We start from the raw sequence: 144,179 nt of genomic DNA on the forward strand, positions 1-144,179 counted from the left end.
AATGTGGCAGTGCAAGGCTTGGAATAGGCAGTGGTTAAAGTTATTAGCTGTCACATAACACATGTACACACAGCAATTCATCTGGATTTAACTATCCGGGTCATCTGACCTCAATGGGGTGTGAAGCGCCTTATTTATGCCTCAGTGATGACACTTGTAATAGTTTGCAACCTCATGGAAAATGATTGCTTATGATCCACATAAGTAAAGAAATACAGTATATTTAATATACAGGGCAGGGCAAAAAGTAGTTTTACAATGCGGTATAATATACACTATATAAAAAAATTAAAGGAGACCTAAAGGATCTGAGTACAGCACTGCAGAATACATTACTACTATATAAGCAATAGACAAGTACCGTATTTTTCGCACTATAAGACGCACCGGCCCATAAGACGCACCTAGGTTTTTGGGGAGGAAAATAATAAAAAACCTTTTTTTTTAACCAAAAGGTGTGCTTTAGGTGGGTTTGGAACTAATGGTGGTCTGTGGATGGCACTATTACTGGGGATCTGTGGATGGCACTGTTATGGGGGGGATCTGTGAAGGAAACTGTTATGGGGGATCTGGGGATGGCACTGTTATGGGGGGATCTGCGGATGACACACTGTTATGTGGGGATCTGTGGAGGACGCATTGTTATGGGAGGATCTGTGGCTGACACTGTTACAGAGGGGATCTGTGGCTGGCACTGTTACAGGGGGGATCTGTGGATGGCACTGTTACAGGGGGGATCTGTGGATGGCACTGTTACAGGGGGATCTGTGGGAGGCACTGTTACAGGGGGGATCTGTGGATGGCACTGTTACAGGGGGGATCTGTGGATGGCACTGTTACAGGGGGATCTGTGGGAGGCACTGTTACAGGGGGAATCTGTGGGTGGCACTGTTACAGGGGGGATCTGTGGATGGCACTGTTACAGGGGGATCTGTGGGTGGCACTGTTACAGGGGGGATCTGTGGGTGGCACTGTTACAGGGGGGATCTGTGGGTGGCACTGTTATGGGGGATCTGAGGGTGGCACTGTTATATATGTGCCATCCACAGACCCCGCACCCCATAACAATGCCATCCACAGACCCCCCAGCCCATAACAGTGCCATCCACAGACCCCCAACCCCTTAACAGTGCCATCCACAGATGTTCCCCATAAAACTGTCATCCACAGATCCCCCCGCCGCTCCAGTGCTGCAGTATACAAATATAAAATGTCTCATTCAACTAAAAGGACACTGTTATGGGGGGATCTGGGGATGGCACTGTTATGGGGGATATGTGGATGACGCACTGTTATGGGGGCATCTGTGGATGACGCACTGTTATGGGAGGATCTGCGGATGACGCACTGTTATGTGGGGATCTGCGGATGATGCCTTGTTATGGGGGGATCTGTGACTGACACTGTTATGGGGGGATCTGTGACTGACACTGTTATGGGGGGGATCTGTGACTGACACTGTTATGGGGGGGATCTGTGGCTGACACTGTTACAGGGGGTATCTGTGTCTGGCACTGTTACAGGGGGGATCTATGGATGGCACTGTTACAGGGGGATCTGTGGATGGCACTGTTACAGGGGGGATCTGTGGGTGGCACTGTTACAGGGGGATCTGTGGGTGGCACTGTTACAGGGGGGATCTATGGGTGGCACTGTTATGGGGGATCTGTGGGTGGCACTGTTATATATGTGCCATCCACAGACCCCCCCACCCCATAACAATGCCATCCACAGACCCCCCAGCCCATAACAGTGTCATCCACAGACCCTCCACCCCTTTACAGTGCCATCCACAGATGTTCCCCATAAAACTGTCATCCACAGATCCCCGCCCCCACCGCTCCAGTGCTGCAGTATACAAATATAAAATGTCTCATTCAATTAAAAGTGATTACACATGCCCCCTCACTCCTAATATTACCGTACATCCTAACAGCTTCTCTCTAACTGCTTCATTCATAAAGTAGTCGGCGCAGGCACGTAACATCAGGGAGTTACGCTGCCATCCGCCCGGCCTGCCTGCATTCTACAGAAGCGGTTAGGATGTACGGTAATATTAGGAGTGGGGGGGCATGTGTAATCACTTTTAATTAAATGAGACATTTTATATTTGTATACTGCAGCACTGGAGTGGTGGGAGTACAGTGACTGGACCGCCCCGCCGCAATTGCCGGCCCCCAGCTCCTCCTCCCAGTCCCTCCCCGCTCTCGCATACATCGCAGCCGATCGTCTTATGGGGCGAAAAATACGGTAGAAAGCTAAAAAAAAAGAGGGAGCTCACTGCATAGGAATTTTGTACAGTTACTGTAATCATCTGTTTGCACTGAGCTCTCCCTAGTGGTGGCTGCATAAAAATTCTGTGTTTTTTACATCAGGAAGAGTAAGAAAAGAGAAGTTTATCACCAGGCCCAGCTCCTCCCAGGCACCAGCAGTTGCATGGTCTGCTTTCACTGAAGATATGCCACAAGGCTGAGGTCGCTTCCAAATGTTCAGCTGTATTTACATCATGCATCTGTAATGACCCAGAGTGCCATTACCACTCTTTTGCACCTTGCTACTATCTCTAATATGCTAACTTTTGTCATCCAAATGTATTTTATGTCATCCCTGAATAATGTGCATATGTATTCTTGTGTAACTGTTCATGTTCATGCAATTGCCTGGTTCACCAGTAGGTGTCAGCAAATCTATGCAGAGATGTTTCCCTGGAGAGGAACCTTTCTGTTCCTTCCAGCCCTCTCTAGAGAGGGAGAAGTTTAGTGTTAGTGAGTCAGTGTCTAGCTTACCCTTCCAAAGGGAAGGTTGTGTACTGGCCAGCAGAGCACTGGCTGCTCTGCTGAGCCTGCAGGCCCTGCCTGCAAAAGTTCTCCATTGTTGCTTATCCCCTCCTGGGCTTGCATTGCCTTAAACTCCAAGCTAAGAGAGCTTGTTGGCAGGAAGAAGTTCCTAGGACCCAAGATACAGTTAGAGACAGACTACAGCTAAACTAAGTTCCAGCAGAAGAGGAAAAGCTCATATTTACTCCAGCCAACATAGCAGAGCTGAGAAAGCTACAGTATAGCAGAGCTGAGATTGTTGCAGAAGTGTTTGCCTGCCAGAGTAAAGCCAATACCTGCTAATGACCAAGATACCGTTTGGAAAATGTTTAATACAGTTTATGCCAAGTAAAGTTGTGTTCTATGTTAATACAAAGTCTGGACTCCATTTATTCTACTCCCTTCATCATCCAAGTTATTCATCCCTTTTTGCACTGCTTTGGACCACCACGTCTGGGATCCAAGGATATCCAGGTAGGAGCACCGTGACACATGCCTATAACACCTTCAGAGAGACTGTAGGCCACTCTACACCACTCTGGCAATCCTACACCTGGGTACCCACACTACCATCTACAAAGGGGACTCCATGTGCTCGTTGCTTAACTGCAACTGGCGTCACGATTACTTGCTCTTTAAGAGGGACATATTTCGTAGACACCTCCTAAGGGGCAAGGGATATCCCAGGTCTGTGGTAGGGATGCTGCACATCTGAACAGGAAGACTCACAAGCTCATCTGGAAGTGACCTCAGCGTAAGAGCCCACAAGTAGTCTAGACGCTCATGTGATTGTCCTGTACCACCTGATCGATGTGTCATGGGTCAAAGTTCTTCACAATGTAAAAGAATATGGCGGGCGCAAATATCTCCATATGTTCGGCGAATTGCGAACACGCAAAGTTCGCCGCAAAATGACCTCCGGGCGAACCGCAAGGCCATCTCTACCCCCCAGTCCCTAGTTTAAACGCTCCTCCAACCTTCTAGCCATCTTCTCCCCCAACACAGCTGCCCCTTCCCCATTGAGGTGTAGCCCATCCCTACGATAGAGCCTGTATCCAACAGAGAAGTCGGCCTAGTTCTCCAGGAACCCAATCCCCTCCTTCCTTCACCAGTTCTTGAGCCACTTGTTAACCTCCCTAATCTTCTGCGGCCTTTCTTGTGTGGCTCGTGGTACAGGCAGTATTTTGGAAAACACTACCTTTGAGGTCCTTGTACTCTAAATCCCTAAAATCGTTTTTAAGGACGCTCCACCTACCTATAACTTTGTCACCTACCTCTAAGTGACGTGGTTGCAGCGGAGCAGCAATTGCCTTTGATGTGAGAGATGAACGTTGGCTACAAAAGTGCACAAGGGGGACCGACACACTACAGTGGAGCAGCTCACCGCCAAAATGAATCAGGAGCTACCAGACGTGTGTCTAAAACAGTTCAGCGAACACTATGAGGCTCTGAAGCAGATGGTCACTGCACCTCTGCTAATGAAGTTGTATCAGCAGAAAAGGCTTCCATTTTCATGGCAGTATTGGAATTGGACCTCTGGTAATTGGCAGAAGGTTGCCTTCTCTGTTGAGTCATGTTTTCTGCTTCATCAAATGGTTGGATGTTGGTGTGTCAGGTGAGAAACCTCAGAGAACAAACACCCTGCAACCTTTGCTGAAAGAACAGAAGCTGGTGGTGGCAGCGTTATGGTCTGGGGAATGTTTTTGTGGCATTCTCTGGACCCACTCATCCATGTGGCAGGCACTCTCAACTGATTTGGGTATGAATCGATCCTTGCAGATCAGGTGGATGGGATCTTTTCTCAAGACAATGTGACTTGTCACAGGGCTAGAAATGACCAACATGGATTGGAAGATCCTGGCTTTCTAATTCCCCAGACATTAACCCAATTGATCATCTATGGGACCACTTTGATTGTTGTGCTCGCTCTATGGATCCTCCCCCACGCACTTTCCACAAGCTGCAGGATGAACTGCAGTCACCAGGGCTCCAGATACCTGTGACAACCTATGAGAACCTGATTGAGTTACGTCTGCTGCTGTCCGTGCTGCAGATGGCGGTTACTCTGGATATTAGCTGGTGGTCATAATAATGTGACTCAACTGCGCTTTGCGACTTTTTGGGATTCTTTGCGCAAAAAATATTATTTTTACATCCCTCGCTCCAGTTTTGGAAAGTGGGTGGGAAAACTGACATGGTTGATATGTTAATTAGTTTCACTCCAGATTTATCATGGTGACTTGTTTAAAAAGTTGCAAAAAAGAGTCACATAAGCACTCCAGTAAGGGGGTGGCAAAAAAAACCCACTGGAGTAGTGTTTCCAGACAAAAGCGTTGTTTAAAGATGCTCTAAATTTAACTATTGTGCACCATTTGATAAATTTGGGGCGAAGTATGCCAACGCAGACTTTAAATAATACCATTGTGATAAATTCCCCTTATGTATTATATGTTCTGTTGAAAATAAAACATAAAACGGTAATTGTAGTCACTCATTCATTAAATATGGAGTCTCGGTTTCTGAGATATGTCTTTTTTATTACAGCGTAAGTGAATACATCAAAACCATACCCACAATGTCTCAGTAAGTGACCTGCAATTATGTACATTATAGTACAGTACAATGCACACAGGTAGGATCTAAACGCAGTTCTCAAAAGCCCTTCTGTTTTTCAGCGAAATGTTACCCTTTACCGCCAGCCAGGCCAACAACAATGTCACTTAGTCTGGCATTCAAGGGTTTTAGATACAATATAAAAGACTAGGAAGTCTTTTCTCTACAAAGCACATAATGTCCTTGTGACATGGCAAGTACATGGCTTTTCAGCAAGGTCCTTTTAATTACAATTTTGAATTTACCAAGCCGGCGGACCAATCATATAAAACCACTGTGAAGGTGTCTTCCCAGCCAGCACATGTGGGTGCAAAAATTTCTGTGGCTGAAAGTCAGCTCCATTTATCTGAATGTGGTTGTTTTGTTTGAAAGAACTGGATTCAGATGATTGGAACTGATTTTAAGTAGTGAAAATGTCTGCAAAAAAACAAACAAAACATCTGTCGTGTGTGAAGGTAGCATAAAACAACCAGTTAGCGGGTAAAACAAACGTTTTTTGTGTTCCGTATACGGTCCGTATACAGAACCATTAATTTCAATGGTTCCGCCAAAAAATTGAATGTACTCCGTATGCACTGCGTTTTCGTATTTACGGTCAAAGATAGAATATGTCCTATTATTGCCCGCAAATCACGTTACATGGCTCCATTAAAGTCAATGGGTCCGCAAAAAAAAAAAGGAACACATACGGAATGTACTCCGTATGTCTTCCGTATCCGTTTTTGCAGAACCATCTATTGAAAAATGTATGCCCAGCCCAATTTTTTCTATGTAATTACTGTATATGCCATACGGAAAATCAGAATGGAACCAAAAACACTACTGAAACAAAAAACGGATCGGTTAAAAACGGCCCGCAAAACACAGAAAAAGCCATATGGTCGTGTGAACAAGCCCTAATACTAAGGCCTCATGCACACGACTGTACTTTTGGTCTGCATTTTTTGCGGATTGCACGTGGACCCTATGGGTCCGCAAAAAATGTGGCTGGAACACAGATACTATCCATGTGCAGTCCACATCTGTGTGGCCGTTCTGCAGATTATAGAACGTCCTATTCTTATACGTTTTGCAGCCAGGAATAGGCAGTTCTACTGATGAGAGTGAGAAAATTGCACAATGCACACGGTGTGCATGAGGCCTAATGTATATCTCCTGGCACAAAATGAGAATTCTGCCTTTAGGTTGGTAATGATTGATCTGTACCCCAAAATCCTCCCTGGAATCCTGCAGATCAGTTTTCTTCATTGATCGCTTTACATACCCAATGGGGGAGATTTATCAAACTGGTGTAAAGTAGAACTGGCTTAGTTGCCCATAGCAACCAATCAGATTCCTCCTTTAATTTTCCAAGGTAGCTCGGAAAAATGAAAGGTGGAATCTGATTGGTTGCTATGGGCAACTAAGCCAGTTCTACTTTACACCAGTTTTGATAAATCTCCCTCCATAGGACTGTGGGGACATCACAGAGGTATGCCCTATTTTGTCTGGGATTACGGATCCCTCACGCACATCTATGGGTCCATGAAAACCCTGGACACCACACGGATCCCATCCATGTTTGGTTTGTGGTTTTCACAGACTGTGCTAGAAGATTCTCTGCAAGCTACCTACCTAGCAGTGTTGATGAAACATGGATGACACACAGACTGCAAATCATGGAGACACAGATCATACATGGATGGATCACAGACAGTGTCACAGATGAAACACATACCATGCTGTAATCGACATACCACCAACGTGTGAATGAGGCCTAAGAGTAATGGTGCCAAATGTATGTGAGGCAGCTGCTTACATACTGTACTTAGGTGGATACCTGTATAAATAGGTCTATTCCCTATAATACAGTATATTCTTAAAACTCTATGTTGTTCTGTCCCTCTGTTATTCCTACTAAAAATGTATGAATTAACTTAAATTAATTCGGTGATATGCACTAGTGGAGAAAAATGTCAGTTAAAAGTCAATAAAATGGTGAATGTTTAAAAAGACCATTGAATCAAAATTACAAGTTCACCGTAGGGTTGGAAATAGAATATGGCCGTGCCTGCTAGGTATGTGCTCTGGAATTTCTCTCCGACGTTGGGCATTACATCTGTTGTAGATCACATAGGATTAAGGAGAGCAAAGCATACATTTCCCAGCATGCTCTGGTCCAGCACCCCTATTCAGAGAGATAATGATATTCCAGCTGTCTGAAAAGAGGTAAAATGGTAAATAAGGTACTCCTGGAGAAATGTACAAAATAGCACCAGAACCAAGAGAACAGATTTCTTATCAATATGAACGTTTTATTCTCCATATGTACCTAAAAGGGTTCTTCTGGACTCAAATGAACACTGTCGTTTCACACACCTTTCCAAAAATCTATAGTACAGGTGAATGTAAGAATGTTTGTAATATATCTTAGAAGCGACCAAGATCGACTGCCTGCTCACTAAAGGATCAGATTACATAAGCCCATAGAAGTCAATGGAGAGCTGAGGGGAGAAGAGGCGTGAGCTGCAGGGTAAGAAGCAGCTAACACTGACACAGAGGCTGGCGCAGCTAATTGTAAGTCTACTATCTCACGCCAAGTGCTTTTGGGGTACAGCTCAGTACTTCTGTATAATGTCCTATGTGGTGCTTCTTAGTGACAGGGAGAAGAATATCCTGTCTTTGAGTGTGGTCTATGGGGAGACATCATAGCAGCTAGTCCACAACTATCAGGAGCAGAATATCCTGTCTTTGAGTGTAGTCTATGGGGAGACATCATAGTGGCTATTGCCTAAGCACCAGGAGCAGAATATCCTGTCGTTGAGTGTAGTCTATGGGGAGATATGTTAGCAGCTAGTCCCTAACCACCGGGAGCAGAATATCCTGTCTTTGAGTGTAGTCTATGGGGAGATATGATAGCAGCTAGTCCCCACCCACCAACTCAGGGAGAATTGAAACTTAGAGATATAGTCTGCAGGGGGGAATAATGGTCAGTCTCTTGCTCGTATACACAGACAAGGAAGCTTTTACCAGAAACCCCCTGTAAAGAAAACTATTTTATATAAAAGAATACTTACCAAATGGTTTACATTGTAAACTGCTAGTGTGAATGTAGGAATATGATTACATTTCCATGTATGTAATAAGGCATTTTATTATTTACAATAATAACTTACTTGTTCACAGAAAACTGTCTATACAGTATACACTGTAGAAAATTCTCATATATGAGCAGTAAAAAAATGTATTTGCTAAAAATAAGGCTTCTTTCACGTTTGTGTTACAGGTTTCTGGCAGAGAACAGCCCGCTGGAGCTCTCTGGATCCGGCACAGCCGGATGTTACTGCAATGCCCGCTGGCTCCATTGGCTATAATGGGATCCGTTTGCTACCAGGCAAATATAACGGGATTCAGAAGGACAAAAACTGTTGTATGCAGTGGTTTTTGTCCACATGATTCCTGACTTATTTGCCAGGTAGCGGACGGATCTCCGCTGGATTCCATTTTAGTCAATGAGGGAGGGGGGGGGGGGGGGGATTGGCGGCCATTGCCATAACATTTGGCTATGCTGGACCTAGAGAGCTCCGGCAGGCTGTTCTCTGCCAGAACGGCCTGCCAGGGACCTGAAAAGCAAATGTGAAACTAGACTAAGCAAAAAATCTTGCGAAAAAGTAGAGTCTGAAACATAAAGCATAAGATCAAGTTGCATAACATTTAAAGGGATTTTACAGGATCAGAAAACCATGGCTGCTTTCTTTTTAAAACAGCTCCACCCCTATCCACAAGTTGCATATGATATTATAGCTCTGCCTCATTGACTTCAGTAGAGCTGAGCTGCAGTATCAGAAAGCACCCATGTTTTTCTAATCCTGGACAGCCCCTTTAATGCATTGATTAAAGGAGGATGTCTTATTAAGACAACCTCTTGTTTATATGCCCTATTAAGGCATATGGCCATCCCAGAGGTGGGTTCCCTGTTCTAGACCCCCTGAATGAGACAGAAGGGACAGATCACCTCTTAACCAGCGGCTACTACTAGCGGGGTTGTGTTACAATGATGGGCATTCATCTGGTGTACTTTTATTCCATTGCATTTGCTGCTAAGAGAAAATGCATATCTGGCCGACTCTTCCTCCAGCAAGATTAACTATTTTCCAGGGGAGCCGGGACTTGGGGTGATCAGCTCAGCGCCCCAGTGTCACGGTGGGGAGTGGGGGGAAACTTCACACCGTACAATGTAGGTTGGTGGGATATGCCACTAGGCCTGGAAACAGGAATAAAGGGAGCAGGTCACCTTCTAACGCATCCCTAAATCCTAGCCCTGACCTCCTAACTGTATGAGCGAACCCTAATGGTGAGAGGGCCCATACCCGGAACCTTGGGCCCTACTAACCCTAGAGATCCCTGTTAATAATGTCAGGGCTAGGAGGCGACCTGTTCATCCACGACACGGATAAACCGGAGTCTCCAGCAGGCCTAGCAACAAGAAAGGAGCAGACAGTAGCATACAGTAAACCAGAATGTTAGGTAAGCACCCAGCGCAAACAACACACACTGGAACAACAGCACTTACCTACCACAACAACTGGATGAAACAACAATTGCTACTGACTAGTGGTTTCCACTCCGGGAAACCCAGGAGCCCACTTCCGCAGGCAGGTGGTCAACGCAGTTCCCCCTCCGAGGAACTCAGGAGCCTCCTCACCGGAGGCACAACACACAAGGGAACGCCTAGCATACATGCTGGACGAACAACACCAAAAGACCAGACATGTAACTACAACAAGACGTACACCACACCCTGAACATAAACCCACACCAAATATCAACACAGGTAAGGTAGGGAACATGGAGGATACATAAGGGATTAAGGGATGACAATCTATGTCCAACAAGGTAGCCCTCAAACTGGACAGATGGTAAGGTCCAGGATGGCAGCATAACTTCAGCCCCACAAGAAGCTGAAGTCCCACCAACCTCAGGCTCCAAGCCCAAGTACTTTAAGAGCCCACACCCAGCTCCACCTTGCTCACACTTTAACCCCATACTCACCAGAATGGGAAGGGACAATAACCTTAAAAGGGAAGTGTGTAAACATGCTAAAAACTACACGTTGCCACCGGCAACAAGCATGCACAGCAAAAGTGTCACAGTCTACCACCAGACCATGACACAGCCATGACACCCAGGGGCTGTATTCTGAAATATATAAACTGGCCATGTTCATGAGATATCTGTTACTGCATCTCTCCCAATCCCCCCAAACACATGCCCGCTTGGCTTGGTCAAGCTTTCATTTGCTGTGAATTAGCAAAACAGAGAAAGCAGCAGTGAGACACGACAACTTTGACAGTAGGGTTTATCTTCCCATGAACAAAAGGATCAGGCAGTTGCTTAAAGTTGACTGCTTGGCCCCTCTCTCCCCCAACATCTTCTGTTGGGGAAGAGTCAGGAGACCCCCTATTCATATTAAATGGACATCCAGTCCTTCGGTAACTGGCCTCAGCCGCCTCGCTTTGATCCCACTCTGTCAACATCCACTGTGATGGCGCTGAAGTCAATTGCAGTTGATCTTCTCCTCTTATGTCATGAGACCAATTGAAATGATGCAAGGGGAGCAGGTCACCACTGCGGCCAGCGATTGGCTGCAGAGGCATCAAAGCCGTTTATTTCCGCGGACCTTACGCAGAACTATTAACTTTAATGGGTCCGCAAATACAACGGAAGGTACTTCCCTACTGGTTTTAGCTCACAATCACTGATGGAAATAACTGATCAAACAACTGATGTGTGAACTCTGCCTAAAATGTACTGAAGGAACTGCTATGCCTGAGAGAGTACCACATTGCTGCCTGGTTTTCACACTACTTTCCTAGAACATCAGGCACTTAAAAAACTATGATTTTATTTTCTGTTATCACCTTTACGGCTTGTAAATGTAAAATAATACAGTTCTGTAACACCTGTCACATTCCCAGCGGAGAGGAAATTCCCAATACTGGACAGCAAGCTCAAAAACAAGTAATCATCAGCTTCCATGTAGCTGCCATACCATTGCAATGCTGCCCAACGGATTGGAAGCCTACAGAAGCACTAAGAAGTGCTACCGTGGGCTTTTGGGTCTGTGCCTCCGCACTGCAAAAAAGATTTAAAAAAAATTCTATTTATGGCCGTATCTTGCGGATCGTGGACCTATGAAAGTCAAAGGGTCCGCACCGCAATACGAAGTGCACACGGAAAGTGCCCGTGCATTGCGGACTGCTATTTGTGGTCCACAGCATGGGCACTAAGCCAGTACGTTCGTGTGCATGAGCCCTAAATGTAATATATGTGACCTAAATCTGAAAAAAAGCAGAAGGTATAAACGGCGAATCAGCTTGTGATACTTCTTTTCTAATAGCTCATACGGTACGTACTACCCGGTGAGATTGGCAATCTGTCAGATGGGTCACAATAAAAATGCAAAGAGAATGGCATTTCCATTGTAAAAGCTACAAGTGTTTCGGTCAGTCTGGCCCATGGTTGACTATTTTGGGATGAAGCTTCAGAGAAGTCATAATAGCAGGTCCTCTTCTGGCTTGACTGACGTTCTTCAGGCCATCATTACAAGCCACTTCCTCACCATGCACAGTGACGTCAGGGGTACTGGCATCAGAGTTGGCTTGCAATAACATATCTGGCATGCGGGACGTCAATCAAGTCAGGAGAGGAACCAGCCATTTTGGTTTTTCTGAAGAGTACAGGCACGGGAATGCAGCATTCAAATAATTTTTCAGCATAATTCCGAGCTAGCAAGTACAGGAATATTATTGGCTAACTTCCTGCGTCCTGGATAATAGGTTAGTGGCTGTTTGAGGGCTTAAATCGTGCCGCCAAGTTCCCTTTAATTGCATTATTATATTTTAATATCACCTTTTCCACATTGCAAATATCAGTATTACAGCTCCGTTTTGTATAGAGCCATAACAGGACTGCCATAGTCGTCCATGAGAATGCCGTGTGATTCCATACTGGTCTACATAGGTAGGAAGGTACATTTCCAGAAGATATATCTTCTTGCATATGGACAAGTATGGCAATGTAAAGAACTCTGTGTACTTGAGCCCTTAGGCTTAATTCACACCTTTAGGCCGAATGCACACGGCCGTGAGCGGTCCGTGGAACCACAGACTGGATTCCTGCTGAGAGGAGGAGCGCACGGCGTCATTGGTTGCTATGACGCCGTGTGCTCCCTGCTGCCGCCGCAATACAGTAATACACTGGTATAGATCATACCAGTGTATTACTGTATTGTGGTGGCGGCAGGGAGCGCACGGCGTCATAGCAACCAATGACGCCGTGCGCTCCTGCTCTCAGCAGGAATCCAGCCCGTGGTTCCATGGACGGCTCACGGCTGTGACAAACGGCCGTGTGCATTCGGCCTTAGGCCCCTTTCACACGGGCGAGTTTTCCACGCGCGTGCAATGCGTGAGGTGAACGCATTGCACCCGCACTGAATCTGGACCAATTCATTTCTATGGGGCTGTGCACAAGAGCGGTGAGTTTCACGCATCACTTGTGCGTTGATTGAAAATCGCAGCATGCTCTATATTGTGAGTTTTTCATGCAATGCAGGCCCCATAAAAGTGAATGGGGCTGCATGAAAATCGCAAGCATCTGCAAGAAAGTGCGGATGCAGTGCGATTTTAACGCATGGTTGATAGGAGATGATCGGGATGGGGACCCGATCATTATTATTTTCCCTTATAACATGGTTATAAGGGAAAATAATAGCATTCTTAATACAGAATGCTAAGTAAATTAGGGATGGAGGGGTTAAAAAATAATAAAAAAATAATTAAACTCACCTTATCAACTTGTTCGCGCTGCCCGACTTCTCTTCTTTCTTCTTCTTTGATGACCTGGGAGGAAAAGGACCTTTGGTGACGTCACTGCGCTCATCACATGGTCCATCACCATAGGCATTTCTACACTGGGCCGCCCGTTCCATTTCGCAAATTGCGGAAGGCACGCGGGCGGCTTTAGTTTTTTTGCGAATCCGTGGTTTGCGGACTGCAAAAAAAGGAACGGTCGTGTGCATGAGGCCTAGGAAAGAATAAGAACATTCTTATATCCATTGATCTTAACAGAGGAATAGATGGGAACTATCTGATTCCACCAAGCTAGGCTTTGTTTGAAAGGCTGAAGGAACTAGTCCCACATTAGATAGGTGTGAATGAAGTCTTAGGGGAAATAGCATAGTTAAAAAGTGCATAGAGTCAATGGGAGAAACCTGCTAACAACCTCCTCATGACGATACCATCATGACCATAATGAACATTTGTCACTTTTTTTTCAGTGGACTGGCTCTAACAATGTTTAACGATCTTCCACCTTTGCCACCTACCAAATGCCTGTACATGCTTACTATCCAATTTATGCCACCCATCATTCTGTGACTAAGAAGGGGGTTTCATGGGTTTAAAGAGAACCTCCCATCACAAAATGCAGTGCAATCTGCAGGAGGAGCTGAGCAGATTTATATATAGTTTTGTGGGAAAAGTTAGTGTAACTTGTAATTTATACATTTACATCTCTGCTCTTTCTGAGTTCAGTTGTACACAGGGGAGGACTTATCAGGTGATTGACAGCTCACTGTATACACACACAGAGAATGCTATCAATCATGGATAAGACCTGCCTGTTTACAACCAAGTTCAGAAAGGGTAGAGACCTCAATGAATAAATGACAAGTTTTACTGAAGCTTTTCCCACAAAAGTATATATCACTCTGATCAGCTCCTGCAGACTGTAGGTGGTTTGTCTTTTCAAACAGCTTTACAAAGAGAATGTATAAAACAATAAATGCCCGTATACACTGCTGGCACATATACTCACCGGTGACAATAAATAGAAGCCCTTTAATGCAGCAAGGTGCATGTCAGGTACTTACAGTAACATGTCAGCTGCTGTGGAGAACCATCCTGCAGTGCTACAAAACCAAACCTATGCATCCATATACAATTTAGTTACAAACCTAAATGGGTCCCATACAGCGAACATTAGATATTGTAGTGGGGGGGAGACGAACTACGACTCTGATCAAACATGAAAACAGAACGGCCACTTCCTTCAGAAATGTGCTGTAAGTTGAATATGTCCAAAGATTTTAACCTGCACATTACAGGTCGGGTCTCTACCCGTTTTTTAAATGATGCAACTTTTTTATGAAACAAAAGAGGTTAATCTCCAAAGGAAGGTGACTGCTGTGTGTAGATGCTTCATTCATGTAATCAATACAATGTGCTAAAAACAGAAAACTGAAAAATCTAAAAAAAAATGTAATAAAAATGAAACGCATTGTAGCTTTGATGTTATACAGGGGAATGGAGCCTTCTGAATTTTCCCTTCTATGAAATAGTTCACCAACAGGGGTTAAGAGAAAAGCAGACTAATGCTCTGTTACATCCCTACAATTGAGGCCAATACTACACAATTTCTACAGTGATTTCTGGCCTAATGACCCAACCTGACACCATCACAGATTCCAATAACGATGTTCGGGTCTTTAGACCAACAGTTGGGTTGAGCTGGGACTTGCAGCCATAATATGAAGTTGTCAGCTTGGAACATCAGACCTGAGGTCCACCACAGCTTACAGAGATGTGCCCATACCCACCACAGTGGAATCCCAACCTGCATTAGAAATATTGCACTGAACACATCATCACAAACATCTTTAACTGTCCTTAAACACATGCATCAGCACAAATATATATTTTTTTATTTAAAAAAATAATTGGGGGGGGGGCAACTGTGGTTTTTGTGGCACTTTTTCGAGGTTTCTTTGCAAAACTGTTGCAAAGAAACGCTGACTTAGTTGCCCGTGGCAACCAGATTCCACCTTTCATTTTTCAGAGCTCCTTTGGAAAATACAAAGAATGAAGCTGATTGGTTGCTAATGAAGACTAAGTCATTTTTAATTTGTGCCAGTTTTGATAAAGTTCCCCCGAAGGTGTCTTACCAGAAGCACTTTCTTGCTGCTCTTTTCCCCTATAGAGGTGTTGACAAAATTCCTGAAAAAAGCTCCATCAAGTAACATCTGGAGCTGGTGTTTTCACTGCAAAAACTCCCCAAAAATGCAGATGCAAGTCCAGGAAAAGGTCACTAAAAGACTACATGTACAAGCGGTGGACAATTTTCCATAGGCTTTCAGAGCCAGTTACACAATTTGAGGATATAGCATAATTCTTATAATCTTTAATAGTGATTTCTACATATACGTATCAATAGAAAGCAATGGAAAATGTAAGCACCAGTAACAAATATGAGGGTGCACTGGCTACTTGTAAATATACAGTCAATGACAAAAAAATAACACACCAAGAAGGAGTTGTGGGAATTGAATTAAATGTTCTATGTGAATGTAATGATGATATATGTAAGTGATTACAATATTAGAGCGAAAGGATAAGTTTATTGGAGCGAAAGGGTACAATTGAAAGGAGGCTCTAGTACCCTATTAGGCCTGTCTCTAGACTGAATACAAGATGAGATATGGTTAGGGCATGGAGACATACAGGTTCAGCATGGTATCCCACAGATGGTGCAGTCTGGAGATCCTGCACACTCGTAGAATGCCAAAGCTGGAGTCCCAGCTGGATTGGTGATAAATCTGGTGACCAGGCAAGCCAAGGAAGTGTTGCAACCCTGCTATGTATGGGCTAGCATTATCCCTGCTGAAAAATGCCAGTTGGAAGGTAACACATGTGGCCACAGTATATCCTGCACATATCGCTGAGCTGATAGTGTCCCTTGTATCATTACTAGGGGTGACTGACTGTCATATGTGATGGCTTCGCAGATCAGTTGGGGCAGTGTATTGCTCTACAACAAAGGCAGGATTGAAGCGTTTCGCCACAATGCCGCCATACTTGAGCCCAACTGTAACTGGATCCCAAACAAAAACCTGGATTCGTCGCTAAAGTCAATACAGTTCTAGCCTAATAGCAGTCCAGGTTTCTTATTCACAACACCAGTTCAAATGAAGGCGACGGTGGCTGGCTGTCAATGTCAGGACACGTAATGGGCGCTGTGCACCAAATTTCATTCTACTAAGCACCTGAAAATAGTCCACATAGAAACAGGGGTGACTACTCAAGATGCCACCTGTGTCTGGATGGTGGACAACTAAACTGTGCTGAGCTGCTCATGCCTGTCATGGATCAAACTATCCGCTCTGCTGGTGATCTGTCTGGGCTGTTTCCCATGTGTGTGGACTCTCTTGTAACCACTGCTCCCAACACCACCTAATAGCTAGGTCAGAAAAACCTAGATGGAAGGAAATTAGTCAAATGTACCATCCTGATTCTCTTAGTCCAATGATGTGCCCTCTATCAGTGTCTGTCAACTGAGCAAAATGCCGTAGAGGCATGTCTAGTAGTCAACGATCTCTCACCAAGAGGTAAACTACCCAAAAGTAGCCCCTGACAGCCTTTTTATACAGAGGAAGCACTCCCTCTTTTACACCCTCTTATGGCAAAACCCAATGTCTAATCAGACCACACCTCTAGTCATGTAAATATCTGCCCGAGACATAACTGCATGCAGAATTTTGCAGCAATTCGACATTTCTATCTGGGTGCATTTATTTTTTTTGTAGACATGGAGAAACCTTTGTAAGATTACTTGAAGATTTACTGTTGTGTTCACACGATATTTGTGCCATATTTCTGGTTGCTAAAAGGAAACCCAATATCAGCAAGGAATAAAACGAAGTGTTAATGACACTGTATTACCAGACATAGCTGAGTCCCCAGGTTAGGTAACATTTCTTACATTCATGGGTCAAACATTACACAAACAGGCAAATAAAAAACGTTTACTTTTGTAAATGTGTTGTGCCTAATTGAGTGGCTAAATACGTATTCCCATCATGCATTTTGTAAATGGCAACTAGCAGCTAGAATGCTGTCAACTGTGTCTGACCATCCGTATTGTATAGAAAACAATATTAAGAAATCTCATTCATGTGGCCATCAGATATTTTTGTTTGGAATGAAAGTAGAGAGCAATAGAATAGAAAAAGATACGTTAAATCAAGAAGTAGCACTGCAGCATCTAATACAACGGGCAATCAGAGGCGTGAAAAATAACGAGACTCATAATGTACTGCAGCACTGTGAGTGAGATATCAGGACTATAGGATCCAGAATGTGCTGAAACTATTTCGCTGGTCTTTTCTAGTGGCCTTTTTTTTCACTACAAAGCTCACAATATGATACGATTCCACAGAAATGGATATCAGAACTGCAGGAACCAGAATGCACTGTACGATCACACACATTTGTCTTCTCTTTCTCTGAACTACAGCCAAACACTAAAGGATGACTAACTGGACATCCCGCTGAAGGACGTATCTCCGCAGGTTATTCATCAGTGCTTTAGCAAGCGTTCTGTCTGTATTATTTCATAGACACAGTCAATTCTCTGACGGGTTCACCGGCATGGTGAGTCCGTCGTGTCAATAACATTTAACATGGTAGATCTTTGCTCTGTGTCGAGTCTCCTTATATATTATCGTCTTGATTCTGATTCAATATCCAATCAGCGAAAAAGAGCTAAAGTGGAGGAGAGCAAAACAGAAATCAAAGCTTGAGGTGTCCTCCACTGAAGATGGGGGCTTGGTCGGTATAGTTATGAAATCCTCCTTCGCTTCTCGCGCCCATCTAGCACTCACAGATGGCCGGTTTTACCATTTCTCTAGTCAGCGGTGATGCCTTTGGCTCGCAATTCCTCTTGAACTCTTAGCAAGTAAGTGGGGTCTGGGTAACCGAATCTGGAGGCAATACAAAAGTTGTGTATGGTTAGAGCCAAGAGATTGAACACAAATATGAATATGTCACCCAATAGGAAAAATAAAATGGCCGCGGGTTGCTGGGCTGCACAGGAGAAGCTGCCAAAATGATGACTTCTACTCTCAAACTATGTTCTTGGAACTTTTCTGGGTGAAGGAGGAAGCAGATAAAATGGTGATCCAGATCAGCTCTGCGGTGAGGCTGAACAGCTTTGTACAACATCTCTGGGGGCATCTTTAACTGGGACAAATACAACAGCCCCAGTTACAGGAAAAATCACCTGGATTTTGGGTATAGAGCTGAGGACATGGGCTGCTAGATGGCCACTAGCACATCTGCAATACCCAGTCCCCCATAGCTCTGTGTGCTTCTATTGTGTAAAAAAAACAATTTGATACATATGCAAATAAACCTGAGATGAGTCCAGTACGTGAGAGGAGTCAGGGGCAGGACTCATCTCAGGTTAAGGGTACATTCACACGACCGTGTGTAATCCTTTCTGTTTTGCGGTCTGCAAATAACGGAACCGTGTGTCCGCATTTTGCGGACAAATGACTTCCGTTTGTGTTTTGTATGTCTTCCGTTTTTTAAGGTCCACAAAAAATGGAAGGAAAAAAATAATTTAGAGAAAAAAAAGGAATTATTTATGCCTTCAAAAATACGGAAACGGATCAGCAAAAAACGGATGACATACGGAAACTATTCCGTTTGTCATTCGCAATTTGCGGATCTATTGACTTGGATGGGGCTGCGGACCGACCTGTGCGGACAATAATAGGACATGCTTCATATTTTTGTGGACTAAAAATGCGGAAACACGGATGCGGTCAACTGAATGTTGTCCGCACATTTTATTCACCCATAGAAATGAATTGATCCACATCTATTCCGCAAAATGAAAGGTTCCCTTTAATATTAAATGCCCCCCCCCCAGGTCTTGTATGAGTGTTAAAGATAAAGAAACAAAAAAATAATAATATAGCAATTAAAATAAACGCCACATCACAGCTTCTAGCCCTGCAACGGCAACTACGTAAATATCCCCATATAACAAAACAGCCATAACAGAATGGGGACATCATTTAAAACAATATTTTGCTGCACTATTTAAAAAATTAAGAAAAAAGACACATTTTCTCTCTTTTTATCATTTTCCCAGACATAAATAAATCAAAATACTAAAATAAAAATGACATAAAAAGGATTCCCAAATTATTTACATAACCAAAAGGAGAAAGTTCTGGCTTTCAAAGATGCATGTACTAGAAAAACACAACATATGCCTGGTCTGGAAGGAAGGGGGGGATGGCCCAGTCTTGAACTGGTTACTAAAATAAATACGTACAGGTGAAACTAGAAAAATGAGAATATTGTGCAAAAGTCCATTTATTTCAGTAATGCAAATTAAAAGGAATTGCATGAATGCAGCTTAAAATTAGAATTTAGTGAAAAGGTTCCATATTCTAGGCTCAAAGTGTCACACTCTGGTCAGCTAATTAATCCATACCCCCTGAGCAAAGGGTACCTGAGATTGTGACTTTGGGGTTTCATAAGCTGTAAGCCATAATCATCCAAATTATAACAAATAAAGGCTTGGAATATCTCGCTTTGCATGTAATGAGTCTCTCTCATATGTTAGTTTCACCTTTTAAGTTGCATTACTGAAATAAATGAACGTTGCACAATATTCTAATTTTTCGTGTTTCACCTGTATATGTAAAACGATATCAAATATTTAATCTAAAACCTGTAGAATGGCTTGCAATGGGTTAACAAATACTAGGTGACTTGGATGCAATTCACACCCACGCAAACTGCATTTATATCATAAAGGCCGCCTTCACTATCTGTTCCTGCAGTGATGGCGTGTTTTTGGTGGCTAAGGGTACTTTAACACTTGCAGCAGAGGATTCCGGCAGGCAGTTTCGTCGCCGGAACTGCCTGCCGGATCCGGCAATCTGGACGCACACTGATGGCATTTGTTCAACGGATGCAGATCCGTCTGACAAATGCATTGAAATACCGGATCAGTCTCTCAGGTGTCATCCGGAAAAACGGATCCGGTATTAATTTTTTAAAGGTCTGCGCCTGCACAAACCGGAAAGTCGGTTCCGTTTTGCCGGAACACTTAATGCTGGATCCGGCATTAATACACTCCCGGCAAGTGTTCAGTATTTTTGGCCGGAGATAAAACTGCAGCATGCTGCGGTATTTTCTCTGTCCAAAAAAAGTAAGAGGGACTGAACTGATGCATCCTGAACGGAACGCTCTCCATTCAGAATGCATTAGGATAAAACTGATCAGCTCTTTTCCGGTATTGAGCTCCTGTAACGGAACTCAATACCGGAAAACAAAAACGCTAGTGTGAAAGTACCCTAAAAATTCAGTTCATCGGATTCAGAGATGGTCATGTGGCTCCCCTGGCGGCTTTGCTGACTCACTGGCAGCTGGACCTATCACATACATCTCATGTATACCTCAATCATGTGAAACATCTTGACCGCACACAAGTAATCCCTGAATATGATTTTGGCATCACATTAATCGGAACAATGTTATAAACAACATCACCAGCACACCAAAAATGAGGTGGCGCCAGGTGGAGGGCTTGTGAAGCCAGACAGTCCCAGCAATGACCATGGTACTCACTAAATCATGCATCAAAAAGTCTGCTTTTATCTTACAAAATCCAGCGTGGTCCGGCTTTCAGCCATAGTCTCATGCTGCTGAGGAAGGTCAATAAATGACCAAAACGGAGCTGCGTACTATAAAGATATAAAATGTTCTAGACCACATTGGATTTTGTAAAATAAAAGCAAACTTATTGACGCATGATTTACTGGGTGCCGTGGTCACTACTACATGGGACTAATAGGAATGAGTTATCTGGTGTTTAAAGGGCATCTGTCAGCAGATCTGGCTGACCTGTTGCATGTGCACTTAACAGCTGAAGACATCTGTGTGGATCCTATAGTCATCTGTGCCCGCATTGCTGAGAAAAATGATGTTTTAATGACGGCAAATGAGCCTCTAGGAGCAACGGGGGCGTTGATGTTACACCTAGAGGCTCAGTTCTCTCAATTGCCACATCCCCTGCACTTTAATTGACAGGGTCAGGCAGTGAAAACGTGCTCCTAGAGGCTCATTTCCATATATTAACACTTCATTTTTCTCAACATTGCGGGCACATATGACCATGGGACCAACACAGATGCCCTCAAGCTGCCAAGCGCACATGTAACAGGTCAGCCGGTGTCATAGGTACTGCTGACATTAATAACTGTACTGAACACAGATCACTTTGTAGAGACTTGTTTTCTCATAGCCATTATTAGCCTTTCTTGCTGATCAGTGTGAAAACACCTAACAATCGTCCTCACAGAAGATTTCAGACCGCCAATTATTAGGAACAAGTATTCATAGGAACGCTCATTCCTGATAACTGGCTGGTATCATTGAGCAACCGATGACCAAGCAAACATTCACTTGTTGGCACATGGGCATCTTTCATCAGGATAAAAGATGCCGATTAGCGGCAGCACATCTTCCTGTGTACTCAAGGATGTGCTGCCGATGATGAAGAGAACGGCATATGGGAGAAACTAACTGCACATCAATCGTTCCTCCCACATTCAGTGTGCAATCAGGCCGCTGTGTTATCATTGATTGGCGCTCACACTGCCGAATATCAGGCAGTGTGATTTACTGTGAGTCAGCTTAGGCCGGCTCAGACTGCATTTAGCCACCTGCTGAGCTTTCCGTCGGGGTGTTCGTTTGAATACCTGAAAACAATACGCACACGTATACTGCAACGGGTACATTCCCTTCAGTGAGTCCAAAGGACTAGGTTTTTATGTCCAGAAGAAAAGGTGAAAGTGAATAGATCTGCTGCAGTATACTTTTCACGTATTCGAATGTATTTCCATGAAAGAAAGCCTAGCGAAAACCTAAATGCAGACTGAACCTAATCAAATAGGGCAGGACCAAGGGGTGCACGTCCTGTATAGGACACATATAGCAACATGGGTTCCGTTTATGGGGAATATGGGGCTAACTTTCAAGCCAATGAACTGCCATCTACATCAACAAGATCTGCAGCAAGACTAGGTGTGTCCGGGAACAATAGGAAATCTCCCACAAAGACAATTTCATAAGATAAGGCTTTTTGGTATTACTATGGTAGTTGTTGATCTAAATGGTAATTTCTCTGTGTTAATACTCTGATACCTCTAGAATAAAGAGTGCCAATACACTAAAAGATGCGCTCAACCAGACACTGGTATTTCTTAGTAAGATATAGCGGACATCCAAAGTTCAAACATCTGCAAATAGGCTGCAGCATTACAGTAAGATCTACAAGGTTCCCCATGTAGATGAGTAAAGGCCAAGACTTACAACTGTGGTCCTCCTGTGCAATTAGTCTTGTGGTGAATATCGTTCCACGTAATGACGTTAGGTCTTCCTGTGGTCATTGATGTTCCAATGGTAAAGGTCAAACGTTGGTCAAAAGCTTTCTTAAAGAGCGTCAGGACTTTGTTCCCTTCTGGACAATCAGGTAAGTATGCCACACGAGTTGTTCCTGGATACCTCACTCCAGGATTTGGGTGCTCTGACTGCAGGGAGAAAGTATGAAATGAAGTCTAACGTACACTCAGCGGGAATAATACAGCATATATATTACTTGTATCGAGGATACGAAAAAGACATATTGTACCAGCAGTTTCAGTATATGCTGGTGGGAAATTACTACAGGGGTTTTGTAACTTTTTATTACTGATGATCTATCCTTTGGAAAGATCACGGCATCTAATCGGCAGGGGTCCGACACCTGGACCCCAGTCAATCAGCTGTTTGAGAAGGCAGCGGCGTTCCGCAGTAGCGCCGGAGCCTTCTCGCTGTTTCCTGTAGGCCAGTGACATCACAACCTTTAGCACTGGCCTGTGCGCGGCTCGGCCCTGTTCATTTCAATGGGGATTAGCTGCGCACAGACCAGTGATAATAGTCGTAACGTCACTGGCCTACAGGAAACAGCAAGAAGGCCACGGCGCTACTGGGAGTGCCCCTGCCTTCTCAAACAGCTGATCGCCGTGGTCCCGAGTATCGGACCCTCGCCGATCACATGCTGATAATCTATCCAAAGAATAGATCCTCAGTAATAAAAACTTACAGAACCCCTTAGAGCACGGATGGCCAACCTGAGGCTCTCCAGCTGTTGCAAAACTACAACTCCCATCATGCCCGGACAGTCTACAGCTATCAGCCTACAGCAGGTCATGGTGGGAGTTGTAGTTTTACAACAGCTGGGGAGCCGCAGGTTGGCCTGCCTGCCTTAGAGACAGGCCTATTTTCTTTTCTGAATTTTAGATTTTTCCTCCCCACATTCCAATAGCCATAACTTTTTTATTTTTCTATTCACATAGCTATATGAGAGGTTATTTTTTGCGGCACAAGATGCATTTTTAATGTCACCATTTAATTTACCATGTCTTGTATTGGAAAACGATAAAACAATTCTTTGTCGGGTAAAAATGAAAAAAATAAAATAAATGAATAAATAACAATTCCGCCAAGGTTTTTGGAGTTTTGACATCACAGCCCTCACTGTGCTGTAAAAATGACATGAAGTCCTTATTCTGCATCTCAAAGCGATTGCAGCGATACCAAATCTGTATAGTTTCTATCTTGTTTAATTACCTAAAAGGGTTATCAAACCCCTATAATGCCCCCCAAAATGCCTGGGCCCCTCATACTGGTCATACTTATCCCGCATTTGCATCGCTCCTGATACCCGCGGGCTGCATCTCCCCGTTGCGCCGATCAAAACATCCAGCGGCGGAGGGAAAGGAGGGGGGAATTAGGCTGTGACAGTCTCTGACCTGACTAATATTTAAAGGGGTTTCCCATGAATAATGTAAAGAATGAAAATCAGACATCATATAGTAGATGACAATCTCTCTCTAACAAAGCTAGAACCAACCCTGTACCTCACAGGGATCCAGAGATCTCCCCATTCACTGCTCCAATTGTTCTGCTAGATCGGTAGCCATACAACATTTTTAATTACATGCAATTACAAAAGTATTCAGATCCAGGTGCTGGTTTGAAAACTGTAGAATATTTTTTGTGGGACTACCCCTTTAAGTCAACAGGTGGTCACTGTTTTCGACATGGTCAACATCCTTATCTCTGCTGTGAACAGTCTACCGTTCACCTGACTACTGATTTTCTTCTCCATATACTTCAGGAGACTGTACATAGAAATGAGCAATAAATGAAGAATAAAAGTCCAAATATTCTCAAACCACGATGATTTGCACCCAATATCGATGTTATGAGACATCGATTTTCTCCCACTCTGAACACACAAACTAGCATTATTTCTCTGCCGGCAAATGTTCTACAACACGCCGAAATGCTTTTTGCTTTAATTGGACCAACTCTATAATGGTCGAAAAATAAAAGCAGCTTCCATTGCCTACAGAGGAATTTGTCGACATCTAATAATCCAGAAAGTGTACAATATGATATGTAATATGAGGCAAGAAACTATAGTTCATATTCCTGTCCCCTCTCCTGACATGTCTGTTTTAGTAATTACTTCCACCTCCTTGTAATAACAATTCTGCAGCATCTATTCTTATGACAACATGTTATACCATACTAGTTTATTATTCCTACTAAAAGTTTATGAATTAATTAAGAGCAATCTGCAATAAAGGTTCAACTGAGTGTAACCAATAAGGGGTGTGTCCCTGCACAGTCTGACTCTGCTGCCAACAGCAGACTGTGCAGGGACACATGCCCAACTGGTAACACCTATTTGGATCTTCATTGCAGACTGCTGGCAATAAACTTCAAATAAGGAATAATAAAGACACAGCAAACAGTTATGAGAGTAGATGCCCCAGAATTGTTATTACATAAGGATTGCAACAAGTGACTAAAACAGGCATTTAGATAGTTACTCTAAATTCTCACCATCCAGGGCAGACCTGCAAAATAACCTTCAAAGGGAACCTGTAGTGTCTCGCTGCTGCAGCGCTTCTCTTGTTTTGTTTTTATTCCCCCCACAAAAAAATGATTGCCCTAAAAAAATGGATATGATGAGTGATAGGTACCCATAATATCACTCATTCTTTAAAAAAAAAAAAAAAAAAAAAAAAAAAAAAAGCTGTCATATGGCATAACTGGTGTAAAAAAAAAGTAAAAAAATTTGTAGCCTGCACAAAATGTAATGACTTTTCAGAATTTTGCTCCCACCTCACCACTCTTCCAAACAGTGGGCGGAGGGAGGCACAGTGGGTAGGTAGCGCGCAACGTAGGGCGGCCATTGCAGGCCCAGCACATTTATTAGGATCTAAACTACCTTGCTGGTATGTATTTCATTTCTGGTGCAGGGATCGGCACAGATGCACCACAATTATTAAAAGATGTGCACCACTTAATAATTGTCCTACATCTGTGCAGGTCCCTGCACCAGAATTGAAGGAGACAGATCAAAGCTACTTTCACACTAGCGTTTCTATTTTGAGGTATTGAGATCTGTCATAGGGTCTCAATCCCGCAAAAAAAAAAAAAAAAACGCTTCTGTTTTGTCCCCATTCATTGTCAATGGGGACAAAATGTAACTGAACAGAACGGAATGCTCCAAAATGCATTCCGTCCGTTTGGTTGCGTTCCCATACCGGAAAGCAAACCAAACGTTTTTCTTTCCGTCATAGGATGCGGAGCAAGACGGATCCATCCCTACTGACTTGCAATCCTTATTTATTGTTGCTTCTCCCACAATGCTGTGCAGTTTATAGCTTCAGTTTCAGTTGTGGATAGCTGGTGTGTGGATCTCGGCGGAGTTCCTGGTGCTTCTATAGCCCCTTTGAAGTGAAGTCTTTCCTTCCCCTTTTTGTATTTTGTTTGGGTTCTGTGTTGCATTTCCCTATTGTTTGTATTAGGCCTGAAGTAGACTCCCGTTCGTCCTTCCTTTTGGAGGAACAGGTAGTCTCGTCCCTGCCATTAGTACCAGGGTCCTATAGGGCTAGATACGACTCTAGGTATTCCTGCGTATGAGCACACCTACCTCTGGGGTCTGTTCATACTGGTAGTCAGTCAGGATTTTGGTTAAGGTTGTTACTAGGAGGTGTCCATCTTCCTTCCCTAGTTCTCAGGCCTGATTCCCTGTTACCCCCTTCCCTCCTATACTCAGTGTGGTGTTTCCCTCCCACACCGAAGCGTGACATAGAGGCTCATTTGCATATATTAAATCTTTATTTTTATCAGCAATGCGGACACATGTGAACATGGGACCAACACAGATGCCTTCAGCTGCCAAGTGCACATGTAACAGGTCAGCCAGTGTCATAGGCACAAATCTGTTGACAGATGCCCTTTAATGGACACTACAGCCAACACTCAGCCCAGGGGGAGGGGCGGTGCAGCTCCTCAGTGCAGTGAAGACCACTTCAGATAAGAGACCACTCAGAGGGCACTTGCTGGAGTGGCGCCATGTCTTAAAACTTTGATTTCTGACCTATGGAGCGAGTATAAGCAGCACCTCAGGTGCGGTATGACTGCTTCCAGGCCATTCCTCTACTGCAGTCAGCTATTGATGAGTAAAAACCGCCGACTACCTTTAATGCAAAATCACATTGTAACGGTCAGACTACCATCAATCGGTGGCTTTTGCCTGGTATTATTACACCCTAATCTGTAATCTATCTAGAAGTGTAATTCTTCCCTCCACTGAATCTCACATTTGTGGCAGCGAGCCACGGACTGCATTATGGCGGGTCTCCCTGGATGAGTGACTGAATAAATCCACTGCGTGAACTCCGGTTCCGTTATAACCGCGGATTACACGTTATTAAAAGAAAATTGTTTATTAACTTGGCAAGAAGACGAGGGTGAAGTCATTTGTATTTAGGCGAGGTATGTGCATCTTCCTTTCTAAGTACATAGCTAATAAAGTTAACCATTTCATCACCCCGCTTTCTGTGTTTGCCTGCACGGTGGCATCTGTTAACTGCAAATATACATTTCAGGCAGTGGGATCTCGATATACTGAACAAATATGTGCCAAAGGGGCACCATCAACATATGACAGGGCACTAACGTCACTCTACTGGCATCTCAGCGTAGAACCCCGTGCAGAGTGAATAAAAAGAGATTCAGGTAGAGAACCATAAAACATGAAATGTTTATCCTCCAATCAGAGACGTATGAGGATAATCTGTAAAGCAAGTTATATAGTTGGGCAGCCAAAAAAGTCACCTTTAACCACTTCAGGGCCAGGTCAATTTTTGTGTTTGCATCTTTTTTGCATCATTTTTCCTCATCGCCTTCTAAGAGCCCTAACTTTTTACTTTTCCCTTCACATAGCTGTATGAGGACCATTTAGATTACCATTGATAATTGGGAAAACAAATTATTTGTGGGGTGAAAATGGGAACAAAAAAATGTCCACTATTGTTTTCTGGGTCTGGTTCTTATGCCTTCACTGTTCACATGAAATGACATGACAATCAATGCAGATCATATGTTTTTATTACGTTTTACTACTTTTAGAGAAAAAAAATGTTTTCTTTGTAACTCCATATTATGACACCCATAACCTTTTTATATTTCCATCTACAAAGCTGTTTGAGGGCTTGTTTTTGCAGGGCAAGGTGTAGTTTCTATTGGTACCATTATGGGGTACATACGACTTTTTCAATCACCTTATATCCAATTTTTGGTGGGGGCATGGTGGACAAAAAACTGCAGATCAGACAATTACATTTTTGTTTTCTCTCTGGCGTCCACCATGCATGATAAATAGTTTTAGAGTTTAATTCCCTCACGACATCCGTCGTACAAATATGGTGGATGTAGGGTCTTTAAAGATGGAGTCGGATCTGGAGCGGAGTGAGCACCATAGCTAGCAAATGCCTGCTGTTTCATACAGCAGACACCAGTGGCTAATGTGATGTCGAACGCAGACATTACCCCCTCACAGTAGTTATGCCCAGATATGTGCCCCCTCACAGTAGTTATGCCAGATATGTGCTCTCTTCACAGTAGTAATGCTCACTCGTGCCCCCTCACAGTAGTTATGCCCTGATATGTACCCTCCTCACAGCTCACAGTAGTTATACCCTGATATGTGCCCTCCTCACAGTAGTTATGCCCAGATATGTGCCCCCTTACAGTAGTTATGCCAGATATGTGGCCTCTTCACAGTAGTAATGCTCACATGTGCCCCCTCATAGCGTTTGCATTTCTTTCTGGCAAAGCTACCTGGTTCCGGACCGCAAAATTTATACCAAGTCTAGTGCGGCCCTCAGACGAAAAATGGTTGGGCACCACTGGTCTAGACCAGTCATCCACAGATCTCCTCCCCACCCAGAGCCGCTTCCTAGCTAATTTATTCACTGCACTTGCCTCTGTATAATTGAAGAGAAGCGCCGTAATCTCGCACAGTCGCACTAGCAGAGGCCAGGAAGACGGTGCATGCGCACTTTGATGCCTCTGCCAGTGTGCCTGTGCAAGATTACGGCGCTTCTCTTCAATTTCACAGAGGCAAGTGCAGTGAATAAATTAGCTAGGAGGCGGCGCTGGGTGGGGAGATTGCAGGCACAGGCAGCATCGCTTTGCTGCCTGTGCCGTTTGCAGCGCGCCCTGCGCTGATAAAGTCCTGTTACTGTGCAGGCCACATGACACGGCTTCGCGGGCCGTAGGTTGGGCATCCCTGGTCTAGACCATAGACCGCAACAGTATACTATAGCTGTCTATGGGATTTTTACTGATCGCCTATTTAGCCCAATACTCCAAATTTTATGCAGTTGACTATACTTCTTCAATTATGGACCCAGTGCTATGTGGCTTCATCACATCCACAATCAACACCCAGTATAATTTCACACCTTCAGGGCTATACAGCAATTACAACAGACTACTCACATTAAGTAGTCTAAATAGGAAAAGGCTTTATTTAAGCAAATCAAATAATCCATACATGACAGGAGAATGCAGTGTTTCTAGGGGTAATTGACTAAAGCAATAATGATCATTATGCAGGATCCTAAGTATACTTCGGCTATGAGCATTCTCCTGCCATGTATGGATTACGTGATTCGTTGGATACAGGATATTCCAATTTGGACTACTAAACATGAGCAGTCTGTTCTAATTACTATATAGCTCTGAAGATGTGAAATGAATGACACTGGCTGTCTATTAAGTCCTACTGCAGGCAAAGATTAACAAACAGCTATGGCAGGCCTGGGAGCCTTCACAAGGCCCCTGGCTGCCAAAGCAACTAAACGGACCCCACAATTTTGCTGCGAGGACTCCAATCGGAGGACAACCTGCAGTATGTTAGATCCTTATTTCAATGGCCAAGGGTCGGTCTAGTTATTGGGGATGAGCCTTTGTCTTGCCGACAAACAATGAATCTGTATGGGGAAGATGAATCGCAGTAGTCATCATTCATCCCCATGTAGAGGGGATGATTGCTACACTTAATGGCTCGGTGGTGACGTGCTGTTCACATCTCCTCTGAGGCCATGGATTAGCTGTGGTACCGTGTATACGACATGTCACTACTTCATCAGCACCAATTTGAAGTAGCTCCATTTAATACTCAGTGGATAAGAGCTAAACAAGGATTAATTGGTTGTCTCTGCTTTGCATTATATATCATATGGTTGTGAACCAGCTGATCACTTGAGATATAATTGACCACCCCTGAAAGCAAAGACCATATATAACCCATTATACACTCCGCCAAAAGTGGTATTCTACTTTAATCAATTTGATCTAGCTAATTAGTTTCCCTAAAAGATTACAGACTGCAATATTGGGCAAATACTCAGGTTACTATGATACTGGAGAACCCATGGTTATAAAATTCAGAATTACCCATCTCAATGAAAAAAAATATACAGTGAAATCTCAGAGACAGCCACTCAACCTTGCAATGAGAAACAGCTTTTACATGGCTGGTCCTTTCAAAGAAGCGGTCAATATACTTAAGTAATGATCATCTAGGCCAGAAAATCGGATCTAGGACAAAGGAGTGGTTTTCTCAAAGAGATACCACCACTGCTAAAGACACCGCATTGTGATAGACACCATAATTACTGAGTAAGGGTGCGTTCATACGACCGTATGTATTTTGCAGTCCACAAAAACGCAGATTTTTTGCAGACACATCGTAACAATGCCTATTCTTGTCTGCAAAACGACCAAAGAATAGGACATGTTCTATCTTTTTTGTGGGACTGCAGAACGGACATATGGATGCGGACAGCATGTGCTGTGGTGTCCGCAATTTTTGTGGCCCCATTGAAATGAAGGGTCCGCATTTGATCCGCAAAAAATGCGGATCGGATGCGGAGGAAAAATACGGACATGTGAATGGAGTCCAAAAGTGACCATATACATTAGATGAACATTTTACAATCTAGCTGATTTTGAGCAGATAAAAAAAAAAAAAGAAGGGTCAGGCATGTTGAATATTAAGAGGGTTGGCTCATCTCAAACATTGATGGCATATCGCTAGGAAACGCCATCAATATCAGATAGGTGCGGATCCCACATCTGGGGCCTGCTTCTATCTCCAGAAAAGGGCCCTTGAAGTTAAGAGCAACCCCACAGGTTCCTCTCTTCACAGCTATGGGAGTTCTGAAAGTAACTTGGCTATTTCTGGCAAGTGAATGGAATGGTGGTCGACTCGGAGTTGCGTGGGGCACTCCCAAAAATACCTGAGTACGCTCGGTCAGCTATTTTCAGAACTTCCACAGAGGTGGATGGAGAGCACGCCACACATGCGTGGTGTGCTCTCTTTCACTTTGCAGGACCTGTTCTGGATAGAGCGGGTCCTAGAGGTGGTTCCCATACCTATCTGACATTGATGAACCAACTCCTTTACCATGCCCAATTGTTATATTCTCAAGGGAGGGAAGCCACTGCCGGACATGTCTGACAGCAGCCTCAGCTGAACATGGGTTGGGAGGATTAGATACCAACTATAGAGTCTTCGGCCAATAGATATCTAAGGGCTGTATTTCACTGGCCGATACTAAAAAGCAGACAACCCCTTTAAAAAATCATCATTTGTGGACGGCAGATCATGCTCCCGGCAAACAACTAGTCAGTATGGTGACGAGCGATCGCTCCTCCCAATACCGTGGAGGAGATCGCTGCATGTAATAGCAGCAGTCTCATCCACTAACAAGCAGGTGATTGCCTGGAAGGAATGCTTTCTTCCCAACAATCGTCTGCTACATAGTTTAATGTAATACAGCCCTATGGTGTATGGCCAAGTGAATTCCCAGATTTTACCACCAGATTTCCTGTCCCATAACAGTGTAGCTACAAGATAATTTAAATATCTCTTACCCCTTGAATGCCTGGTGGGAAGACATACTGGATGATAATCGTCCCATATTTTTCATAACTAGGGAGCAAAAGGCTGGAGTCCTTGGATACTAACATTCTACCGTTCTCAGGTTGGTTGCCCACAAGTTGCCCATAGAAACGACCACACATAGGACATGCTTTCTTCACTTGCAGAGCCCTAGTGATGCAATCTTCACAGAATGAATGCTGGCATTTCTCCAGGGTTTTTATGTTTTGAATCTCGCCCAAGCAAATCGGACATTGGTTCTCTCGGTCATCTTCTACCTCTTCTCTTCGGTGGTCACGTGAGTTCCCATGACTGCCACTTGCCCCACTGGAGCTTCCAGGTAATCCCCGGCTGCTCGTACTTTGCTGACCTCGGCTATAGACATTACGGAGATGTAGCTCACCGGCGTGTTCACTGTTTTTATCTGTATAAGCCATGCAGCCTGAAATCTGGTGTTGTTTGCAGGACTTTTTTAATTCTTTCTCTGTATCTTTTAACAAAGATTTTAGAGCTTTTCTGACAAGTGAAATAGTATTCGCGGGCACGTGGCTGTCAAAAGATAACCTCAGTACATATATGTCAGAAGTTTCACCATCAATCAGGATGCGAACTCCACTGTCCTCTCTCAGTCGGTTAAGTTTGGATGGAGTCTCTTTGTTGAGGAAGTCCCAAACTGGCTTATGAACTGTGACTTTGTTCTTCGTGTTCACACCACAGGCAGCCATTCTGGACCAGACAAAGGAAACTTAAAGGAAGGAGAGAACAAGAAGTCAGTATAAAACGGAATGTAAATACCACAAAAGAAGACATGCTGCATACAGACAAGTACACACTAAGATCGGCCTTTTAGTAACACATTTCCCAGAAAAAGACAGGACTATAAAACACCTGAACAGAATTCCTGGAGGCATTGTCTTGTCTTAGGCTATGTTCATACGATGGATTTTGCACCAAAAACAGCACAACATCTGTTTCGAAACCCACTGTTTTCAATAGCGGTTTGCACCACTAGTCATGCGGCCGCAGGACACTTATGTGCGGTCTATTCTTAGTGCAGATTCCACGCAGACACTACTGGAAACTGTGGTGGGAGTCGTCTCGCAGATTAGCGCTAATAAATGGGGATAAAACCGCAGGATCCGCTGCATTCAAACTGAAATAATGCGAGAATCAGGGACAAAATCAGCCACATGAAGATCGACTTAGGGGAACATTTTTTAAGACCAGCGCCGGTCTTAATAAGACCCTGTGCTGGAGGTGGATCGCCAAAGTTATGTAGAGGTGCAAGCGGATCCACTGCCGCTTGTAAATGTAAAACAGTGCACGGACCGCACCGTATTTTACGGATTCAGGGTTCTGTGCTACACAAATCTGGCCATGTGGAGATAAATGAACAGTTGAGGGTGGACACATCTGTACGATAATTCCACCACATTCATCACTACATTATTAATATGATATTTCCTACTTGATTTATGAAGGCACCTTCATTGTGTAAATTAGCTCTGAGCACAAGTAAAACTCCACTGTATCTATCTTCACAGCTCCATTAGCAGCAGAATGGTGTGCATGAGGGATGAATAATAGGTGATTGCTGAAGGAGGCCCCCTGCTTCTTCTCCTGCTTCTTCTCTACAACCTCAGTGCTAGTTGTCACCAGCACCAGCTTTGTGGGGTGTTAGGGTCCATATATATATATATATATATATATATATATATATATATGTGTAATACTCTGCCCTGTTTGTTTAGTTTAAGGGTAAAGCCCAACAGTAGGGAGGGTATTAAAGCGTACCTGAGTCTTCAAAGAAAAGTGTCCATAATGGCTGTACTTCATTGTGCAATCTTAAGGCCCCTTTCACACGGGCGAGTTTTCCGTGCGGGTGCGATGCGTGCGGTGAACGTATTGCACCCGCACTGAATCCTGACCCATTCATTTCTATGGGGCTGTGCACATGAGCGGTGATTTTCACGCATCACTTGTGCGTTGAGTGAAAATCGCAGCATGCTCTATATTGTCCGATTTTCACGCGACGCAGGCCCCATAGAAGTGAATGGGAAGCGTGAAAATTGCATAGCATCCGCAAGCAAGTACGGATGCGGTGCGATTTTCACGCACGGTTGCTAGGAGACGATCGGGATGGAGACCCGATCATTATTATTTTCCCTTATAACATGGTTATAAGGGAAAATAATCGCATTCTGAATACAGAATGCATAGTAAAACAGCGCTAGAGGGGTTAAAAAAAAAATAATAATAATTTAACTCACCTTAGTCCACTTGATCGCAAAGCCCGGCATCTCCTTGTGTCTCCTCTGCTGAACAGGACCTGGGGTGAGCATTAAATAGAGGTTAAGGACCTTTGATGACGTCACTCCGGTCATCACATGGTCTTTTACCATGGTGAATCACAATGGTAAAAGATCATGTGACGTACCATGTGATGACCGGAGTGATGTCATCAAAGGTCCTTAACCTCTATTTAATGCTCACCCCAGGTCCTGTTCAGCAGAGGAGACACAAGGAGATGCCGGGCTTTGCGATCAAGTGGACTAAGGTGAGTTAAATTATTATTATTATTTTTTTTAACCCCTCTAGCGCTGTTTTACTATGCATTCTGTATTCAGAATGCTATTATTTTCCCTTATAACCATGTTATAAGGGAAAATAATACAATCTTCAGAACATCAATCCCACCCGCCTCTTATCCGGGCAAAAAAAACTGACGCCCGTGTGAAAGAGGCCTAACTGTAAAGGAACAGGTCCTTTGGGATTCCCTAATGTCTTTCTTAGCCAAGTTATTCCCTACTTCACCTGCACAGATAGATGCATTTCTCTCAGAAGTATCTCCCTTCTATGGAATCTGCCAGTACTGGCATGTAACTTCCCCTACTTTACTTCCCACTATGTTTGTCTTCATCTAGGGAGCCCACACAGCAGATAAGAGGGGGGGGGCACAAAGACAGACAGGATGCTCCTGTGCTCTTAAAGAGGACCTTTCATCTGTTTAGCCCTAGTCTAATTAGGGTCTTACCTTATAGGGCGGCCCCCACTGTTGTTGTCCGACCGCTTCATTCTCCGCCTAGTATAACCAAGTCGGCTAATTAGAATATACGGCGCTGAAATCAACGGTGGACAACAGTGCGATGATATCAGTGGGGGCCGCCCTATAAGGACATCCCTCCATTTTCACCCCGACAGCCCCCCTGTCATGAGCATTGGAGCAGTTCATGCTCCGATGCTCTCTTTTGCCCTGCGCTAAATTGCGCAGGGCAAAGGCATTTTTAGGAGTTCCGGTGACGTATCGGGGCGACGTCACCGCAACTGATGGGCGGGATTTAGCTATGCCCTAGCCAGTAAAACGGCTAGGGCAGAGCTAAAGCCCGCCCCTCAGAGCCGGTGACGTCACCGAACACACCCCCGGGCGGAAGTTACCGCCCAGCAGTGTGTTATTGAAAACAAAAAGGACCGTGCCCTGCGCGATTTAGCTTCAGGGGGGCTGTCTGGGTGAAAAAAAGGGTATGTCCGGGTTCATCTCTGAACCCGGACAACCCCTTTAAAAAAGCTGTGAAGAAGCAGTGCTTCTATCAGGCTTATGAGCTCAGCTAAGGCTACTTTCACCTATGCATTTTGGCATTCCAATTTTGAGATCCGGCAGCGGATTTAAAAACTGGGCCAAAACGGTTCCATTTTGTTCCCATACATTCTGAATGGAAACAGATCCATTCAGGAAGCCTTCCGTTCTGTCAGCATTCAGTTTTGTGACCGGACACAAAACCTCTTCAGGTTGTGGTTTTGTGTCCGGTCATCGAAACGGAACAAACAGGTTCTGTCACTAAAAACAATGGATCCTATAAAAAAAAAAAAAAAAGCTCCGTCACCCACTGACTTTCAATGTATTTAGTGATGGATCCGGTTTGTTCCGTTTCGATTTAACACAACAGCATCCTGACGGAACGGATGCATACTGATGCGTAATCAGAACGGAGCCATTTTGGTCAGGTTTTGAGATCCTCTGCCGGACCGCAAAACCTGAAACCAAAAATATATGTGAAAGTAGCCTAACTCTGACACTCTGTCCCCATTTCCCGTGTTACCATGGACGGATCTTGCCTAACAACAGGCAGTGGACTGCAAATTAGGGGAGACCCCCTAGTGGACAATGCTTTACAGCTTTTTTATCAGGTGGATGCAGGGAGATTTTTTAAATGAACTGATTAATAAATTTGCTAATTACCACATTCTCTGTTAAATTCAATTGTGTGAAAGGGCAATGACTTTTTAAACTGGTCAAACAGGGCAGGGCATTATTAACGGGTGGAGTTTAAAAGAGGCATTGTTAATGTTTGTGGGCAGTGCCCATTCGGTACCCATTACTGTGGGGTACAAAGGTGGCAGTATTCCTTTGTGGTGCACAAGAGACAGAACATTTGCTATCTGTGTGGCATTATGATTTTTGGGGCACTATGTGGCATTGTCATTTATCAGGCACTACTGTTTCAGGGGCACTGCCTGTGTGGTACCATTTTTGGGGAGTAACTTTAGCGATCACACAGTTATTTCTGAGGTACAGTATTTGGGGCCACTGTGCCACACAGCAGCTACAGTCAGACTGGCTGTAGGACTTTTTTATGGCAATTTGGGCTACAGTGAAACGGCAGGAAAAATGAACAACTACAATAAGAGAGGATATAACTGTACTGCAATCACTTACACAGTCTGCAGAGCGCCGGTGTTGAGCTACTATTTATCACAATACAAACTCTATATGGTGGTAATATTGGTCTTAGTATGGTCTGTATTTATCAGTAACAGTATGGTGGTAATATTATTGAGTCACTATTGAGGGGTAACGTTCATGGTTATGGTATGGCAGTATTATCCGGGCCTTTATATAGCGGTATCTTTGTACAGTGCATTTTGTATGCAAGTAATATTTGATCACTGTATGGTGGGAATATTTAGTCCTTGTATAGTGCTATTGTGTGTGTGGCGGGCGGACATATGCCTTGGGACTTGTGCCCCTGATCTTTCAGGACAATAGCAACACCTCCGGCAGGCAGTGAGGCAGCACTCTGACCATCACCTTCTGAACCGACTGCATGCTCCTATCATGACGGTATAATATTTCAGCATTTTTTATTTTTTGCCAGTGCCACACTTTGTCTAAAACTGTCCCTGGTTGTCACTCTGTAAACACCTCGGTGATACAATGAGAACTTGACTTGCTCATCAGGTTTTGAGGCTGAGAGGATTTGCAAATATAGGGGTCATTCTACCAAAATAAAATAAAAAAGTCCTGCTGTTCCAGTGCTGTGGCTATTGTCCACACTGCTTACTGTCCAGTCCAGACTGGAAGTGATGACATTTTTTCCCATTCATATGACCACTGCAGCCAATCATTCATCTTAGTGGTCGCGTGTGCAAGAATAGCATGTCGCTGCGGAGGCTGAGCAGTCACAAGCTGATCTGGAACATATGACCACTGAGGCCAGTTATTGGCTGCAGCATTAACGTGAATAGAAGCAGAGTGTCATCACTTCTAGTCCGCTGGGGACAGGTAGGACTTTCATACAGTGACTTACGGGTTTTTATCTTTTTAAACACCCTGTAATAAATTTTTATCCTTCTGGTCAAACAACCCCTTTGAGTGTTAGTTACGGTAGAGCAGCACTGTCCTTCCCTTGTACTCTTGTTTTACAACCAATGAACTGAACAGAAGGATAAGCGGACATCTCAGTAAGGAGGGCAAAAAGTGTGCTGTCTGCCTGCATCTGTAGTTCCGTTCTGCAACCCTGCAAAAAAAAAAAAAAAAAGAACATGTCCTATTCTTGTACGGATCCCCTTTTTACGGACTGCAAAATGGATACAGTTGTGCGACTGCCCCCTTAATCACAACTTCTGACATAAATCACAGCTCTGGTCTAACCAGTGCAGAAGCAGGTGGACTATACGGCTATACTGTACAATACTGTGTAATAGTACAGACACTGGGTTTTGGAAAGAATTGTCATGAAGTGAAGTCCTTTGCGGTACGAAGTGAACCATAACATATCTACCATCCCTCTGATCAGAGCTGTCATATTTTGTAAGACAAGGACAGACTAGCTAGCTTAATGTGAATAAATGACACTGCGTTCCTCCAGCCTAGAGCCCTGGCATCCAGCAGTTCACCATCCGCCTCATGTCTGACAGGAGAACAGCCTGCCTTTCAATCAATCACCACAAGTGGCCAGACCTGCCATTTCTCATGGGGCGCAGAGACGAGCTGAGAATTTCTACCCATGAATAAGCATTCGAGAATGAAGTAAGTGTCATCTAGTGTGCCGCTGCAGAGGTTGGTAACATCACCCACCTGCTCCATAGGAACCACTATTCTGATGTCTATGATTAGGCACCAGCACAGCCGAGGGACACGACTACCACTGTGTCTGAAGTGGTCACAAGAGCGACTTTTAGGTGATTATATCATCCTACTGAAAGAAGAACGGCACGCCCATGCAATTTATTACAGTGGCATCATATTTGTACGAGATGGATAAATCATAGTGCCACCTCAAACAGTAGTTTCCACCCTCTACGCCTCACGCACTTATGCCATGGAACATGTCACTGCACAGGAATAGGAAAGGTACGACATGTCTCGGAACGTGGATAATGCACGCAATGGTATCCCACCACACATGGGGGGTAATATACCAAAGACCGGCATGCCCACTGAAGTATGATTTCAGCAATTTATTAAGAAGCGCGTGCCTCTGATGACTGTGGCACACCCTGGACTTGTGTGTCCATTCAGCGTGGCCAACCCCTTTATTCCCACCAGAACCTGTTCCGCAAGAGTCCTGATAAATCTGCCTCAATATCTATTTCTTGCCTGTATGGGATACAGTGTATTCAAAGGTTATTAAATGGCTTCTGTCACCCCCTAAAGTCATTTTTCATTTTTGGGCGACCTAAAATCCTTATAATGCGATTTATCAATATATAGTGCTCATAGCCTTTTTCGTTCAGTAGTTTCTTAAAAAAACACACTTTTATAATATGCAAATTACCTCTCTACCAGCAAGTAGGGAGGTTACTTGCTGGTAGCCGCCGCATCCTCCTTTCAAATAAACGCCCCCTCCTCCTGTTGATTGACAGGGCCAGCGAGCGCTCTCGTTCTCTGGCTAGCCCTGTCTGCCTTCTAAATCTCGCGCCTGCGCCGCACCGGTCTTCAGTCGGCGCAGGCGCACTGAGCTCGGCCGCTCCTTCCTCAGTGTGCCTGCGCCGGGTGTAGATGTGACGTCATTGGCGCAGGCGCATTGAGGAAGATAGCGGCCGAGCGAGCGTCCTCCTCTCAGTGCGCCTCCACCGACTGAAGACCGGTGCGGCGCAGGCGCGAAATTTAGAAGGCAGACAGGGCTAGCGGACGAGAGCGCTCGCTGGCCCTGTCAATCAACAGGAGGAGGGGGCGTTTATTTGAAAGGAGGATGCGGCGGCTACCAGCAAGTAACCTCCCTACTTGCTGGTAGAGAGGTAATTTACATATTATAAAAGTGTGTTTATTTAAGAAACTACTGAACGAAAAAGGCTATGAGCACTATATATTGATAAATCGCAGAATAAGGATTTTAAGTCGCCCAAAAATGAAAAATGACTTTAGGGGGTGACAGAAGCCCTTTAAATGTGAGACATATAGTAGGCAAGTACATTTTTACTGGCAAGTCATCTAAAAGAAAATATCCATTGTCCCACCCCTCTACTAAAAACAGACACCTTAAAGGTGTTGTCCAAGTTTAATAAAAACATGGGCATCCCTTTAACCACTTCAGCCCCACTAGGTGAAACCCCCTTCATGACCAGAGCACTTTTTACACTTCGGCACTACACTACTTTCACAGTTTATCGCTCGGTCATGCAACTTACCACCCAAATGAATTTTACCTCCTTTTCTTCTCACTAATAGAGCTTTCATTTGGTGGTATTTCATTGCTGCTGGCATTTTTACTTTTTTTGTTATTAATCAAAATGTAACGTTTTTTTTGCAAAAAAATGACATTTTTCACTTTCAGCTGTAAAATTTTGCAAAAAAACGACATCCATATATAAATTTTTCGCCAAATTTATTGTTCTACATGTCTTTGATAAAAAAAAAATGTTTGGGCAAAAAAAAAATGGTTTGGGTAAAAGTTATAGCATTTACAAACTATGGTACAAAAATGTGAATTTCCGCTTTTTGAAACAGCTCTGACTTTCTGAGCACCTGTCATGTTTCCTGAGGTTCTACAATGCCCAAACAGTAGAAAAACCCCACAAATGACCCCATTTCGGAAAGTAGACACCCTAAGGTATTCGCTGATGGGCATAGTGAGTTCATAGAACTTTTTATTTTTTGTCACAAGTTAGCGGAAAATGATGATGATTTTATTTTTTTATTTTTTTCTTACAAAGTCTCATATTCCACTAACTTGCGACAAAAAATAAAAAATTCTAGGAACTCACCATGCCCCTCACAGAATACCTTGGGGTGTCTTCTTTCCAAAATGGGGTCACTTGTGGGGTAGTTATACTGCCCTGGCAATTTAGGGGCCCAAATGTGTGAGAAGAACTTTGCAATCAAAATGTGTAAAAAATGACCGGTGAAATCCAAAAGGTGCACTTTGGAATATGTGCCCCTTTGCCCACCTTGGCAGCAAAAAAGTGTGACACATCTGGTATCGCCGTACTCAGGAGAAGTTGGGGAATGTGTTTTGGGGTGTCATTTTACATATACCCATGCTGGGTGAGAGAAATATCTTGGTCAAATGCCAACTTTGTATAAAAAAATGGGAAAAGTTGTCTTTTGCCAAGATATTTCTCTCATCCAGCATGGTTATATGTAAAATGACACCCCAAAACACATTCCCCAACTTCTCCTGAGTACGGCGATACCACATGTGTGACACTTTTTTGCAGCCAAGGTGGGCAAAGGGGCACCTTTCGGATTTCGCAGGCCATTTTTTACACATTTTGATTGCAAGGTACTTCTCACACATTTGGGCCCCTAAATTGCCAGGGCAGTATAACTACGCCACAAGTGACCCCATTTTGGAAAGAAGACACCCCAAGGTATTCCGTGAGGGGCATGGCGAGTTCCTAGAATTTTTTATTTTTTGTCACAAGTTAGCGGAAAATGATGATTTTTTTTTTTTCTCTTTTTTCCTTACAAAGTCTCATATTCCACTAACTTGCGACAAAAAATAAAAAATTCTAGGAACTCGCCATGCCCCTCACGGAATACCTTGGGGTGTCTTCTTTCCAAAATGGGGTCACTTGTGGCGTAGTTATACTGCCCTGGCAATTTAGGGGCCCATATGTGTGAGAAGTACTTTGCAATCAAAATCTGTAAAAAAATGACCGGTGAAATCCGAAAGGTGCACTTTGGAATATGTGCCCCTTTGCCCACCTTGGCATCAAAAAAGTGTCACACATCTGGTATCGCCGTACTCAGGAGAAGTTGGGGAATGTGATTTGGGGTGTCATTTTACATATACCCATGCTGGGTGAGAGAAATATCTTGGCAAAAGACAACTTTTCCCATTTTTTTTATACAAAGTTGGCATTTGACCAAGATATTTTTCTCACCCAGCATGGGTATATGTAAAATGACACCCCAAAACACATTCCCCAACTTCTCCGGAGTACGGCGATACCACATGTGTGACACTTTTTTGCAGCCTAGATGCGCAAAGGGGCCCAAATTCCTTTTAGGAGGGCATTTTTAGACATTTGGATCCCAGACTTCTTCTCACACTTTCGGGCCCCTAAAAAGCCAGGGCAGTATAAATACCCCACATGTGACCCCACTTTGGAAAGAAGACACCCCAAGGTATTCAATGAGGGGCATGGCGAGTTCCTAGAATTTTTTCTTTTTTTGCATAAGTTAGCGGATATTGATTTTTTTTTGTTTTTTTTCTCACAAAGTCTCACTTTCCGCTAACTTAGGACAAAAATTTCAATCTTTCATGGACTCAATATGCCCCTCACGGAATACCTTGGGGTGTCTTCTTTCCGAAATGGGGTCACATGTGGGGTATTTATACTGCCCTGGCTTTTTAGGGGCCCTAAAGCGTGAGAAGAAGTCTGGAATATAAATGTCTAAAAATGTTTACGCATTTGGATTCCGTGAGGGGTATGGTGCGTCCATGTGAGATTTTATTTTTTGACACAAGTTAGTGGAATATGAGACTTTGTAAGAAAAAACAAAAACAAACAAACAAAAAATTTCCGCTAACTTGTGCCAAAAAAAATGTCTGAATGGAGCCTTACCGGGGGGGGGGGGGGGGGGGGGGGGGTTGATCAATGACAGGGGGGTGATCACCCATATAGACTCCCTGATCACCCCCCTGTCATTGATCACCCCCCTGTAAGGCTCCATTCAGACATCCGCATGATTTTTTACGGATCCACAGAACGCATGCGGACGTCTGAATGGAGCCTTACAGGGGGGTTATCAATGACAGGGGGTGATCAGGGTAATCAGGGTGATCACCCCCCTGTCACTGATCACCCCCCCTGTAAGGCTCCATTCAGACATCCGCATGATTTTTTACGGATCCATGGATACATGTATCGGATCCACAGAACGCATGCGGATGTCTGAATGGAGCCTTACAGGGGGGTTATCAATGACAGGGGTAATCAGGGTGATCACCCCCCTGTCACTGATCACCCCCCCTGTAAGGCTCCATTCAGACGTCCGCATGATTTTTTACGGATCCATGGATACATGGATCGGATCCACAAAACGCATGCGGACGTCTGAATGGAGCCTTACAGGGGGGTTATCAATGACAGGGGATGATCAGGGTGATCACCCCCCTGTCACTGATCACCCCCCCTGTAAGGCTCCATTCAGACATCCGCATGATTTTTTACGGATCCATGGATACATGGATCGGATCCACAGAACGCATGCGGACGTCTGAATGGAGCCTTACAGGGGGGTTATCAATGACAGGGGGTGATCAGGGTAATCAGGGTGATCACCCCCCTGTCACTGATCACCCCCCTGTAAGGCTCCATTCAGACGTCCGCATGGTTTTTACGGATCCATGGATCGGATCCGTAAAAATCATGCGGACGTCTGAATGGAGCCTTACAGGGGGGTGATCAATGACAGGGGGTGATCAATGACAGGGGGTGATCAGGGAGTGTATATGGGTGATCACCCGCCTGTCATTGATCACCCCCCTGTAAGGCTCCATTCAGACGTCCGTATGCTTTTTGCGGATCCGATCCATGTATCCGTGGATCCGTAAAAATCATACGGACGTCTGAACGGAGCATGACAGGGGGGTGATCAATGACAGGGCGGTGATCAATGACAGGGGGGTGATCAGGGAGTTTATATGGGGTGATCAGGGGTTTATAAGGGGTTAATAAGTGACGGGGGGGGGGGGGGGTGTAGTGTAGTGTAGTGTGGTGTTTGGTGGGACTGTACTGACCTACCTGAGTCCTCTGGTGGTCGATCCTAACAAAAGGGACCACCAGAGGACCAGGTAGGAGGTATATTAGACGCTGTTATGAAAACAGCGTCTAATATACCTGTTAGGGGTTAAAAAATTCGGATCTCCAGCCTGCCAGCGAACGATCGCCGCTGGCAGGCTGGAGATCCACTCGCTTACCTTCCGTTCCTGTGAGCGTGCGCGCCTGTGCGCGCGCGTTCACAGGAAATCTCGCGTCTCGCGAGAAGACGCGTATATGCGTCCAGGAGGAATAAAGCAACCACCTCCCGGACGCATATACGCGTACAGCGGTCGGGAGGTGGTTAAATCTACTAAAATAACAAAAGAAGAGATACTGTATTCACCTCTTTTCTCACCTGCTGCTTCCCGTGCCGGTCTCCCCACTGCTGTTTCTTTTCTTGCCTGATGTTCTGTGCAGATAAGTCACCGCTGCAGCCAATCGCTGGCCTCAGAAGTGATGTCCAGTGTACTGCTGATGCCAGTGATTGACCTCTGTGCACAGAACCTCACTACTGCAGCCAGGAAGATGATGTCAGTGGCGCAGAGTACCGGAGTAGAAGCAGGGGAGAAAAGAGGTGAACGTCACTCTTTTTGTTATTTTAGCACACGTACAGGGGCTTCCCGGGTTTTTACTGAACTTAAGCATCTTATGGGGCGTGTAGACAGGGGTTGCTTTGATGTGACAACCCCTTTAAGATAACTGGAAGATTATGCACAATAGAAATATTGTTTAAAGGGGTTGTCCCAGAATGAAAATCCAGCACCTATCCAAAGAATGCACATTTTCCCCATCTGAATGGAGCTGTGGTTGAGGATGCACACAGACCCTCCATTCAAAGTCAATGGACGTCTTAAGATAGTCAGGTGCCACACTCGGCTGTCTCCGGGAATATTCTGGAGTTTGAAAGGAGCAGCAGTGCGCATCCTCAACGATTGCTCAATTCAAATGGGATCGCTTGTGGTACCATCGACCCAACGGATCAGACACTTATTACCTCTAGTGTGTATAGGCGATAAGTTGTCATTCTGGGACAACCCCTTTAACTAGTAATAACTGAGCAGAACCAGGTTACAGGGGTTGTGTCAAGTGTGAATGTTAACTAACAGTCCCAGCAGGCAGACCCCCCCCCCCCCCATTGATACCGAAAACGGGGATCACTTGTTCCCATCCTGATGGCGCAGCAGGCTAAGCATGGGATTGCCAGAGCGGCAGTCCTATAGATAAGGAAAGAAGTGGCATTGCTGCTCCTGACAGTACAGTACTCAGGAGCTGTAATCGTACTGACCCAGACAGTAAAGTTATGATGTTATTTATGCCACAAAATGTATAACTCAGTGCCATCTGTGTGATATCCACATCCGTGCTGCTGTGCCACAAATTATAGAACAAGTCCTATTTTTGTCCATTTTGCTGACAATAATAGGTAGTTCTACAAGGAAAATGCAGAATGCACGCGTCTGGTATCTATATTTTGTCGATCTGCTGTGGCAAAATATATAAGGTCGTGTGCATAATCCCTAAGTAATGTCTACCCAACATGGTACCATTTAAAATGACAACTTGTCCTGCAAAAAAACAATCTACATCTCCAGAAAAATAAAAATGTTATGGCTCTTGGAATGTGACGATGAAAACATGAAAAAAATATATATAAAATTGCTTGAATACTAAGGCCCAAAACAGGTTGGTGACTAAGGGTTAAGTTAATATATCAGATATAAATGTAACAGCGTCTTGCTAGCCTTATAACACCTTATTGCACCATTGTACAAACACATTTTCAGGTTTTTGCGATGTCTACAGGGACATCTCAGCACTATCTATGACAGATCTGCTCTAGAATTAGTGAAGTCCCAGTTTCACATTAGATCCTCTTATGGATGTTCAGTTTAGTTGCCTTAAATATATATATTTTTTTTTTCTTGTGATCTGCTCTGGGAAAGGACATTTTCCCATGTAACGTGTAAGTTCCTGCTTTATATTACCGTAAATTGTGAGAAGCCAAGTCTGGCTGACATTTAAAATGTTCTAAACTGACCCAACTCTATAACTCCTCCAAAATTGAATTAACTTCCGAGATAAACATGGCAGTTTTCTTCTTTTGGTTCTCACAGTCCAAAATAAATGGGTAAATAAATGACTGGTGCTGACAAGGAATCCATCCTGCTGTAATCTTGTGTCGGTGCCAGCGCCTTGCCTTATTTTTCATCTCCACAACTGTGAAAATATTTGGAAAATCTGCCAGCATAATTAAATAAACTAAAAAAGAAGGAATTTCTGAAAATGTGAATCGGTAATTTGTGCAGTAAGCTGGCAGTGTGAAGATATCCTGCAGGGTACGGATCAAAGATAACTGTGTGCAAAAAAAGGGCTTTATGTTATAGGCGAGGTCGGTGCCCTAGGCTAGGGCAGAATATTACAGGTCTGTACTATATTGTGCTGTGTGGATAATACGAGCACAACCACACCCCCCGCATAGAGCATACCCCCACACCTCCCGCATAGAGCATACCCCCACACCTCCCGCATAGAGCATACCCCCACACCTCCCGCATAGAGCATACCCCCACACCTCCCGCATAGAGCATACCCCCACACCTCCCGCACAGAGCATACCCCCACACCTCCCGCATAGAGCATACCCCCACACCTCCCGCAGAGACCATACCCCCACACCTCCCGCATAGAGCATACCCCCACACCTCCCGCATAGAGCATACCCCCACACCTCCCGCATAGAGCATACCCCCACACCTCCCGCATAGAGCATACCCCCACACCTCCCGCATAGAGCATACCCCCACACCTCCCGCATAGAGCATACCCCCACACCTCCCGCATAGAGCATACCCCCACACCTCCCGCATAGAGCATACCCCCACACCTCCCGCACAGAGCATACCCCCACACCTCCCACATAGAGCATACCCCCACACCTCCCGCAGAGACCATACCCCCACACCTCCCGCAGAGACCATACCCCCACACCTCCCGATCTCTGCGGTCAGTGACTGGCTGCTGTGTATGCACATAATCACTAGCCTGAGGGGTATTAGCCAAACTGCCCAAAATTGTTTTATGTAACAAATATGGGTGACATCCAATCATACTTTAAAAGGACATTCTCATTGTAAACATTTATGGCATAAATGATTTTGGGGCAGTCACCAATCAGGTGAACTGAAGGTCCCCTGCCTGCTCCTTTTAGGGATTTCACTGTCTAAATCAGGCATCCTCAAACTGCGGCCCTCCAGCTGTTGTAAAACTACAACTCCCACAATGCCCTGCTGTAGGCTGATACCTGTAGGCTGTTCAGGCATGCTGGGAGTTGTAGTTTTGCAACAGCAGGAGGGCTGCAGTTTAAATGGTATGGTTATGATGGGAATACCTCTTTAAGGCGGAACAAAACATACAACCGTCTGAATAGGCCTAAGTGTGGTTGTCTATTGCCCACTAGCTTGTGGCCATCATCCTCTAACCAAGCTCTGATTATAACAGTGGTTGAGAAAGAAGATATCCAGCACCTCAATTTTTCGTGCTTAAACGATGTTTATTACATAAACCAAGTGTACAGCGGTAAAATCCTCAGAGTACAAGCCCCAATACGGTCTACGCGTTTCGAACCCAGTGGTTCTTAATCATGACCCAGTATACGAATCTGGGTCTCTTCCCATCCGTGCACTCTCTAAACTGCTGATGCAGGTGAGCTGGACTTTTACTATAACAGTGGTTGTCTATTTCCCACCAGCTTCTCTCCACCATCCCCTAACCTAACCTCATTATAACAGTGGTCGTCTATTCCCCACGAGCTTCTCTCCACCAAACATAACCTCATTAAAACAGTGGCTCTCTATTGCCCACCAGCTTCTGTCCACCATCCCTAACCTAGCCTCATTATAAGTATTCGTCTACACGCCACCAGTTTCTGTCCACCATCTTAACTGCAGAAATTACTGTTTGATGGCAGCACACTGGTAACTACATGTCTAATCACAATTTGACCAAGCATCACATAGAAAGTTTGAAGCCAGATTACAGCTACAGTACCAGTCAAAAGTTTGGACGCACATTTTCATTCCTTGGTTTTTCTCTCCCCCTCTCCCCCTACATTGCAGATTAATATTGAAGACATAAAAATGATGAAGGAATGGAATCAAGTAGTAAAGAAAAAGTGTTAAACAAACCAGAATATGTTTCAAAGAAGCCCCCTTTCGCTTTGATGACAGTTTTAGACCTCATGCACGCGGCCTTTGTGCGGCCGTTCTGAGCATTGGGGACCGCAATTGCAGTCCCCAATGCACGGGAAACATCTGTGCAGCGGGCCGGACACATTCAACTTGAATGGGTCTGTGGTCTGTCCGCACCGCAAACAAAATTACGTCGTATTTATTTGCGGTGCGGAAAACAACGGAAAAAAACACCACGGAAGCACTCCGTAGTGCTTCCAGTGTTCCATTCCGTTACTCCGTTCTCCATCTCCGAAAATGCGGACCCATTCAAGTGAATGGGTCTGCATCCGTGGTGCACACGGCCGGTGGCCATGGATTGCCGACCCGCCGTTTGCTGCCAAACGACCGTGTGCAAGAGGCCTTACACAGCTCTTGGTTTTCTCTCAATCAGCTTCATGAATTAGTAACCTAGAAATGTTTTCAATTAAGGCTACTTTCATACTAGCGTTAATATTTTCCGGTATTGAGATCCGTCATAAAGTCTCAATACCAGGAAAAAAACGGTTCAGTTTTGTCCCTAATCATTGTCAATGGGGACAAAACGTAACTGAACAGAATGGAATGCTGCAAAATGCATTCCGTTCCGTTCTCATACCGGAGAGCAAACTGCAGCATGCTGCGGTTTGCTTTCCGTCCTGGGATGCGGAGCAAGTCAATGGTGACGGATCAATTTTCTCTGACACTATCTGACACAACAGAAAACAAATCCGTCCCCCATTGACTTACAATGGAGTTCATGACTGAACCATCTTGGCTATGCTAAAGATAATACAACCGGATCCGTTCATAACGGATGCAGACGGTTGTGTTATCAGTAACGGAAGCGTTTTTGCTGAACCCTGCCGGATCCAGCAAAGACACTGGTGTGAAAGTAGCCTTACTGTTACTGTATGTTTTGTCAAGAGTTCCTTTCTTGCATTTGACACCATCACTTGTGTTGAGCTGAGGTAAGACTGGTACACACTTCCATATTCTACTAATGTTCTCATCTACATTATGGCAAGAACCACTCAACTAAGTAAAGAAAAACAACAGTCCAAGATTACTTGAAGACACACGAAAATCAGTCAATCCAGAAAATCTCAAGAACTTTGAAAATATCCTCAAGTGCAATCATGAAAACCATCAAATTCTATGATGAAACTGGCACTGATGAGGACCGCTCCAGGAAACAAAGACCTAGAGTTACGTAAACAGCAAATTGACAGCACTTCAAATTAGAGCCTACATAAATGCTTTACAGAGATCAAGTACCAGACACATCTCAACATGAACTGCTTGGAGGAGACTGCGATAATCAGGCCTTTATGGCTGAATTGCTGCAAAAAAAAAGCCACTACCGAGGAGCAACAAGAAGAAGAAAAGAACTGCTTGGGCCCAAAAAACACAAGCAATGGACATTAGACCAGTGGAAATCTGTACTCAGAGTCAAAATATGAGATTCCCAACTGCTATGTCATTGTGAGTGAAATGCAGAAAAGATGAGTGGATGGTTTCTAACTGTGGGTCATTCCGACCGTCAAGCAAAGGGGGAGGAGGTGTGATAATTTGGGGGTGCTTTGCAGGTGACACTGTGACTATTTTTGATGATTTATTCAAAAATAAAGCCACACTTATCCAGCATGTCTACCATGGAACTCTGCAGTGACATGCCACCCCATTTGCTTTGCGCACAGTGGGGCCATCATTTGTTTTTTCACAGGACAATGACCCAAAACATACCTTCAGGATATGTAAGGGCTATCTCACCAAGAAGAGTGATGGTGCTGCATTAGATGACTGAGATGGTTTGGGATGAGTTGGAAAAAGCAGCCAACAAGTGCTCAGCACCTATGGCAGTGATGGCTAACCTCTGGCACTCCAGCTGTGGTGAAACTACAACTCCCTGCATGCTCCATTAATTTCTATGGGGCTCTTCTCAGAACTCCATAGAAATGAATGGAGCATGCAGGGAGTCGTAGTTTCACGACAGCTGGAGTGCCAGACGTTAACCATCACAGAGCTTTAGGAACTCCTTCAAGACAGTTGGAAAACCATTCCAGGCGACTACCTCTTGAAGCTGGATGAGAGAATCCCAAAAGGGTGCAAGGCTTTCAAAGCAAAAGGGGGCTACTTTGAAGAATCTAAAATATATTCTGATTTAACATATTCTTTTAATACTTACGGTAATTCCATATGTATTCCTTCAATATGAAGCTACAATGTGAAAAAAAAATAATGAAAAACCATGGAGTGAGAAGGGGGTGTCCAAACTGGTGCTACTTTCAGTTACTGCGATCATTTCAAAATGTAACCAGAAAATGGCAGGCACAGGAGCAACTACAGACTACACCATGTACAAGAAAATGCCCTAAACAAACTGCAGCTCAGTACAGGGAAGGACAGAAACAACTGGTCGATAACAGCTTTACCTCATCTACAGGAAGCAGCCTGAGGAGATTCATTGACAATGGCAGATTTGGAGTGGTCACTCAGTGTACTGCCAGGGTGTTTCTATTGAGCTACCCAGGCACACTTTTGCCAGATATTTGATTACACAGAAACCTACAAGAGATAGCGATAATCTACAAGTGGATATTTACATGGTAAAGTATGCCTTTCAGTTCAAGATAAAAGTTAAAGGGATTCTGTCACCTGGATTTTAGTGACATAGCTTTTAACATCATCACATAAGTCTGCTCGTTTTGTATTAAAATATACTAGTATTACTACCCTAAGTATTGTCCTTTGTCTAGAAAATCGCTTTTATTAATAAGGTAATTACCTGACTAAGGAGCCCAAGGGGCTGTCCCTTCTCCTGGAGCCCAGCACCGCCCCACTGCTAATTTATTCACTCCTCATTGCCGGCTGGCGCATGTGCAGTGCATCCTGTGAGGCCGATTCCAGGCGCTGACATGTGTATCCACGGCGCATGCGCAAGCTTATGGCTCAGCGAACGCATTCCATGGATAGACAAAGGACAACACTTAGGGTAGTAATACTAGTATATTTTAATACAAAACGAGCAGACTGATGTGATGATTTTAAAAGCTCTGTCACAAAAATCCAGGTGAGAGAATCCCTTTAAGACATCGATCTTCAGGTCAGGATGTAAAATAATTGTCCTTATACAAAAATTACACTGTGTACAGGAAATCTAAAAGAATTTGTAAAGATTTTATAGAGCCATAAACCTGTTTTACCCCAGAAGATGGTTTAAGTTGGAGGGGTAAAGCTTTCAATTATACTGACTTTAATGGTTCTGACAGACATAATAACAAGGTTGACCAAGCCTGCTGATTTTGGTGGGACCAGCTCACTATTTTATGAGTATTCTCGGCATATCGACTGCTGTAAACTGGCCATACACATCAAATATACAATTTCAGGTGGGGGCCGGCCATCCATTCAATGTGTTTGGGGGGCCTCCCGATTCTCCCCTGATGGTAGATGTTGGGGGTCATAAGGATTGGCAGTTGGGTTATCTTCCTACTGAGAACACATGGTTGCTTCGCCAAGTCAAGCAGCCATGGTTATGTGTCACGATGGGGAGTGGGGGAAACTCCCCACTGTATAAAGTGAGGTAAACCAGGGGGCAAGTAGGCCAGAGACTGGGATAAGGGAGCTGGTCACCTCCTATCACCATTCTAATCCCGGCCCTGACTCCTACCCGTATGAGCGGTCCCAGAAGGTAGGACGGCTCATACCCAGGAACCTCTGACCCTGGAATCCCTGAATAACCCTGGGGATAATGTCAGGGCCTGAGACATCCTGTTCCTCCAGGACACCTAAAAACAGGAGTCTCCACCGGCCTAGGTGCAAGGAAAGGCAGTGAACAGCAACTGGATAGGCAGATAAGAGCCCACAACAACAAGCACTTAACTGCCGCGGCAACGACTGGAACCCGTGCCTCTGTACTGGAACCCGATCACCTACCAGCACACAGCACAAAGACAACAAACACGGAGTCCAGCGAACCAGAAACTGCCTGGACCCCCATGCGGACAGGAAGCATGGCGGCTCCAGGCAGAGCTGCTACTGACTTGTATTTCCCCCCAGGGGAACCCTAAAACCCTCTTCCGAAGGCACAGGGGAATGTCTAGCCAACATGCTGGACTACAAACACCAAGACACCAGACATGTAACAACGACCACACATACAACACTACACATAAAATAAGGTAGTGAAGGGTAGAATACATAAGGGAGACATTGATGTCTAACTAGGTGGCCCTCCTACTGGACAGATGGAATATTCAGTAAAGGAGAATAACTCCAGCACACACCAAGGCTGGAGGACAACTGATCTCAGGCTCACAGCACAGAATAAGAAGAGCCCTGAGGCCACACCCAGCACACACCTAGAACCAAACCTTAACTCCATACACGCCAGACTGTAAGGAACCAGGCAACCAGCATGCAGAACAAACGTGTCACGGCGAACAACACCTAGACCGTGACATTATGATGGATTCGGGAGTGAGAGTTGTGAAGCAACAGCTATCTTATATGTGTATGGCCTGCCTTAGTCTAGTACTAAATCAGATTTTATATTAGCCCCTAAAAAGTATTATTATTACCTCATAGTAAGTCCTAATGGAGATACAGAATACAGACGCTAGTGAGATCATCACTACTGTAGTCAAAATCATCAGTATGTGTCAGAAGAAGGCCCAGGCTACGTGATGACTTTTGCCAAGCGGGTTCCAAAACTTTTTTGTTACCCTTAACTGTCAAGTCAAAGAAGTTAAGTTTAAAGGCTTTGCCACTGTAGGCAGTAGAGGTGTACCACTGTGAAATGCTATTCATACTTACTGACAGAACAAGAGCAGCTAGTCGAAAAACTGATCCATGTATGAGTCTCTTTCCATCATAGTTACACTTTTTATGTCGCTAGCCTCGCTACTATAGAAAACCCTTGATCCTTTAAAACGCTGCAGAAACCCGCTAGTTCTGGAACTTCAAAAGAAAAATTGCTCATATTCCGAAAAGTCAAAAATTCTTACATCTAAAGTGTCCTTACTTTTGGGCAGATGATGATGTCGAGAAGTTTAAACCTTCTTTAACCTTAAAGGGTGATCCAATATCAAAAATATCCCCCCAATGCCCGGGCCCCTTGTATTGATTAAACTTACCTGCTGCCCGACACCCGCATCGCTCCAGATCTCTGTACGGCCGCCGCTGCATCTCCCAGTTGCTCGGGTCAAAACATCCGGCAACGGGGGGAGCAGCCGAAAGCAGGCCGCGACAGTGACCAGCCTCAAGGGGGCTCGTCGCGACCTGCTATTGCCTGCTCCCCCCGTTGCTGGGCAGAAGGTAAGTTGATATAAGGGGCCTGGGCATTGGGGAGGATACTTTAGATATCGGATAACCCATTTAATTGGAAATATAATGTCATCGATTATAAATGGTCAAATTCTAACATATTAAAGCCACACTACTGGCACAAGGGTGTATGTATGTGCATACGATTTTTTTTCTTTTGCAAAATGCCCTTGTATTTAAAGTGTAGTCCTATGAGAATGGAAAGCACACCTCTGGGCCATGGTGGATATTTCTGGTATAGATGTTTGAAAGTTTTCCTTTCTGGATGTACACCTAAAAACCAGAGGTCGCAATAACGCTTGTACAATGCCTGTACTGACAATTTTACTCTCGGAAAAAAGTCTCATGTATTTCTATGCATAACATTTTTTTGGTCTGGAGAGCTGTGTTTGCACAGCCTTTCTAGCCTTTTCTGTCCCCGCACAATGTTTCCTGTTCTGTTCCTGTAAACAGTGCCGCCATGTCCCATGTACAGAGCATGGCGCAGAGCTGTGAAGGAGGTACCGGGGGGAGGATGCTCCGAGTGCAGGAGACATGGAAAAAAAGTTCAAGAGCACAGAGGAGGAAAACCGCTGCAGCCCGCTCTATGGAGTAAGTAGTGTGGCTGTCACTGTGTGCTGCAAGCTGGGCTATCCTTGACTGTGGCACTCACATATAGTCCGTGCAGCTTCCTGGAAATCCTGCCATGTACTAGTGCCTCCATGCAGTGTGTCTCCATTCAGGGTCTTCTCCTGCCTGTGATGTGGTACTGTCCCTCATGTCTGCAGTACCGCCTTTCAGTGCTGTCTCAGTGTCATCTGTATCTCCAAATACCAGATCCCTGTATAGTAGTAATGCCTCCATATAATATATCCCAATATAGTAGTGATGCCTCCGTATAATATATCCCAATATAGTAGTGATGCCTCCATATAATATATCCCAATATAGTAGTGATGCCTCCATATAATATATCCCAATATAGTAGTGATGCCTCCATATAATATATCCCAATATAGTAGTGATGCCTCCATATAATATATCCCAATATAGTAGTGATGCCTCCATATAATATATTCCAATATAGTAGTGATGCCTCCATATAATATATCCCAATATAGTAGTGATGCCTCCATATAATATATCCCAATATAGTAGTGATGCCTCCATATAATATATCCCAATAAAGTAGTGATGCCTCCATATAATATATCCCAATATAGTAGTGATGCCTCCATATAATATATCCCAATATAGTAGTGATACCTCCATATAATATATCCCAATATATTACTGATGCCTTCATATAAGATATTACAATATAGTAGTGATGCCTCCATATAATATATCCCGATATAGTAATGATGCCTCCATATAATATATCCCAATATAGTAGTGATGCTACCATATACCAGATCCCCATATAGTAGTGATGCCTCCGTATACTTGATCTCCATATAGTAGTAATGATTCCAAATACTAGATCCCCATATAGCACTGATGCCTCCATATACTAGATCTCCACATCATAGTGATGCCTCCATATACAAGATCCCCACATAGTAGTGATGCCTCCACATAATATATCCTAATATAGTACTTATGCTTCTGTATACAAGATCCCCATATAGTAATAATGATTCCATATACTAGATCCCAATATAGTAGTGATGCCTCTATATACTAGATCCCCATATAGTACTCATGCCTCCATATACTTGATTCCCACATAGTACTGATGCCTCCATATTCTAGATCCCAATATAGTAGTGATGCCCCCATTTACTAGATCCCTATATGGTAGTGGTGCTACCATATAGTAGATCCCCATATAGTAGTTATGCCTCCATATACTAGATCCCATATAGTAGTGGTGCTAACATATAGTAGATCCCCCATATAGTAGTTATGCCTCCATATACTAGATCCCATATAGTAGTGGTGCTACCATATAGTAGATCCCCCTTTATAAGCAACGTTACTCTCTTCAGAAAGTCTCATGTGTATTTGTAAGCATGAGACTTCTTATGGTCCGGAGCACTGTGTTAGTGCAGCCTATCTAGTCTGTTCAGTCCCTGCCACCTGCATCATTCATCCTGACGTGAGTGTCAGGGACTGAAGAGACCTCACAGGCTGTGCAGACACAGCACTTCGGTATATTGGGATATATTATATGGAGGCATCACTACTATATTGGGATATATTATATGGAGGCATCACTACTATATTGGGATATATTATATGGAGTCATCTCATTACACGTCATTTACAATGGGTCCGCGATCCGGCCGTTTCGCAAAAAGATAGGACATGTTCTACATTTTTGCGGAACGGAAGTACGGGACGAAACCCCACGGAAGCACTCCGTAGTGCTTCCGTTCCGCATCATTCCACATCTCCGGATTTGCGGACCCATTCAAGTGAATAGGTCCGCATCCGTGATGCAGAATGCCCACGGAACGGCACCCGTGTATTGCGGATCAGCAAATGCAGTCCGCAATACGCCAACGGGAAGCACACGTTCGTGTGTAGGGGGCCTTAGTGACATAATTTTAGCCTTAAGAACCAGTAACATTTTGCCCCTTCGTGTTCCAGCAGTCATAAGTTTTAAATTTTTTTCTTCTAAATGTTATTTTATTTTGCAGGATTAGTGTATTAATTAACTTTTATTATTTTATTTTTAGGGGGAAAGATAAAAAACAGCAATTTTTACATTATTTTGTGGAATTCACTATGTTCACTGTGTGGTATAAATAACATAACTTTATGATGTGGGTCAGTACAATAGTGATAATGATGAATTTCTATACATTTTTATTATTTTTCCTTTCCTCCTGAAGGCTGTCGGCAGTTCCCCAAATGCAACCCCCCTCCAGACTGATGGGGAGGGGGACTCCAGACTGAAGGGGAGGGGGGCAGCTGCTTTAAATACTCATATCTCTAGATATGTAGAAGATAGGGATATGGGCTTTGTGTTGTTTGAAAGCTGACATTCCAAGCTTTTAAAGAATACCAGAAGACCAGGCCCATGTCTATAGCTGCTACCAATCAGGAGATATGAGCAGCTAAGGCTCCATTCACACGTCCGCAATTATCCTAACGGTCCGTTTTTTTGCGGATCCGTGTTTCCGTAAAAACCTTCAGTTTATTACAAAAGTGCATCCACATCCGTTCCGTGTTTCCGCAGAAATAAAAAAGGAAGGAGGAATACATGCTGCTAGGGTACCATGCCATAATACGGATGATATGCGGATGACATGCGGAAGACATTTGGTGTCTTTCCGCATGTCATCCGCTTTTTTGCGGACCCATTGAGTACAATGGGGCTGCGGACCGCAATTTGCGGCCAAAAGTAGGACATGCTTCATTTTTTTTGGAACCGCATCACGGAAGTGCTGATGCGGACAGCAATTACTCCCCCATTGAAATTAATGGATCCGCACCCATCCCGCAAAATTGCGGAACAGATGCGGAAGGATAATTGCGGACGTGTGAATGGAGCCTAAAGCAGACGCCACCACCCATTCACACAGTCCTATTTTTCTGAGGTGGAGAGGCACGGACCGAAATTCCACGGAAGTGTTCTGTAGTGCTCCAGTGGCCTTATGCTCTGCGCCTCCACTCTGCAGTGCTCTGTATCTTGCGGATTGCGTACCCATTCAAGTGAAATGCTTGAGAGCCACAATACGGGCATGGGCCGCACACGTTTGTGTGCATGAGCCCTTCTTCACAAAATCAGTGTTTGGTCAGTGATTTCCATCAGTGATTGTGTGCCAAAACCAGATGTGAAGCCTAGACAGAGATAAGGTATAATGGCGAGATCTGCACCTGTTCGGTGTTTTTGACACTGATGCAAATCAAAGATCAAACACTGACCAAAAGACTGATGTGTGATTTAGGTCTTAAACGGGTTGTCCGAGTAATTTTTTTGCTTTTTGTATGTTTCTAACCAGGCAAATGTAAGTGCTTTACAATGCACTTACTTTATCTGCAGTGGCTCTTTTCTCAGATTTCACTGAGGGTCACATGACCTGTGATGTCAGCTTCTCTCCCTGCTCTGATGATATTTCCTGCACAAGCCTGAGAGACTCAGGGTCCGAGGTTCCTGTGTATGAGCCCACCTACCATCTGGGTCTGCTCATACGGTTAGGAGTCAGGGCCAGGATTAGCGTGGCATTAGGAGGTGACCTGCTCCCTTTTCCTGGGTTCCAGGCCTAGCTGCTTCCCCGTTCTCCTACGTTATACGGTGGGGAGTTTTCCCCCCACTCCCCACCGTGACAGCCGCACATGCTCAGTTTCTTCCTTTAGCTGCCTCCTGAGTTGTGATAGGGAGTGAATGGACACGCCCCCTTAGCTGCAGCAGAAAAGACACGCCCCTTGAGCTGTCAGCTTGATATAAATCTAGCAGAGTAATGAATGGGGAGATCTCTGGATCCATGTGAGGTACAGGGCTGGTTCTAGCTTTGTTAGAAAGATGTTGTCTGATTTTCATTTTTTACATCAGTCATGGGATAACCCCTATAAGGCAGACCTGTCAATCAATTTGTTTGGTCATCTCTGCACCTGTGATGATGGAGAAGACACTTTGTACATTCAAACGTTTTTAAAGGACAAAATGCAAGAGAAGCTTATAATCAGAGTCTATATGTTTTTTTCCTGGCCTGTATACACTCCTACACAAAGATATATGTCAATCATTAACAGAGGGTAGAAGAAGCTGGACACAGGTTTCATTAGCATGAGGGAGTGACTTAAAGGGAACCTGTCATCATGAAAATGTGAATTAGGGCTTGTTCACACGAACGTGCCGTTTTTTGCTGTCCGCAAATTGCGGATCCGCAAAAAACTTATGCCGCCCGTGTGCCTTCTGCAATTTGCGGAACGGAACAGGAGGCCCATTACAGAAATGCCTGTTCTTGTCCGCAAAACGGACAAGAATAGGACAAGACTTATATTTCGTGCGGGGCCACTGAACGGAGCAACGGATGCGGACAGCACACAGAGTGCTGTCCGCATCTTTTGTGGACCATTTGAAATGAATGGTTCCGTATACGGACCGTATGCGGAACGCAGAAAATGTCCGGTATATGGAACGCAAAATACGTTTGTGCGAACAAGCCTTTAATCTGCGGGCAGCTTGTCATTTTTTGTGGGAAAAGATTCAGCATAACTTGCAATTTAACCCTTTCACTACCATCATTATAACCTCCCTTCTATCAGTTGTTCAGTTTGCTCAGTTCCTCCTGCTCTATAAAATACTGCAGCTCAACGTGACAGCTTCCCTTTAAATGTTCATTGAAAATTTCCCCTGAATTGTTTTCTAAAAATGTATTTAAAATAATTTTCTAGGCTTACTATCGATGACCTATCGTATACCTGATTGGTAGGGGTCCAACACCTGACACCCCTGCTAATCAGTTTTTTGAAGAGGCCATGGCGTTCCTCGCAGCTTACCAAGAACAGAGCCATCCACTGGATAGCGGCTCTGCTTAGTATTGCAGCTCAGCCCCATTCACTACAGTAGGACTGAGCTGCGCCTAGGCCACTTGATAGATAAACGAATTGTCACTGTCCTAGGTAGAGGCTGCAATGCTTCTTCCACAGCTGATCGTCGGGGGTGCCGGGAGTCAGACCCCCACCGATCAGGTACTGATCATCTTTCCTGAGGAAACGTCATCAATATAAAAAAAAACAGGCCTATATGTCCGTATTGTATAATGCACTGCATTCTGGATGACTTTACTTTATAAACTCGTATCATTGTAAAAAGTTAATTTCGTAGAATTCAAATCAACTGAGCAAACTCTGTATAAACATTTAAATGACTTCTACTCTTTAAAAAGCCCCTTGACAATAAACTGATCACAAAGTGGCCCTCTGCTGTGACAATCAGCTGCATTATGTACAGAAACCTGGCAGTGTGCCTTCAAATTCCCTGCAGCGCCACAGCTCAGGGAAAAACTGACCGTTACAAAATGCCCATTCAAATCAATGGGTTGTCTGTGTATTGCTGGACGAGACAGGTCCTCCAGAATGAGAGACATTCTTTGCATCTACACTCCACTCTGGCCAAGAGATGAAGATCCAGGACCAGAGACCCCTCTATTAACTCAAAATTTTTAAGTGTATGAAAGTATCTAAACTGGACAACGACTTTAACAAGCATCAACATGCTGAATGCAGCCATGGATGTGAAGAGCCATATACAGGGTATGCTACAAAAATGTAGCCGCCTCCAGCGATAGTATGACAAGCTGAACGAGCACGTGGATTTTTCTTTTTTTTTAATACCCACAAGTCTCAAAAGATACTGAAAGCGGTCCCCGTTCACATCTATGCGTCTTTGGGATTATGTTGGCTGATACTGGATGATGCTGCAGAAGAAAAAATATGTCCTGCTTTTTCCAACAAGATGGGGCACCATGCCGCACCTCGCGGACCTCACTGGCACCGGGTCATGATCTGTTTACAGAGGAGAGAAATGTGAGCAAGGGGTTATGGCCACCACGGTCCCCAGACTTGTCCACATGCGATTTTATCTGTGGGGAAAGTGTCCGCTAACAGTTCACATCCCCTGGAGGAACTCAAGAAGAACATCACAAACACTATCCGCGGCATCACAAGCCGTATCAGCCAACATAATCCGACGTGCCCAAAGATGTAGAGATGTGAACGGGGACCACTTTCAGCGTCTTTTGTGACTTGTGGGTAATAAAAATAAAATAAAAAACAATCCACTTGCTTGTTCATCTTGTCATATTATCGCTGGTGATGGCATACATTTTCGCGGGCCACCCTGTATAATACATAATACAACTGAGTAATGCAATGTATTAGGGTTGCACGATGCATTAAAATATCGATACGGTTTTTGGTTCAATAGTGACATTATCAGTATTTCAATACTAAGCTACACTATTGTGCTGCTGAAACGCAGGTCCCACTGACAGCAAATAGCGTGTGTACTACCAGACGCACGCCATATTATGATAGAGGGCCGCTCAGCGCTTTTCTATCAGCGGCCGCATCACAGTAGGGAGGGAGGGACGTGGGGTATCACTGACTGGTTCTCCCTCATGTACGGGGCTGAGACAGCCACAGCTCTGAAAGCAGAAAAGGAAGTAATCCACTTAATCTTCTTAAAAAAAAGTGTGATACTTATTGAATAATCCAAGTAAAAAACAGACAGATAAAAAGCCCACATGATGCTAAGGCGGCATTCACATCCCCGCTACTGACTTGGATTGTTCTGCTCTGTTCTCGGAGCAGAACACTGAAAATGACAGAACGGCCGGATTCGACACATCGCTGACCCGAACGTCGCTGATAAGAAACCACTGACTATAATGTGTTCTGTTCAATTTCAGACTGGAATTTAAGCAGAGAAAAAAAGGCATTTTTCTCTGGTATTTTATATGGAATCTGCGACAGAAGCCCTGCACGGAGCCTCCGATGCAGATGTGAACTTCCCCTTACGTGTTTCGCACCATCTCATGCTTACTTATAGCTTAGAGTCAAAGGAAAATATCAAATCAAAGAGGACTCATAGAACAAATGCGAACATTACGTGTTAATCACCATAGAAACTCCCTGACGCTTTCTAGGGTTCTCAACATAATACAAAAATGAAAAGAGGGAAACATTGTATCTGAACCGATGAAACATTTCAATAGAAACATAAACAAGTCCGCAGAGTGTGCATGAAAATCGGTGAAAGTATAATAGACCATTCAAATCTGTAGAGAACCTGATGTTTAACCACAGAATGACCCTGTCAACAATGCGAGGTCCAGGTTTATCAACTTTGGTAAGGAGTGCCATGAGTGACCTGCACAGTGCCCTGACCTCAAACCCATTGGGCACCTTTATGTGTCTCACACATTCTCTGTAGGCAGAGTGGGCACAAATTCCAACAGACACACTGCAAAATCTTGTAGATATCCTTCCCAGAAGGGAGGGGGTCGACTAGGATCTTAAAGTGGCCCTGGAAAAAAAAAGTGAAAGTGGCCCCATGTCGTAGGTGGGTCCATATTGACAGAAGTTGGGGCCCACACAAGTAGGCAGGACCAGCACAAGTATGAGGGCCCACACAAGTAGGCAGGACCAGCACAAATATGAGGGCCCACACAAGTAGGCGGGACCAGCACAAGTATGAGGGCCCACACAAGTAGGCGGGACCAGCACAAGTATGAGGGCCCACACAAGTAGGCGGGACCACACAAGTATGAGGGCCCACACAAGTAGGCACGACCAGCACAAGTATGTGGGCCCACACAAGTAGGCAGGACCAGCACAAGTAGGTGGAGGCAACACAAGTAGGCAGGACCAGAACAGGTAGGCGGGCCCACACAAGTAGGCAGGACCAGCACAAGTAGGTGGAGGCAACACAAGTAGGCAGGACCAGCACAAGTATGAGGGCCCACACAAGTAGGCAGGACCAGCACAAGTATGAGGGCCCACACAAGAAGGCAGGACCAGCACAAGTATGAGGGCCCACACAAGAAGGCAGGACCAGCACAAGTAGGTGGAGGCAACACAAGTAGGCAGGACCAGAACAGGTAGGCGGGCCCACACAAGTAGGCAGGACCAGCACAAGTAGGTGGAGGCAACACAAGTACCACAGTGAAGCACAAAACGCTGTCCCAGGAGCACACAATACCTCCCCAGAAGCTGCACTTCTGTGGTGGCCAGCGCCAGATGCCATGTTCTTTCCTCCTACTCCTACAGTTGTCTATAATTAAGATATGGATGAGGGGGATGAGAAGGTGAGACACAGGCCACAGCACCAAGTCAGTTGAGTGTCTGATGCCCCCAGCGTTATTTAAAGGGGCTGTCATGTAGAGAAAGTTACTAGTGTGTTGTGAGTGTCCATATCGTTTTCTTTGCTGGCTGGAATTATTTTTCCATCATATTATACACTGCTTGTTTCTATGGTTACGACCACCCTGCAATCTAACAGTGGTGGTCGTGCTTGTACAATATAGGAAAGGCTGGGACTGCGGGAATGCGCATAGGCAGGTGTATTTTTTCTACAGTGTGCAAGCATGACCACCACTGCTGGATTGCAGGGTGGTCGTAACCCCTAAATACCAGCAGTGTATAATGTGATGGAAACCGATCGGAGCCCCAGCGATTAAACTGGGACTCCGATCGGAACTCTCCGCTGCCACCAATGATGGGGGGGGGGGGGGGGGGATTTTAATTAGGGGGGGGGGGGGCTGCACTGGCCACCAATGAGTTAAATACAGGGGAGGGAGGGAGGGGGGGGCCTTACTGGCCACCAATGAATGTAATACAGGGGAGGGAGGGGGTCTGCCCCCTCCTGATCTCTTACAGGGGGCTATGACTCGCACAATAACCCCTCAGGTGCGGCACCTGAGGGGTTAATTGTGCAGATCATAGCCCCCTGTAAGAGATCAGATGCTGCCAGGCAGCAGAGGGCAGTGTGTAAACAGTTCGCAGTATATTCTAACTTGAAGCGTCCCCATCACTATGGGAACGCCTCTGTGTTAGAATATACTGTCGGATCTGAGTTTTCACAAAGTGAAAACTCAGCTCTGAAAAAGCTTTTATGCAGACGGATCTTCGGATCCGTCTGTATGAAAGTAGCCTACGGCCACGAATCACGGACGTGGATGCCAATCTTGTGTGCATCCGTGTTTTTTCACGGACCCATTGACTTGAATGGGTCCGTGAACCGTTGTCAGTCAAAAAAATAGGACAGGAAACACGGATCACGGACGAGGATGAACAACGGTGCATTTTCCGAGTTTTCAACAGACCCATTGAAAGTCAATGGGTCCGCAGAAAATCAAGGAAAACGGAACAACGGACACGGATGCACACAACGGTTGTGTGCATGAGGCCTAATACTGAGAGCATCAGATCATTATGTACCCAGCCAGTGGACGTGAGGAGAACTCAAGCGGCTCTGGGCATCGGCCCACGGGAAATTTTCCTGTAGGGTCTACGGCCAGTCGACCCCTGCAGAAGAGTAGTGCTGTTATAGCCTCAAAAGGGGTCCAAATTCCATATTAATACCCATGGTTTTGGAATGTCCAGTAAGGTGATATTGGTGTATTAGTGAGGTCTCCACATACTTTGGCTATATAGGAATCCAAAATAAATAATATTATTGAAATAAGAGAGATGTACAAATATTCTGTGCATGGATACATAATATGGAGGGGGTTTTCAAGCCCACCAGTGCAGACACAGCCATTTTATCTGCAGCTCAGCGTCCTTCCTTTAAAGCAGCGCAGGAGAAGACGCGGCCATCATTTCCTCTAAAACCTGCAATTTTCCAGCTTTGCAAACAAACATTAACCCATTTTCTTTGGATCACTCAAGCCCTGCTCGAAATGAGAACTCAACTTTGAATATTCCATGAACACTTATCAATGGTAATATCACCATCAACCATACCAAGACATTGAGTGAAATGAATAAAAAAAATTAAAAGCAGCATCCACGTGACACCTCCCAATTGTAAGTAACAGTATTAACACACTGCGTAGTAACAATCCAGCGACACTACGGAAAGGACGGCCAGCATATACAAATATCACCACATTTGTAGATTCCCAGCGTCCACCCGCATCAGTACATACAGCTCCAAACTATCCCTTAGGGACACACATGGTCGCTCACTCACCCTCAGACAGTGATTACGGGAACATACCTCTGACCCCCTCCCACTGAGCAATCAGGCACAACTTATCGGATTCAGGAGACCAAAAGGAAGGGCGCTATCTGCAAATTGAGAACAAAGACGTAACTTCTAAGGGAACATGAAATGCAGCCTTGGAATAACAGCAGACCAGGGCGTCAGCAAGCTTCCGCACTCCAGCTGTTGTGAAACTACAATTCCATTCACTTCTATGGAAGAGCAGAGCAAGTAGGCACGCTGGGAGTTGTAGTTTCACAACAGCTGGCGTGCCGGAGGTTGCCTATCCCTGCAGTAGACAGTACATGAACACAAAGCCTGGAAGGCAAATGTTTTAGTGCGGAGGGGAACATGTTGCAACCCCGACCTTTACGATAAACTTCCTGGAACGTAATCGCCTCCTATGGATCCCCTCGGCCACATAGTGACGTACAAATGCCAGTGCCTTCAGGAATGTATGTACGCGGTGAAGAACGCCTTTCTTGGTGACTCGATTATCTAGTATTCTAGCCCCCCGTTAAAAAGTGACACGGTGAAAACCGCGGGGCCCTCCCTTACTGTCGCATAAGAACACGGCCAGCGCTGTACAGCCCCCACTCGTGTGATACAATATGTCTGTCTCGCCCACAAGGAAATGTCAGTGCTAACAGCTAGGAGTGCGAAGAGCGGCGATTGCATTATCCTCCTCCACCCTTCCACATAATGAAATGAGGGCTTCTTACCTGGAGACCCCATGGGCTGTTTCCACAGCGAGAAATCCCCAAAGGTCCTATTTTAAGTGATCTGGAAAAATAAAGCACATAAAAGAGAGAAGGGTTATAATGAGAAGAGAGCGTCGCTGTCCATCCCTTTCTAGGCTCCCTCCTCTTGCACTTTCACATTACACGGGCTGTCAGGGGTGGGGGCGTCCCTGCTAAAGTGAAACTGATGTGTGAGGAGAAAGGACAACACAGCGGCAGCCATGTCACCGTGATGAAGGCACACCCCCCTCCCCCCACAAGGCACAGGGCAATGTCTTTGTTACCTAGGCCCAGCATTACTGTACTGACGGCTGCTTTTCCTGTCATGTGCTCCGAGTACTCGGGCCTGCCCACATACATCTCTCCTGCCTCTTTCCAGCAGACATCTTTGCTAGAAAGCACACAACCGTATCCATTTTGCAAATCGTGGATCCGCCAAATACGGACGCTGTCTGTGTTGCATCCGCGCGACTTCGATGGGTTCGAGGTCTGCGTTTTGAAAGACAATTATAGGACAGGTTCTATCGTTTTGCAGAACGGACATACGGATGCGGAAAGCACATGGATCATCCGTTTCCGCAAAAAGATAGACTATGGGGCTCGTTTTATATTCATATTATGTCAGTTTTAAGTCTGGCTTTGCTTTGTGTTCCTGCACCAAATGTGTGAACCGGTGCACCTCAATGATATATGTGGCGTAAGCGTAATGTGGGCTACACCTACATGTGTAAAAGTAGACCAGCGGCTTGCCTGGCGTGAGTTGCGACATTCTGAAAAGTCGCACGTAGTAAATGTAATGTAATCTAATCTGGAGTTTTCATCTAGAAAATGGAAGGAAAGACCAAAATGTGTGTGTGGGGGGGGGGATTGCAAAAACGCCATCTGCGCATTTTCTAGACCAAAAAAAAACAGGAGTACCATAGTTCAAAAATGATCCCCTATGTCTGCAAAATACAGAAAATCGACCCATTGAAAACAATGGGTCTGCAAATAAAATCCGGACAGCACACAAACCGTGTCATTATTTTGCGGATCTGCAATTTGGAGACCGTAAAACGGATACGGTCGTATGTATTGGGGCCTGAGCAATATGTTCTTCCATGTTTTCCCACAGCAACCAGAAGCTGCCCTGCAGTGAATAATCCTGTTCACACAATGCAGCCTGCTGCGTCATGGCTCTCATGGGGTAATAATAGCTATTCCAGATCCGTTTTTGAACAGATACAAAAATCGGGCAATTCCAATTTTGAAGCATGCTTAAAAATCTGCGCTTGCCGGTGTCAGATTGCAAACCACTGTACAGCATTGTGACGAGCAATGGCAGAAAATAATAAGAGATTAGGAAAAAAAAACGATTCGTTGCTATCTTGCTTTTAAGTGGACCTGCCCGCTCTCCTCACATGTCTGTTTTAGTAACTACTTCCATCCCCCTTATTATTCCGGCTAGAAGTTATCAATCAATTACTAGCAGTCTCCAATGAAGGTCCAGCTGGGTGTTGGGGTGTGATCCTTCATGACACTATCCAATTAGTGCTGCCAGTGTCAGAATGTGCAGGGGCACGGGGCACGGGGCACGGGGCACGGGGCACCCCCCCCCCCCCCCCCACACACACACACACAACTAGTAACACCCATCTGGACCTCCAATGCAAACTGCTGGCAATTCATTCATATCTTCTAGCAGGAATAATAGAGGAATGGCACAGAGTCACAGATGCTCCATGGAGAATGCAAGTAGCTACTAAAACAGATATGGCAGGAGAGGAGACAAGACCTTACATTCCCTTTAAAGGGGTTTTCTGACTTTTTTAAGCCTCATTCACACTTCAGTGTTTCACGTACGTGTGCTGTACGTGTTCTCCGCAGACAGCACACGCCCCGATTCATCTGAATGTGTGTATTCACACATCAGTGTTTTAGCACGGTCTGTGGGTCTGTGTTTTCAACACGGATGCATGTCCTATCTTGGTTCACGGATCCATCACGCCCATTATAGTCTATGGGTCCGTGAAAACCACGGATGCTTCACAGATGCATCACTGACCACCTGAGCATGGACACGGACGTGTGAATGAGGCTTTATACAGATGATCTATCCTCCGCATAGGCCATAAGAACCTGATCAGTAGGACCCCCGCTAATCAGATGGTTGAGAAGGCCATCTCGCGGCTTACCCTAGGCCAGTGATGTCACGTTCATGTTGCCTTGACGCAGCTCTAACATTCAAGTGAATGTGGCTGGGCTGCAATACCAAGCACGGCCACTATCCCATGGATGGCACTGTGCTCGGTAAGCTGTAAGGATAGACCATCAGTATAAAAACATTGGAAAACCTCTTTAATGTAAAATATGCTCAAAATTCACAAAATCTGCAGATCTCAAAAATGCGACTACTAGGCAAGGAGGATCTACGGTATGATCCTGTATGCACTCACAACTGCAGACATATTGTAGTTTGGGTATATTTAAACTAGCCTCAAGTTAAATGGGTTGCCTAACAATTAAAGGGGTTGTCCAACCACCTTGATTTTTTTTTAAAATCAGCTTATAACTAATTTAAAATAACAAAAGCAGAAATACTTTAGGCTACTTTCACACTCGCGTTTGGTGCGGATCTGTCATGGATCTGCACAGAGGGATCCGCACCGATAATACAACTGCATGCATCCGTTCAGAACAGATCCGTCTTAAAAACTATTGAAAGTCAATGGGGGGGCGGATCCAGTTTCTATTGTGCCAGATTGTGTCAGTGAAAACTGATCCATCCCCATTGAGCGGAATGGAGGCGGAATGGAGGCAAACTGATGCATTCTGAGAGGATCCTTATCCATTCAGAATGCATTAGGGCAAAACTGATCCATTTTGGACCGCTTGTGAAAGCCGTGAAACGGATCTCACAAACGGAAACCAAAACGCCAGTGTGAAAGTAGACTTACTACTCTGCTGCCGCACCGATGCTGCCGCTTCCCTAGTCCTCTGTGGGTCTCCGTTCTTCCTGCTCCAGCAATGACAATCACCGGCTGCTGCAGCGACCTCAGTGATCTCAAGATGTTGCTGGAGCGGGAGGAACACAGACAAGTGGGGGGAACCAAAGAGCTGCCAGAACCAGAGCAGCGAGGGATTGCGTGCTCTCCTTTACTACTGGGGCCCCGTTCTGGTGATAGGAGCGGTCCCACTGGTGGCCATCAAGGTCCCAGATGGAAATATCCCATTAACTGCTGAACTAATTTTTGGACAACCCCCTTGAATTGTTTCAAGAATATAACAAAGCCTCCGCACAGAAATGACAAGTCTGTATGTGAACATCAGATTATCTGTACAGGGAATTTCTGACATTCTTACCACTGAACTCTCTGACTCACAGTAATGTAGTCTGTGAACTAATGCTTAACCCCTTAGTGGCCAAGCAGCTTTTTACAATTTTATTGTTGCAGTTCAGGAGCTATAAGGGTCTGACCACACGGTTTGGTCTAGAGTTGCGGCCAGCTGCGGTCAAGACCCGCACGGCCAATCAGGCCACAGCTTTTCCATCAATGTAGCCCTATGAGACAAGTCATAGATTTCAATGGCACCATTTTGGGGTACATATAACTCATTAACTAACTTTTATAAACTCTTTCTGGGGTGGATGGAAAACAAGACAGATTTTTAAGTTTGAAAGTTTCCGTCATAAATAACTTGACTTTATTGCCTGGGTCTGTATGATTATAGTGGTACCAAATATACACATATCGTTTTTTTTTTATTTATTTTACTACATTTGCACAATAAAAACCATTTTCATAGAAAGTTTTTGCATCGCCACATCCCAAGATACATAACCTTTTATTTTTCTTTCAATTGAGCTGTGTAAGAGGCTGATTTTTGTCGCCTGACTTGTAGTTTTCATTGGTACAATTTAACTCATTTTGATCTTTTTTTTTTCCTTTTTATGGGGGAGGCAGATAAGCAAAGAAAAACATAAATTCTGGCATTTTTTTTCTCCCGTTCACTGTACAGGATAATTGTGCATGATAATATACGATAATTGTATAGTTTAGGTCATTACAGACGCGGCAGTACCATATGTGGTGGGGATTTTACTACATATGCACTATGGTATATTAACCTGTCAGTGGAAACCTGACAGGCAATCTATTAGGCCGTGCCTCTGGCATACGCAGAAGGCAGATTTGGCGGCCTTTATTAGACCCAGGCTGCCAAGTGCCCCCAAGGTGCTGACACCACTTAGATGCTGCCATCAATACTGACTGTGGTGGCATCTATGGGGTTAAACCGTCGGGATTTATGATCCTGCCAATCCGGCCAGCAGGGGTGGACTGGCTATAGACCCTACAGGTGAAATTTCTACTGGGGCCACCCAAGCCCTCCTCACGACCACCAGCTAGGTACAAAATGATCTAATGCTCTCAGCATTAATTGATGTAGGAGCACTAGGCACTTTTGCATCTCCTGAATTTGAATTTAACTGCAACAAGGTGGCAGTATTTTGTGCTGCACTGTGGTGATTGGCTCTGCTGGGGTGGTATTTTGTGCTGCACCTTGGTATTGTCCCTGCCTACTTCTGTTGTTCTTGCCTTCTTGTGTTGACCCTGCCCACTCGTGATGTACCGCCTTCTGTCAATTTGGACTCACCAACAACGTGGGGCCACTTTAGTTTTTTTTTTCTAGGTCCACTTCCCAGTTTGTCCCTGGGAAGTGGACCTAGAAAAGTTCCCAGTTTGTCCCTGCCGGCCAGTTAGAGCAGGAGCTCAGCTCTCTTATGACGATCACTGCAGAGAAGACCTGTGCACCACTTAGATTAGGCCACTGTAAGAAAAAAGCGGTGGCCAGCCTAGGACCCTCTTAGTGACTTTCAGAAAAAAGACATTTTGGTGGTCGTCACTAAGACGTTAACAATACAAGTAAGCCACGGCTAGTTTAGTTTAAGTCTCAACTTCATCACTGTTTTCTTAGTCCCATTATTTCTTCTCCGTTGACATTTTCTATTGCCTTTAATGTGATCTGCCAGGTTTCCATGTATTTTTACTCAACCATTTCCCACCTGTACATAATGTAGAAAAGTATTCCACCGAGGGATACAATCAATTATTCCATAGGATCTCCAGAACACCTGCTACTTCACAACCAACAAAAGGACAGAAACATGTCTGCAAATGTTAAAAAGACATCTACAGCTCTGCTACTCTAGGACTATAATTGTGGGTATAATGTCTCAAAGTATTAGGGATAGTATTTTTGATAATTTTATGCTTATGTTAATATGAGAGATGGGATGGGAGTTACCACAATGCATTGCTTCCTTAACTGGTTTCGGTAATACTGTGACATGAGCTAAAAGAAATTGGCAAGAAAAAGGAGTACCCTCGGATTCAGACCTAAAGGCCTCTATGAGCAAAAGTGCCACACCTCCACCAGAAACCCCTTCTGGTCCTGGACTCTTCCCTAGTTTGAGTTCTTTAATTAACATCTCCACTTCACCTATTGAGAACTCATGCTCTAAAACCTCTCTCACCTCTGAATCAATTGAGGTCATATTACCGTAATTTGGAATAGATATTCAGATATTTTAGCAAGCCCCATTGTTTTATCCATAGAGAAATACAAAGACTCATAATAGAGTCTGAATTCTTCAATAGTGGAGTGCACCATTCCTTTTGCAGGCACATTAATAAACCTAATCTAAGACTGAGGAAGTCCAGGATATAAAGCCTAGACAAGCATTTCCCACCTTTATCTCCATATTCGAAAAAAAACAAAAAACTCTGTAATTCATCTAAAATATGAAGAATACTTTGTCTGACATAGGATATGTCACCCAGCAAAGAAGGAGTCAGAGAGGTCTTATTTTGAGGCTACCTAATCTGTGGAGGAGGGTTTTAAGGTGAATTGTGAGTTCCCTCTGGATCCATGATATATAAGTATACCCCGCAGCAGACTTAATGGTATTGCTGACTATTGCTGACTTTGTAGACTACCAATTGCTGACTTTGTGTGACCACCGATCTATGTTGGTCTACAAAGTCAGCAAAAGCTTTCTGAATCTCCGCTAAACACAAGGGCTCATTCAAAAGGTTGTCATTCAATCTCCACATGAAGCCCCCTTGCTGCTGCTTAGCGAAAGGCCTATGGAACACAATGGAGGAGCTTGGTCCAATCATAAAAACAAATCCACAGACCATTTAGGGGACCTATCAAGTAAGGAATGTGATATGAAAATATTATCTATTCTGGTATAGCAGTTATGTGCAGATGAATGGTAGATATGGTCCTTGACCCCAGGGTGCAAGACCCGCCACAAGTCCACCAGCTCCATAGAAGAGATCAATCTCCGCAGTACACGGGTCGCCCTCCTGGAAACAAGACGACCTACCTGAAGAGCAGTCTAGCTCAGGTTCAAATCCCATATTGAAGTCACCTCCTATAATCATGTAGATGCCTTCAGCAAATGTTGTTAGGGAGTGAAAAACCCGGAGGCCAAAATCCACTTAGGGTTAGGGAAGGACAGATTAGCCACAGAGTAAATATATGACCAGCAATATCTAATTTAAGAAACAAGAATCCACCAGAAGGATACATTTTTGCACTTAGTACTGTAGGGGAGATGGTTTAGCAAAAACCAGTAGAGACACCTTTGGCTTTACCCAAAGGATATGGGCAGTGATACCACTTCGGGTAGAACTTATGCTCACACTTGGGAATATTAGAGGGCGTAAAGTTAGTCTCTTGAAATAAAACAATATCTATTTTCTTTTTCCTCATGTAATGATATAGCTGCCTACGCTTTACTGGCTTGTTTGACCCATTTGCGTTATACAAACACACTGTTATGTTAGCCATAGTGAAAATCAAGGCACAGTACAACTCTCTTTGTGAGGGGCCCAAGAACAAACTGTTGGAAGACAATAGGAAAGGGAGGACAAAGAGCACAAAGGACAAACAAAACTGGTATAAGTACAATGTATTTCCCCTAAGACTGCATATCAACCCCGGGACACTAGACCCTGGGCTCTAAGGTCTAGACCAGGCCTGGACCAGCACTGCTGTCTCTCTAGGGAGACAGAAGCCATAAGCTTGGGTACTCCTGAATGCCCGTGCCTATATAGATTGGCTATATGACACTTCATACTATAATTTTTTTAAATAATAAACTGAGTGTACCTTTGTGAGAGCTGATAATATGTAACTTTTATTAATCTCATTAAAATAAGTGAGACAGTGTTATTAAAATTTCTGTGCGTATAGCATTTTTAAATGGAGATGAGGATTTTGGTGGTCCTTCGCCCTATTGAGAACCTGACGGTTTGCGGTGGGGGTAGCTTTATAGGTAAGTATTGTGTAACATGCTCACTACTAGCTTATTCAGCTCAGCCTCATTAATTCTGACCCTCAACCTCTAGTCTAGAGTGGGGAAATGGGCTAACTGGCTGTAGTCGGAGCACTCGCCCTGAAAAGAGCGACCCCCCAGCCGCAGGAACCTCGGGCCTGACCTACTCATCCCTCTCCTAACAGCTGCCTACAGACACCATCCGACGCGTTTCGCCATAGTGCAATGGCTCATCAGGGAGCGATCTATGCAGTGGCAGAGTTTCTTTACAATAAACGGCAGAGACAGCTTGCTAATGGACTCTGTCTCTTTTTATGCTCATGGCTCCACCTACTTGTATCAATGCTCACCAATCCCTAGGGAGCGCAGGAGGGTCAGTGGGCAGCGCTCTGCTGCCCTGGCCCGCCCCGCCCTGCCTTCTGGGTGTGGCGCACGATAGGGGGCGGGATTGCTGCTATGGGCACCTAGAAGCGCGTCCCCGGCTGGGATCATTGTTACTCACTTCCTGTTTACATCGGCGCTGTCATGCTCCTGACATTGCAGGTAGCGATTCTTGTTTATATGCAGTTCCATCTTACTCATGTGCGACACTCCTTGCAATCAACCGTATGTCTAATTGGTGTGCACAGTGACTGCTCTACCTTCTGATTGCCTAGATCTTCGCATAATAGGGAGATAGTTATAGATTAATTTACGCTAATATTTTTTGCTTATATATTCATTTGGACAGGTTTTATTAACTAGTAATAAAGCAAGTAACATTTAGTGTGAAGTACTGGACAAAGCAGCGGTGCCCTTAATAGGGTAGGTTCAAGCTCCTTAATACAAAGCAAAAAAATTAAATGCGGGAACCGCGCTGTATTTTTGGCAGTTTATGAGAGTAGTTGGAATGAAGAACCATAAAAGTGGGGAACTGAGTTCATATCCAGCTTTCGGAAGTAGCAATCACAAGTCCGTACTTCGCATACAATGAAACTGCTATCCACCTCCAGCCGGTCGTCAGATCTCGCCTTGAGCCACCGACCGCCCACTCCAAAACCGGGTCAAGATTACCTTCACAAAAGGACAGAGAGATGGTGCAGTACCCTCAACATTCAGAGGTAACAAAGATTTATTGTACTCACATTAGGGGTGGGCGATATGCGATATGAATTTGGGCCACGATATGGATTTTCTCCATATCGCCTATATCGCCGGACTGCGATATGATCGCGCGCACCATGTTCTCCTGAGCCGGCCGGCACAGCGGAGGGAGGAGGAGGGAGTCCCTCCCTCCCCACTGTGCGCGGCTGCCGCTGAACACCAATGAGGACCGAGTAGGAGGAGGAGGGGAGGGACTGTGGCCACTGCGCCACCAATGAATGTGCCGGCCATATCCCACAGGGTCCCCCTCCTCCCCCCCATCATTGGTGTCAGTTTGCAGTTCCTCTGATCTGCCTCCCCCCCCCCAGCCTCTGATCTGCCTCCCCCCCAGCCTCTGATCTGCCTCGCCCCCCAGCCTCTGATCTGTCTCCCCCCCCCAGCCTCTGATCTGCCTCCCCCCCAGCCTCTGATCTGCCCCCTCTGGTAACGCAAACCCTCCCTCCCCAGTATTAATCATTGGTGGCAGTGGCCACAGGGTCCCCCTCCTCCCCCCAATCATTGGTGGCAGTTTGCAGTTCCGATCGGAGCCCCAGCAGTGTAATGCTGGGGCTCCGATCGGTTACCATGGCAGCCAGGAGTCACGCTACTGAAGTCCTGGCTGCCATGGTATGTTAGTGAGCAGAGAGCAGCGCATTATACTCACGTGCGCCGTGGCCGCCGGTCGCTCCTTCTCATAGGTCTGTGCGGCGCATTGCTAATGCTGTAAGCATTAGCAATCCGCCGCACAGACAGAAGAAGGAGCGACCGGCGGCCACAGCGCACGTGAGTATAATGCGCTGCTCTCTGCTCACTAACATACCATGGCAGCCAGGCAGCGTGACTCCTGGCTGCCATGGTAACCGATCGGAGCCCCAGCATTACACTGCTGGGGCTCCGATCGGAACTGCAAACTGCCACCAATGATTGGGGGGAGGAGGTGGACCCTGTGGCCACTGCCACCAATGATTAATACTGGGGAGATCAGAGGCTGGGGGGGAGGCAGATCAGAGGCTGGGGGGGGGAGGCAGATCAGAGGAACTGCAAACTGACACCAATGATGGGGGGGGAGGGGGACCCTGTGGGATATGGCCGGCACATTCATTGGTGGCGCAGTGGCCACAGTCCCTCCCCTCCCCTCCTCCTGGGGGGGAGGCAGATCAGATGCTGGGGGGGAGGCAGATCAGAGGCTGGGGGGGGAGGCAGATCAGAGGCTGGGGGGGAGGCAGATCAGAGGCTGGGGGGGAGGCAGATCAGAGGCTGGGGGGGAGGCAGATCAGAGGCTGGGGGGGAGGCAGATCAGAGGCTGGGGGGGGGGGCAGATCAGAGGCTGGGGGGAGGCAGATCAGAGGCTGGGGGGAGGCAGATCAGAGGCTGGGGGGGAGGCAGAAGAGAGGCTGGGGGGGAGGCAGATCAGAGGCTGGGGGGAGGCAGATCAGAGGCTGGGGGGGAGACAGATGAGAGGCTGGGGGGGCACATGAGAGGCTGGGGGGGCACATGAGAGGCTGGCGCCATGGTCAGCTCCCTGCTGCTGTGTGCACAAAGCACAGGGCAGCAGGGAGAGTGTAAAGTCCTATTCACCCTAATAGAGCTCTATTAGGGTGAATATGACAAGGGTTCTAGCCCTTAAGGAGGCCAATAGTTAATAAATAAAAAATAAAAAAAGTTTAAACACCCCCCCCCCCCCAAAAATAGAAAACAATATATCGCAATATATATCGCATATCGCACACTTAAAATTATATCGCAATATAGATTTTAGGCCATATCGCCCACCCCTAACTCACATATTCCAAAATTTTCACATGCATATAAGAATGCCCGACCCGGGTTTCGCAGTTAGCTTCGTCAGGGTCTGTGGTACAAACGCTGCTATAGTCCACGAGTATATAACAACTTTTACCCCGGAACCAAAACGGACTTCCGTTGTCCGGCGGCATGTCAAACCATCACATGCTAAAATTGCTAAAAACATATACAAACTTACAGCATATTCAATTACATAAAATCTCCAATACCTTACACGGTCGCAAAAAACTATATTTCAGGATATCAATAGATAAAAATTATACTGAATTATAAAAAATAAATAAATATAGATAATGTAATAAATATGTAAAAATATATTCCAAAAAAAAAATCACACCATGCAGACCGATTTTATGTCCCATTCAATGTTATGTCCTTGTGGCTGCAATGTATCCATTTCATAAATCCATTGAGCCTCCTTTTTATTAATTTGTGTAGCGGGATTACTTCCTCGCCAGTGGCGCTTCACAAGTTCCACGCCACAGAATTTGAGACCAATGGGGTCCTTCTGATGGAATTTCATATAATGTGCCGAGACGCTATGGGTCTCCAGCCCCATTTTAATGTTCCTGATGTGTTCCACCACTCGCACCTTCAACTTCCTCAGTGTTCTACCAATATACTGGAGTCTGCAAGGGCATTCAAGTATATACCGTATTTTTCGCCCCATAAGACGTACTTTTTCTTCCCCCAAAATGGGGGAGAAATGCCCCTGCGTCTTATGGGGCAAATGCTTGCAGTTTTACATCGCAAGCTGCGATGTACGAGCGAGCGGGGACTCGGGGAGGGACTGGGAGGAGGATCTGGGGGCTGGCAATAGCGGCGGGGCGGTTCAGTCAGTGTAGTATCCCCGCCCCGCCGCTCCGGTATACTAAAATAAGATGTCATATCCAAGTAATATTTATTAAACATGCCCCCTCAGTCCTATTACTACCTTACATCCTAATCGCTGCTGTAGAATTCAGGCCAGGCGGGCGGCAGCGTAACTCTTGTCACGTGCCTGCGCCGCCTACTTTATGAATGAAGCAGGCGGCGCAGGCAAGTGACGTCTGTGAGAGGCGCGCCGGCCGCCCGGCCTGCCTGCCTGAATTCTACACAAGCGATTAGGATGTAAGGTAGTAATAGGACTGAGGGGGCATGTTTAATAAGTATTACTTGAATATGACATCTTATTTTAGTATACTGGCGGCGGTGATCTGTGGATGGCACAGTTATGGGCTAGGGGGGTCTGTGGATGGCACTGTTATGGGCTGGGGGGGGTCTGTGGATGGCACTGTTATGGGCTGGGGGGGTCTGTGGATGGCACTGTTATGGGCTGGGGGGGTCTGTGGATGGCACATATATAACAGTGCCACCCACAGATCCCCCCAGCCCATAACAGTGCCATCCACAGATCACCCCCTGTAACAGTGCCATCCACAGACCCCCCCCTGTAACAGTGCCATCCACAGATCCCCCTGTAACAGTGCCATCCACAGATCCCCCTGTAACAGTGCCATCCACAGATCCCCCTGTAACAGTGCAAGCCACAGATCCCCCCCATAACAGTGTCCATCATCCACAGATCCCCCCATAACAGTGTCCGTCACCCACAGATCCCCCCCATAACAGTGTCCGTCATCCACAGATCCCCCCATAACAGTGTCCGTCATCCACAGATCCCCCCCATAACAGTGTCCGTCATCCACAGATCCCCCATAACAGTGTCCGTCATCCACAGATTCCCCCCCATAACAGTGTCCGTCATCCACAGATCCCCCCCATAACAGTGTCTGTCATCCACAGATCCCCCCCATAACAGTGTCTGTCATCCACAGATCCCCCCCATAACAGTGTCAGTCATGCACAGATCCCCAGTAATAGTGCCATCCACAGACCACCATTAGTTCCAAACCCACCAAACACACAGCACACCTTTTGGTTAAAAATATTTTTTTTCTTATTTTCCTCCCCAAAAACCTAGGTGCGTCTTATGGGCCGGTGCGTCTTATAGGGCGAAAAATACGGTAAATAACAACTCCCATAGACTCACACGAAATATTCCCTTTTACTTTTTTTTAGATAAGTTTGGAGGTGGACACAATTTCTTCTATTTTACTTTATTTCTTATCCTCCCTGGAACGGTTTTTACAACATGGGCAAAAACCGTACCAGGTAAAGACATTGCGGGATTTGGATGTATTTACGTCCTCTTTCATATAACTACGCACGATGCGATTTCTGACAGTGGGGGCTCTTTTAAATATAAAGGGGGGTTTCTTGGGGATAAGATCTCCTATAACTGAATCATTTTCTAAAACATTCCAATTTTGATAAATAATTCTCTTAATTTGGGGACAATTAATAGAATAGGTGGTGGTATTTTTCCCTATTCTGTATTTTATGTTCACTAGAATCCTTCTTTTTTATGCTCAAATTTTCAAACTTTACTTCCTCCCTTTGATTGTATAACACTTCCTTTTTATAGCCTTTTTCCATGAATCGATTCACAATAATATTACTCTGCTTTTCATAATCCTCTATACTGGTACAATTTCTTTTAATGCGCTGTAGCTGTCCCTTTGGCACATTACAAATCCAAGGTTCGTAATGACAACTGCTTCTCTCAATATATCCATTGCGGTCAGTCGGCTTAAAATAGGTTTTAATTTTTCCTTCTTCTACCCTAATCTCAAGATCTAAAAAATGGATGGTGTTTTTACTCACATCCTGGGTGAAATGGATGTTCCAGGTATTGGAAATAATCTGAGAGATGAATTCCATTAATCCTATCTCAATACCATACCAGACTCCAATGCAGTCATCGATATAGCTTCTCCAAAGTTGTAGACTGCCGCCCTCAGTGTCTTTTTTTATAACGGGATAAATGTTAAAATGCTCCCAGTAAGCCATAAAAAGATTGGCGAAACTGGGTGCCACACCGGACACTTGTAAAAAATAGCAATCATCATACCAGAAATAGTTATGTCCAAGACAATACTGTATGCAGTCCAGAATAAAAAAATTTTGTTCATCACACATTTGGTCATCTCCATCCATGTAAAATTTAATCGCCTCCATACCTATATTATTTGGTATTATTGTATATAATGAAGTGACATCTAAAGTCATTAAAAAGGCATTCTCAGGGATATTGCCAACTTCTTTTAAAACATCCAGAATATGACCTGTGTCCCTTAAATAGGAAGGTGTAGTGGTTACATATCTTTGTAAAAAAATATCGATGTATTCTGATACACGGCTAGTAATCGAGTCAATCCCTGAGACTATAGGTCTCCCGGGGGGGGCGCTCCGCATTCTTGTGTACCTTGGGTAAATAATAGATAGTGGGAGTCTTCGGATGTATATTGTTTAAATATTGCTATTCTTTTTGATTCAAAACTTTTTGCGTCAACCCTCTATCCAAGAGAATTTTAAGTTCTTTTTATATTCAATTACCGGGTCGTTCTTTAATTTTTTGTATGTAGTCATATCACTAAGGATTCTCTGCATTTCCGCATTATAATCAACCTTATTTAAAACAAGTACCCCTCCCCCCTTATCAGCCGGTTTGATTATTATTTTTTCATTTTGTTCAAGATTTTTCAGGGCCTCTTTCTCTTTTTTAGTTATGTTTTTTTGTACCCCCTATATCCAAACGATCTAGTCCTTTCAATACCCCCCAATTTTTTTTGCCAGGTTTTATTAATCCCTGACTGGTCGGACCTATTTCTCTTCAGGGGGTTAAGGCTCAATAATGAACCCTCGATGTTCATCAGTCTGGATAGTTACGCTTACATAGTATGTCTGTTACGGATACCGAAGATATGCCGCCCCTCTCATAGTTTTACTTCACTCAAATTAAAAAGTACACATATGCCCCCCCTCCCTGATTCACATATATCCATCTTCCACAAACTGGTCTCTAGAGATCTGTAACAGATCAGTCCAAGAACGAAATAATCTGAGCAAGGAGGAATATCTGTCCTAAAAAGCTGGAAAAGGATCGAAATGTGGTCATAAAGCCCTCTGATAAAGGGGGCAATGTGGTCCTAATGGACCATGTGACGTATAAAAGGATGTGCCTAGAGACATACTTAATGACAAACAGTCATATGTGATTTTATTGAATGACCCAGGTCCATTCTTCCTGAAGGAGTTAAAAAACATTCTGGAGGACGGACTCAAATGAAAACTGATTGATAAATTAGAATATGATTTCCTTCTGCCTAAAAACCCGATTCTACCGACTTTTTACTCTCTGCCCAAAATACATAAGGGGACCACACCATTGAGGGGACGCCCTATTGTGTCAGGAGTAGGAAATCTGGGACAAAATGTGGGCATCTATGTGAACAAAATAATTAGACCATTCGTAGAAGCTCTTCCGTCATACATACGAGACACAGCAGATTTGCTCTTGAGACTTAATGGCATATGTATAGACGAGACAACAATTTTTGCTGCTCTTTACAGCTCAATTCACCATCATCTAGGCCTGGTTGCTGTGAAGAGCTACCTATCCACCAGGGACACCAGACTGGCATCACATAATGCGTTCATACTGGATCTTCTACAATTTTGTCTAACTAGGAACTATTTTACTTTCAATGACCACTACTACCACCAGCTCAGGGGTACCGCAATGGGAAATCCCTGTGTGCCATCTTACGCAAATTTACTGCTGGGCTGGTGGGAGGCCAATTACATCTGGTCTGAGCATTTAAATCAATGGCATGAAAGTATACAGGTCCTTCTAAAAAAATTAGCATATTGTGATAAAGTTCATTATTTTCTGTAATGTACTGATAAACATTAGACTTTCATATATTTTAGATTCATTACACACCAACTGAAGTAGTTCAAGCCTTTTATTATTTTAATATTGATGATTTTGGCATACAGCTCATGAAAACCCAAATTTCCTATCTAAAAAAATTAGCATATTTCATCCGACCAATAAAAGAAAAGTGTTTTTAATACAAAAAAAGTCAACCTTCAAATAATTATGTTCAGTTATGCACTCAATACTTGGTCGGGAATCCTTTTGCAGAAATGACTGCTTCAATGCGGCGTGGCATGGAGGCAATCAGCCTGTGGCACTGCTGAGGTGTTATGGAGGCCCAGGATGCTTCGATAGCGGTCTTAAGCTCATCCAGAGTGTTGGGTCTTGCGTCTCTCAACTTTCTCTTCCCAATATCCCACAGATTCTCTATAGGGTTCAGGTCAGGAGAGTTGGCAGGCCAATTGAGCACAGTAATACCGTGATCAGTAAACCATTTACCAGTGGTTTTGGCACTGTGAGCAGGTGCCAGGTCGTGCTGAAAAATGAAATCTTCATCTCCATAAAGCTTTTCAGCAGATGGAAGCATGAAGTGCTCCAAAATCTCCTGATAGCTAGCTGCATTGACCCTGCCCTTGATAAAACACAGTGGACCAACACCAGCAGCTGACATGGCACTCCAGACCATCACTGACTGCCGGTACTTGACACTGGACTTCAGGCATTTTGGCATTTCCCTCTCCCCAGTCTTCCTCCAGACTCTGGCACCTTGATTTCCGAATGACATGCAACAGTCCAGTGCTGCTTCTCTGTAGCCCAGCTCAGGCACTTCTGCCGCTGTTTCTGGTTCAAAAGTGGTATGACCTGGGGAATGCGGCACCTGTAGCCCATTTCCTGCACACGCCTGTACACAGTGGCTCTGGATGTTTCTACTCCAGACTCAGTCCACTGCTTCCGCAGGTCCCCCAAGGTCTGGAATCGGTCCTTCTCCACAATCTTCCTCAGGGTCCGGTCACCTCTTCTCGTTGTGCAGCGTTTTCTGCCACACTTTTTCCTTCCCACAGACTTCCCACTGAGGTGCCTTGATACAGCACTCTGGGAACAGCCTATTCGTTCAGAAATTTCTTTCTGTGTCTTACCCTCTTGCTTGAGGGTGTCAATGATGGCCTTCTGGACAGCAGTCAGGTCGGCAGTCTTACCCATGATTGCGGTTTTGAGTAATGAACCAGGCTGGGAGTTTTTAAAAGCCTCAGGAATCTTTTGTAGGTGTTTAGAGTTAATTAGTTGATTCAGATGATTAGGTTAATAGCTCGTTTAGAGAACCTTTTCATGATATGCTAATTTTTTTAGATAGGAATTTTGGGTTTTCATGAGCTGTATGCCAAAATCATCAATATTAAAACAATAAAAGGCTTGAACTACTACAGTTGGTGTGTAATGAATCTAAAATATATGAAAGTCTAATGTTTATCAGTACATTACAGAAAATAATGAACTTTATCACAATATGCGAATTTTTTGAGAAGGACCTGTAGTTCTATGGTATAGAGTCATAGATGACGTGTTCTTGCTGTGGAAGGGTACAGAACAGTCTTTTACGGAGTTTGTAAAAATCATGAATATCAATGACGTAGGACTGAGATTAACCTCCGTCTGTGACAGAAGATCCCTTCCATTTTTGGACGTATTAATTGAGAGGGGCACAGATAATAATATCAAGACATCAGTCTTTCGCAAAACAACTGCGACGAATAGCCTACTTCGCTGGGAAAGTGCACATCCTTACTCCCTGCGCAAGGGCATACCTAAAGGCCAATATTTAAGGTTACTTCGCAATTGTTCTAGCATGAAAAAATTTAAAAAACAAGAGAATGACTTAAAAACCAGGTTCAGGGAGAGAGGATATCCTGACGGTATCCTCAGATCTGCGTTCAAAGCTGCCTGTAAAGCGAAAAGAGAGATGCTGCTGGTCCCCAAAAAAGCAGATACAGAACCGTCATCGAATAATCAGATACGAATCATTGGCACATATGACAATGCACATGTGCAAATAAGACAAAAACTTACAAAACATTGTTATGGGCCCCCCAGAGCGTTTAGCTTGGGGGACACATGGGGGCAATGGCACCATTATTTTAGTTAGTTAGGATACGTATGGTTTTGTTCCCCCCCACACTTTTTTTTTCTGTGTCTCCCCCTTTTCCCGCTCTTTTATTTCAGATTTACCTCAAGATGAAGTTCGGTCCAGTTCCAGCTGGTATGGACAGGATTTTCAAGGTGAATGTAGCTCCACAGCTGATTGGCTGACGCTGTTGCTGTGGGAGAATACCGGGTCTTGATTTGTTGTCCTGTTTTTGGCGGGAAGGAATTCTGCTTTAAATTCAGGTGCTCGTCGGAGTTCTGGGTCAGTGTGAAGAGGACCGGATCGTCGCCCGCCCTCCCTCCCTATTTAATGCTTTTTATCTGTCACTTGCTTTATTAGAGGGGCTGTATCACTCAGTGTTTCTGAGTGGATTCCGGTATTTATCTAATGGTTTGATGGTTTGTTAAATATTTATGATGGTGGTTTTTAATTATTTATTAAATTATTTATTATGGTGTTACCCTTAATAAAGCATTGTGGCCATTTTATTCCAAAAAAGTTGTTTTGTTTTTATTTTTAGGTTAAGTTATAGCAGGGTTAAGGGTGCCATTTGCCTCTATGGGAGATTCTCTGTGCGGATCCTGACTTGGAAGAGGTAATAGGGACTTACCCATTAATTACCTATAGAAAAGGGCGAAGCCTAAGGGTCCATTCACACATCCGTTGTTTCTTTCCTGATCTGTTCCGTTTTTTGCGGAACAGATCTGGACCAGGTCTGGACCCATTCATTTTCAATGGGTCCTGAAAAAAATCGGACAGCACAATGTCAGATTTTTTTTCAGGACCCATTAAAAATGAATGGGTCCAGATCTGGTCCAGATCTGTTCCGCAAAAAACGGAACAGATCAGGAAAGAAAGAACGGACGCGTGAATGGACCCTAAGGGATAGGCTGGTAAACAGCCATTTCCAACCCCCACAACCAACCAGGAATTGGTTATCCAGAAGACCCCTAGGAATGTTTAGATGCAGCAAATGTGCAGCCTGCAGCCAGGTAAATACTACAAAAAAATTCAGAATCTCACATACATGAGTGGAGTATGATATCCGTGATTTTATAAACTGCGTGACAGTGGGAGTAGTTTACCTGGCCCAGTGTAGCTGCCCTCTAGAATACGTGGGGAAGAGAAAGAGGGAATTTAGACACCACATGAGAGATCATCATAATGACATTGCAAATGAAAAGGACACTTCAGTGGCAAGACATATAAATCAAGTACATAGGGGTGATGCATCATGCCTCAAATTTGTGGGCATTCAACATATTCCCCAACCGAGAAGAGGGGGGGACTGGGATAACAGATCCTGAAGGCAGAAGCGAAATGGATCTTTAAACTAAAAACGGTTACGCCAAACGGCATGAATGAATATCTTTCATTCAAGCTATTCATAAAATTATAGATGTAGATGGACTCCCTGATATCCCTGAGGATTAAAAATCAGACCTCTGATCTCAGAGTGTTCCTACATGATGAGTTTCCGTGAACCGAATAATGCCCTAAAGTTTGCCCCTCAGAAGCAAGTCCATCCAGGGACACCATCTGTCAGGCAGTGTAGCCTGGAAGTCACTATAATGACCCATGAGAGGGGCGGTAAATTTAGGACATACTATGTAAGTGCATCTCTATAACATGAATTTACCTGCACGGACCAATGCCACAAAGTTTACCCCTCGAAGGAAATCCATCTAGGGACATTATCTGCCATGTAGTACCCTCTGGAAGTGATCGTAATGAACTATGAGAGGGGCGGCATATCTACGGAATCCGTAACAGACATACTATGTAAGCGTAACTATACAGACTGATGAACATCGAGGGTAATTATTGAGCCTTAACCCCCTAAAGAGAAATAGGTCCGACCAGTCAGGGGTTAATAAAACCTGTCCAAATGAATATATAAGCAAAAAATATTAGCGTAAATTAATCTATAACTATCTCCCTATTATGCAAAGATCTAGGAAATCAGAAGGTAGAGCAGTCACTGTGCACACCAATTAGATATACAGTTGATTGCAAAGAGTGTCACACATGAAGTATCAAGTAAGATGGAACTGCATATAAACAAGAATCGCTACCAGCCAGGGATGCGCTTCTATGTCCCCATAGCAACAATCCCGCCCCCTAGCGTGCGTCACACCCAGAAGGCAGGGTGGGGCGGGCCAGCGCTGCCCACTGACCCTCCTCCACTCCCTAGGGATTGGTGAGCATCGATACAAGTGGGCGGAGCCATGAGCATAAAAAGAGACAGAGTCCATTAGCAAGCTGTCTCTGCTGTTTATTGTAAAGAAACTCTGCCACTGCATAGATCGCTCCCTGATGAGCCATTGCACTATGGCGAAACGCGTCGGATGGTGTCTGTAGGCAGCTGTTAGGAGAGGGACGAGTAGGTCAGGCCCGAGGTTCCTGCGGCTGGGGGTCGCTCTTTTCAGGGCGAGTGCTCCGACTACAGCCAGTTAGCCCATTTCCCCACTCTAGACTAGAGGTTGAGGGTCAGAATTAATGAGGCTGAGCTGAATAAGCTAGTAGTGAGCATGTTACACAATACTTACCTATAAAGCTACCCCCACCGCAAACCGTCAGGTTCTCAATAGGGCGAAGGACCACCAAAATCCTCATCTCCATTTAAAAATGCTATACGCAAAGAAAAGCGTCTAAAATAATTTTTTATAACACTGTCTCACTTATTTTAATGAGATTAATAAAGGTTACGTATTATCAGCTCTCACAAAGGTACACTCAGTTTATTATTTAAAAATTGTTGAGGCCATTGGATAGTCTGCCAAAACTGACAGCCTATCTTATATTGTGTCATCCATACTATAACTGGTCAGCGTATGAGATCCACAACTATTATTTGATGTTCCAAGCAAAGAGGCAAGTAGTCCTTAAAGGGGTTATCCTCCAGTATCTCCCCTCTTTGGGAATATACTTACCCTGCTCCCTGCGGCGCTCCTGACCCCGCACCACCGCTGCAGCTTCTCCCTGTACACGGATGAAAATGGTAGACGGGGACAGGGATGAGCCTCCCTAGCACCGCTGGTGATGCTAGACTGTACAGGGAGAAGCAGCAGCGGTGGTGCGGGGACTATGAGCGCCACAGGGAGAAAGGGGAAAGTATATTCCCACGCAGGGGCCCAGCACATGGGTGGGCTCTTGTAGGTACTGGATAACCCCTTTAAAAGGTTTCTCCGTTACTAATGCCATTTTACTAAGTGCCAGCAGTCTACCCACTAAGCTAATTCATACTTAGGCTAGGTGCACACAACTTGGATGTATTTTGTGCTCTGAAAACCACAGATACGCAAAATATGGATACTGGCCATGTGCATGCTGCATTTTCCTAATAGAACTGCCTATTCCAAGAATAGGAATACGAATGCAGACAGCACATGGATGACATACGTGTGCACTTTTTATTGACCCTTTAAAATGAATGGCCCATGTGTGATCCGCAAAATATGCTGATCGGATGCAGACACAAACTACAGTCGTGTGCATGAGGCTTTACCTGCTCCCCGATGCTCCCTTTCTCCTGCCTCTGGGGTCTCCGTCTTCCTGTCCCCCACTGTTTTCTTCTGGCGCTGCCTGGCCATGGTCACATGCTCTGCTGCAGCCAGTGATTAGTGGCTGCAGAAGAGCATGTGACCCTGTCCATGCTGCAGTGGAAGAAAACAGTGTGGGAACCGGAAGACGGAGACATCGGAGGCAGTGTGGAGGACCTGAGCGGTGGGGAGCAGGTAAGTATGAATCCTTAGCATAGTGGGGCAGGCTGCTGGCACATGGTAAAATGGTAATATTACCGAAAAACCCCTTTAAAGGTGGGTCTTACAATACTTCCGCAGATATACCTCCAATTCACTCAAATAATATCAATCAGCATATCAGAAGCTTAACCCATAGAGAACCTTGCAATTTTCAGTTTTTGTTTTTCACTCCCCGCCTTCCCAGAGCCATAACATTTTTAGTTTTGCGTTCACGTAGCCTTATGAGGGCTTATTTTTTGCAGGACAAGTTGTACTTTCTAACGGCACCATTTTATATTGCATATGATGTAGTGGGGAACTGTAAAAAAGATTCCAAATGGGGTGGAATTGGAAAAAAATGCAAATCTGCCACACTGTTTTCTTTCTTTTCATCACCTTATTCTGACCCCTATAACTTTTTTTGTAGTTCTGTGTACGGAGCTGTATGAGGGCTCATTTTTTTTTGGGGGGCGATCTGTACTTGATTTTGGGCAAAAGAGGGTGATTAAGGCTACTTTCACACTAGCGATGTTTAAATCCGGCGTTCAATTCCGACACCGGAACTGCCCGCCGGATCCGGAAAAACGTGTGAAAACGGATTACATTTGAATCCTGGTCAGGATTTTGATCACAATGAAAAAATGCATTGGAAAAAACAGATCCGCCATTTATGGGTTTAACATGCAAAAGCCGGATCCAGTTTGACTGAACACACGGCGGCGGATCCGGCGTTAATGCAAGTCAATAGGAAAAAGGCCTGATCCGGCGTTAAGTCAAAGTGTTCAGGATTTTGGGCCGGAGGTAAAAATACAACATGCTACGGTTTTCTGAAAAGCCTGATCAGTCAAAAAGACTGAACAGAAGACATCCTGATGCATCCTGAAGGACTGACTCTCCATTCAGAATGCATTAGGATAAAACTGATAAGTTCTTTTCCGGATTTGAGCCCCTAGGACGGAACTCAGCGCCGGAAAAGAAAAACGCTAGTTTGAAAATACCCTTAAACATTTATATTTCTTCTTTTTTTTTTTTTTACATTTTAAAAACCTTTTTTTATTTTATTTTATTTTTTAAAATTTCAGTCACCCTGGGTGACTATAAATGGCAATGATTAGATTGGCCATTGTTTTCTGTGAAGGCTTTATACCACTACATACCAATATAGTGCTGCCATCTGGCCTTTATTGGTATATTCCAGTAATAGCTCGGAGCCTGCTTGAGGCTCCGAGCTATTACTGTAACATAAAAACTTCCTCGATCTCAACCGGGAAACGCTGTTACAGGCGTGGGAGCACACGGCTCCTGAATCTGCGATGCTCAAATGGTCAGATTTTACCACGGCATCTAAGGGGTTAAATCTATGCAATCAGCCCCGGGCCTCTGCTGTTTAAACAGCAGAAACCGGGTGGCAGTGGGCACCACGGGGTTCAAGCTATGACATCATTTTCTTGAATTTCCAAGCTATTTAGAGGCATAGTCAACCTGGTGCATGTAAACTTCTGAAAAAAGTAGAAAGGTCCCGCTCTTGATAAAATGATATCCTTTATTTGATGCGGTTAAAATCCACACACGACAAGACAGGTGCAGAATCGATGCGTTTCGGATCTTACATTAACGATCCTTATCACGAGTAAGGATCCTTAATGTAAGATCCGAAACGCATCGATTCTGCACCTGTCTTGTATGGATTTTACCGCATCAAATAAAGGATATTGTTTTATCGGAAGCTGGACCTTACTACTTTTTATGCAGTTTACGTTGGCTTTGTCCTGGCTGTATCCATGCCTCCGACTATACGCAGGTGAGCGCTGCAGTTTGACTTTCTATATCTATGTAAACTTCTGAGCCACTGGAAATGTGAGGAACGAAAGGCTGTAATAAATCATTGTCTCATCATTGTTGTATTTTTCCGACATTTCACATTCATGAAATATGATAATAAGCCTAACTGAGCTAAGAGAGGAAAGTTGTAAATGTCAGGAATTGTTCAAAACTGAGTTTTAATGAATGTGTGTAATCTTCAGCCTTACAGGATGCTGTTTTCAGCTGCCTACAATGTACCAGGGTGTCATTCTAGTTCTAGTTACCTAAAATAATTAGAAACTGCAAAAATAGCAAAGAGACAATTTACTGTTATTAATGGTAAGGTTCTCACTGGCATTGAAAGAATCCAAAAATAGATAGAGGGAATTTTTTAAGAAGCACTCCAGCAGTTTGTATTCTGGACACATATAAGGTCATTTCTCAAACTGGTGTAAAGTAGAACTGGCTTAGTTGCCCATAGCAACCAATCAGATTCCAACTTTCATTTTTCACAGCTCCTTTGGAAAATGAAAGGTGGAATCTGGTTGCTATGGGCAACTAAGCCAGTTCTACTTTACACCAGCTTGATAAGTCTCCCCCATAATGCTAACCGGCAATATTCTAAGAGGAAAGCCATCCGTGTGCTTTCCGCATCCGTATTTCCATTCCACAAAATATAGAACATGTCCTATTCTTGGCCACAAATGCAGACCTTGGGCAAACTGAAGTCAACGGATCAAAAAAATAAAATAAAAATTTGTGTACTGCAAAATACATAAGGTTGTGTGAATGCACCATAAAGGCCACTTTCACATAGTCCATGTTTGCTCAATGTTTGATTAGGGATTTCCATCAATGATTCTGAGCCAAAGCCAGAAGCACATCCGATATAGAAATAAGGTTAAAAAAATTGGACCTGTTCTGTGTGTTTGACCTGCACCTGGTTTTGGCTCACAATCACTGATGAAAATCACTGATCAAACACTGAATGTGTGAAAACTGACTTAATATAGGGCAATTTGTAAACGCCTATTAAGGTTTTTTGCTTTCCTCTGGATCAGCACTGTAAATTTATAGGAATGGATTTGATAGACTTGTCTCTTTTTCCAGCTGTACCAAGTACAGTATGCAATTTCTGCCTTATCTAAGATACCAGGAGTACAGTGATATAAAGTTACAAAACTCCCCTGACTCACAATGCCTTGCTTGTCTATACTATCTGCTGTGTGCAGAATCTCCAGTGTATCTTATGATAGGCAGCTTCACACTGCTTTCCCCTGCCTCTTTCTTGTAAGTGCTGACAGAGAGAAACATATAAGCAGGACGCAGGGGAGACAGGGAAAAGCTGCATTACACATATTGCTCTTTGATAGTCTACTGGTCAACAATTCCAATTTTGGAGGGACAATCCTGTGAACCAGACCACACAAGGAGCATAGTTTATGCAGATTTAAGTGGTTGCTTTGGGACCATTCTCAAGGAAGGTAGTTTACATGTTGGTGAGCACAGATGAGATGTGATGAGACTCCTACCTCTCTATCTCTGCAAGTCAAAGGCATAATGGGAAATTTAGGGTATTGGACCCTATTCTCTTCAATATATTTATTAATGATCTTGTAGAAGGCTTGCACAGTAAAATATACATTTTTGCAGATGACACTAAACTGTGTAAAGTAATTAACACGGAAGAGTACAATATACTGCTACAGAGGGATCTGGATAGACTGGAGGCTTGGGCAGAGAAGTGGCAGATGAGGTTTAACACTGAAAAATGTAAGGTTATGTACATAGAAAGGAATAATGCAAGTCACCCGTACATACTAAATGGTAAAACACTGGGTAACACTGACATGGAAAAGGACCTAGGAATTTTGGTGAACAGCAAACTAAGCTGTAGAAACCAGTGTCAGGTAGCTGCTGCCAAGGCCAATAAGATAATGGGTTGCATCAAAAGGGGCATAGATGCCCGTGATAAGAACATAGTCCTGCCACTTTACAACTAACTAGTCAGACCACACATGGAGTACTGTGTACAGTTCTGGGCTCTTGTGAACAAGGCAGACATAGCAGAGCTGGAGAGGGTTCAGAGGAGGGCAACTAAAGTAAGAACTGGAATGGGTGGACTACAGTAGCCTGAAAGATTATCAAAATTAGGGTTATTCACTTTAGAAAAAAGATAACTAAGGGGCGATTTAATAACTATGTATAAATATATCAGGGGTCAGTACAGAGATCTCTCCCATCATCTATTTATCCCCAGGACACCCTCTGCGTCTGGAGGAAAGAAGGTTTCTATACAAACATAGAAGGGGATTCTCTGCCTGAGGAGGTGGTGATGGTGAGTTCACTAAAAGAGTTCAATCGGGGCCTGGTTGTATTTCTGGAGTGTAATAGTATTACAAGCTATAGCTACTAGAGATGGGTTGTTGATCCAGGGAGTTATTCTGATTGCCTGATTCGAGTCAGAAAGGATTTTTTTCCCCTAAAGTGGGGAAAATTGGCTTCTACTTCACAGGTTGTTTTTTTTTTTGCCTTCCTCTGGATCAACTTGCAGGATGGCAGGTTGAAACTGGATGGACAAATGTCTTTTTTACTAGGGTGCTTTAAGGGAACCATATCAGAAGGAAAGAAAGAACCAAGATAGCAGTCAACCCATAAATGTGTACACTTCCACTGTAGGTTCTAAAACCTGATATGAACAGAGACTTAGATGTATATGCATATACCTGAATTATATAGGGCCTCTCATACAGTATCTATTTTCTATGGAATTGTGGAAGCCACAAATCCTGATAACACTGAAGTCACAGCTCTACTTGTGAAGCACATGATGTTTGGGCTACGTTCATCCTTGCATTAGCTGTTTTCCATAAGTTCTACCTCACTTTTAGTCTCAGGTGACAGAGTCTTCACCAGGTAACAGTGTACAGTCGTGGCCAAAAGTTTTGAGAATTACATAAATATTGGAAATTGGAAAAGTTGCTGCTTAAGTTTTTATAAAAGCAATTTGTATATACTCCAGAATGTTATGAAGAGTGATCAGATGAATTGCATAGTCCTTCTTTGCCATGAAAATTAACTTAATCCCAAAAAAAACTTTCCACTGCATTTCAATGCTGTCATTAAAGGACCTGCTGAGATCATTTCAGTAATCGTCTTGTTAACTCATGTGAGAATGTTGACGAGCACAAGGCTGGAGATCATTATGTCTGGCTGATTGGGTTAAAATGGCAGACTTGACCTGTTAAAAGGAGGGTGATGCTTGAAATCATTGTTCTTCCATTGTTAACCATGGTGACCTGCAAAGAAACGCGTGCAGCCATCATTGCGTTGCATAAAAATGGCTTCACAGGCAAGGATATTGTGGCTACTAAGATTGCACCTCAATCAACAATTTATAGGATCATCAAGAACTTCAAGGAAAGAGGTTCAATTCTTGTTAAGAAGGCTTCAGGGCGTCCAGGAAAGTCCAGCAAGCGCCAGGATCGTCTCCTAAAGAGGATTCAGCTGCGGGATCGGAGTGCCACCAGTGCAGAGCTTGCTCAGGAATGGCAGCAGGCAGGTGTGAGCGCATCTGCACGCACAGTGAGGCGAAGACTTTTGGAAGATGTCCTGGTGTCAAGAAGGTAAGCAATGAAGCCACTTCTCTCCAAAAAAACATCAAGGACAGATTGATCTTCTGCAGAAAATATGGTGAATGGACTGCTGAGGACTGGAGCAAAGTCATATTCTCCGATGAAGCCTCTTTCCGATTGTTTGGGGCATCAGGAAAAAGGCTTGTCCGGAGAAGAAAAGGTGAGCGCTACCATCAGTCATGTGTCATGCCAACAGTAAAGCATCCTGAGACCATTCATGTGTGGGGTTGCTTCTCATCCAAGGGAGTGGGCTCACTCACAATTTTTCCCCAAAACACAGCCATGAATAAAGAATGGTACCAAAACACCCTCCAAAAGCAACTTCTTCCAACAATCCAACAACAGTTTGGTGAAGAACAATGCATTTTCCAGCACGATGGAGCACCGTGCCATAAGGCAAAAGTGATAACTAAGTGGTTCGGGGACCAAAACGTTGACATTTTGGGTCCATGGCCTGGAAACTCCCCAGATCTTAATCCCATTGAGAACTTGTGGTCAATCCTCAAGAGGCGGGTGGACAAACAAAAACCCACTAATTCTGACAAACTCCAAGAAGTGATTATGAAAGAATGGGTTGCTATCAGTCAGGAATTGGCCCAGAAGTTGATTAAGAGCATGCCCAGTCGAATTGCAGAGGTCCTGAAAAAGAAGGGCCAACACTGCAAATACTGACTCTTTGCATAAATGTCATGTAATTGTCGATAAAAGCCTTTGAAACGTATGAAGTGCGTGTAATTATATTTCACTACATCACAGAAACAACTGAAACAAAGATCTAAAAGCAGTTTAGCAGCAAACTTTGTGAAAACTAATATTTGTGTCATTTTCAAAACTTTTGGCCATGACTGTATGTTAACATAGACATCAGCAGCATATATGAACTCTGCAAATCATATTAAAGGATATAAACTAGGGATCGACCGATATTGATTTTTTAGGTCCGATACCGATAATTTGTGAACTTTTAGGCTGATAGCCGATAATTTATACCGATATTATGTGAATTTTCATTTTTGAAAAAAATAAAATAAATTCCTGCTGAAAATGAATGTTTATTGTTAATGTGTATTTTTTATATTTTTTTGTAAATCTTTCTTTTTCATTTATACCATATATTTTAGTGCTTTTTTTTTGTTTGTTTTTTTACTAACTTTTAGCCCCCTTAGGGACTAGAACCCTTGTCCTATTCACCCTGATAGAGCTCTATCAGGGTGAATAGGAGCTCACACTGTCCCTGCTGCTCTGTGCTTTGTGCACACAGCAGCATGGAGCTTACTATGGCAGCCAGGGCTTCAGTAGCGTCCTGGCTGCCGTAGCGTCCTGGCTGCCATGGTAACCGATCGGAGCCCCAGCATTACACTGCTAGGACTCCGATCGGAGGAGGAGGGGATCCTGTGGCCACTGCCACCAATGATTAATAGGGGGGGGCGCACTGCGCCACCAATGTTAGTTAATACTGGGGGGGGGGCCGCGGGCGCACTGCGCCACCAATGTTGTTAATACTGGGGTGGGGGGCCGCGGGCGCACAGCGCCACCAATGTTGTTAATACTGGGGCGGGGTGGGGGGCCGCAGGCGCATGGCGCCACCAATGTTGTTAATACTGGGGTGGGGGTGGGGGTGGGGGGCCGCGGGTGCACTGCGCCACCAATGTTGTTAATACTGGGGTGGGGGGCTGCGGGCGCACTGCGCTACCAATGAAAATAAATCTCATTCATTCATATACAGGAGGCGGGAGCTGCAGAATCACATAGCCGGCTCCCGACCTCTATGAGCGGTAGCTGCGACCCGCGGCACCTGAGGGGTTAACTACCGCGGATCGCAGCTACTGCTCATAGAGGTCAGGAGCCGGCTATGTGATTCTGCAGCCAGCTCCCGCCTCCTGTATATTAATGAATGAGAGACTTATCTTCATTGGTGGCACAGTGGCCATAGCTCGTCCCCTCCTCTTGTTCCCTGTCCTCCCATTGGCTGCAGCAGCACAGGGGGGAGGGAGACACTGCTTTCTCCTCCCCTGTGCTGCAGAGGGAACACGGAGAGCGCTGTCAGCAGCGCGATCTGTGTTCCCGATTTGTTATAGGAATATCGGCAAAATAAATGCCGATACCGATAACAGTTAAAATCCTCAATATCGGCCGATAATATCGCTAAAACCGATAATCGGTCGATCCCTAATATAAACACCTTCGGGGGCATTTTTTATAATCACAGTTTACTAATTTTGGACTAAAAAACAATTTTTCAATTGGTCTTTATAAAAAATTAGTGATTATGAGCTGTCAGGAGTTCAGAGATAAGGCCTATACATCAAGCTGTCAGCAGCAACCTGACGCTTCAGTGTGAAACTGAAAACAAGATACTTTGAAGACTGAAACCTAACCAAAGACCAATTGTATACATTCTAGGGATCGACAGATTATCGGATTAACCGATATTATCTGCCGATATTGAGGATTTTGAACGCTATCGGTATCGGCATTTATTTTGCCGATATTCTGATAGCGTATGGGGAACACAGATCGCGCTGCTGTCAGCGCTCTCCGTGTTCCCTCAGCAGCCCAGGGGAGAAGGAAGCAGTGTCTCCTCCCCCTGTGCTGCTGCTGCCGCCAATGAAAGGACAGGGGACAAGAGGAGGGGAGGAGCTATGGCCACTGCTCCACCAATGAAGCTTAATCTCTCATTTATTCATATACAGGAGGCGGGAGCTGGCTGCAGATCTGCGGTAGTTAACCCCTCAGGTGCCGCGGATCGCAGCTACAGCTCATAAAGGTCGGGAGCCGGCTATGTGATTCTGCAGCCAGCTCCCGCCTCCTGTATATGAATAAATGAGAGATTAAGCTTCATTGGTGGCGCAGTGCGCCCCCCCAACCCCAGTATTAGACATTGGTGGCGCAGTGCGCCCCCCCTCCCCCCAGTATTAAGCATTGGTGGCACAGTGCGCCCCCCCCCCACCCCAGTATTAAAAACATTGGCGGCGCAGTGCGCCCCCCCCCACAGGATCCCCTCTCCCCTGCTCCTCCGATCGGAGCCCTAGCAGTGTAATGCTGGGGCTCCGATCGGTTACCATGGCAGCCAGGACGCTATTGAAGCCCTGGCTGCCATGGTAAGCTCCATGCTGCTGTGTGCACAAAGCACAGAGCAGCAGGGACAGTGTGAGCTCCTATTCACCCTGATAGATCTCTATTAGGGTGAATAGGACAAGGGTTCTAGTCCCTAAGGGGGCTAAAAGTTAGTAAAAAAAAAAAAAAAAGTATAAATGAAAAAGAAAGATTTAAAAAAAAAATATATACACATTAACAATAAACATTAATTTTAAGCAGATTTGTGGGAATTCTTATTTTTTTTCAAAAATGAAAATTCCCAGAATATCGGTATAAATTATCGGCTATCGGCCTGAAAGTTCACAAATTATCGGTATCGGCCCTAAAAAATCAATATCGGTCGATCCCTAATACATTCTTTACAAAATATTGAATTTTGATGCAAAGTTGCATGAAGTTGCTGGTTTTCACAATGTAACATATACTTTTTCCAAAATATATTGACAATACTCTTCCACCTCTCCCAACTGTATAGGTAATCAATCCAGCAACATTTTATACTTCACATTTAATACGTTTTTTATTTAAAAAAATGTTTTTTTTTATTTATTTTTTTACATATATTTACAATATATTTTATATTCCTGTGGTTCACCTATTATGGATGTAATGTTTTAGATAAGTCTTAAGTGTTTTTATATAAAATGAAACAATAAGCATGCTTCTTCATGGTCACTTTTTTGCGGTAACATTACGCACTACATGCATTGGCTAAACGCCGTATCCGGCAATGCCGTCTTCAAAATGCGTTCAGTGTTACTATGGCACCGAGGACGCTATTAATGTCCTGGTTGCCATAGTAGGAGCGGGGAGCGGGGGAGCGGTATACTTACAGTCCGTGTGGCTCCCGGGGCGCTCGAGAATGATGTCAGAGCGCCCCGTGCGCATGGATGATGTGTTCCATGTGATCACGTGATCCATGCGCTTGGGGCGCCCTGACGACACTCTGGAGCGCCCGGGGAGCCGCACGGACGGTAAGTATGCTGCTCCCCCGCTCCCCACTACACTTTACCATGGCTGCCAGGACTTTAGCGTCCCGGCAGCCATGGTAACCACTCTAAAAAAGCTAAACGTCGGATCCGGCAATGCGCCGAAACGACGTTTAGCTTAAGGCCGGATCCGGATCAATGCCTTTCAATGGGCATTAATTCCGTATGCGGCCTTGCGGCAAGTCTTCAGGATTTTTGGCCGGAGCAAAAAGCGCAGCATGCTGCGGTATTTTCTCCGGCCAAAAAACGTTCCGTTCCGGAACTGAAGACATCCTGATGCATCCTGAATGGATTTCTCTCCATTCAGAATGCATTAGGATAAAACTGATCAGGATTCTTCCGGCATAGAGCCCCGACGACGGAACTCTATGCCGGATCCGGACAACGCAAGTGTGAAAGGGCCCTAAGTAATGTTAATAAATAGTTAAAGTTAAAGGGATTGCCTGACACAACCCGATCTGCACTCATTCACCATGAATGAGTGGAGTATCTGAGCTTTTTTTACGGCCCAATACTCCCCCTTGCCCGGCGCTGATTCGTGCAGGCCAAGGGAATTTTCTGGAGATCCGGTGACGTACTGGGCTCTCCATGGGTAATCTAGGTGGAGGCTTCGACCTAGCAGTGAGCCTGGTGACATCACAGGCACTAGTGGGCGGTCTTTAGCGCTGCCCTAGCCTGTTTAGCCTGTTTTTAGCCTGGCGTTTCTGGACTGTCTTATAACAGTGGAAGAGGGAAGGAAGCTGGGAATAGATGTCTATCGAAAACCAACACACACAGACCGGTACCTGTTATTTGATTCCCACCATCCTCTAGACCACAAACTGGGAGTCATCCAGACTCTACACCACCGGGCAGAGAAAATCCCCACCAGCACAGAGGCCAAGGCGAAGGAATTCAAACACCTCAGAGGGGCACTTAAAACTTGGTCCCTTGTCGGCACCCGGTGACGTCACCGGACTGGAGGGGCGGAGCTTAGCGGAAACTCAGCCAGGCTAGTTACCGCCCCTCCAACACTTTTGCATAATTAGCTAGGCTGGCAGTGACGTCACCGGGCTCCCTGAGCAGCAGAAGAGGAAGCTGTCCTCCTCTGCAAGGCACCCGGAACGTCACTGAGTGACAGAAAACCTTCACTTCCGGCAGAGAATTTATTGGAGCAAAAGGGGGCATTAGAAGTAAGTTCATCAGGTAGGACATGGGTGTTGGTGATGTGTGTGACACTGCAACCCCTTTAAAGTTGTATTGGTTAATTGTAATAAACCAGGCCTTGGCCGTTTTACCTCCACTCTTTAGTCGGTGTCTTTTATTAAAAGTATGCATGTATTATGGTTTGTTTTAGGTTAGGCATAATAGGCCATGTATTGCCATGCATGGGGAAAAAGCTGATCAGTTCTTTTCGGGTATAGAGCCCCTAGGACGGAACTCAGTGCCAGAAAAGTAGCCTTACCAACAAGCATAGGGTGGGCACCCACATTTTTAGAATGATGTACTAATAAAGTATTTTTTTGTTTTACCTCTGTAGGCAGTCAGCTCCAAAAGCAGTAAAAAATAACACATAAAACTTTACATATTTGGTGCTGCAGTAATCGTACGGACACATACAATAAAAGTAACACACTAGTTACACTGCACGGCGAGCATCACAAATATAAGCACAAAAACACGGGCTGATCGGCCTCCTTCTCCATTACCACCCAATAAATGTAATAAAAGTTAATAAGTTACAAGCACCACAAAACTTAGGAGCACATAACCCCAGTGGGCTTCTTAATAACGTCTGACTTAGGCCTCTTGTACACGAACGTTTTTTTGTTTGTTTATGTTCCGTTTTTTTTTTTTTGCGTTTCATATACGTAACCATTCAATTCAATGGATACACAAAAAAAAACAGAAGGTACTCCGTATGCCTTCCGTTTCCGTATTTCCGTTCAAAGATAGAACATGTCCTATTAATGTCTGCATAACGGACAAGGATAGTACTGTTCTATCAGGGGCCAGCTGTTCCGTTCCACAAAATACAGAATGCACACAGACGCAATCCGTATTTTTTGTGGATCCGTTTTTTGTGGACCGGCAGTGTGTTCGGTGACGTCACCGGCTCTGATGGGCGGGCTTTAGTGCTGCCCTAGCCGTTTTACTGCCTAGGGCAGCAATACATCCCGCCCATCAGTGCCAGTGCCGGTGACATCACCGAGCTTCCTGACAGCCCCAAGGAGAGCCCCGGTACGTCACCAGATCTCCAACGCACAGGGCAAAGGACAGCATCGGAGCATGAAATGGGGGTTCTACCACTGGGACCCCTGCCGATCACAAGAACAAGGTACATATATACCCCTCATAGCACCCTGAAATAAGCGGAGCAGCAGGCGGAGCATTGGTGCAGCCGCTCCATTCATCTCTCTGGAAGTGCAGAGGATAGCTTCATATAACCGGAATACCCCTTAACTGCAGAATAATCTATAATGTCACAAGCCAGAAGCAGAGGAAGGAGCGGACAGAAGAGAAAGCCCCCCGAGGTCCTCCGCCCTCACCGTGCATTAAACATTCAATAATCTGATCCTCATCATCACACAGATTGTGTTTCATGCGCATATCGTATAAAGGGTTAACAGGTATGATGAGAAGAATGAGACCGAGCCCTGGAGAAGGGGGCGCACATCACAACACGTATAGTGCCCTCACCAGCCTCCGGATCACACACAATGCTGCAGCACACGCAACACGTCTGTCCCACCGTAGTTTTACATTAACCCTTTCATTTCCTCATACAGTTAATTTTCATTCCTCAGCCGAAATAAAGGGAAAGTCCTCCCCGGTCCATGCAGGCCGAGAACGTCATTACCGTCCATGATAAGTACTAGACTGCATTAACCCATGAGTCACTGCTGAGGTGAACAATGGACCATGTCGTATGGACGACGAAGGATGGAGGCAACGAGACAAAGAAAGACGCCTCGCCGTCCAAACACATGGCACTCAATAATCAATAATTCCCTGCGGGAGGCATCTAGCCTGGCACTGAAGAGCACGTGTACATGTATAGTGATTCCAGGACTGTAAGCGTGTCCATGACACATAGTGAGCTCCTGGTAACAGTAACTGAGCCCAGTATGTGCTGTATGAAAATACATGTATGTGCATGAACATATATATACACATACCTGTATGCATTCACACGCATCATCTGCATGTTATATGTGATGTATGAACACGTGTGGCACATGAATACATCTGGACATGTTAATCTGATCATACATGCAAGTATTGTATGAACATGTCAGTGGCATATGAATATGTATGATGTTTGCATGTATGATCAGGTATCATATGTGCTGTATGGATGTACAGGTATACACTGCATGAACATGAAAATGTGTATGGTAATGTGATTATACATGCATGTATTGTATGACCATATCAGTGTGATGAATCTGCATAATGTGTGCACACATGAACATGTATGCCATCATATGCTGTATACACTGCATGAACATGTAAATGTGATGTATGAATATGCATAATGTTTGCACGCCAGTATGATATCATGTGCTGTATGGATGTGCAGGAATGCACTGGATGCTGGACTGTACCTGTCGTATACGTACATATGATGTACATACATGTATATGATATACGTGTCAGGAAAATGTATGATATCACATGCTGTACGGATGTACAGGCATACACTGCATGGACACGTAAATGTGATGGATGAATATATGTCACACATGAATACATCTGTGTATGTTAATGTGATCATACACGCATGCATTGTGAGTGATGTATTAATATGCATGATGGGTGCATACACTGCATGGATGTCCAGGTATACACTCCATGAACACAAACTAATATGCATGATGTTTGCATGCATGACCACGTATCATGTGTGCTGTATGGATGTACAGGTGTGCACTACATGAGCACGTAAACATGATGTATAACATATGCGGTATATGAGTACATGCATGTCAGAGTGATGTAGGAATCTGCATGAACATGCATGACGCTGCAGGCTGCACTGTACCTGATGTACATGTATGTATATGCTGTAGGAACAATGCGCTGGGCCCCGGCTCCCATACCAGAGTGTGATTCCCTGATGCACAGCCGCCCCGGCCCCGGTCTGTGGCAGCCGCCCTCCGCCGTGTACCGGGGCTCACTACCGCACAGGAAGAAGCTGGAATACAATGTACGCACCCGATGCCAGGAGGAGTCCGGGCCAGACACGACCGCCGCCGCCGCCTCCGCTCCCTCAGCTGTGCCCTGCGCCCGGCTAACACACGCCTCTCCCATACCCGGCGCCCGTCATGCCCGCGGCCTGCAGGATGCCCTCTGCCAGCTGCGCCCTATCCTCCCAGTTACATGGCGGTGAGCTGACATACCTCCCGTCACAGCAGCCATCGCACAGCAGGTCACATGGGTGTTGCGTTGCAGGAATGGTCATAGCCATAGCAACAGCGAGGAGCTGGGAAAAAAGAAGTCCCTGCACTGATGGAGTGGGGGGCTTTACCTCCTGCCACAGGGTCCTAGCTCCACGGGAGTCGCCTGGCACATGCCCACCTACTAGAGCCCTATCCCCACAGGGTCCGGGCATATACCAGTTCTCCATCATCTCCTACCAGTGCTCCATCATCTCCTGCCAGTGTCCTGGCATACACCTGTAATATACCAGTGCTCCATCATCTCCTGCCAGTGTCCTGGCACACACCTGTAATATACCAGTGCTCCATCATCTCCTACCAGTGCTCCATCATCTCCTACCAGTGTCCTGGCACATACCTGTAATATACCAGTGCTCCATCATCGCCCACCAGTGTCCTGGTGCATACCTGTAATATACCAGTGCTCCATCATCTCCTACCAGTGCTCCATCATCTCCTACCAGTGTCCTGGCACATACCTGTAATATACCAGTGCTCCATCATCTCCTACCAGTGTCCTGGCACATACCTGTAATATACCAGTGCTCCATCATCTCCCACCAGTGTCCTGGCACATACCTGTAATATACCAGTGCTCTATCATCTCCTACCAGTGTCCTGGCGCATACCTGTAATATACCAGTGCTCCATCATCTCCCACCAGTGTCCTGGCACATACCTGTAATATACCAGTGCTCCATCATCTCCCACCAGTGTCCTGGCGCATACCTGTAATATACCAGTGCTCCATCATCTCCTACCAGTGCTCCATCATCTCCTACCAGTGTCCTGGCACATACCTGTAATATACCAGTGCTCCATCATCTCCCACAAGTGTCCTGGCAGATACCTGTAATATACCAGTGCTCCATCATCTCCCACCAGTGTCCTGGCACACGTCTGTAACAGTGGCAGATCCAGAGCCTGGTCTCGGGAGGGGCACAGTCTGTCAGACTGGCACCGCCACAGTTGTCCACAACACGTGAGGTGAGGTCCCGTCCCTGTCCAGACTCCCGCACGGCGCTCCTCTGTTCCAGGCTTCCAGTTCCCGGGCCCGGAACTTGGTGGGTGGGCCTAATTAGAACAGCGCCGGCTTGATTCTGGCTGGCTGGCAGTAAGATGCATGGGGGGAGGGGGTGGAAGGGACAGGGCGTGCCACCAATGTCGCTGGAGCCGAGCCAGTGTATGTCAAGGGGCCCTGAAAAACGTATTAAAGAGGACCTTTCATGGTCCAAACATTGTAAGATAACTATCTGTATATGTAGCACGGCGCCCAGGGATCTCACTGCACTTACTATTATACCTGGGCGCCGCTCCGTTCTCCTGCGGTGGCCACGTTACCTACAGGCAGGGAGAAAGAACGCCCAGGGGGAAACAAGGCAGACTCCTCCCTGGTGTTCCAATAGTAGCAATTACCATACAGCGCGGGAGAAGGTAACGGAGCCACAGCGGGCGAACGGAGCGGTGCCCACTCTCTCACTATATTCTCGGGGGGAGGGGCAATTGACCTGTTGCCCCCTGGATCCGCCAGTGACCTGTAATATACTAGTGCTCCATCATCTCCTACCAGTGTCCTGGCTAGTGATTAGCAGCATAGGCAATATTCGAATTCGCGATATTTTGCAAATTTTTGTTCTAATGTTCGCCATAAATTCGCGAATTCGCGATCTCCAGTCATTATTTCATTGATTGCGAAAATCGGCAATGTAATATATTCGCGATAAAAAATCGCTATTAGAATATTCGCGATCAACACTAAGGGGTAGACAACTTTCCTATTGGTTGCTATGAATTTTGCTAAGTGCCGATATTCGCAATAAATTTGCGCAATTAGAATATTTGCGATCAACACTATTCGCGAATACGAATATATAGCACTATATTCTAATCATTCGGGAATTCTCGAAGTGCCGATATTCGCGATTAAAATTCGCGATTAGAATATTCGCGCTCAACACTAGTCCTGACACATACCTGTAATATACCAGTCGGCATCATCTCCTACCAGTGTCCTGGCACATACCTTGCAGTGCTCCATCATCTCCCACCAGTATCATGACACATATCTGTAATATACCAGTACTCCATCATCTCCTACCAGTCTCCTGGCACATACTTGTAATATACCAGTGCTCCATCATCTCCTACCAGTGTCCTGGCACACACCTGTAATATACTAGTGCTCCATCATCTCCTACCAGTGTCCTTGCATATACCTGTAATATACCAGTGCTCCATCATCTCCTACCAATGTCAGGGCACATACAGTACATGTAATATATCAGTGCTACACCATCTCCTACTAGTGTCAGGGCATATGTCTGTAATATACCAGTGCTCTATCATCTCCCACTAGTGTCCTGACACATACATGTAATATATCAGTGCTCCATCTTCTCCTACCAGTGTCCTGGCACACACCTGTAATATACCAGTCCTCCATCATCTCCGACCAGTGTCCTGGCATATACCTGTAATATACTAGTGCTCCATCATCTGCTACTAGTGTCAGGGCACATACCTGTAATATACCAGTGCTCAATCATCTCTCACCAATTGTATAATTTTTGTTTTCTGTTTTGTTCTGAGATTTACATGTATTTTTTTATCTGTCATTCAGTGTTTGAAAAAGGTCTAAATAGGACCGAAACCTCACATTTACACCACAAGTTTCTGTCACGGTCCTTCCTGTGACATGAACTAGAAGATCGAGGAGACTGGCTGCACAGACATGATTGACAGCCTCTTTGGTTTCACCTTTCTGTGTTGTTGCTGAGGATGACCACACCTCTTGTCTCAGGTGTAGCTTAAGTGGTCATTCCTTCTCCTCTATTTAGTCTGGCCTCACCCATCATGGTATGTGGTTGATAGCTCCTTGTTTGTGGAAGTCCTGGTGTTGGTTCTCTCTGAGTTCCTGCTCGTCTGCATATTTATGGAAATTAAGTGTATCTTCTTTGTTGTTTTCCCCTACCTCCTGATATTAGGCCTAAGGGGGTCTCCTATTCTTCCATCTGGGAAGGATTAGGCTATCCGTGTCCTGACACTATCTGCAGGTCCCTGTTAGGGTGAGATTGGGCTTAGATTCCTGCGTATGAACATTCCTACCATCTACTGTAGGTCTGTTCATAATGATAGCAGTCAGGGCTCGGCGTAGGGACTCACTAGGTGTGACCATTTCCCTAGGTTCCAGGCCTAATACCCTTTCCCTTCTGTGTTCAGTGTGGAGTGTATTTACCACACTGCGCCGTGACATTATCAACCGCTGCAAACCGTCCCTTTTTTTTTTGTGTCAGTGAGGCTGTGTCTTTGCACTGGCTGGACAATTGCAAGGTCTATCTTTGGAGGTATCCAACCTCTGCACGCAGATCCAGGGATCACAGGCTGCTGGTGTCAGGTTGCACTTCTGGACAGGTTTTCGGGGGGAAAGTGACAACTTAATTCGGTTCAGAGAGTCGTGTAAGTTGTACTTTAAGTTACGCCCGCTCTCATCTGGAAATGAGAGTCAAAGATTTGGTATTATTTTGTTGCGTAAAAGGGACACACAGTCTTCAGATTATTCTCTGCCGACCGAATCACAGTTCCTCCGGTCAGTAGATGAATTTTTCAGAGTTCTAGGTCTCATCTACGATAACCCAGATTGGATCTCCTTGGCCGAGACCAAGTTACGTGGTTTACGACAGGGAGAGCGTTCTGCGGAGATCTATTGTTATGAATTTAGGAGATGGGCTACGGATACGGAGTGGAATGATTCAGCTCTCCTTAGTCAATTCTGTCAGGGATTGTCTGAGAGGCGAAAGGACGCCTTGGCCTTTCACAAAAATCCTGAGTCACTGGAAGCGGCTATGTCCGTTGCCATACGTATGGATAGATGCCTGAGAGACAGATCAAAGGTCCTCACTCTCAGGACGAACTATCATATAACGTGGCGGCTTCCTATAACACCTTGGGAGGATCGACGCCTGAGTTTATGCCTGTTGACGAACTCATGCAGTTAGGGGGAGCTACTCCTTGGCCTGCTTGCAAGAGTTCTAGTTATAAGAAGAGAGTATGTTTTTTCTGAAGGAAAAGGGGACATTTTGTTAATGTTTGTGTCACGGGTAATCGGGAAGGGGAAAACACCAGATACTCACAAAAGAAATAGACAGCAGTCTAGGCCTCAAAAGCTAAGGAAGAGGGATGGTTACCTCCTAGTAATCCCTAGGCCTTTCCCTAACTCCTGCCAGTATGAGCAGATCCTGATGGTGGAAATGTGCATACGCTGGATACCTATGCCCTGCTAAAACTGACGAGCCCTTGGATAGGTAGCAGGAGACAAGACAGCTGGTTCCTTCCCAGATGAAGAAACCCGCGTCTCCCTGAGGCCTAGAACCAAAACACACCAGAGAACAACAAACAGAACAGGCAATTTGTACTTAGCTTTGAGAAGTATGGAGAAGCAGATCCAAGACAAACAAGCTTTAGCAACTCCAAAAGGAAATATCAACCGCATGGTCAGCAGTGTGAGGCGGACCTAAATAGAGTCTCATCACTGATAACAAGCAGAACCTGAGGAGAGGTAAAATCCTGCCAAACAACAACATACAAAGAGGAAAACAGAGAGACCTGTCAGATAGCCTCACGTGCAGCAATTCTATCCAATCTTATATCTGTAAAGAATAAATCAAGGCAACTGGACGTACTGTAGATTTCTTGAAAACGTTAGACTCGTTCTTCCAACGAGCTTTCTCAATTCTGAGTGATTGTACAAAAATTCTAGGAATAAATATGTAACTGAATCAACATCTGGTAATTATACCCAGCATTGGGTCAAAGGTGTTGATTCCATTATCCTAATTGGAGTCAGTAGGTGATAAAGACTTATCACCTACTGACCAGATGTTGATTCAGTTACATATTTATTCCCAGAATCTTTGTACAGTCACTCAGAACTGAGAAAGCTTGTTGGAAGAACGAGTGAAACGTTTTCAAGAAATCTACAGTACGTCCAGTTGCCTTGATTTATTCTTTACAGATATACCATGACCTGGATAAATGAGAACGTTCACAGACAAGTCTATCCAATCTTCTCACCTCTGTCACGGGATGGACCGTGACAGTACCCCCCCCCCCCCCCTTTTACGGAACCCACATTCTTTCCTCTGGACCGCAATCCCTTCCAGTGCACGAAATATTGAAGAGATTCACAAAGAATACGTGAGTTCACTATTCTGGCAATCTGAAACTCAAGAATACCATCCACCATGACGGGAGGGGGTGGCAGGGAGGATGGTTCAGCAGGTTCGACATATCTTCTAAGCAATGACTTGTGAAACACATGAATTTTCAAAGCCTGCAGAAGTTCAAGTCGAAAAGCCACAGGATTAATAATGGCAGAAATCTTGTATGGCCCAATAAACCTTGGCCCCAACTTCCAAGAGGGTACCTTCAACTTAATGTTTCTTGTGGACAGCCACACAGAATCACCCACTCTCAGGTCCGGACCACTCATACGTCTCTTGTCAGCCATACGTTTATACTTTTTGCCCATTTTATTTAAATTGCTTAGAATTTTCCGCCAAATAGATTACAATGAAGAGGAGAATCTTTCCTCTTCAGGTATACCAGAAGTCTCAGTACCAGAAAATGTGCCAAACTGCGGATGGAACCCATATGCACCAAAAAATTGCGACTTATCAGTGGACTCCTGTCTACGGTTATTTATGGAAAACTCGGCCAACGACAAAAATGAAGACCACTCTTTTTGATTCTCAGAGACAAAACATCTCAAATAAGTCTCCACATTCTGGTTAGTGCGCTCAGTCTGTCTGTTAGACTGAGGATGAAAGGCAGAGGAGAAGGACAATTGGACCCCCAGACGAGTACAGAACGCCTTCCAGAATCTGGAAACAAATTGAGTCCCTCTATCATACACCACATCAGAGGGAATGCAGTGTAGTTTCATGATGTTATCGACAAACACTTTAGCGAGAGTTTTGGCATTAGGTAAACCTGATAATGGTATAAAGTGCGCCATCTTGCTGAAGCGCTCAAAAACCACGAGAATCACAGTTTAGCTCACGGTGCTGAGGAACGTTAAAAAGAAGTAAAACTTCAAACATTAAAAGAAGAAGGACCTCTATATCACCAAATAAAACTTAACGTGTACATGGGCCTTCATGAACACGTTATAAAATAAAAAAATAAACGCTGAACTAGAGGTCCATACAATTCACATGGACCTCCCACTTATAGAGAGTATGAAGATCACAGTGCTTTATCATGAGGTCCCATAACAACCAGCTGCTTTCTTTATATTGTGTCATAAATATTTCAGAAAGCAGCATTGTTTGGCAAGTAGTCAGGCTAATTAAAGGATAGGAGAACAATCACAACACCAAGACCTAAAGAGGGCTACCACTGAGGGTGTGAGTGTCTCTGCTCCTTGCTTTATTTACCCTTGGTGAAGGTTTACACCAGTGGCTATTGCCTGGTCTTTAATCGGCTAGTTTCCCTAGTGTACATGGCGGTATGTTTGTAATAGCGTCCCTGCCCTGTCTACCACTCACTCGAAGCGTTTCACCTTTGCTCATCAGGAGCATTGGGTGCAAGCAGGACAAACAAACACATAGAACGCCGTCCGCCTCGTGTCTCAAGGCGGCGGCATCGGCGCTAGGGTGACCGTAGGTACAGCCGCCGTAAACAGCTGTTTAAATGGGGATGGTCCCTCCCCAACCAGAGGTGTGGCCAGCCAGTGTGAGCAAATAGGAAGGCGGTGGGCGTGTCTGAAAGATGAGAAGCGTCCCCGTCCACCATGTCCGCCCTCTGCAGCAGAGTGCCAATATGAATGACTACATTCATTAGTATACAGGGACTAATCGGCAGCGCATAACAGTATACAGGCAACATAAGCACATAAAGGTAGGGGCATTTAGTTAAGGGGAAGAAAAACAGGGAATGACCCCATAACTCGTGCTAGATATAACTAGAAGTATTTCCCAATAATGCACATATTACTGCATAGCTATATATACAGTCAGGTCCATAAATATTGGAGACATCGAACACTTCTAACATTTTTGGCTTTATATACCACCACAATGGATTTGAAATTAAACAAACAAGATGTGTTTTAACTGCAGACTGTCAGCTTTAATTTGAGGGTATTTACATCCAAATCAGGTGAACGGTGTAGGAATTACAACAGTTTGCATATGTGCCTCCCACTTGTTAAGGGACCAAAAGTAATGGGACAATTGGCTTCTCAGCTGTTCCATGGCTAGGTGTGTGTTATTCCCTCATTATCCCAATTACAATGAGCAGATAAAAGGTCCAGAGTTCATTTCAAGTGTGCTATTTTCATTTGGAATCTGTTGCTGTCAACTCTCAAGATGAGATCCAAAGAGCTGTCACTATCAGTGAAGCAAGCCATCATTAGGCTGAAAAAAACTAAACAAACCAATCAGAGAGATAGCAAAAACATTAGGCGTGGCCAAAACAACAGTTTGGAACATTCTTAAAAAGAAGGAACGCACTGGTGAGCTCAGCAACACCAAAAGACCCGGAAGACCACAGAAAACAACTGTGGTGGATGACCGAAGAATTCTTTCCCTGGTGAACAAAACATCCTTCACAACAGTTGGCCAGATCAACAACACTCTCCAGGAAGTAGGTGTATGTGTGTCAAAGTCAACAATCAAAAGAAGACTTCACCAGAGTGAATACAGAGGGTTTACCACAATATGTAAACCATTGTGAGCCTCAAAAACAGGAAGGCCAGATTAGAGTTTGCCAAACGACATCTAAAAAAGCCTTTACAGTTCTGGAACAACATCCTATGGACAGATGAGACCAAGGTCAACTTGTACCAGAGTGATGGGAAGAGAAGAATATGGAGAAGGAAAGGAACTACTCATGATCCTAAGCATACCACCTCATCAGTGAAGCATGGTGGTGGAAGTGTCATGGTGTGGGCATGTATGGCTGCCAATGCAACTGGTTCTATTGTATTTATTGATGATGTGACTGTTGACAAAAGCAGCAGGATGAATTCTGAAGTGTTTCGGGCAATATTATCTGCTCATATTCAGCCAAATACTTCAGATCTCATTGGACCGCGCTTCACAGTGCAGATGGACAATGACCCGAAGCATACTGCAAAAGCAACCAAAGAGTTTTTTAAGGGAAAGAAGTGGAATGTTATGCAATGGCCAAGTCAATCACCGGACCTGAATCCGATTGAGCATGCATTTTACTTGCTGAAGACAAAACTGAAGGGAAAATGCCCCAAGAACAAGCAGGAACTGAAGACAGTTGCAGTAGAGGCCTGGCAGAGCATCACCAGGGATGAAACCCAGCATCTGGTGATGTCTATGCGTTCCAGACTTCAGGCTGTAATTGACAGCAAATTATTTGCAACCAAGTATTAAAAAGTGAAAGTTTGATTTATGATTAATAATTCTGTCCCATTACTTTTGGTCCCTTAACAAGTGGGAGGCACATATGCAAACTGTTGTAATTCCTACACCGTTCCCTAATTTGGATGTAAATATCCTCAAATTATAGCTGACAGTTTGCAGTTAAAGCACATCTTGTTTGTTTCGTTTAAAATCCATTGTGGTGGTGTACAGAGCCCAAAAATTTTGAATTGTGTTGATGTCCCAATATTTATGGACCTGACTGTATATATGGAGAATCCATAACATAAGTACAGAAAAATAAGTACACAAAAAGGGGGAGAGTGAATCCAGAAGAATGCATGTGGGGTAAAAAAAGGAAGCATGTTTAGGTATATACACAATACCTCATGCATGAATGGTCCAACAAAGAATTATAGATAGTGATGGACATCATCAGATGTAATTTTATATAAAGCATACATATGAGATGAATTAATTGAGACCCTCCGGTCTCACAGTTCGTAGCCTAAATGTCCATTCTGCTTCTTTTTGAAGCAGTCGTTTGTCATAATCCCCACCTCTCTGCAATCTTCTCATCGCTTCAATACCCTGGAATTTTATGGTGTCTACTTTGCCCTCATGTGTGGTACAAATGTGGCGTGCAATAGGAGTATCCGCCCCTTTTCGGATATCATTTTGATGTTCCCCTATCCGGCGTCGAAACTCACGTATTGTCTTGCCCACATATTGTAAACCACATATGCATGTGGCCAAGTAAATGACACAACTTGTATTACAGTTAATAAACGAGCGAATTTCATACTTCTTACGTGTAACTGTGCTGGTAAAACTGTTTCCAGTCCACGTTTAATTGCTACGCATGCTACACAACAAAACGTATCAAGGGGTTGACGACTAAGCCATGTAGTTGGCTGTGGGCCTTGATAGAAGCTGTGAACTAGTCTGTCCCTTAGATTGCGGCCTCAGCGGTACGTTATAGTCGGAGTAGTATCTACAAGATGTCCTACATCTGGGTCGGACTGTAGGATGCCCCAGTAGCAAGTGAGAATTTCCCGTATTTTCTAATGTACTTCATAAATGTAGCGATGATACAAATTTTATCATTATCATTCTCTCTCTCTTACGTGGTACCAGTAGAGAATTGCGATCTACTGATAGTAAATGCTGATAGGTGTTCTTCAGGACCTGATTCGGGTAACTCCTCTTTTTGAAACGGTTTTGGAGATCCTGAGCTGCCACCCTGCAATCCGACATCCTAGAGCAATTACGGCGTAACCTCAAATATTGCCCTTTGGGAATGCCCCTTATTAGGGCCACCGGGTGGCAACTCTTCCATTGCAGTAGACTGTTCGTGGCCGTCTCTTATCGAAATAGTCTCGTGCTGAGGTTGCCTTCAATGTCCCTGAAGATCGTCACATCCAAGAATGTCATTTTATTTTTATGGATTTCAGATGTGAAATGTAGACCTAGCTTGTTGTTATTTAGATCCTCCACAAAGCTCTCACATTCCACTGTACTTCCCGTCCATATACTCAGGACATCATCTATAAAGTGTAGCCAAAGGCTTATCTGTTCTGCCCACTTATTGGTGTTGTCTGCAAAGACTACCTCACGTTCCCACCAGCACAGGTAAAGGTTGGCAAATGTTGGGGCACATGGGCTTCCCATGGCCACCCCCCTGAGCTGGTGGTAAACTTTACGGTCAAACAGGAATATATTATGTTCCAAGGTGAATTGCAGCAGTTCTAAAACAAATTCCTTATGTCGCCACATATGTATGCCATGTTGCTGTAAAAAGGCTGCCACAACCCCACACCCTTTTTCCTGGGGTATGGAGCTGTAGAGAGCCTCAACATCTAGGCTGACTAGCCTAGTGTGGTCGTCAATTTGAATCCCTTCAAGCTTTTTAATCACATCCATAGGGTCTCTGATATATAATGGGAATGCCCACACAAAGGGTCACAAGATTTCATCCACATATGTGCTGATACCCTGTGTGAGGTCCCAACCCCAGAGAGAATCGGTCTTCCCTTAAGGGGGGTTAGCCCTTTGTGTATCTTGGGGAGACTGTAAAAGCAAGGGACCACAGGATGTTTAGGAAGTAGATACGAGAATTCAGCCTCACTGATGACCTTATCCTCTCGGGCTCTAACTAGGATTTTTTTCAGCTCCTTTTGAAAAACATCAGTAGGGTGGGATTTCAGAATTCTATAGCAATGGCTATCTTTGAGAATATTCAGGCACATTACTTTGTATTGTTCACATCCAATTATAGCAATATTGCCCTCCTTGTCTGTCGATTTTATAACAATGGAGGGGTCGCATTCAAGGGATCTTACCGCCTCCATCTCTCTCTTAGATAGATTGGGCCGACCACTTCTCTGACCTTCCAGCGAACGTAATTGGTCAGTGGTTATTTTAAGGAACATGTCCATTGGTGTATTGTCCCCAATAGGTGGATTTTTTGTGGATGGGAGTTTTAGGGGAGTGAAGGGACCCTCACCCGAAACTCTTTCCCCCTCTTCTATTAGATCTGCCAATAGACGTACATCCTGCAACTTGTCACAGTCAATACCCAGATCTATACACTGTTGTTTATCGTGTGTTATAAATAATTTTTTCCATTTCAACTTCCTTATAAACAGCATTAGGTCCTTGAGCCACCTAAAAAGATTAAAGGAGCAGGTTGAAACAAATGGCAGGCCTTTATTTAAAACTTGCATCTCTAGGGGATGTTTTCCCAGAGGAATTAGGCAAATCTGTGATAAAGTCCATGGACAAATGAGTCCAGGGTCAGGATGGATAGACAAGGGAAGTAGAGATCCTGAAGGCGGAGTATGAGTCACCTTAGCACGCGCACAATTCTCATAAGCTGCCACATAGCCCTCAACACATTTACGTAACCCTGGCCACCAGAATCTCCGGGAAATGAGATCCACAGTGTATCTGCTCCCAGGGTGTCCCGTAAGAACAGTATCGTGATGTTCCTTAAACACCTTGTGTCGTAGTTCCGAAGGAACAAACAACTTCCCTGGAGGACAGGAATCAGGTGCCTCTCCCTGGGCCTCCAACACCTCTGCCTCAAGTTCAGGATAAAGGGCAGATACAACCACCCTATTAGCCAATATCGGAGCAGGATCCTCCGAATCACCACCCCCGGGAAAGCTACGCGACAAGGCATCCGCTTTGACGTTTTTAATCCCAGGGCGATAAGTGACAATGCATTGGGTTCAGACGTTTAACCGACTCCAGATAGGCCAGATTTTTGTGATGAGGATGAGGATGAATCACTCCTTCCAACCAATGACGCCATTCCTCAAAAGCCAATTTAATGGCCAGCAACACTCTATTTCCTACATCATCATTTCTTTCGGCAGAAGAGAGTTTTTTAGAGAAAAAAGCACAAGGGCGCCATTTGCTAGCAGAAGGACCCTGCGACAAGACTGCTCCAACCCCTACCTCTGATGCGTTAACTTCCACAATGAATGGTTGTGACACATCAGGTTGCACCAGAAGCAGAAGAAAAACATTCCTTTATCGCTGAAAAAGCATGTAATGCTTCCTCAGACCAGACTGAGAAATCCGCACCTCTTAGTCATATCAGTTAAAGGTTTAACAACAGTTAAGTAATTCAAGATAAATTTACGGTAGTAGTTGGTGAATCCTAAAAATCGCATGAGTGCCTTCAGATCTTCGGGTTGATCCCAGTCTAACACAGCACAAACTTTTTCCGGATTCATATGAAAACCCGAAGATGAGAGTAGGTACCCCAGGAATTGCAGTTCTGGGACTGCAAATACACACTTCTCCATTTTAGCATACAATTTATTCTGTCTAAAGATCGGTAAGACCTGTCTCACGTGATCCTCATGCGTCTCCATATCAGGGGAAGAAATTAAAATATCATACAGATTAACCACCACAAACCTGCCCACCAGATGTGGAAAGATGTCATTGATGAAGTGTTGAAAAACAGCAGGAGCATTGGTCGAACCAAAATGCATGACCAGATTCTCAAAATGACCCTCAGGAGTATTAAAGACCGTTTTCCATTCGTTACTTTCCTTGACTTTTATCAGATTATATGCCCCCCTCAAATCTAATTTAGAGAACACTATTCTGATTGAATAAATCTGGATTCAAAGGAAGGGGATAGGAATCAAGGATAGTGATGCGATAAAGCTCACGGAAGTCCAAACATGGCCTAAGAGTTCCATCCTTTTTTTTTTAGCAAAGAAGGACCCTGCAGCCACTGGTGATTTGGATGGTCTAATATGACCTTTAGCCAAACTCTCAGTGATATACTCTCGCATGGCTACTCTTTCGGGTTCAAAAAGATTGTACAACCAAGACTTTGGCAATCTAGCTCTGGGAATAAGGTTGAAGGGGCAAGTATACTCCCAATGAGGAGGCAACTCCTGGTCTCCACCCTCAGAGAAAACATCAGAAAAATTTGAAAGGAAAGAAGGTAACATTTTAGTAGTTACAACAGAAAGTGACGTGCTCAGACAGTTGTCAAGGCAGTAATCACTCCAATCGAGAATCTGTCTCGCTTGGCAATCGATGGTAGGCTTATGTTTGGTTAACCATGGTAAACCTAGCACCAGAGGAGCAGGCAAACCCTCCTGCACAAAACATGAAATGGATTCAATATGAGAATCTCCCACCTTTGGGTGAATGTCCTGCACCATTTGAGAAATACACTTTTGAGAGAGAGGGGCGGAATCAATTGCAAACACAGAAATATTTTTGTCTAATGCGCTTGTTGTCAAACCATGCATACAGACAAACTGACCATCCACTAGGTTAACCCCTGCCCCACTGTCAACAAATAGCTCAATTTCAACAGTTTTGGAGTTTAGCACCACCTTGACAGGCAGGGGAAATTGGGTACTACCGGTTAATAACAAAAGTACATTCTCAGATTCCCCACCCACACTACAAAGAGTGAGAAGAGGACTAAACACATTCGTTTTTTGTTTTTTTTTCACCTTGATGTTTAACATAAGGACATACTTTAAAGGGCTTCTGTCACCCCACTAAAGTAATTTATTTTTTTTGGGCTAGTCAAATTAGTTATATTGCGATATATGACAATATAATTGTGTTACTTACTTTGATCCAGCAGTGTTGATTGACAGGGCCAGCCGGGATCTCCTCCTCCGGCCAGCCCTGTCGGCATTTCAAAAATCGGTCCAATGAGATCTGCAAAAAACGAAGTTTTAATATATGTAAATTCGGTCTCTACCAGCAAGTAGGGCGTCTACTTGCTGGTAGCTGCTGCAGAAATCCGCCCCCTCGTCGTGTTGATTGACAGGGCCAGCCGGGATCTCCTCCTCCGGCCAGCCCTGTCAGTATTTCAAAAATCGCTCGCCTGTGTGGATTCGGCGCAGGCGCTCTTGAGATGAGGAGGCTCGTCTCCTCAGCACTCCCTCAGTGCGCCGATGACGTCTTCTATTTCGGTGATGTCATCGGCGCAGGCGCACTGAGGGAGTTCTGAGGAGACGAGCCTCCTCATCTCAGAGCGCCTGCGCCGAATCCACACAGGCGCGCGATTTTTGAAATGCCGACAGGGCTGGCCGGAGGAGGAGATCCCGGCTGGCCCTGTCAATCAACACGACGAGGGGGCGGATTTCTGCAGCAGCTACCAGCAAGTAGCCACCCTACTTGCTGGTAGAGACCGAATTTACATATATTAAAACTTCGTTTTTTGCAGAAACTGCTGGATCAAAGTAAGTAACACAATTATATTGTCATATATCGCAATATAACTAATTTGACTAGCCCAAAAAAAAAAAAATCACTTTAGTGGGGTGACAGAAGCCCTTTAACAAAATGTCCTCCTTTGCCACAGAAAAAGCTAAGTCTTTTCTTAACTCTAAAGTTTTTATCACCTGGTCCATGAGTGACCTGCCCCAATTGCATTGGCTCATCACCAGACATGAGCTCGAGTGTCTCTTTACTCAGAGTGTCAGAAGAGGCCGCTTCCCCATATGATAGTACGTCTCGGGTGACAGGAACTTTAGATCTCTCCCTCAGGCGTCTATCAATACATACCACTAGAGACATGGCCGCCTCTAATGATTCTGGATTTTCGTGAAATGCCAAGGCGTCCTTTAGGTTCTCAAACAGCCCTTGACAGAATTGACTACAGAGAGCTGGGTCATTCCACTCCGTATCAGTTGCCCACCTCCTAAATTCAGAGCAATATGACTCTGCAGAACGCTCTCCCTGCCGCAAACCACGCAACTTAGATTCAGCCAGGGAAACACGATCTGGGTCATCGTAAATAAGTCCCAGAGCTCTGAAAAACTCATCTACCGACCGGAGGGATTGTGATCCGGTTGGCAAGGAGAAAGGCCATGACTGAGCATCACCTTTAAGTAATGAAATAATAATCCCTACTCTTTGGCTCTCGTCCCTAGAAGAGTTAGGACGTAGTCTAAAATATAATTTGCACGACTCCCTCAACCAAACAAAGTTGTCTCTTCCCCTGGAAAACCTATCCGGGAGAGCCACCTCAGGTTCAGGGCAGGCTTGGTTCCCGCTGCCGGAACCCACCGCCTGTGGTCTCTGAAATTGTGCAACGGCCGTACAGATGTCAGCTACCTCCAAAGAGCCTCATCACTGATAACAAGCAGAACCTGAGGAGAGGTGAGATCCTGCCAAACAACAATATACAAAGAGGAAAATAAAGAGACCTGTCAGATAGCCTCACATGCAGCAAGTGTATCCGATCTTCTCACCTCTGTCACGGGAGGGACAGTTACAGTTTGTCCTTACGTTCTGCGTCAAGGTGAAAACAAGAAGAAAACATTTCCCATCTCACTCTTGGTTGTGTGGGTGGGGAGTCAGAGAACTTACTTTTGCCATTTACTGGTAGTACCCGATTTCTCCTGTCTGCCAAGGTGGCGCTAGAATCCAAAACTGTGGGAATTGAGGTGTTTATTGACAGTGGGGCAGGGGTTAACCTAGTTGATAGTCAGTTCATCCTTATGCATGGGTTGACAACAAGTGCATTAGAGAAAAATATTTCGGTGTTAACAATAGACTCCGCATCACTTACTGTTTGTCACAGGTGGTGCAGGACATCCGTTTCAGAGTGGGTGATTTTCATCAGGAATCCATTTTGTGATGGAGGGTCTACCTGCTCCATTGGTTCTGGGTGTACCATGGTTGAGCAAACATAATCCTAGCATTGCCCATAGTAAAAAGAAAATGAATAGGGCGTCACTCACCAATGCTGTGTTGTAAAAGTAGTCCTTTATTCATAAGAAACAAATGTTTAAGATAACAGGCAGCGGCGGTGCACACACATCTCACACATCTTAGCGGCGACGGACGTTTTGCGCTAGTTCGCGCTTCCTTAACGGCCGTCGCCGCTAAGATGTGTAAGATGTGTGTGCACCGCCGCTGCCTGTTATCTTAAACATTGTTTCTTATGAATAAAGGACTGCTTTTACAACACAGCATTGGTAAGTGCCACCCTATCCATTTTCTTTTTACTATGGATATTGTTGTTTCTATGAAAGCTTGAGCACCACTATATTGCTTTTTGAGGACGTGGACGTGCGGTGGATGTTTTTGAGATGTCCAGTCACTAGCCCAGCAGCTGTGCCGTCGGTTTCTCTGATTTTATATAATCCTACCATTGACTAGCAAGCGAGACAGATTCTCAAATGGAGTGATTATTGCATTGACAACTTGATACATCTTTTTCTGTCTTGACCAATAACGCTGTTCCCTCTTTTATTTCAGATTTTTCTGATGTATTTTCTGAGAGTGGTTGCCAGGGGTTGCCCCCACATCGGGAATATGATTGTCCTATCAATCTTATTCCTGGAGCGAAGTTGCCCAAATCTAGGTTATATAACCTCTCTGAACCCGAAAGAGCGGCCATGCGAGAGTATATTGCTGAGAGTTTGGCTAAGGAACATATTAGACCTTCCAGGTTCCCAGTGGCGGCAGGGTTTTTCTTTGTAAAGAAGAAAGACTAAACCCTTAGGCCATGCCTGGACTTCCGTGAGCGTAATCGCATTACGGTTTTTAGCCGTACCCCCTTCCTTTGATTCCTGACTTGTTTAATCAAATTGTGGGTGCCAAAGTGTTCTCCAAGTTGGACTGAAGGGGGGCATATAATCTGGTCAGGATCAAGAAAGGGAATGAATGGAAGATGGCGTTTAATACCCCAGAGGGTCATTTTGAGAGTGTGGTCATGACATTTGGATTAACTAAAGCTCCCGCGGTTTTTCAGCATTTTGTTACCGATATATTTCATCATCTGGTGGGGAGGTTTTTTGCTGTGTATCTGGATGACATATTAGTTTATTCTCCAGATATGGAGACTCATCAGGATCACGTGAGACAGGTGTTACAGATCTTAAGAGAGAATAAATTGTATGCTAAGATGGAGAAGTGTGTATTTGCATTTCAGGAAGTGCAATTCCTGGTTTACCTATTCTCAGCTTCAGGTTTTCGGATGGATCCTGAGAAGGTCCGTGCTGTGTTGGACTGGGATCGACCCAAAAATCTGAACGCGCTTATGTGGTTTTTGGGATTCACCAACTACTACCGTAACTTTATTTTGAACTACTCGACTGTGGTCAAACCTTTGACGGACATGACTAAGGCCTCATGCACACGGCCGTGTTCCGCGGCCGAGAGCGGACCGTGGAAACCCGGCCGGGATTTCTCCTGACAACGTAGCGCACGGCGTCATTGGTTGCTATGACGCCGTGCGCTTCATGCAGCCGCTCCTGTACAGTAATAGACTATACTAGTGTATTACTGTACAACCAATGACGCCGCGTGCTCACGCTGTCAGGAGGAATCCCGGCCGGGTTTCCACGGTCCGCTCTCGGCCGCGGAACACGGCCGTGTGCATGAGGCCTAAGAAAGGTTCAGATGTCTCAGTCTGGTCTGATGAAGGAGTGTTTTGCTTCTGCTCCTATACTGGTGCAAACTGATGTGTCACAACCATTCATTGTGGAAGTTGACGCATCCGAGGTGGGGGTTGGAGCAGTTTTGCCACATGGTTTTTCACCTAATAAATGTGCTTTCTTCTCTAAGAAACTCTCGGCTGCAGAAAGGAATTATGACGTAGGTAATAGAGAGTTGCAGGCCATTGAGTTGGCTTTTGAGGAATCGCGTCATTGGTTGTAAGGAGCTATTCATCCTATTACTGTGCTTACTGACCACAAAAATCTAGAGACGGCTAAACCCTAGGCAGACCAGATGGTCGTTTTTCACCAGATTCAATTTTATCGTCACCTATCGCCCTGTGGTTAAGAACGTCAAGGCTGATGCTTTGTCGCGTAGTTTCCCTGGAGGGTGGTTAGGAAGATCCTGGACCGATATTGTCTGAAGGGGTAGTCATAGTCTTGTCCTCCGGGGAAGTTGTTTGTTCCTTCTGATTTACATCACAAGGTGTTTAAGGAACATCACTGTACGGTTCTCATAGGACACCCTGGGAGCAGATCCAGATTTATAGCATTGCCAGGTCTACCTAATGCTAAAACTCTTGCACAAGTGTTTGTCGATAACATTGTGAAATTACATGGTATTCCTTCTGATGTGCTGTCTGATAGGGGGACTATCCTCAGTCGAACGGACAGACTGAACCCACTAACCAGAATCTGGAGACTTATTTGAGATGTTTTGAGATGTTTTGAGATGTTTTGTCTCGGAGAACCAGGAGTCGACTGATAAGTCGCCGTTTTTTTGGGGCATATGGGTTCCACCCGCAATTTGGCATATTTTCTGGTACGGAAACTTCTGGTATACCCGAAGAGGACAAATTTTCCTCTTCTTTGTCATCTATTTAGCGGAAGATTCAAAATAATCTAAAAAAAATGTGCAATAAGTATAAATGTATGGCTGACAAGAGACGTATGAATGGTCTAGACCTGAGAGTGGGTGATTCTGTGTGGCTGTCCACAAGAAACATTAAGTTGAAAGTACCCTCTTGGAAGTTGGGTCCAAGGTTTATTGGTCCATATAAAATCATTTCCATTGTTAACCTGATTGCCTTTCGTCTTGAACTCCCTCAGGCTTTGAAGATTCATAATGTGTTCCATAAATCATTGTTGAAGAGATATGTCAAACCTGTTGAACCGTCCTCCTTGCCTCCCCCGCCTGTCATGGCGGACGGTAATCTAGAATTTCAAATAGCCAGGATAGTGGACTCCCGAATTCACCATAGATTCCTCCAGTATCTCATCCACTGGAAGGGTTATGGAGGAGAGGAGAGGATGTGGGTTCCAGCAGCTGACGTTAATGCTAATAGTCTTGTGAAAGCTTTTCAGAGGGCTCATCCGGATAAAGACAGTTCTGGGTGTCCGGAGGCCACCCGTAGAAGAGGGGGTACAGTCAAGGTCCTGCCTGTGACAGAGACTAGAAGATCGAGGAGACTGGCTGCACGTGATTGACAGCCTCTTTGGTTTCACCTTTCTGTGTTGTTGCTGGGGATGACCACACCTCTTGTCTCAGGTGTAGCTTAAGTGGTCATTCCTTTTCCTCTATTTAGTCTGGCCTCACCTATCATGCTATGTGGTTGATAGCTCCTTGTTTGTGGAATTCCTGGTGTTGGTGCTCTCTGAGTTACTTCTGGAAATTGGGTGTATCTTCTTTGTTGTTTGTTTTCCCCTACCTCCTGATATTAGGCCTGAGGGGGTCTCCTATTACTTTATCTGGGAAGGAATAGGCCATCCGTGTCCTGACACTATCTGCAGGGCCCTGTTAGGGTTAGATAGGGCTTAGGTTCCTGCGTATGAACATTCCTACCATCAAGGTCTGTTCATACTGATAGCAGTCAGGGCTTGGCGTAGGGACTCACTAGGTGTTACCATTTCCCTTTCCCTAGGTTCCAGGCCTAATACCTTTTCCATTCCCTTCTGTGTTCAGTGTGGAGTTTATTTACCACACTGCGCCGTGACAGTTGCCTTGCATATGAAAATCAAATAAAAATCATCACAATACTTCAAACAAAACCGAAGGAGTGCCTAGGTTTATTTTATTTGATTATTCTACCGGGTTGGGAACCCACAACTAGAGCACCCGAACAATAGAACACGAGTGCCACATTCTACCTTAAATACTACATCCCTATACATGTCACACCGAGTCCATGATATCAAGTAATAAGTTCTTCTACAACCAGGAAGAAACGGACACAATTCTATCACAACTAACACTATCAAGCGAATTCCTACAAACTCCGGCTTCTGAATTCAAGGCTCGAGACTTTGAGAGGGAATCAAGCAGGTTACTTAACTATAATCTCCACTGCGCTACTCTGGCGGAATACTTAAGAGTACAGAGAATCTTACGTATGTCCATACAACCTACCATTTTTACGGACAATTCAGCATTCAGTGAACAATTCGAACATATCCTGAATAAATGTTCCTTTGATTTGATGACCCTGACTATCTCATATCTACAGCGATCTGTTGTTACAACAAAATAATGTATTACTACAGCAGAGCAACAACAACGAAGGAAGTGAAAGCCACAAAAAGGAAGAAGTTTCTATGAGATTCCAAGAATAACAGAATCTACAAATGGCAAGATTTCTACTCTTCACACAGCAGACAAAGATCTTCACCAAGACCTCGTCAAGATCAGGCTCCAGTACGGAAAGAAGTTCTAACGCGATACAAGCCTCCACTTCGCACAACCAGTCAAAAGGCGACCAACGCGGAGGGGGGGGCCAGTGCTTCCGAAAGAAACCGGGACCCAATGTGGGAGTGGGCTCTGTGAAGAAATCCCCCTTTTCTTTGAATATTTCTTCCTATGCCATTCGGTAGGTGTAACTACCGAACGAAGACCACCCTCCCTGGCTCGTTAAACCTGAAAACCCGCTTCAATTAAGCCCTCTTCGTGTGCGGCCAGCGTTCCTACTACCGAACACCACGTGGCTGAGGAGACCGCGGCCATCTTTCTTTCAGCCGAACAAAGGCAGCGGGACTTGGTCGTCGAGTGTCTGGAACTAAAATCAGACACTCGACTCCCCGAACATCGGTCTCAAAACAAACGAACGCTGGATCTATATGTACCGAATAGCTAGAAGAGCGCTATTCGGTACTTTTGTGCATACGAAGGAGGGGAACAATCCCTGCTAGGAGCCAGGGGAATCCATGCAGTACTTTATTTGTTTTTTCCCTTTTTCTAAAGTGACCGGCAAAAACACCCAAACTTATGGAACTATTTTGGGCAGCCCGCCCAGGGTGAACCGGGCACAGAAGACTTTCATGTCTCTTTAAGAACCCCTAAATCGATCTGGGTGAAATTTGAATATGTTGATCACCCAGATCGGGGCTATCAGGGGACATATGTGGGGATACCTCATGTATAAAGGGGTGTTCCAGATATTGGGGAAAACTGTGACTTTTCTGCCTAGAGATAATCAAGTTGTTACTTTATCAGGCTTGATTATCTCCAGGACGAGGGGAGGGCATTGTATGTTTATGCTGGAAGGGTTTTATGTTTCCATTGTACTTGATTGGCTATACTGTGTCCCTCGCTGTTGGATGTCCCCTGCATGGGGGCTTGCATAAAAAGCTTGTGTGTGATAATTAAAGGGTGTTCTATTTGTACCCTTCTTCTTGACTTCGGCTGATGTTTGGGGATCCGCATGCTTTATTAAGGGAATCATCTTATAAAGTTATTGGCATTTGGATGGAATTCGGAAACTAACGAATGTGGTTTAAATATATAGTACTGGAAGACTGGCACTCTCAACACATGGAATCGTATGGTTTAAATGCAGATCACAAGGTTTATTAATAGATACATAAAAGACTAAAAGTATGTTAATATAAACAATAGCAATGGATAGCTTATTAAGGTTGGTTTCTCACAGTATGGTGCTGGTGATGGCGTAATATCATAAACCGTATGTTTAAATGCCCTATATCAAAGATCAATCCTTGTATTGGTCTAATATTACTGCAAAAAAGACCACAAATATACGCAATTAAATACCTGTAAAAGAAAAAATAGAAAGGGGAATAGAAAAAAGAAACGTCCTCCTTATTCTTATCCTTAGCGAGGAACAATGTCCGCTGAGATGGAATCAATAGTCCAGTTATAGTGGGCTTTAAATATAGTTGTTTCTTTCTTATGCAAGCTTTATTTTGCAATTGGCAGTTTGAATATGCCTAATGATAACCCACTATGTGGGCCTACCTTTCCTTAGTGCCGGTCGGTCACTCAGATTATTCGGGGCCCGCTGGATGCCGGCGTCCTGGCTGTTTCTTGGTCAGCGTCACCACGTGGATTCGGAGATAGGTTTGTCGCTCCGGAAGTGACGTATCGGCACACAGGATTGTGTTCGTCGATTTTTTCTCGATTCTATTAGGCTCAAACTTTGGTTGTAGCAGCCAATATCGGACTTACAGTGCACTGTTTTCTCGTGAAGTATGAGTATTTCTTCTTGGTTTAAATACACTTGGTTTCCTTACAGGCTCCATCATCTACCAGTGTCCTGCACATACCTGTAATATAAAAGTGCTAAACCATCTCCTTCCAGTGTCCTGGCACATGTATGTATTATATCAGTGCTCCGTCATCTCCTACCAGTGTCCTGGCACATACCTAGCAGTGCTCCATCATCTCCCACCAGTGTCATGACACATACCTGTAATATACCAGTGCTCCATCATCTCCAGGGTCCTGGCACATGTCTGTAATATACCAGTGCTCCATCATCTCCTACCAGTGTCCTGGCACATATCTGTAATATACCAGTGCTCCATCATCTCCTACCAGTGTCCTGGCACATACCTGTAATATACCAGTGCTCCATCATCTCCCAACAGTGTCCTGGCACATACCTGTAATTTATCAGTTCTCCATCATCTCCCACCAGTGTCCTGGAACACACCTGTAATATACCAGTGCTCCATGATCTCCTACCAGTGTCCTGGCGCATACCTGTAATATACCAGTGCTCCATCATCTCCTACCAGTGTCAGGAAACATACATGTAATATAGCAGTGCTCCATCATCTCCCACCAGTGTCCTGGCACATACCTGTAATACACCAGTGCTCCATCATATCACACCAGTTGTATAATTTTTGTTTTCTGTGTTGTTCTGAGATTTACATTTATTTTTGTATATGTCATTCAGTGTTTGAAAAAGGTCTAAATAGGACCGAAACGTCACATGTACACCACAAGTTGCCTTGCATATGAAAATCAAATAAAAATCAACACAATACTTTAAACAAAACCGAAGGAGTGCCTAAGTTTATTTATTTATTTATTAATTTTTTTAACCAAATTTTATTGAGGGAAAGCGCAAGTATACATGTTGACAATAAAATCACAAAGATCATCATAAGAATTGAGGTTGCAATGTTCTCAAATGTCCACACCCCACCGTAGAAACAGCAGTATTGTCTAGAACAGTGATGCCCAACCTACGGCCCGCGGGCCAAATGCGGCCCGCGAAGCCGTATCATGCGGCCCGCGCAGTGACCGGACTTTATCAGTGCAGGGAGCGCTGGGAACGGCACAGGCAGCAAAGCGATGCTGCCTGTACCTGCAATCTCCCCGCCCAGCGCCGCCTCCTAGCTAATTTATTCACTGCACTTGCATCTGTGAAATTGAAGAGAAGCGCCGCAATCTCGCACAGGCGCACTGGCAGAGGCATTGAAGTGCGCATACACTGTCTTCCTGGCCTCTGCGAGATCTGTGGATGACACTGAGGGGGGGATATCTGTGGATGACACTGAGGGGGGTGTATCTGTGGATGACACTGAGGGGGGGTGTATCTGTGGATGACACTGAGGGGGGGATATCTGTGGATGACACTGAGGGGGGATATCTGTGGATGACACTGAGGGGGTGTATCTGTGGATGACACTGAGGGGGGTATATCTGTGGATGACACTGAGGGGGGATATCTGTGGATGACACTGAGGGGGGGATATCTGTGGATGACACTGAGGGGGGATATCTGTGGAGAGCACCTGAGGGGGGGGGGGCTGTGGATGACACTGAGGGCGGGGATCTGTGGATGACACTGAGGGGGGGATCTGTGGATGACACTGAGGGGGGATCTGTGGTTGACACTGAGGGGGATCTGTGGATGACACTGGGGGGGATCTGTGGATGACACTGAGGGGGGGATCTGTGGATGACTCTGAGGGGGGATCTGTGGATGACACTGAGGGGGGGATCTGTGGATGACACTGAGGGGGGTGATCTGTGTACGACACTGAGGGGGGGATCTGTGGATGACACTGAGTGGGATCTAGGGAGGGGTGTGGGGATGTTGGGGTGGGAGCTCTGGAAGGGGTGGGAGGTCCGATAGGTATGTGGGGGTGGGAGATCCGGGAGGGGGGGGCCTAATTTTTTTGCTATGGGGCCCAGTCATTTCTAGCTACGCCCCTGATTGGTAAGATTGGGCGGGCACTGGAGCGATAGAGCGCCCTACTGTAGGAGAAGCCGTCGGAAGATGAAAGGAGGAGGGGCCAGCTCCTGGTGGTGTCGGGCACACGGCACAAGCATGGCGGTGGAGGATCTGACTGAAGCCTAAAGACCAGACATCAAGGTAGACCTGCAGAAGAAGGTGACAGCGCAGTATGTGATGTATACATGTGTGTAATGTATGTAGTGCAGTGTGTGATCATTTGAAAAAAGAGAGGCTCCGGCAACAAGCGTGGACGTAGAAAAAATTCCCAATCTTTATTCAGCAATTTTCATATATACAGCAATCAGTGGCACAGGCTCCCACTTAATCCCAGGCAATCAACGCGTTTCGGACACTAGTGTCCTTAGTCATGATCTAGGTGTCTTGCATGGTGATCACTGAAATAGGGTCCAGTTCCCGCTATCCCGCCCCCAAGAGGAGTTCTGGGGAGGTGGGTTGGGCGCCAAAACAATCAGAACCATGCAAGGCACCTGTGCAAACATTTCTCCCGTGATATAAAAACATATAGAAATTTGTTTTAGACATACCAAACAGTTAAACAATTTAAAATCATATGGTTATGTTATCTAAATACATCAGAGATGTTGGTCCAAGAGTGGTAGAAAAGACATATATATATAATATAATATTGTCTATGAGGTAGATTTGAAACACATATCTGAACATTTATGGATATATATAGGTATATAAATGGATATCCCCAATAGACATAAGATGCGAGGAAACAAATGTATGTATATAAAAAAAATTGGGACGGAATACCAAGGAATATATAAAAATATGACAACAAGGACTAAGCAAACAAAATGTGAACAAGTCCACTAATATAATCAGATGAAATTGTCAGTGTATATATGCGTATATTCCATTAAATGGTTGTTTGTATCCATCCAATTGAGCCACATCAAAGTAGCCATGGCCTTAAACACGTTGTATTCACATATACACTTAGGAATCGCCTAGTGTGAATTCATGTCCTAGTCTGCGCTTATTCGGCAGTCAAAGGGTCATGACCAGCATGAGGTTAATTAGTAGCGCTGCCTCGTGGTGTTTCCTACTTCTTGTTGTGTGGAGGTGTCCTTTTCAAACGATCCTCTTAGTATTCCTAAAGAGAGTATACTGTCACTATAATCCAAGTTTTTAAATAGGAAAGGATGAAATAAACAGGACGATTATATGAAATCTGATCTCCTTATTAGTGTTGGACATAATCGATTTTATTCTCATAAGGTCTTATCTGCTTATTATTCAGTACTCAGTTCATTTTTAATTTTAATTTAATTTTTCTGTTGGCAGCTTATTTTATTTCCCATTCCCATTTGGATTGGTATACTGCTTTCATTTTCACGTTCTCCACGCATCTTCCTAATAATCAGTATTTTTTATTGTTGTTATTTATTTATTATTCATTTAGTTATTTATGGTATGGATATTTTATTCTTAATTACCCATAATTCTGGCCGATAATATTTTTTATTTTTTAATATGTGAACCCAACGAAACGTATTTCCTTATGCATCCACCCCATTCATATCTAAGTTGGGACACCATTAAGCATGTAGATATACTCTGCCGCAGATATTTATCTGCAACAGAATATATCCACATTCAATACCCGTGATCGCAACTACAAAGGGATCAGATAATATATAATATAGAACCATTATAGAACGCTATCCCCACATTGTGGCCTCACACTCTGTAGATAGGAGGAAAAGAAAACCACATGTTTAAAAAGGAAAATTGTTTCCAATGACCATGTGAAAAGACATTGGTCTGTTTAACAGGATATAAAACAGGAAAAATAATAAAATAATACATGGCTTCTCTGCATGTTACCTTTAATAAAGGTACATTAATTCTTTTTTAAGGTTCATGCCCTGTGGGTATCTTGTTTTTAATCTCCAGATCCAGTATGCTTCCCGTAAGAGGGTCTTTTGTTTGATATTACCCCCCCTTTTAGGTAGTGTGATACGTTCAAATGCAAAGGTGGAGAGTGTAGCTATATTGCGGTCGTGGATGTTTATAAAATGACTGGCCGCATTGGAGATCCCTGTTATAGAGGGGTTGGCAATATAATTTAAATGTTCTCGTAATCTATCCCTAAATTTTCTGATGGTACATCCTACATACATAAGGTCACATGCAGTGCATGTGATAATATATATGACACCACTCGTATTGCAATTTATATAACTCCTAATGGGGAATGTCTCCGAGTGTGTGGAGTTGTGAAATTCCTTGGTGGTTTTGGCAACCTTACATGTTTTACATCTCTGGCTACCACATATAGAAAATCCTGTGTATTTGAGCCAGGTAGGTTGATTTTTATTTGTCATTTCTGTTGGAGTAAACATAGAGGGTGATAACGTTTTGCCCAAAGTATTGGGTCTCTTAGAGACAACACGGCAGCCATCTCTAAGTACCCCTCTCAGGATATCATCCTCATATAGGATAGGTAAGCATTTTTGGATGGTTTTCTTGATCGTATTAAATTGTCTACTATAGGTTAAGACTATAGTGGGTATATATTCCTGCTTTTTATCTCTATATTTGCTGGCATTAGTGTTTCTGTTCTTATTTTTATTTTTATTTATATTATCACCATCTACAATACTATAACAACTCCCATTCTCTTTAACTTTTGATTGGCGTTGTATGTTCGATACCAGACCAAGTAATCTAGATCTATTTTTGTTATTAGCTATTTTTATACCCCTAGAGAGCATCCACTTTGGATATCCTCTAGACGTAAGGCGTGTCCATATATTAGCACACTCTTTATCAAAGGCTTCACTAGTACTGGAATTTCTTTTGGCTCTTATGAATTCCCCCACAGGAATGCTTTTTATCGTATGTGATGGGTGGTGGCTATTAGCTTTCAGAATGGTATTGCCGGAGATCTCCTTGCGGTAGGTCTCCGTCAATACCACCTGGTCTGGGATCCCAGTCAACCTCAAATCCAAGAAGTTAATTGTTTGGGGGTGTTGTACACACGTGAATTTCAGATTATATGTGTTCCCATTGACATAGTTGACAAAGTCTGGTATGGCAGACACATCGCCCCCCCAGATGAGGAGTAGGTCATCGATGTATCTGCCATACCAGACCAATTTCCCAGAAAAGGGATTGTCAACAGAAAAAATATATCTTTCTTCCCAAAAGGCCATAGATAAATTTGCCAGGGAGGGGGAAAATTTTGCCCCCATGGAAACACCTGATACCTGAACATAAAATATATCATTAAATACAAAATAATTATGTGTAAGGAGGTAGGAAGTAATTTCCAGAACATAATCTATGAATAAATCAGAAAAACCGCTGTATCTGTGCAGAGCATATTCCAATGCCAGGAGGGCAAATGTGTGAGGAATGGAGGGGTACAGAGCTACAACGTCTAGTGTAATCCATGTATACTGATCTGACCATGTGCAGTCATACATGTATCTGAGGACATCAGTTGTATCTTTGATGTACCCCGGTAGTCTTTTCACCAGAGGCTGCAGGACTGAGTCCAGCCATTCACTCAATTTTTCCGTTAAGGAGCCAATGCCCGAGACAATAGGTCTCATTGGGGGGGGATTGACTCCTTTGTGGATCTTTGGAAGGGCATGGATTATAGGGGTTACAGGGAAATCAACATTTAGGAAATCATACTGTCTCTGATTAATGTGACCCCTCTCTAGGCCTTTATTTAAGATGAGGATCAAATCCTTTTTGTATATATTAAGGGGGTTATGTTTCAAACATTTGTAGGTGGTGGTGTCCGACAAGACCTCCAGCATTTGTGCATAATAACACGTCTTGTCCAGCACCACCACTGAACCCCCTTTGTCCGCCATCTTAAAGATAAGGTTTTTATTATCCTCCAGTTGTTTCAAAGCAGACTTTTGTGTTATACTAAGGTTATGTTCTTTGACCTTGGGGATCGAATCATGTATTTTTAATATTTCTTTCTCCACAACCTCCTGAAAGACATCCATGCTATTTGTACGAAATTTAGTAGGATAATATTTTTTATTTGATACTACAAAATCATGTTGGATGTTTTCAGTGCAATGTTGTTCATTATCCAATTGAAGACCCGCAAGGCAGAACAGAGACTGTTGTTCTTTGAATGTTAGATTATTGTAAATATTATCATTATTACTATTTGTCTCTATTTCTTTTTCATTTTCTACTTGCGGGTCTTCAAGTGGAGAGGAGGGTTCCAGAAAACATCTTCTTAATGTGAGGTTTCTGACAAATCTATTCACCTGCATTATGGTAAAGAAGGGATCAAAATCTGTACAGGGCACAAAATTTAAACCCAAAGACAATACATTTTTCTGATCATTAGTCAATATGTAACTAGACAAATTAACCACATCCAATGTTAAAGAATTGCTATCACCTTTAGGAATTATTTGTTCTTTAGACGAGTGGACATCTGATGCGGCCTTTTTGTGTTTACGGCCCCCCCTTCTTCTAGGTCGTTTTTTGAAGGTTCAGGTTTATCTTTATCTTTTCTGTTTTTCTGGTAATATGAGAGTTTCATTTGATGAGAGTCCCGGATTCTATTTTCACCTTCCTCCTCCCCCATTGATTCGCAGGATTCTGATGTCTCCACCTCTGAATTACTAAAACTTACTCTGCGGGATACATTCTGTTTGGTCACTCCTTGTTTGTTTTTATATTTCTTGTTGTTGTTATATTTCTTCTTGAGAATAGACTTCGGTGTACTGTGTGGGTTATCCCTCCTCCCCCATTCATATACTTGATTGTTATTGTAATCATATGTGTCCCTTTGGAATTTTCGATGTTTCATTTCCATGATGTCGTTTTCCATTTGATTAATATGGGACATGATATCTTCCTCCCTTTTGGAGAAATCTTCTGAGGATTTGTATTTGTCCAAAGTACTCCTGCAGTCATCAATTTTTGTATGGATATTATCCAGTCTGTCCCCTTCATGTTCAATAATCAGCGACATGAGTTTTAGTGAGCAGTCACTAAGTATTTTGTTCCAACTGCAGACAAATGTGTCTGAAAAAATGGTGGTTGGTACCTTTTTTATTCTCAGGCCTCTTGGTATCATTTGTCTCTCCACATATTTCGTCAGGGTCATGTGATCCCACCATATTTTTATCTCGTGAGTTAAGAGTCTCTCAAGTTCGTATAATTGAGATTTCAAATTGGGCTCTTCACTTAGGGTGGGTTCACCTGTTGTAAAAACCTTTTCCGCTTTAGATTTGCGGTCTGTACATGCTGAAAAAGCCATTTTGTACTGGGAAAGGTGAGAGCCAGTGTTCACACTGTAGCGGTTAGCTGAAATGGGATGTAAAACGTCCGTCTATATAGAGTGTTATCCTCCGGACTTAGGTGAGCACAGGCACTTGTACGTAGTATATGCAAAGGAAGAAAAGCCAGCTCACCTCACATGTCCAATGTAGCTGTGCACGGGGCGGACGCAAGTCAGTCCGTGTGGTAGATTCAATTGAAAAAAGAGAGGCTCCGGCAACAAGCGTGGACGTAGAAAAAATTCCCAATCTTTATTCAGCAATTTTCATATATACAGCAATCAGTGGCACAGGCTCCCACTTAATCCCAGGCAATCAACGCGTTTCGGACACTAGTGTCCTTAGTCATGATCTAGGTGTCTTGCATGGTGATCACTGAAATAGGGTCCAGTTCCCGCTATCCCGCCCCCAAGAGGAGTTCTGGGGAGGTGGGTTGGGCGCCAAAACAATCAGAACCATGCAAGGCACCTGTGCAAACATTTCTCCCGTGATATAAAAACATATAGAAATTTATTTTAGACATACCAAACAGTTAAACAATTTAAAATCATATGGTTATGTTATCTAAATACATCAGAGATGTTGGTCCAAGAGTGGTAGAAAAGACATATATATATAATATAATATTGTCTATGAGGTAGATTTGAAACACATATCTGAACATTTATGGATATATATAGGTATATAAATGGATATCCCCAATAGACATAAGATGCGAGGAAACAAATGTATGTATATAAAAAAAATTGGGACGGAATACCAAGGAATATATAAAAATATGACAACAAGGACTAAGCAAACAAAATGTGTGTGATCATCACATACTGCACTACATACATTACACACATGTATACATCACATGCCCCCTCACAGTAATAATGCCAAGATATGTGCCCTCTTCACAGATGTAATGCTCACACATGCCCCCTCACAGTAGTTATGCCAGGATATGTGCCCCCTCACAGTAATAATGCAAAGATATGTGCCCTCTTTACTGTAGTAATGCTCACTCATGCCCCCTCACAGTAGTTATGCCCTGATATCTGTCCTCTTCACAGTAGTTATGCCCTGATATGTGCCCTCCTCACAGTAGTTATACCCTGATATGTGCCCCCTCACAGTAGTTATGCCCAGATATGTGCCCTCTTCACATTAGTTATGCCCTGATATGTGCCCTCTTCACAGTAGTAATGCTCACACGTGCCCCCTCACATCGTTTGCATTTCTTTCTGGCAAAGCTACCTGGTTTCGGCCCGCAAAATTTATACCAAGTCTAGTGCGGACCTCAGACGAAAAATGGTTGGGCACCACTGGTCTAGAATTATCAAGTTAGAGTGTGTGGACATAACCCTCTGTTTCCCCCTTTTATTTATTTTCCTCTAAATCCCCCCTTACCCCAAATTTATTAAACACATTAACATGACTCAACATATCCTGCTCCATGGATGATTCTTAAACCCTCCTGTCCCCCATACTTTCCCAATTTGTTATGAATCACTCATCATTAACTAATCTGCTTGGGGCTTTTTTCTTTTTTATGTCAAATAAATTGTCAATAAATGTATTTGACATAAAAAAGAAAAAACTCAATAAAGAAGAAGATTCTTATTCTTAATGCGAGTGTCCTGGCCGGTGTATTTTGCGCCTTAATTGTATCCTGATACCGCTACTTCATTATCTCCAGTGTCCTGACACATACCTGTAATATACCAGTGCTCCATCATCTCCTACCAGTGTCATGGCACATACCTATAATATACCAGTGCTCCATGATCTCCAGTGTCCTGGCACATACCTATAATATACCAGTACTCCATGATCTCCATTGTCCTGGCACCAGGGCTGGTGCAAGGATTTTTGCCACCCTAGGCAAAAGCTAATTTTGCCGCCCCCTTGACTCCGCCCATTGACCAGGCCCTTTGGTCCGCCCCTTTTTTGTCGGCCACCTATTTAATGATTGTTGCATGCAACATTTTATGGGGCTGGCTGCGCAGGTGTGCGTGTTGGATCCGGACCGGGATCACCCCTCCAGACATGTCACCTGATGCGGCCCGCACCCGCCGCACCCCCTCGCAACGCCACTGCTAGTAGCAGTCTGCTAATGTGACTTCTGTTGTGGCCAGACTCCAGAGCGCCGGCGCCCCCATCTCCTACCAGTGCTCTATCATCTCCCACCAGTGGCCTGGCATATACCTGTAATATACCAGTGATCCATCATCTTCTACCAGTTTCATGGCACCAGACCTCATAAGTGTCCACCTTTTGGAGCGACAGTCCCTATTTTTGACTCATGTCCCTCTGTCCCTCTTTGCTCCTTAAATGTCCCTCTTTTTGATCTGAGGTATAGATTTTCATTATTACATTTACAATATTGATCCAGAAAGTGTTTACATGGTTCCTCTCTGTATATTAGAGCCTGCCTTGCATATTGTTTCATTATTTGATTCAATTTGGAGTTTAGAACTCTATTAAAGTGTATAAATACAGGGAAAATGGGTCTTTCTGACAATGAACCAGATGTGTCCCTCTTTGACCAACCAAAAAGTTGGGAGGTATGTAGCACATAGTTGTTATATACTGTTGCTTCATCATCCCCTACCAGTGTCACGGCACATACCTGCACAGGATCCTCATATAACAGCGCTCTTTCATCTTCTACCAGTGTCACGGCACATACCTGTACAGGGTCCTTATATAACAGTGCTCCATCATCTCCTGCAAGTGTCATAGGACATACCTGTACAGGGTCCTGACATATACCAATGCACCATCATCTCCTACCAGTGTCATGGCACATACCTGTACAGGGCTATTATATACTAGTGCTCCATCATCTCTTACCAGTATAACGGCATATAGCTGCACAGGGTCCTTATGTACCACTGCTCTATCATCTCCTACCAGTGTCATGACACATACCTGCACAGAGTCTTAATGTATAGCAGAGCTCCATCATCCGATACAGGCGTCAAGCCACATACCTATACAGGGTCCTAGCTTATAGCAGTGCTGTATCACCTCCTACTATATACTACAGGGTCCTTATGATTGTGCTCCATGTCCTACCAGTGTCATGTCATAGACTACTGGCTCCTTCTAATATATAGCTGTCCCTTAATGTACTACCACTGTCATAAATACGGCATCTAGTTCTGCTAATAGTCCACCACAGGTTCCTAGAATATAGTTCTGCTCCGTGTCCTACCAGAGGCATGCCACAGGGTTCTGGCATATATAGTGTCATAGCATATACACAACTCTGATCGACCAGGGTAATAACATATACTGTAACTACACTAGCACAGGGTCCTGGCACATAGCTGTGCTCCGTGTTCTAACGGTATTATGATATATACTGTAAATGTGCTGCCATATGGTCCTAAACCCGTGATTGATAGGTCCTCAAAAGATTTTCAGAAATTTTGGTTTTTCTACACAAGGGGTGCACAACTTGCAGCCAGGGGGCCACATATGACCCTCAATACCATTTTGTGCGGCCTCCAACCATCCAGTCACAGGCATGCCTGTATGGGTCTAGTGGTTGCTCACATGTTTTTTTCCATGTATTCTTCCATTAGATGGAAGTCCTGGAAGTATAGTCATATACGGTATAAACGATTGATATGCCATAAAGTTTCAGTTGGTAATACCCCTTTAAATTTTATTTTCAGCCCTTCGAATTGGTTGAGTCTGACAGTGTGGCCCACTACCAGAGGAGGTTGTGCACCCCTGTTCTATGCTGATAGAGCATAAAAGAATAAAAAGATGTGTTTTAGTACATGAGGGTGCGTAGGGCTCGTTCCTATACACTTACGTTTAGAAGAACGGTCTACGTATACATTTCACAAGGAGGATGGCAACACTTCTTCTATGGGTAGCACAGTAGTGCCTTGCTGCACTGGGGTACTAGCTAGGTTTGAATCTGACCAAGGACAACATCTGCATGGAGATTGTTTCTTCTTCCTGTGTTTGCATAGGTTTCCTTCTATGCTCCAAAGACATACTGATAAGGAATTTGCAGTATTTTTTGCTTTACACAATGCACTTTTTTCCCCAAGTGGGGGTAAATAGCAGTACATCTTATATAGTAAATATTAGTTAGTACTTCTATTATGGGTGGGGGGGGGCAGTAAGTAAAGCGCTGCTAGCACTGGCTGCACTCACCGCTGCCTGGTCTTCTCCAGGTGCATGCCGCACTGTCCTAATTTGGTACAGCGTCAGAATGTAGAGCGCGCACTATTACTGTCACGCCTTGCCCTGTGAATGTCCGGAGATCTGCCAGGCTGGCTGCACATGTCTGATTCTTCTCTTTATTTTGGTTTGGGTTTGAGCTGGATCCACCTTCCCTCAGGTGTACTCGGTTGATTATTAGCGAGGCTATTTATTCCTCCTTCTCCTAGTGGCCTGTGCAGGTTATAGTTCTTTCCTGGGAGTGCTTCATGTGTGTTGGATCGTCTGCTCCAGCTCTGCTCAGATAAGTCATCTCCTTCATTTCCCTTTGTGTGTTCTCTAGGCCTCTAGGGAGACGCTTGCTTCTTCTTGGTTTGAAGAAGCAGGTTGCCTCTTCCCATTTCCCTGCTGCTTAGGGTTTGCCCAGGGTGTTCAGGTTTAGGCACAAGGGCATGTGCATATCCACCCTAAGGGTATGCACATGGGCACAGCAGTTTAGGGAAAGCTTTTAGGGATCGCTAGGAGGTGACCCTTTTCTCCCTAGCTTTTGGGCCTAGTCTGTTTGTTTTCCCGTGTTTGGTTATGTCCCTGCTTACCTACCTACCGTGACAATTACCCGATGATGTGTGACATCAGGTCACTGTTAGTGTTGAGCGCGAATATTCGAATTGCAAATTTTTTTCTCGAATATTTAGAATATAGTGCTATATATTCGCGAAATCGAATATTCTTTTTTTTTCTTTTTAATGCTCCAGACAGTGCCCGTTGCCGCTTATGCCGACTTCCGTGCTCATGGAGCGTCCCCATCACCATGGGAACGTCTCCATATACTAGAATGTACTGTCGGATTTGAGAATTACGTTGAAATCGCAATTCGATTATTTCAAGTTATAATAATCGAATTGCGATTTCAACTTAACACTGCTATATTCAATATTCGTTAATTGTAGCCTAATATGGAATATAGCAGTGCTAAGTTGAAATCGCTATTCGATTATTATAACTTGAAATAATCGAATTGCGATTTCAACGTAATTCTTAAATCCGACAGTACATTCTATTATATGGAGACGTTCCCATGGTGATGGGGACGCTCCATGAGCATGGAATATAGCATTACTAAGTTGAAATCGCCATGCGATTACTTAGAGTTATATTAATCGCATTGCGATTTCAACTTGGACCTGGTTTACTATGGTTGCCTTCAATGGCTTGGTAGAATTAGCGAATATGACGAATGTATTCGTCATATTCCACAAAACGAATATACGAATGTATTCGTCATATTCCACAAAACGAAGATATTCTCCATCTTCGTTTTAGCTACCTATTCATCAACTTCGCGAATTCTAGCAATCATATAGGAAAGTTGACTATAGAGACAGCTAAGTTTAATTCGCTATGCGATTATATTACTTAGCTTATTTTTTTTATAAATAGAATAATTATAATAATTATCAGCTATTATAATTATTCTATTTATTTTTAAAAAAAAGCTAAGTAATATAATCGCATAGCGAATTAAACTTAGTTGTCTCTATAGTCAACTTTCCTATGTGATTGCTAGAATTCGCGAAGTTGATGAATAGGTAGCTAAAACGAAGATGGAGAATATCTTTGTTTTGTGAAATATGATGAATACATTCGTATATTAGTTTTGTGGAATATGACGAATACATTCGTCATATTCGCAAATTCTACCAAGCCATTGAAGCCAACCATAGTAAACCAGGTCCAAGTTGAAATCGCAATGCGATTAATATAACTCAAAGTAATCGCATTGCGATTTCAACTTAGCACTGCTATATTCCATATTAGGCTAGAATTAACTAATATGGAATATAGCAGTGCTAAGTTGAAATCACAATGCGATTAATATAACTCGAAGTAATCGCATGGCGATTTCAACTTAGCACTGCTATATTCCATATTAGGCTAGAATTAACGCATATGGAATATAGCAGCAACCATAGTAAAACAGGTCCAAGTTGAAATCGCAATTCGATTAATTAAACTTTTTACTTATATTCTTAATATTGCTATAACTTCGTCTTTTAGAATATTCGTAATATTGCTATAACTTTGTCTTTTAGAATATGACGAATATTCTAAAAGACGAAGTTAGAGTAATATTACGAAATTTCGTAAAATACACATATAGACTGTAATTTAGCTAATATACTGCTATAGTAATTTTTTTGACAGTGTACATATTTTACAAAACTTAAGTTCAGAAGAGGCAAAAAAAATTAGAGAGAAAAAAAATGATTATAGCACTATATTAGCTAAATTACAATCTATATGTGTATTTTACGAAATTTCGTAATATTGCTCTAACTTCGTCTTTTAGAATATTTGTCATATTCTAAAAGACGAAGTTAGAGCAATATTACGAAATTTCGTAAAATACCGTTGCCTTATACTATTAAAAGAAAAAAATTGCAATACGCGATTAATTAAATCGCGTATTATTTGCGATAATTGGAAAAATTACGAATATTCGATTTCGACGAATATAACACGAATATTCAATCGAATATTCGCGAAATATCGCGAAATCGAATATGGCACCTCCCGCTCATCACTAGTCACTGTGTAGCACAGACCCGAAGAAGACCAGGGAGCGGCGAGTGCAGCGCACCATACGGAAAGGTAAGTCTATTTAGTTATTTTTCATCTGATCTGAGGTCCAATATAGGGGGTCTGATCTGAGCTCTGAAATGGTGGTCTAATCTGAGGTCTGATATGGGGGTTTGATCTGAGGTCTGATATGGAGGTCTGATCCTAGGGTCTGATCTGAGGTCTGATATAAGAGTCTGATCTGAGGTCTGATATGGGGGTTTGATCTGAGGTCTGCTACTGGCGTCCAATTTAGGGGTCTGATGAAAATGTTTTTTTTTTTTCAGATTTTCCTCTAAAACCTAGGATTTGTTTTATAAATCGAAAAATATGGTAGATTGTGAGCGGCATTAGGGACATCAAGTGATGATAATTTCTGTAAAGTGCTGAGAAATATGTCAGCGCTATATACAGTATTGTGCGAATTAATGTGAACACAACCAAATAATGAATATTTTGGTTATGGCAACACTGTGATGTCAATTCTGACAGTTGTTTTGATGGTAAATCATTTAATCTTATGATCGCCATTACTTACCACCAAAAACACGTACAATTAATAATAATTTTTCGGTTATGTTTGAGCGTTTTTGATATTTTACAATAATATTTGATAATTTCTAATTTCTGAAATAATACATTTCTGAAAATATCTAGGTTTGTTTACGATTGTATGGCATCATGGATATTACTCCAAGGAAAAGATGATAAAAAATAGACTGAATTGGGCCAAAAAATAAGCCAATTAGACCAAAAATGACTGGAGGAAGGTGCTGTTCTCAGACAAGACACACTTTCTAGTGCAGGGCCAGTGATCAAAATTCGTTCGTAAGAGGGTGGATGAAAAACTTACTGCAGCCTATATGATCTGTCAAACATCCAGTTATGAAGATGTTCTGGGGCAGTTTTTCGTACTCGGGACCTGGCAAACTTATTCCAGTAGAAGGAATGATAAATAGTGAAAAATATAAAGCATTGCTAGATCGATGTTTGGCTCAGGAGCTAGCGAAAGTTCAAGCCAACGGCAATGCAATGTTCCAACAAGACTCAGCTTCGTGCCATATTTCTAAGACTATGGTGAAATATTTTAAGGACAAGAAGATTAGCATTTTAGACTGGCCTGAAATTCGCCAGATCTCAATCCTATTGAAAATGTATGGGCGATCTGCAAGGCCAAATTACAAAAGATGGACTGTACGATGAAAATCAAGATGGTGGAAGTAGTAATTCAGGTGTGGTTTTGAGAGGAAGCAATCAAGAATAATGGTAAAAATCTCCATGCCGATTATCATACTCAGGAAAATTTATGCAACAAAATTTAGGGTGCTTTTTCTCCTGTTACCCCTTATAAAAATGAAAAATCTGGGTCTATGGCAACATTTTATTTGAAACATTTTCGATTTTCATAGCCAGGTGTTTAAGAAATGCCTGTGGGTTCAAAGTAATCACTACGTCCCTCAATAAATTCCTTGAGAGAAGTAGTAGAAGGGGGCGGGGGGATCAAAATGCGGTCACTTTTTGGGGGTTTCCACTGTAGAGAGAATAAGGGTCCATTCAGACGTTTGTAAGTGGTTTGTGGTCCACAAATTGCGGATCTGCAAAACACGTGTACCAGCTGTGTGCGTTCCGCATTTTGACCTATGATAGAAATGCCTATTCTTGATTGCAGACAAGAATAGGACATGCTTTATATTTTTTGTGGGGCTGTAGAACAGAGTTACGGATGCGGACAGCACATGGTGTACTGTCCACATCTTTTGCATCCCCATTGACATGAATGGGTCTGCACCCAGTCCGCAAAATTGCGGAATGGATGAACATGGTGTCACGAATGTAATAGGGGAGAACACCAAAAGACAACAAGAAGGAAGGGGAAAGAGATTAGGCCTCACCAATAGGAAAGGAAAAGGGTCACCACCTATAAAACCCTGCTCCTGGCCCTAACTCCTATCCGTATGGGCACCTCTCGATGGTAGAGATGCCCATACACAGGAACCTAGAAAACCCTGATGAGCCTCGGAAGCCCTAAAGGTAATGATAGGGCAGAGACAACCCGTTCCTTCACTGGTGAAGGAACCAGCATCTCGCTGAGGCCTAGTAAACAACCGTGGAGAGGAATACAAAACACAGCAAGCGGAACGCTTAACTTCTGAGGATGACGGATGAACAGTACTTCAACACGAACCACACTCCAGCTCTTCCAAAACCAAATGAAGCGATCCAGAGCAAGGAGTGATGGGTAAAGTCAGACTAAATAGGGATGGGTAAAGGTCACATGATCCACACCTGAACACAGCAACACACAGACAAAGTGAAACAAAAAAAGGCTGTCAGATCACTAATGTGACGATAATCTTTCAGACCTTCTTTGCAGGCAAACACCAACATGGCACTGAGCTGTAGACCAAACAGCCTGCAAAGTTTACCTTAAAACAAGTCTCTGACAAGCATCTCTCGGCTATCACTGCCTGCTAGGCTACTTTAATGGGCAAGCTAGATGAGGCGCGTGTGGATGTCACCCTTCTGCGCCAAGACTTCCAGGCCCTAAGAGAGCGTGTGTCAGCAGCTGAAGGCAACATCTCGGCAGTGGAAGACCGCTTCTTACCTATAGCGGCTTGGGTTAGTACTGTGGCTCTCTCAGCTGAGCAATGACAGGTGAAGGCAAATGACCTTGAAAGCTGGCTCCACTGTAAGACAAAGGGGCAGAATTTGGAGCGTTTTGATGAAATATGGCTTAAGGAGAGCTTTGGGGAATATTCCTCTCTTGCATTTGTCATGGAAAGGGCCCACCAGGTTCCCACCCATTCACTACCTCCTAGTGCCTCACTGAGACCTTTTCTTAAGCGCATACTGGATTGTAAAGATCGTGACCTTAGCTAGACAGAAGGGGCCTATTAAATTGAATGATTTGTCAATTTCCATTTTCCCTGACTTCTCGGTGGACCTACAGAAAAGGCAGTCAAGAAGCGTCTGAGCGATGGAAGCATCCCATACTCTATGGAATTCCCAGCACATCTCAGGGGAATCTTCAACAACCAAGTGTAATTCTTTGCCTCTTCATCTGAGACCACAGAGTAGCTAGATATAGTCCCTGGTTCTCCAGCTCCTTGCTCAAGAGACTGACCACATGTCGAATATGTCTGATTCTACAATCACATCCCTAGAAGGACCATCTTGTGCTTTTTTTACACTACAGTCAGGAAAATGTCTCCATTTGGTTCCTAATACTACAGTTCGGATCACATACACGACAGCTTACCAGTGCCTAACTTTACCAATAGCTGTATGCTACCAGAATCTACATGGATAGTTAGTAGGAGCCTGTGTAAGTGGTTAGTGTACTGACTCCATAATTCTGTTCAGGATCCAAACCTACCTGTTGGGCTTAGTGTTGGGGGGGGGGGGGGGGGTCTTTCGGCGGGAGGTAATCTTTTTTGGGACTTTGTTTTGTTTTACTTTTGTGTCCTTTTGCCCACTTTTTTCTTGTATGGCTGATTGTGCTGTATATTCTGCTACGGGAATATGTGGGGGTCTGTCTTCTATGGTTACTCGACTGTGTTGCTGAATGTGATATGTTTTCTTTGCCTTGCACTTTATTAAGCTTTTTGTGCTACTCGGAAGGGGGTCTATTGGAGCTTGTGGGGGTGAGGGGTTGCTTATGCTGCCCATAAACTTCTATTATGACGGAATGCAAAATGGAATGCCTCTTAAAGGCTTCCATGGTACAAGCCATCAAAGAATTTCGTTATACTCCGTGGTAATAGGAATCCATAACGGAATTGTCAATAACCCGAACGCCGAACCTGAACTTGCAAACAGCAAGTTCGCTCATCCCTACTGATGGCCCATCCCTAGCTACATGGGAGTAGATGGGGAATTAGTTTTATTTTAACTGCTTCCTGACCTCCTCCACAATGGAAGTCAAGACTTTAAACATGGCACCCGCTCAGAAGCTGAATGGGTGCCATAGCTGCCGGGTGCCTGCTGTTTTACAGAGGCGTTGTCTGTGATTGGTGATAACTGACATTTAACCTGTCAGATGCAATGGTCAATCGCGACCACAGCGTCTGAGGCATCTGTGCAAGATAGAGGGAGCCATTAGGTTGCTATGGCAGCTTTGGGCCCTCAGAAGGTTCCAAGGGCTATGGAGTCCTGCCTGTGGAACACAGTGAATCTCCCATAGGATGCAATGGTAAATCATCCCTAGGCGGACTTAAAAAAGTGAAGAAAAAAAGTTTTAATTTTTTTTTAAAATTCTAATGATACTCCTTTCCTCATATTATTATGAATAAACAATAAAAATAAATAAAGATCATTGCCATTATCACAATGTCTCAAAATGCCCATTCTATTAATATAGAAACATATTTATCTTGGACTTTGAGGGGGGACCTTTTAGCTGCCAAGAGCCATACTGATATTTATAACATTGTTCACAGGCCATACAAAATTCTCAACTTAAAAATTAGACTGCTGTATTTAATAGTAACTGCTCGCAGGAGTAAGTTGCTCCAAACAAAGATGCATATTTCAATGCATGTCTCCTGAAAGTGGGAAATTCATCATTGCTTATGTAACATTTATAGAACTGAAGCAGTGGGAGGTTGTTGTACCTAGCTTTCAGCTCATCATTGCTTTGCAGCTGAATTATTTTGTGTTGTAGGCTAAGTTGAAGCAAAGATATTCAGTTCCATTTGTTTACTTTTTATGTCCTTGAATATTTTATTAAATGCCTCAATACATTTTCGCACAATCACCAGCATCTTCAAGTGTCGTTCCAGAGTGGGGAAATGCACCATGTTATTATTTTTCGAGTTGTTCTTTCCACAGCCTTAATTTAGCTTCAAATTATTTCACGTTTGGAAGCAAAGATCTGAGAAGCTGGTTGGCAATCCTGTATTTTGAGCCAAGCATGGCTGGAGCTCTATCTGCAGTAAGGCTTAAAGGGGTTCTCTGGGCTTTTAATATTGATGACCTATCCTCAGCATAGGTCATCAATATCAGTTCGGCGGGGGTCCGACACTCGGGATCCCCGCCGATCAGCTGTATGAGGAGAAGGGCGCGCCGCTGCTGTATATAGCAAAGCAGCAGTGAGCAGGAAGAGAGAAGGGAGATGGTACGTGCGGACTGCGCGCCGTCTCCTCATACTGCTGATCGGCGGGGGTGCCAGGTGTCCTGCCGATCTCCTGCCGATCTGATATTGATGACCTTTGCTGAGGATAGGTCATCAATATTAAAATCCCTGAGAACCCCTTTAACTTTTCAAATGTCAACCCAAATTTTGTCATTGATAAAACAAGTCTCTCAAACAGGTCCTCACCTCTTGTAGTGCAATGCATGGCATCCAGTGACAGTAGTTCCTCTCGTGTGTCAAACGCTGAACAAAAATGGTCAGTTGGGCAGTATTTGTCATGTCCATTGTCTCATCGCAAGCAAGAGATAAAAATTCCAAATCTCCTGCAGCCAGGAATCCCATCTGAGACAGTTCTGCAAGACAAACTAACGCTCTGAAATAATTTTACTTTGTCTGGAGGTAACCACTCCGCGGCACCCACCATGCACTTTCACAAACTTTCCCTCTATATGAGGCTTTAGCTCGCTCACTATATAACTTGTCTAAATAACGTTGTCTCCTCACATCGAGGTCTAGTAAAATCGACTTGTTGAGGTCCAAACTCCACAGTAGAGCATTGGTTTTATCCGGATGCATTTGGCCTCATTGAGTTTAGCATGCTTTGAGCTGTAATGACGCTCCAGATTGGCTTGTTTCATTACTGCTAATGCTTCGCCACAAACTCGACACACAGGATGCCTTTAACTTCAACAAAAAAAAAAAAATTTGTCCATTTCTCTTGGAAAGATCAACAGTCAGAATCAACTTTTCTTTTCAGTCGCCATTTTAGGATTGTTAGATCAGTAGTTCCATGTTAATATCTAGTTTTAGATAAAACATTGTGCCTTAATATATTACACTCTGAAGCACACACTTGCTTTTGTAAAAATTGCTCCTACAAACAACAGTCACAGGGGTAGCATATATAATCCACCAAACTAGATAGAAATTGTGCTTCAATGGCAAAAAAAATCCAGAGCGCTGTATTTGCGAAACACAAAATGAAGCCTGCACCAGTGGCGTAGATATAGGGGTCACAGCGGTCGCAGTTGCGACCGGGTCCCTAAGCCAGGGGGGGCCCAGAGGGTAAAGGGAATAATGGAAGCACTCACTAGTATGCAGGAGGAGGAGGTGGGGGTGAAGCGCTGTGAGCGAACCGTCCTCTTGCTTACTCTTCTTAGGTCCTGCGCTGCTGTGTCCTGGCTGCCTGCAGCGTCAGGATGTACAGAGCGCACTCTGACCTTATGCTGCAGGAGTTCAGGTGACTGTGCAGCGCGGGCCCTGAGAAGAGAGCTAGGACAGGGAGAATGGCGGCAGGAGACAGGAGAGGTAAGTGTTTTTATTATTTTACAGTCTGATCTGAGGTCTGATATGGAGGTCTTATTGGGGGTCTGGAGAGGTTTAATGGGGAGTCTGGAGGTCTTACTGGGGGTCTCAAGTGGTCTGACTGGGGGTCTGGAGAGGTCTCACAGGGGGTCTGGAGGTCTGGAGAGGTCTAATGGGGGTTCTCGAGGTCTCATTGGCCGTCTGGAGTGGTCTGACTGGGGGGGTCTGGAGGTCTGACTGGGGGTCTGGAGAGGCCTAATGGTGGGTCTAAAGGTGTGACTGGGGGGTCTGGAGAGGTCTAATAGGGGGTCTGGAGAGGTCTAATGGGGGTATAGACATCTGATTGGGGGTCTGGAGAGGTCCAATGGGGGGTCTGGAGGTCTGACTGGGGGTCTGGAGAGGTCTAATGGGGGTATAGATGTTTGACTGGGGGGTCTAGAGAGGTCTAATGGGGGTATAGACGTCTAATGGGGGTCGGCAGGTCTAATGGGGGTCTTATCTGAGGTCTGATATTGGGTCGGGGTCTTACATGGAGGGCTAATGGGGGGGGTCTGATCTGAGATCTAAAACTGAGGTCTGACATAGAGGTCTAAAGGGGGTTTGGTCTGAGATGGGGGGTCTCATTTAGGGTTTTATATGGGGTCTGATCTGGAAGGGGTATTTTTTGTACTGGCGCACAATATAAAAGGGTGTTTTTGTACTGATGCTCTGTGTGGTACCAGTATTTTCAGGGGGACTGTTTCTGCAGGATAACATTGGGGGCATAGCGGAGACAGTATTGGAGGTGGCAGGATGGGGTGTTGAGAAGGATGATGGAAAAGTAGGAAAGTAAGATGTCTGTTTGTTAAACTCTGCAGAGACGAGGCGCGGCTGAAAGAATTCACTATGGCGGTCTGGTCTGAGAGGAGAAGAAGAGAATATCTACATCAGAGAAGAGAAGTCACTGGATGGAAGAGGTACATATGTGGGGCTGTATTATCCTGTATGTTCTGTAGCGCTGTATGTAATGTTTTCCAAGTATGTCTATAAAGGGGTTGTCCTCTTTTTTTTTTTTTTTTTTTTTTGTATGCGTACAGCCTTCTCTGCTCTGTTTATCTGCTCATCACTGCAAATGCTACAGCGAGCAGGTGAACAGAGCAGAGAAAGCAGCTCTCATATGATCGCTGCCCTCTCTTCAAACAGATGATCGGCCGGGGTGCTGGGGGACCCTGTCGATCTGATATTGATGACCTATCCTGATGACCTATTGATGACCTAACCCCCTTTTTTTGCAGATTTACAATGCTGGAGATGTGGCACTCCAGCGAGTCGTGCACTCCTGATTAGCCTGTCTGCCCCATAGGCTGATTTTAATTACTTTCAGTATAAAGTAGCCTGCTCTCACTACATTCATTGGAAGCTGTCTGGCACCAGGAAAGGTATAGAGTGGGCTCGGCATGCATGTTGGTATCTGCATCCCTTGTAATGGAGGCCATTATGGCACCAAAAATGGTAAAAGGCAGAGTGGATCCAGCATGCATGTGGATCCAACACTCCCTGAATTTTATGGCGGCCATTATGGTGCATAATAGGTAGTATTTACTGTTAGGACCCGTCTAACAGCGATCACCTTGACGTACGGCAAACGGGCTCAGATGGTTTTGTACAAAATGCATTGGCCAAGCATCTCACTTTATAAATAAGCGTAGCATTAGCACTATAATTTTTGTAATCATAATTTGATTGCTAGACAGTGTACCCGGGACAGGGCATCTGCGTTTCCCTGTAAGCGGCCTGCCCTGTGTTCCACTGAGAACTTTAAGTTCTGTAATGACAAGAACCATCTGGAGCATTCCTCTCTTTGGCTTGGCTCATCCACTTGTGGGGGAGTGGTCGGTCACCAGACGGAACTTTCTCCCCTACAGATAATAGCGGAGAGACTCAAGTGCCCATGTGATGGCCAGGCACTCTCTCTCCACTATACTGTACCTAGTTTCGGCTGGGGTAAGCTTTCGGCTCAGGAAAATAAAAGGATGTTCCTCCCCATTGATGTCCTGAGAGAGTACAGTTCCAAGGCCTACTTCAGAGGCATCGGTCTGTACCACAAATTCCCACTTAAAGTCAGGTGTCACCAATACCGGGGACCCACGCAGGGCAGACTTCATCGCGGAGAAAGCCTTTTCCGCCTGTTCATTCCACTGAACCATCACTGACTTGTGTCCCTTCAAAAGGCCTGTCAATGGTGCGGCGACTGTAGCAAAATTGGGGACAAACCTCATATAGTACCCTACCATACGCAGGAACGACTTTACTTGCCGAGTAGTGACAGGTCGGGGCCAATTCCTAATTGCCTCAATTTTGTTCACCTGAGATTTGATCAATCCGCGCCCAATTACATACCCCAGGTACTTGGTCTCTTCTAACCCTATCACGCACTTTTTTGGGTTAGCGGTTAAGCCAGCCTTCCTCTGGTGTGATGAAAGCCGTTTTTTCCTTGGCAGCCTCCGTCAAGGGTACCTGTCAGTACCCTTTGGTGAGGTCCATCTACTCAATAAGCTCATCTACTCAGGGCATGGGATATGCGTCAAACTTGGACACCTCATTCAGTTTGCGAAAGCCATTACAGAACCGCAATGTCCCATCCGGCTTGGGTATTAAGACTATCGGACTGGTCCATTCACTTTTTGACTCCTCGATGACACCTAGCTGGAGCATTAGCTGCACTTCCTCTGCGATGGCTTGTCGCCGAGCCTCGGGTACTCAGTACGGTTTTAACTGGACTTTTGTCTGAGGCTCAGTGATAATGTCATGCCAGATTATGGACGTGCGTCCAGGGAGGTCTGAGAACACATCTGTGTTCCGACTAATGAACTCCCTGGCTTCCTGAGCCTGTTTAGAGAAGAGGCTGTCAGCAATTGTGGCAGCCACTTCCCTTGCTACAGACAGAGGGTCCGAAACCGCTTCCCCTAAGA

The 144,179-nt window shown here is 44.4% G+C and overlaps 1 protein-coding gene across 7 annotated transcripts; it reads right to left on the reverse strand.

Annotated features, from left to right (window-relative positions):
- Positions 1–13,448: 13,448 nt before the first annotated feature.
- Positions 13,449–98,866, reverse strand: DTX3 (deltex E3 ubiquitin ligase 3). 7 transcript variants are annotated; one of them, XM_044285101.1, is made up of 6 exons: positions 98,660–98,827; positions 64,016–64,076; positions 63,309–63,379; positions 31,619–32,370; positions 22,640–22,857; positions 13,449–18,225 (listed from the first exon to the last, which is right to left on the reverse strand). In XM_044285101.1, the coding sequence occupies exons 4-6, from the start codon at positions 32,348–32,350 to the stop codon at positions 18,150–18,152; spliced, it is 1,026 nt and encodes a 341-aa protein (XP_044141036.1). In that variant the 5' UTR covers positions 32,351–32,370; positions 63,309–63,379; positions 64,016–64,076; positions 98,660–98,827; the 3' UTR covers positions 13,449–18,149. The 7 variants fall into 7 exon arrangements, with proteins under 7 accessions (XP_044141036.1, XP_044141035.1, XP_044141033.1 ...); XM_044285100.1 differs by lacking the exons at positions 63,309–63,379; positions 98,660–98,827 and adding an exon at positions 98,845–98,866; XM_044285098.1 differs by lacking the exon at positions 63,309–63,379 and having other exon boundaries at positions 98,660–98,828.
- Positions 98,867–144,179: the final 45,313 nt, after the last annotated feature.

This window comes from Bufo gargarizans, chromosome 3 (genome assembly GCF_014858855.1).
Source record: "Bufo gargarizans isolate SCDJY-AF-19 chromosome 3, ASM1485885v1, whole genome shotgun sequence".
Classification (NCBI taxonomy): Eukaryota; Metazoa; Chordata; class Amphibia; order Anura; family Bufonidae; genus Bufo; species Bufo gargarizans.

Excerpts from the sequence above, each read along its gene's own strand:
- DTX3 (XM_044285100.1), bottom strand. Across the intron at positions 22,858-31,618 it reads TCCCACCAGGCATTCAAGGG|TCAGAGCACCCAAATCCTGG; the intron begins GTAAGAGATATT and ends TTCTCCCTGCAG. Across the intron at positions 18,226-22,639 it reads TGCACAGGAGGACCACAGTT|ATTCGGTTACCCAGACCCCA; the intron begins GTAAGTCTTGGC and ends TATTGCCTCCAG.